At 45.2% G+C, this 144,179-nt stretch overlaps 2 protein-coding genes and 2 pseudogenes across 3 annotated transcripts; 2 read left to right on the plus strand and 2 right to left on the minus strand.

The window, feature by feature from the left end:
* The first annotated feature begins 6,645 nt into the window (after positions 1 to 6,645).
* LOC141041138 (uncharacterized) lies at positions 6,646 to 30,649 on the plus strand (annotated as a pseudogene).
* Positions 30,650 to 34,224: 3,575 nt separating this feature from the next.
* Positions 34,225 to 68,144, minus strand: LOC141041139 (uncharacterized; annotated as a pseudogene).
* A 2,508-nt stretch (positions 68,145 to 70,652) lies between these two features.
* On the plus strand, positions 70,653 to 73,545 carry LOC109749266 (uncharacterized). Of its 2 annotated transcripts, XM_020308233.3 has the most exons (6): positions 70,653 to 70,875; positions 70,968 to 71,437; positions 72,545 to 72,722; positions 72,843 to 72,925; positions 73,016 to 73,085; positions 73,196 to 73,545. In XM_020308233.3, the coding sequence occupies exons 1-6, from the start codon at positions 70,824 to 70,826 to the stop codon at positions 73,318 to 73,320; spliced, it is 978 nt and encodes a 325-aa protein (XP_020163822.1). In that variant the 5' UTR covers positions 70,653 to 70,823; the 3' UTR covers positions 73,321 to 73,545. The 2 variants fall into 2 exon arrangements, with proteins under 2 accessions (XP_020163822.1, XP_045089123.1); XM_045233188.2 differs by lacking the exon at positions 73,016 to 73,085 and having other exon boundaries at positions 73,196 to 73,361.
* Positions 73,546 to 82,539: 8,994 nt separating this feature from the next.
* Positions 82,540 to 87,567, minus strand: LOC109749265 (ABC transporter G family member 11). Its single transcript, XM_020308232.4, has 10 exons — positions 86,893 to 87,567; positions 85,613 to 85,902; positions 85,362 to 85,533; positions 85,069 to 85,191; positions 84,833 to 84,961; positions 84,529 to 84,723; positions 84,296 to 84,382; positions 83,938 to 84,210; positions 83,209 to 83,316; positions 82,540 to 83,127 (listed from the first exon to the last, which is right to left on the minus strand). The coding sequence occupies exons 1-10, from the start codon at positions 87,523 to 87,525 to the stop codon at positions 82,801 to 82,803; spliced, it is 2,337 nt and encodes a 778-aa protein (XP_020163821.2). The 5' UTR covers positions 87,526 to 87,567; the 3' UTR covers positions 82,540 to 82,800.
* Positions 87,568 to 144,179: the final 56,612 nt, after the last annotated feature.

The raw sequence follows: 144,179 nt of genomic DNA on the forward strand, positions 1-144,179 counted from the left end.
TGCTCAATGTTGATGTAGATCATTTGGAGCAATCCATTGGAGTGAGTTGCACTTTCAATACCTACATGGGTTAGTCCCACAAGGAATAAACAAGGATATCCGTAGACATAGAGTGAAGTACACACAAGATGATGTCCATGAAAACATTAGATTACCCTGTCCATTGTCTTACCAACAAGAGGGTTTGTGACTCCTTGAACTAGTGCAAGATGTGGAAGTTATTTGCACTTGCCAAAATGATATGAGTGAAGTATGTTGGCGGAGTCACCCTCAAGAACTCTCTAGTTCTTCTTCTTCGGGATCCACATCAACTTGATGGGAATCCTTGGGGTTGTAGTCATACTTGATGAAGCAGAACTTGATGTGGTCTTGGGAACCCACTTGACCAAGGCCTTAGGAGCTTCTTCAAATGCATCAATCTCCTCTTGAAGCTTGTCATTGCCTTTTTGCTTGTGGTCTTGTGGTGGAAGATCATCTTGAGCTTGTGTCCCCTCAAAGGAAGTAGGATCATACTTCTCTTGTTGAGGAACAAACTTCGTCTTGGGGTATTGATCTTCTTCCCACTCAACTCCATTGGCATTGAACTTTCATTCAAAACCAACACCTTGATTCTTCCGGTGCCTTCCTTGCTTGCGTACAATTTCCTCAAATTGCTTACTTCCGGGAAGGCTCTTGTAAACACCTTTCTCTATAATTCCCTTCAATAAGCTATTGTCTTGCTCAAGTGTAACTTGGCTAAGAGAATCGTTAGTGGAATCAAGAGAACTACTGGAGGCAACAATATTGGATTTAGCATGATTATTGTTACTACTAGAGGAAGAATCTTTCTTACCCTTGTTGCTAGATTTTACTTGTGTCATGTAAGTAGACAAGAGTAAACGCTTGGCAATGTAAGAAGAACTTTTCTTACGAAGATCATCATTGATTGCTTTTAAGAACCCATGCTCTTGCTCTAGGTTGAGCTTTTCAAAGCGTAGCTTCTCATGAGACTTCAAAAGCTCTCAATGATCTTCTAAGGTAGTTTCATGAGCTAACTTAAGAGTGTTTAGTTCTTTAGTTAGATGCTCAATCTCCTTCTTATCATCATCATTCGTTTTATCTGGATTAGCATGATTAATAGCAAGTTCATCATAGTTTTCATCACTAGAGTTGTCAACAAGTCAATCATCATCACCTAGAAAATCATCTTCATCACTATTGAAATCAACATACTCGGGATGTGATACCTTTGGGCCTTTAGCCATGAAGCATCTTAAAATTCCTTCATTTGGTGAGTCAAATATGTCATAGGAGTTGGTTGACACAAGTGCTAGACCGGCAACACCTTCATCTTGAGTATATTCGGAGTCAGAGTGATAACTTCTATCGGAGTGGTGGTCGGAGTCGGAACCGGATACCTATTCACCAACATGAGCTTGATGTCTTCGTTTTGTGTAGCTCCTTGATGACTTGTCCTTCCTCTCCGAATCCTTGCTTCTGCGAGACATTCTTCGTTCATAACGATCATCTCTACTCCTTCTCTCTCTTGGAGGTGATTCTTCTCTTTCGCTTCTCCTTTTAGGTGAGTCTTCTCTTCTTTTGTAGGGAGCCGTACACTCATTGGAGTAGTGTCCGGGCCTTCCACAATTGTAGCAATTATGCTCACGACTAGAAGATCTTTTGTCATTGTAGGACCTTGACTTGGAACTTCTCTCTTTGCTTCTACTCTTGTAGAACTTGTTGAAGTTCTTCACCATTAGGCTCAATTTTTGTTTGAAGGCTTGTTTCTCACTTGATGATGTAGGAGCATCACATGAGGCTTTATAAGCACCACTAGACTTGTTGTGAAGCTCTTCTTTATCCTTGAGTGACATCTCATGAGCAACAATTCTACCAATGACTTCCGTTGGCTTGAGATCCTTGTAATTTGGCATCATTTGGATCAATGTGCACACGGTATCATATTTTCCATCCAAGGCTCTTAGGATCTTCTTGATGATGAATCCGTCGGTCATCTCTTCACTTCCTAAGCCGGCAATCTCATTTGTGATGAGAGCAAGCCTAGAGTACATTTCAGCGACACCTTCACCATCCTTCATTTTGAACTTGTCAAGTTGACTTTGAAGCACATCCAATTTGGATTCCTTGACGGAGTCGGTACCTTCGTGCATATCAATCAAAGTATCCCAAATTTCCTTTGCATTCTCAAGATGGCTGATTTTGTTGAATTCTTCGGGGCATAATCCATTGAAGAGGATATCGCAAGCTTGAGCATTGTATTGCAGCATCTTTAGTTCTTCCGCGGTAGCTTCGCGATTCGGTTCTCGCCCATCGAAGAATTCACCTTGCAAGCCAATACACACAATAGCCCAAACGGCAGGGTTATGTCCAAGAATATGCATTTCATCTTATGCGTCCAACTAGCAAAATTAGTACCATCAAAGTAAGGACCTCTACAGTGATAATTTCCCTCGCTAGATGCCATACTCTCCTAGGTTGTGAAACCAAGGCTATGATCACCAAAGCTATGGAAATCAAGGCAAATGGAGACCAAAGCTCTAATACCACTTGTAGGATCGAAAGTATGTCTAGAGGGGGGTGATTAGACTACTTGACCAAATAAAAATCTAGCCTTTTCCCAATTTTAAGTCTTGGCAGATTTTAGCAACTTATCACAAGTCAAGCAATCAACCTACACATGCAATTCTAAGAGTATAGCAGCGGAATGTAATTCATTGCATATGAAGGTAAAGGGGAGGAGTTTGGAGGGAGCAAACGCAATGTAGACACGGAGATTTTTGGCGTGGTTTTGATAGGTGGTGCTATCGTACATCCACGTTGATGGAGACTTCAACCCACGAAGGGTAATGACTGCGCGAGTCCACGGAGGGCTCCACCCATGAAGGGTCCACGAAGAAGCAACCTTGTCTAACCCACCATGGCCATCGCCCACGAAATACTTGCCTCACTAGGGTAGATCTTCACGAAGTAGGCGATCTCCTTTCCTGTACAAACTCCTTGGTTCAACTCCACAATCTTGATGGAGGCTCCCAAGTGACACCTAACCAATTTAGGAGACACCACTCTCCAAAAGGTAATAGATGGTGTGTTGATGATGAACTCCTTGCTCTTGTGCTTCAAATGATAGTCTCCCCGACACTCAACTCTCTCTCACAGTTTTGGATATGGTGGAAAGATGATTTGAGTGGAAAGCAATTTGGGGAAGGCTAGAGATCAAGATTCTTGTGGTTGGATTGGAATGCCTTGGTCTCAACACATGAGTAGGTGGTTCTCTCTCAGAAAATGAGTAGTGGAAGTGTAGGCATGTTCTGATGGCTCTCTCCATGAATGGAGGATGGGTGGAGGGGTATATATAGCCTCCACACAAAATCTAACCGTTACACACAATTTACCAAACTCGGTGGGACCGAATAGTGAAACTCGATCAGACCGATATGGTTCAAAATGTGAACGTTAAGATTTTCGGTGGGACCGACACGATCAACTCGGTGGGTCGGATTGTGTTAGGGTTAGGCATAACGTAATCTCGGTGAGACCAATCACATGAACTCGGTGAGACCGATTTCTGTAATAGGCAAACAGAGAGTTGGTCAGGCAAACTCGGTGGGACCGATTCACTCATTTCGGTGAGACTGAAACGTTACAGAAAGGAAACATAGAGTTTGCATTACGAACTCGGTGGGACCGATCGCTCATCTCAGTTAGACCGAAACATTACGAAGGGAAACAGAGAGTTTGCAATCCCATCTCGGTGAGACCGAGATCCCTATCGGTGGGACTAAACTGATTAGGGTTTCTGGCTATGGCTATGGCTATGTCAAATGAACTCGGTGGCGTCAGATAGATCAAATCGGTGGGGCGGAGTTTGACTTTAGGTTTGGGACATGTGTGGATATGAGAAAGTGGTTGAGGGCTTTTGGAGCATATCACTAAGCATTTTGAGCAAGCAAGCCATTAAGCAACACCTCATCCCCTTTTAATAGTATTGACTTTTCCTATGGACTCAATGTGACCTTGGATCACTAAAATGAAAATGTAGAGTCTTGAGCTTGTGCCAATATGTGTCCTTAGCATTTTGAGGGGTCCACATCTCTAGTCCATGCCATGCCAATAATTGAACTTTCTGAAATGATTATCTTGAAAGAATATTAGTCTAATGGGCTATATGTTGTTAAGAATTACCAAAACCACCCAGGGATTAGTTGCACTTTCACTAAGACGGTAGTTCCACTTTTAAGTGGTGTTATCGGTCTACTCAAGACGTTTAGTATTAATAATATTGGTATTCAATTATATTCAAGATTCATCATGAATAAACCACTAACAATAGAGATAAATCCAAAACATATTCTCATAGTAATTCGAACAACTATTGTTTTTTAGACTCGTAAGAATAACCTTCGCTTATTAAACATAATCCAGAGGTAATGTTCTTACTCAACTTCCGAACGAAATAACAATTATTCGGTTCTAAGATAAATCTTGAAGATAAAATAAAACACATGACTTCGACAGTCTTTACCAGTGATCCTATCCCATTCCCGACTTGCATCATGACTTTATTGCTTTTCAACTTGCGAGCTTTCAGCAGTCCCTGCATTGGTTTGCAAATGAGAGCAACCGATCAATATCAAATACTCATGACTTACAGGAAATTAACGAGTAGAATAACATTAACTTTTTATAACTTTCATACCTTTACCGGAAGAACCCTTCTTCTTCTTATCCGCCAAGTTTTTCTTGCAGTCGTGCTTCTAGTGTTTCTTTTGTTTGCATTAGAAACATTCATTCTCCTTAGTATCTCCGCCCTTGTTCCTCTTCTGAGACACGGTCGTACGAGCGTCGTGTAACTTCGGCCAACATGTCATTGATCCCTGAGTAGCCGAACCACATCTTATTCATCTATTGGTGTGCAGTAGGTTTGATCATGTTGGGCACCTCTTTTGCGTGTTGCCGTGTCGGCGGGGAGTCATTGCTTTTCGTTTCCATGTTGCTAGCCACTTTTGGTGTACGACCAATAGCCGGTTAGGAGGTCGTTGGGAGTCTGGTTTTCGGTTTGTTCGGGTCGGTCTCCTGGTGATCGTTTTGTCTGGTTTGGTGTGTCCTGAGTTGACACGCGGTCACCAATCAGCAATGTTGCCTAGCAGAGTGCCCTGGCGAAATATAAATGCAAAACAAAAGAATGTAAACATAGTCATCGACTCGTCGGAGTCATATTTTGTAGATAATTCTAACAAAGCATTCGCCAGATGGTTCACCCGACCTCTTCGTTGCATTTGTTTTCTATGCGAGGGGTGCAAAAGTTCAAGAAAATTAGTGTCTCTCGTGAAAGCACGAAGGAGAAGGAAGCTTTGAAGTCATCAATCAAGGAACTGAAAGAGAGCGCTGAGTCCGACCATACGATGATATGGAAGAAACAAAAATATATGGAGGCCCTGCACACCGAACTGAACAGTATGAAGGAACAGACAATTATCATTTCACTATACAATCATATATTCATATTCACACTACTGCAGGATGCTGCTAACGTGGCACTACGATCAGAGACCCTTTGACGAAACTGTGTGCGATGCATTAATCGCAAACGGTGATGTAAAAAAATTGTCAAAAAATGCAAAATGTTTGCGATGGCGGAGCCATCAAACACGGTTCTGATTTTAGTTGCGTGTGCGATGGAGGGCATACAGTTCAGTTCAATTAACTGTTTGCGATGAGGAAGAACAGAAATGGGCAGCCAGATGAAGGCGTGTGCGATATACGACATACAGTTCACTCGGATTAACTGTTTGTGATGAGGCGGAACAACAGAAACAGGCGGCTAGATAAAGGTGTGTGCGATTGAGGGCATACACTTCAGAAGGATTAACTGTTTGCGATTAGACAACAGAACAGAAACGGTTAGCCAGATCAAAGTGTTTGCGATTGACGGCATACACTTCACACGGATGAACTGTTTGTGATTAGCCACAACAGACAGAAACAGTTAGACAGATCAATGTGTGTGCTCTAGACGGGCACACATACTAATTAAAAGAAGCATGCGTGATGGTAATAATTAACGAGCGCGCATGGTTGTTGGAACAAGACGTATGCTAACATTGCCTATTGTGGTGCACCCTATGGTGCAAACGCCATGTACGCGGCCGAGAAAGCATGCCCACGTTACGCCGTTCGGGAATAGTGCCGCACTTAGAAATTATAGAACCGTCAATAATTTTGAGCCTGCGTCCCGTCACATTCCAAATTAGTACCACGCTATATTTAATTGCAAACGTGATCAAAACCTAAACAATTTCCCACTTAGGAGTGTATTAGTACTCGGTTATAAATACTACTATTCCAAGATGACTGCAGATTCCTCCTCAACTCCTCATCCAGAAAAACAAACAAGTCATTCATCATCGTTCCCTTGCGTCTGCCATGGCCAGTGTGAGTTCTGGGTCGAGAGATTGCCACCAGGGAGAGGCGAGCATGGAAGCAGAAGCATGAGAGATGTCCCGCCTTGCTGCGAAAGCAGCCGACATGTCTCGTCGTGCGGCCTTAGCAGCACAGAGGTCCCGCCGTGCCACCGAAGCACCACGGAGGTCCCACCGCACCGTCGATGCAGCAGACTGGTCCGGCCGCGCCGCAAATGTAGCAGAGATGTCCTCCCGCGCCGCGGTGGCCTGGGAAAATGACTCGCAGGCAGGCGAGGACTCTTACAGGTGCATGCATGCGATCGCCCATAGCCAGATGGATCAGATCTCCGGCTGGGCGAGGTTGCAAGACGACATGAAAGCCTCGTTTAAATAGGCTATCGGCGTCATCCGATAACTAAGGGAGGGCAATGAGAAGCACTGAGCCGAGCGCGACCTACTGAGGGCGAAGATCGTCGGAAGTGCGGAGCAGCAGGAGGAGACCACTGCCTTGTTGAAGATGACCGACGTCATCGTCAGGAAACTTATGGACGAGAATGACATGCTCCGCATCGAGCGCCAAAGGCTGGTGGAGGAATCCATGGATGCTCTCAAGCAGCGTCTTGAGGACAAAGAGCTCATCGCAGCTCGCCGCGGAGACTAGTTCCCGCGGCCTGCAGCAACGCATCAAGAAAGTAGAGATCAACGAGCCAGATCGTTGTCTTCCTTCTTCTTTTGCCCTTGTGTATTTCGGGCATTGCCGCATGTGGCTTTTTCAATTATCCTCCTAAATATGGAAAATTATTATCCACTGTCATCGTCCTTATATTCATCAGTCTTGCTATAAGTCGCAGTCGATTCTATATAGGTCCGTCAAATCTTACATCAAGATCCGTGCAAAACTTTCTTTTCAGATTTTTTCTCTCTCTTAAATCTCAGTCGAGTGAGACATATCCACGCCGTGAAACAGGGGCTCGGGTGCCATTAATGGAGAAGGTGAGAGGGAGGTGGGCGGCGGATAGAGGTCAAAGGGCTCTCCTCTCAATGAGCACGCGCATGGGTCTGATCGCACGCCTTCCATACTCAAATAGTTACCCCGCACGGCACCTCCTAGCTAATAAAAAAAGGGGACGTGTGGCGGCACGTAATTGGTAAGTAGAACGCCCACGGTTTCAATAATACTTGTGTTTCCGATTTGTAACGTGACAACACTTGTTCCAAATTGACTTTGTTGATTGTTAATGCGTGTGCGTTCGCAAATCAGATAGAAAAATTACCACAACATGTTGGTGTCATGTCATGACACCATGCCAAGTTTCATGATTTTCAGGCGAGTTTTGGATTTATGGGAATTTTAAAACCAAGTATCTCGATGTTTCCGGCCGAGCCAAAACGCCCAGATGTTTGAATTCCATTCCCACTTCTTCCATGGGACCTAGAAGTTCGCCCAAGTACACATAAATGATTTTCCAACTAACTTTTGCGCACTGGAGCATGCGCTTGTACTTCAAATTTGAATTATGTGCATTAAATGCCTGGAAAATCAATTATGTATAAAAGGCAAAACGAACCTGAAATAATTCCAAAATTTAGCACGAAACTCCTATTTGGTCTAAGCTACCTATGTAAAAAAATCAAGGCGGGAAAAGGCAGTGTATGTCGTTTCGCACAAGGAGGTAACACATTCCCTCTCGGAACCATGAGTCTTCTTGAGAGAAGCTCCGGTTTGCAAGAAGCTTATACCAAAGCTTGTCCCAATTCGGCCAAAAAATTTACCACAGCTTGTTGCTGCCATGTCATGACACCATGCCAAGTTTCATGATTTTCAGGCGTGTTTTGGATTTACAGGAATTAAAAAACAAGTTTCTCAATATTTCCAGCCGAGGCAGGACGCCCAGATGTTTGAACTCCATTCCCATTTCTTGCATGGGACCTACAAATTCACCCAAGGACACACATGTGATTTTTCAACCAACTTTGGTCCACTGGACCATGTGCTTGTAGTTCAAATTTGAATTATGCACATTAAATGCCCAGAAATTCAATTAATGTATAGAAGAGGCCAAACGAACCCGGAATAATTCCAAAATTTAGCACGATACTTCTATTTGGTCTAATCTGCCTATGTAAAAAAATTAAGGCGGAAGAAGACAGTGTATGTCGTTTCGCACACGGAGGTGACACGTTCCCTCTCGGAACCACGAGCCTTCTTGAGAGAAGCTCCGGTTTGCAAGAAGCTTATACCAAAGCTTGTCCCAATTCGGCCTAAAAAATTACCATAGCATGTTGGTGCCATGTCATGATACCATGCCAAGTTTCATGATTTGCAGGCGTGTTTTGGATTTACATGAATTAAAAAATCAAGTTTCTCAATCTTTCCGGCTGAGCCACGACGCCCAGATGTTTGAATTTCATTCCCATTTATTGCATGGGACCTAGAAATTCACCCAAGGACACACATGTGATTTTTCAGCCAACTTTGGTGCACTGGAGCATGTGCTTGTAGTTCAAAGTTGAATTATGCACATTAAATGACCAGAAATTCAATAATGTATAAAAAAGTCCAAACGAACCCGGAATAATTCCAAATTTTAACATGGCACTCATATAGTTCTATGTTGCCTCTGTAAAAAATCAAGGGGGGGAGGCAGCGTATATCGTTTCGCACACAAAGGTGACACGTCTCCCCTCGGGAACCATGAGTCTTCTCGAGAGAAGCTCCGGTTTGCAAGAAGCTTATACGAAAAACTTGTCCAACTGCGACCAATTTTTTTACCACAGCATGTTGGTGCCATGAAATGACACCATGCCAAGTTTCATGATTTTCAGGCGAGTTTTGAATTTCCAGGAATTTAAAAACCAAGTTTCTCAATATTCCCGGCCGAGCCACGACACCCAGATGTTTGAATTTCATTCCCATTTCTTGCATGGGACCTATAAATTCACCCAAAGACACACATGTGATTTTTCAACAAACTTTGGTGCACTGGAGCATGTGCTTGTAGTTCAAATTTGAATTATGCACGTTAAATGCCTAGAAACTCAATTAATGCATAAAATTACCAAACGAACCCGGAATAATTCCAAATTTGAACACGACACTCATGTAGTTGCATGTTCACTGTACATAAATGTTCTAGCAATTCAAACACCATCCTTTCCCTCCGTAACACCATTTTGTTTTTCAAAATATAATGAAAAAATCAGGTATACCACAAACAGTTTACTAGAAAGAACCGTGTGGGATGCGATATAAAATATCTTGGCGCACCGTCTTGTCTGGCTTACGCAGAAAGCTTCGTCATCTACAGTCCACCGCCCCCGCTTGAACCACTCTTGTGCGCCAGTTTCTCGCGGCACCGAGCGAAATTTTTCTGCCACCGCGGAAATATCTATCTCCCCGCCCCCTCCCTCCCACCAAAAGCCACATTTCCATTGTTCCTCCTTGCTTCCCAAGTTCAAACCTTCACTTCTCCTTACTGGCAGCTCAGCCTCCTCGCCGGCGACCCTTCTTCTTGCAGTGCCGCCTCCTCGCCGGCTACCCTTCTTCTTGCAGCGCCGCCTCCTCGATGATGACCCTTCTTCTTGAAGTGCCGCCTCCTTGCCGACGACCCTTCTTCTTGCTTCGCGGCCTCCTCGCCGTCGACCCTTCTTCTTGTTGCGCGACCTCGTCGATATGGTCAGGTAGTCCACACCCCACCCACACCATCCTCCTCCTTCCCCGTCCCACATGTCCCGACCGACGGCGTGACACCTTCTGCCGAAATCACTGCCCCCCTCCAATTAAGCGCCGCCCACAGCCATTTTGCACGCAATATAATGTGGAGCTTAGTAGCATCTGGCAGCGGAGAAGCAAATCGCGGCTGCACACGCGCACGAGGTCGTTATGGCTGCCATGCGTGCCGGCCGCCAGATCTTGGAGGAGCACCTTGTCTTCGAGGCCACCGTCGACACTGCCACGCGGTTGTCTACTTTAGAATACAGTTCGTGATGTTCTCTCGAGGCCACCGCCAGTGCCTTCTAGTGATTTGTCCTCTGTAATGTTAATATGCAATCTGATGTTCAGTTAACAGTTTGGTCCTCTGAAATGTAATGTTCGGTTAACAGTTTGGTCCTCTGAAATGTAATGTTCAGTTAACAGTTTGGTCCAACAATTGCTACATTTCGTAGTACTGTTATCAAGCATTCTTTGTTTTGTTAACTTCTTATCTTCTAGTACATGTTTCTATTCTGCAATGTCGTGCTCAGTTAACTGTTTTGGTTCATTTGGTCTGCTGTCCATTTAACTGTTTGGTTTAATTCTGCAATTTGATTTTCATTTGCTGTGGATACAATTTTGTATTGTTATGCATGTGAAATAAATCAAATTTGGCTGTACTCAACACATATTCTACTGATAGTATGGCAACTCTCAGTTAACCTGATCAAGATCTTCCTTATGTGTGTTGTAGGGAAACAATGGGAGACACCGCGGTTTACCATCGAGGTTTGCTCATGCATGGTCCTTTCGCTAATAGCACATTATTGTGCAGTTGCAGGAATCATTCTAATATTTAGGTTTCTTACAATTTGGTCTTGCACATGTAGGTCCTGCTGTCAAAGGCTTAGACCCACTGTTCGTTCCATTTTGCATATGGGGAAATGGGATGTCCATGAATATCAGTCAAGTCAAGAAACTCAGAAAGATTGTTAGGATGAAGAAACTTGCGACGAAAAACAACAAGAGCTTTGTTTGCACAATGAAGAAAACATCAGTCAACTATAGGATGGTACTAACTCTTTTACCTTGTTTTTACCCCTTGCGCCTTTCAAAATTTATAACAGCGATTTATGCATATCTTTGTTTTTAGTACTTTTCAAAGCAGTTCACCGATGATTACCTCTCAAACCACCTGCATGGTTAAGAGGCAAGGAAGGTATTCATTCAACACCCATAGTACAATATTGAAGTCTTCCTGAAGAGGACGATGGTTGGGCAGGCAACTATCCATAGCCATTGGCCTAAAGTTGCAAGGACATTCAACATCACTGAAGGCTCAATATTTGCCTTCGGCTTCTGCAATTTCCCAGATGAGATTCATCAGTCTATTTACCGTGTATGTTGCTACTTTCCAAAGGTTTTCAATGTTGCATGTGAAACTTGGTGCTGTTGTGTAATGGCGTAACTAAGTGCCGAAGCTATCTGATGTAATTCGATTATGAAATCCCGGTTGCCGTTATATGGATATGAAATATCTGGTGTGTTTTATAAGAAATATCAATTTGATTACTACATGGATTATAAATAATAGGCTAATTACCCTGCTTATTGGGGTTTTCTATTGCAGACGGTTACTCAGACAGCACCGTGGGCGATGAACTCAAACAACCCACACGGTTTCTAGAAAGTAGGCGTGTTCGATCAACTAACAATCACACACGGCTTCCGGCAGAGAACTGTTTGCGTTAGGCCACCTTGCACAAACGTTTCCACACAAAAAACCGTGTGTGATATACATACGAACATAAATGTTTTTCTGGAATTCACCGTGTGGGGTGTACATACGAACGGAAACAATTGGGTTTCAATGCCTTGCCAGATCGCACACGAGCTCATTTTGCCCCAGCCTGTGTGCCAGGAGGGCCTATCCCCGACGGTTTCTAGGTCGTGTGGGAAGGACCCCCCTATCGCCCACACTCACTTGGCGACGGTTCCAAACGCCATCGCGGAAAGGGGTTAAAAACCGTTTATATAGCAGGTCTCTGCACCAGTGTCAACTAATCCTACTTATGAGTGGCAGAAGAGTAACAAAAATGTGTTCACCTAACTTTCCGCCTGCATTTGCTTTATCATTAGCCAAACTCATCAAAATAAAAACCAGTAACCGAAATATGTCAAACAAACTATCCGGACAACTTGTTCGATAACACCTAACAACGAGTCAGGCAAAAACAAGACTACGTTGGTCAGCCGATCAGCTTGGTGTCCAGAAGGCCTAGGCAGGCGGCATAACACGTATGGCGACAGATCTCCCTTTTCTCCAAAAGTAACCTTATCAGAAATGAGCTCGGGTGAACAGTAAAAAAATAAATTCAAAAAAACATTTGTTTTTTAGAAACATTGACAAAAGTTTAAAAATCTTGCAAAATTTCATCATGAAATCACATTTGTGGAAGTCGCGACAAAAAAAATCAATGCTCCAAAGTTCTAAGAGCTTGCCAAATTTCATCATGAAATCACATTTGTCACGCCTTCCACAAATATGATTTCATGATAAAGTTTTGCAAGATCTTAGAACTTTTGTCAATATTTTCACAATTTTATTTTATTTTAGTGTTCATCCGAGCTCAAATTGTTCACCCGAGCTCATAGAAACTCCGTGTCCCCTTTTCTCATGCTATTCAACTCAGTTTTTTTAGACTTTATACAACTCAAGTTTTCTTTTGAGACTTGCCATTCAACTTTTTCTTTTTAATGAGAAACTACTATTCAGCTCAGGTGCCGCTGTAAAAATTCCCTCAGAATTAAGACCATCTGTGCAGAGCACAGCCCAGCCCACTTTGTTGAAAAGGTACGAAGGCACAAGGCCCACAGTTTTTTAGAAGAGGCGAGCCCAAAAGTGTAAGGCCCACACGTGCCAAAGATGGAACGCCCCCTACAACCGTGACATTTATTTCTCGCATTAAGCGAGACGAGAGGTTACTCTCGCGTTGAATGCTACAGTAACAGGCCAGCCCAATAGCGGGCATTAAAAGAAATAGAAAGAGAAAAAGAAACGAGCGTTTGTGGGATTCGAACCTTGGTTTACGGGTTGATTGCACTGGGAGCTCCTATTCAACGCATTTTGCATCGAACAACCACGTGACGCATGCACAGACGCTCCGACTGGGTCGGCCCATAGTGGGCTCTATAGCGAGCGCGCTTGTTTGATGTACAGTAGCGCAGTAATGTTAAAAAGAAAAGGAAGCGTGCAAAGTCCTAGCTAGGATGGGCAATGATAGGCGCCGGCGGACCGGCCCAAGCTTTCGGCCGGTCCGCCCCCAGCCATTCGATCTGGTGATTTCCTAGCCGCCCGATCCCCCTTCTTATCCTCTCCCCCAACTGCCGCTTTGCCTCTGTTTCTTTGAAAAAAAATGGCGGATGTCCCCGTCAGCCAGCCCCCAGCCGCCCCTCCCCTTGCTTCCCTCATCGCTGATGGTCACTGCCTTGCTGTAGACGCTCGCCGTCGCCGCCGGTAACAAAATCCCGTCCATTTTGCAACAAAAATCCCTTCGATGCAGCTCTGACGCCGGTCGGTTCTAGTGCGTGGATGCCATGGCTGCAGCATCGCTCGAGTCATTAGATCCCGCTCGCCATCGTCATCTACTAGCACCTCGTGTTCCAGACTTCCAGTTAAAAAGCTTAGCGAACAAAAAATCTCCTGTGGCTAGTTGAAGCACAACAGAAAGCCGGTTCCAGCAAAAATTGACATTGGTTCCAGCAAACAACCATAGCAGCAAAAATCCAAAAAAGATCTGATTGTAGCAAAGGAATAGCCGGTTCCAGCAAAAGTTGACACCGGTTCCAGCAAAAAAAGCATAGCAGAAAAATCCTAGCAGTCTGATTGTAGCTAAGTAACTAGCTGGTTCCAGCAAAAACCAAGTCGCCGGTGAGGCACGCTATGATTCCGACACCAGTGGGCATGTCGCATTGCCGGTTGTAGCAACCGCAGTTGCCGGTTCCAACAAAAGTCCTTGCCGGTCGTAGCAAAACGATGATGCCGATTTCCAGCGAAAACAAAGGGATTGGTGGGTTGGACCAGAACAATCCAAAAAGATGCAACCAGCTAGTGGAAAAGGTACAACCAGCAACCCAAAAAGCTACAACCGGCGTCGCAGCAGAAAAGCAACAGCCCGTCCCGTTGCGGCACCTTGATGCTGCAGCATGGGCCGTGGGGGGGTGGGGTAGGAGGAGAGGTGAGGAGAGAAATAGGAGATGCCTGAGCAGTTGATTAGATTCATGGCGCGGCGGCCGGCTTCTCGCTGCAAAAGGCAAGGGGCAGCGAGGGAGAGGAGGGTGGAAGATGCAGCCATGAGTGGTCGAGCGTTGAACATGACGGGAGGGATGGGGATAAGATCGCTGAGTGGTGTTGGGTCCCACACAGGCACGTGGGGCGTAGCGGATTGATCAACGTGTTTTGAAACGTACGATAGGGCAATCGAACGAGCCGCGTGCGACCGGCCGGGTCGTTAGCCGGTCGTCCGGCCACAAATGTTTACCGGCTAGGATTGAAACTTTGGACCTCCATCCTCTGCACAAGAGCAGCTAACCAGTAGAGCTAACAAATGCTAGTGTAAAAAAGAGGAGCGTGCTAGTATAAAAACTAATTCCAAAGCAAAATCCGGATAGCTTTTTTGAATTTTTTCGAACTTTATTTGGAAATTATGATTTTTTAACAACAAAAAATGTTTGAAAATCAGATAATTTATTGAATAACTCGGACAATTTTTTAAATTTCAAAAAAATAAAATAAAAACATGCACATGTTTCAACAGAAATAATTTTGAAATTCCTGAACATTTGATGAACACCTGAACTTTGTTGAATTTTGATTTTTTTTATATTTGGAACTGTTTTTGAATTGCTGAATTTTTTTCAAAATTCCCGAACATTTTTTGAAAACATGTCCATGTACAAAAAGAGGGGTGCGTTTTTGTACCCCTATACCTGTGCACGGGCAGTCGGAGCCGCGCCTACGGTCACGCCAAGCAGAACAGGGGAGGTGAGCCAAGGTAAGACCAAAGCCCAAGATAATAAGAGCAACGCCAAGGCCAAGACCACAAAGAGCAGAGGGACGAAGCAGGTTCCCCCGGCAAGACCCTTGCCGGGGCAGCCTCAGCAGCCCGGCAAGATCCTTGCCGGGACAGCTCGCCCCGCACCAACAAAGCGGGCCACCCTTGAGCCCACGGTCTCCAACATCACGTTGGGCCAGGGCTCGGGAGGCACCTCCGTGGTGGCATGCAGATCTTTGTGAAGACATATTCAAGATCAGATGAGGAATAGAAGACGACGATCCTCGGCAAGATCCTTGCCGAGGAAGGCCACCAGACCCCCGGCAAGGCCCTTGCCGGGGACGACAGCGCGCCACGGCAAGACCCTTGCCGGGCCACCCGGCAAGGCCCTCACCAAGGACGCCAGCAGGGCCACTGCCAGGCCCACGCCAACCAAGCTTCCACCGCCGTTCACATGCAGCTGCCAGCCCAACCAGCTGGGCGGGCACCTGCGGGGCAACATGCAGCTCCCAGGCCAACTCATCGAGCGCCTGCGTGGCGGCATGCAGATCTTCTTGAAGGCTCCGCCACTGCGCCACCTCAGTTGCCTGCCTGCCTACATGGCACCATGCGCCTCACTGGCCAAGGCGCGTGTCAAAGCGAGGAGGAGCGGCGACGGATGGGACGGGCCTCGCCCCCGTCCCCAATAAAGCAAGGGGACACCTAAGCTACGCATTAAATGCGTCTTGTCCTGTAATACGAGCTATAAGCTCAGGGCACTATACGCCTTTCCACCTCCTGTGTGCCACCGTGGCAGCCCCTTTCGACTATTAAAGGAGGCCCATGGCATACTGGAGAAGGATTCGTCTCTTTCGAACCACGCACTGACCACAGCTAGTTCGAGAGCTCAAGAACTCTCTGAAATACACCCACCAAAGCACGACTAGGGTTTTACGCATCCTTGCGGCCCGAACCTGGGTAAACGATCCTTGTGCTGTCTACTAGCCCTGCTCTTCTCGCAACCCCGCACCCCGGCAACCGTAGTAGGGATTCTTGTGATCCCATAGGTGTCGTTCCACGCCGACATCTTTTGCCCATGGCATACTGGAGAATGATTCGGCTCTTTCGAACCACGCACTGACCACAGCTAGTTCAAGAGCTCAAGAACTCTCTGAAATACACCCACCAAAGCAGGACTAGGGTTTTACGCATCCTCGCGGCCCGAACCTGGGTAAACGATCCTTGTGATGTCTACTAGCCCTGCTCTTCTCGCAACCCCGCGCCCCGGCAACCGTAGTAGGGATTCTTGTGATCCCATAGGTGTCGTTCCACGCCGACATCTTTGGCGCGCCAGGTAGGGGGCGCAATTGTGAGAATCTAGTCTAGTAGTTAGCCTAGCAGTTCTTCGTCGCCATGGCTCCTAAGAAGAAGACGGCCATGGCGGTCGGCTCCTTGGGAGCCGAACGGCCCGTGCCGGTGCGGGCGGGCAGTGGACCGGTCGTAGACAGGACCCGGGCCGCGGTCCTCGAGCACCAGCATCGCCTTGGTAGTCAGAGCCTGGCGAGCGGCATCGTTCGCACACCAGACGACCGGCTACACGTCGCCGGATCCAAAGACGGAGCTGGGCCCCCCGCAGGCGGCGCGGGCCCCTCCAGGGGTGTCGTTGTGCCACCTCCGGGCGGCGCAGCGACCTCCAGGACGCCCACACCGGTGACCACTGCGTGCTCTTCCCATGGTGTGCGCGTCGAGCAGCGTCACCGCGTTGGTGACCCTGGGCACCGCCGTGGGAAGAGCCCCGTGCGTCGTCCGCAGGATGAAGGGGTCCAGCACGCCCGCCGAAGCGCTGGCGAAAATGGCACGCGGCCGCTGGGTCGTAACGGAGCTCCTTCTAACGTAGTTAGAAGTCGAAGCGTGCCGCGATCCACGCAGCTGTCGCCGCCGCCCACGCCGGTAGAAGCTTTGGCGCGCGCGCAGCTGCACCTCGACTTCCCTCCTGCTGCGGAGAAGCTTGACGAGTGGAGGGCCACCATCCGGAGCCTCGTCGCTGTCGCCAACAAAGACGATCCGCGACCGGCGGGACCCTCGGGTCAGCGCTCCACCGACCCACCGCATGCTGGCGCTGGGAGGACCGGGGGAGTTGCGGCCACGGTGCACTCTCCTCCTCCTCGCCAGCCGCCGCAGGCGTCGGCCCGTCATGACGACGCTTGTGATAACATCTCCATAGTGTCGTCCGACCCACTGACCCTCCGCGACCAGCGCCAGGTCCTTCGGTAACGAGCTCACGAAGACGCTTGAACCACCGTCGAGCGCCGGCGCGAAACGCGCTGCCAGTCGGACAAGCGGGCGGGACCCGCTATGGACCACCCGGCACTGGGGGGCTCCGGCGGCCTACCTTACGAGGTGGGCTGCCCGGTCTTTACCCGTGAGCTGCGGCAGTTCCAGTCGCCGTCCCACTGCACGTTCAAGCCCGACGTCGGCGAGAAGTACACTGGCAAGACCCATCCGTCTGAGTTCCTCAGCATCTACACCATCACGATGCAGGCTGCTGGGGCTCGCGATGACAAGGTGCTTGTCAACTATTTCCCGCTGGCGCTCAAGCCCAATGTGATGTCTTGGTTGATGCACTTGCCGGTGGATTCCATTTCTTCTTGGTCGGATCTGTGCCATGAGTTCGTTGGTGCCTTCACAGGAGGCCACCAAGCTCATGGCCAGGCCAGTGATCTGCATATCATTCCCCAGAAGGAAGGGGAGACCCTGCGCAAGTACATCCAGAGATTCAGCCGGGTGCAGTACAACATCCCCGACGTTCATCCCGCCGCTGTGATTAGCGCGTTCCACCAGAACATGCGCAATTGCAAGATGCGCGAGGAGCTGGCGATGACCAAGGTTAAGGATGTGGCCGAGCTCTATGTTCTAGCCGATAGATGCGCCCGGGCTGAAGAGGGAAGGAAGTACCCCGGCGAAGACGCCGGCGCGGAAACCGACTCTACCGATGAGGACGCCGCTACCCCAACAAAGAAGGGCCGGTGTCGCAACAGGAAACGCAAGGGCAAGGCCGTGCTTGCCATTGAGGGATCTGACGACACCGGTGCCGACAAGAAGGTCAAGGCAGGCGCTCCCGACAAGGAGATTGCCGGGTGCGCTGCCTGCCGGGCCTTGGCGGCTACCGACAAGCCAAGGAGCTCCGGCAAGCAATACTGCAAGATCCACCGCACCAAGGGCCACGACCTCCAGAAGTCCGACAAGTCGAGCTGCTTGCTGAGAAGCAAAAGGCTGAGTATGAGAGGCGGGACAAGGAGAAGGACCAGGACGGTGCTGAGGGATCCGGCAAGAAGCGTGGCGGCCAAGGAGGCCTCCCCAGCAAGGACAACCAGCAAGAGAGGCCCGCCCGGGGCCGCGACAAGAAACAAGAAGATGATGATCACGACGAGGACGATGAGTCTGGTGAGCAAGGGTTCCAGAAGGCTACGGAGGCCATGTGCGTCGATGGCGGTGCCTCGCTGCATACCTCTCACCGCCAGCTCAAGCAGTGGGCGCATGAGATTACAGCAACAGAGCCGTCGTTCGACGCTCAGAAGCCGCTGAAGTGGTCCAGCACGCCCCTCATCTTTGAAGCCGAGGACCACCCTGACCGCACTACCGCGGTCGGGTGTTTTCCGGCAGGGCCGGCCTGAACCTGATCTCCCCTGTCGTGATCAAAAGGTTGCAAATCCCTGATGGAGACCTCGAGGAAACGGGCACGTTTCAAGGGGTCAATCCGGGGAGGAGCCAGTCGAAGGGAAAGGTCACACTGCCCGTGACATTTGGAGGAGAGTTGAACTACAGGACGGAGAGGATCGTCTTCGACGTGGCCGAGATCCCCTTGCCCTACAATGGGATCCTCGGCCGCCCGGCACTAGCCAAGTTCATGGCGACGTCACACTACGCCTACAACATGTTAAAGATGCCCCGGCCGTTGACCATCATCTCCGTCCCCTCTGACAAGAAGGACGCGCTGATTTGCGTCGACCAACTCTACCGGGAGGCAGTTGCAGCAGCTGCCGCCAAGGCACCTGCTCCTGCCGCTGAAGCCCCGGGAGGGAGGAAGAAGCCCGGCAAGACCTCTCGCACCCACTCCGGCAAGTGCACCTCTTTGGAGTGTTGTGCTGCTGCCGAGGACGTGCCAGAGAGCTCTGCCGACAAGAGCAAGAGATCCAGAGTCGAGCCACCATAAACCAAGAAGGTGTCCACCAGGGAGGATGGCACGGGAGGGGCCTTCACCATTGGCTCCACCCTCGGCAGCAAATAGGAAGGCGCGCTCGTCACCTTCCTGCAGGCGAATGTCGACGTGTTTGCATGGCAAGCATCCGACATCCCCGGTGTTCCCAGGGAGGTGATTGAGCACCACCTAGCTGTCTGCCCCCATGCACGGCCCGTCCAGCAGAAGGTCAGAAAGCAGGCTCTGGAGAGGCAGGAGTTCATCACGGAGGAGATCAGGAAGTTGGAAGTGACAGGTTTGGTGAGGAGAGTGCTCCACCCGACATGGTTGGCCAATCCGGTAGTGGTGCGCAAGGCGAATGGGAAGTGGAGGCTGTGTATTGATTACACAGATATCAATAAGGCTTGTCCTAAGGACCCCTTCCCGTTGCCGCGCATCGACCAGATTGTTGACTCCACGGCCGGGTGTGATCTGTTGTCATTCTTCGACGCCTACTCGGGCTACCACCAGATGTTCATGACAAGAGAGGATGAAGAAAAGACAGCGTTCATCACCCCATGTGCTCCATAGAAATATGGAGGCCTACATGGATGACATAGTGGTCAAAACCAAGGACAGGCCAACTCTTGTGCAAGATCTGGAAGAGACATTTGCCAACTGCGCAAGATCAACCTCAAGCTGAACCCTGAGAAGTGTGTCTTCGGTGTTCCATCCGGCAAGCTTCTCGGGTTCTTTGTGTCGCAGCGCGGAATCGAGGCAAACCCAAACAAAATCAAGGCTATTGAGCAAATTGAGGCGCCCAAGCGGATCAAGGATGTGCGTCGGCTCACCGGCTGCGTTGCCGCCATGAGCCGATTCATCTCCAAGTCCGCCGAGCACGCCCTTCCTTTCTTCAAAATCTTGAAGAAGGTAGGCCCAATGAATGGACCCCGGAAGCCGAGGCAGCATTGTAGGATCTGAAGAAATACCTTTCCTCCACGCCAATACTGGTTGCACCTAAACCACAAGAGTCGTTGCTGCTGTATCTGGCGGCGACGAATCAAGTGGTCAGTGCCGCGCTAGTGGCACAAAGGGAGGTCAACGAGGAGGCAGTGACGACAGCAGAACCAGCGGATGGCAATCCCAAGATTCCCCCGGCAGGGCCTGTTGCCGGCAAGGCGAGGCCCCCGGCAGAGTCTGATGCCACCGAGGCAGTGCCCGCGCAGTCAAGTGAGGTGGTGCAGAAAGAGAAGATGATGCAGCACCCGGTTTACTTTGTCAGCTCCCTCTTGCAGGGAGCTAGATCGAGGTACTCCGGTGTGCAGAAATTGCTCTTCAGCCTCCTTATGGCCTCGAGGAAGCTGCGTCATTACTTCCAAGCCCACAAGATCACTGTCGTCACCCGCCTCCCTTTGCAACGGATACTGCATAACCCGGATGCAACCGGGAGGATTGTGGAGTGGGCCTTGGAGTTGTCAAGTTTCGGTTTGAAGTTTGAAAGTACCTCGACAATTCAGAGCAGAGTCTTGGCGGAGTTCATTGCAAAATGGACCTCAACGCCTGACAAAGAAATCCAGGAGACCACTCTCCCCGACAAGGAGGAAGATCGCGACTGGATCATGTACTTTGATGGGGCTTTCTCGCTACAAGGCGTCGGTCCGGTGTGCTACTCGTCGCACCTACCGGGGAGCACCTCAAGTACATGATCCAGATGCACTTTCCCCGAGAGATGTCCACCAACAACACTGCTGAGTATGAGGGATTGCTTGCCGGTCTCAGGATCGCGGCAGACCTCGGGGTTAAGAAGCTCATCGTCAGGGGAGACTCGCAGCTTGTTGTCAGGCAGGTCAACAAGGATTACCAAAGCCCATTGATGGAAGCCTACGTAGATGAAGTGAGGAAGCTGGAGGAGCGCTTTGACGGTATCCAAGCGGAGCACGTCCCCCGAATGGAGAACGATACCGCCGATTACCTGTCAAAGCGTGCCGCATTCAAGCTACCTGTGGAACCGGGTACCTTTTTGCTCCGGCTAACTCAACCATCCGTCAAACCATCAATGGGGCAGAACAAGCGAAGGAAGTCGGGTCCCGGCAAGTACTTTCCACCGAGCCCTCTGGGGCTGCCGGCAAGGGTGCCGCCGCGAACGCTGAGCCTGCCCAAGAGCAGCTACCTCCGGCAGGGCGTCAAGCACTAGCCGTAGAGACAGCCGCTCCCACGGCGGAAGAAATACCTTTGGTCCTTGCCGTCGAGCCCCGGGCTCCGGCATGGGCGCAGCATACCGTCCGATTCCTCCAAACAGGGGAGCTTCCTGAGGAGCAGGAAGAAGCAGAGAAAGTAGCCCATCGGTCCGCCCTGTACCAGTTCGTTGATGACGTCCTGTACAGGAGAAGACCGAACGACGTGAAATTGAAGTGCATCCCCCGGGAGGAAGGACTGGAGCTGTTGGCGGAGATACATGGAGGCATATGTGGCTCCCACATAGGGTCAAGGGCCCTTGCCGGGAAGGCGTTCCGACAAGGTTTTTTCTGGCCCACCGCCCTCCAGGATGCGACAGCACTAGTAACCAAATGTGAAGCATGTCAGTTCCATTCAAAGAAGCTTCATCAACCATCCCAAGCCCTTCAAACAATCCCTCTCTCCTGGCCATTCTCGGTCTGGGGGCTCGACATACTGGGCCCTTTCCCCCGCGCTGTCGGGGGCTTCGAGTACTTGTACGTTGCAATCGACAAGTTCACAAAGTGGCCGGAGGTGGAAGCAGTGAGAAAGGTGACTGCTCAGTCAGCTGTCAAGTTTTTCAAAGGACTGGTCTGCCATTTTGGTGTGCCAAATAGAGTCATCACCGACAACGGCACACAGTTCACGAGCCACACCTTCATGCAATACATTCAAGACCTCGGTAGCAAGGTCTGTTTTGCTTCCGTGGCACACCCACGGAGCAACGGCCAAGCGGAGAGGGCAAATGCTGAAGTGTTGCGAGGCCTAAGGACAAAGACTTTTGACAAGCTGCGCAAGAGCGGAAGGCGCTGGATTGATGAATTGCCGGCGGTTCTTTGGTCGATCAGGACGACGCCAAATCGAGCCACCAGCCAGACACCTTTTGCCCTGGTCTACGGGGCAGAAGCAGTTCTCCCCACGGAACTCATATACGGGTCACCTCGAGTGCTCTCTTATGATGAGCTTGAGCAAGAGCAGTTGCGCCAAGATGACGCGACGCTCCTTGAGGAAGATCGTCTTCGGGCGGCTGTGAGAGCAGCGCACTACCAGCAAGCCTTGCGCCGCTACCATAGCCGCAAGGTTCATGCCCGAAGCTTTGAGGAAGGCGACCTTGTTCTTCGGCGCGTTCAGTCGGCCAAGAATGCCAACAAGTTGACGCTGAAGTAGGAAGACCCTTATCGGGTAATACGAGTCACCAGGCCCGGCGCAGTCCGCCTGGAGACCGAAGATGCCGTCCCAGTGAGCAACTCCTGGAACATCGAGCATCTTCGCAAGTTTTACCCATAAGGCGCAGCTTGCCGGGCCTCCCGGCAAGCCAACTTTTGTACAAGCTTTGCCGGCAAGGCATATAACCCTTCGTACAAAGCCAGGCGCAGACCCTGAGCATAAATAAATGAAGCGCTGGCGCCCTAAGTCATAGCATGCATGCTAGGTCGAGTCTCTTCCTTGGTTAGGGTTGATAGTGCTCAGCAGCGACTAACCCCTAGCTTAGAGGTCGAGTGCGCGTCTATCTGTTTCTCTTCTGTCCTCCTTTGGTTCGCAGGGCACATGAGCACTTTTGCCGAGCTACTTGGAAGAAAGAAAACGGACCGGCGTCCCGACCCCGGCAAACCAGAGTTGCCGGGGGCTGCAAGCATAAGGATCCAACCGCGGCAAGATGAGATTGCCGGGGGCTGCAGATCCAGATAAGTCTTTTATCCTCTGTCATGCATTTCGGAACCGGACTGGGGCATGTGAAACCTCGTTTTTATCTCTAGGCTGTCGTGCTCCCCTTTTTCCTATACCTAAGGATTATTTCCTGGGTCCAGATTTGGTTGTAGCCGCGGCGGCAAGGAGGTAGAACGAGGAGCCTAAAGCCCACTTCATCCCTGCCTCCGCTAAGAGCGCGAGAACGGTCGAGTGGAGTGGGGGGCCGGCAAGGCCTGTTGCCGGGCGAAAAACGTTTATCTTAAACAATAACAAGGATTCGCTCCTTGTCGCGGGATTTACCCACGAACGAAAAACCCGGCAAGCATCCCTTTTTCATTAAAAACATCCCATACAGGGACAGTTCATACGTAATGAAAAACATGAGCAAGGGGATTACAAGTTCTAAATTTAACAAAGGCACGTAGGCTTACAAACTAAAGAAGAAGGATAAGATGCCCGTAATCCCTTTCTTGTCCCTCTCCTCAGGAGACAGGTCAAGGAGGCGAGAGGGCAAAAGGGGCGCCTAGGCGAGCTACGAGCGGCAGAAAGCACCAAGAGAATACCTCGGTGACCGCCCAGGGGCGGCCCGGTGATGACGGTGCCGGGAAAGGAGCTGGAAGACGAGGCGGCAGGACCGGCAGTACGCGACGAAGGCGTCGGTGCCCGCGTACTCCGAGTTGACAGCCTTGCCGCCCGCCCTCTTCCTCTTCTGCAGCCTCCCGACGCCAGCCTCCCAAGGAGACAGCCCCGAGAAGTTCAAGGAGCTGACCCCACCCCCGGCAAAACTCTGCCGGAGGAGCAGCCAGGTGCAGACGTTGCTGCTGCCGCACCCGCCCAGGCGCGGGGCGTCCGACGCCTAGTCGGACTCGTCCCCGCCGTCTGCCCCACTGTCCTCCTCATCACTTTCACTCGAGGTAGAGCTTCCATCGTTGGAATCTCCATCGGAGGAGCTCTCCACACAATACTTCAGGCAAGTCCCGAAGTCGCCGAAGACCCTGACGGAGAGCAGGCCGTCCTCCATTAATTTGAAGTAGAGGATGAGCCCCGTCGTCAGGCTGTGGATGCGAGCGAACGTCTTCCACCCACGACGGAGGTACATGACCCGAGGAGCCGGGAAGTCGACGTCCACCCGCGTGCCCCCATTCCCACAACCCCTCATGTGCAATCTGAGGGACTGGGGCGGGTCACGCTCCATCTCCCGAGCGAACGGGGCGGGAAGACGAAGACGGCGACGCGGAGGCCGGCGCAGCCTGATGAAAAACTCACGGGGCTGGTCTCCAACATGGCCTTCCATTGGAAAAGGCATCATTAGCGGGGCGAAGCCGGCGCGCCGCCCCATCCTCCACTTCCCCGAGCACTACGACCTCTGCCCCGACCTCGCCCCCTCCCCCTTCCCCTCGCGGCCGGTTCCACCACCGCGGGCTCAGGAGGAGGAGGAGGGACGCGCTGTCGGGTGGCGACCCTCGCCGCCACCGTCGAGGGACCAGGATTCCCCTTCTCCATGGCGAGTGAAAGGAAGAAGCAGAAGCGAGAGGAGATAGATGACTGAAGAGTGCGGGACACCATTCCCCCTTCCCCCTCTTTATAAGGAGGCGGGGACGGGGCTTAGCTGCCCCGCTCGGCCAATCCAGCCACCAAAGGCACGGGGAATCAGGACCGTCCCGCTGCCCCAACCAGCGACGGCCCGGTTTCCCACCTCCACCGCTTGCCACCCCAGGTGCATGGGGGACACGTGGCGGACGTGCAGAACCGAGGGGACGGGCGAAGCGACCTCTCCCTACCCCATGATCGTCGGGAGTGGACGCCTTGAAGACCGCGCCCCGGCCCCATTCAGTAAATGAGTCGCGCCTCCACGCCTCCCTCTATTTACGGGGAAGGCGCGAGCCACCTCTTTACTGTGATGTGACGCATGCGTGTGGAAACCGCCCCACGCATGCCGCCCACGTCACGCACACCCCTCCACGCCGCGCCGCGCCCGCGGGTCGTGGGAAGCGCAACGCGCGAAAAGTTTTACCGCCGTAAAAACCGCCCCGCCTACCCGCGCACCGTTTTGGGCCTGGCCCAACAACGTGTCGCGCTTATGTGTGGCCAAGGCCCAGGGGCTCCTGTCGGTGTACAAAAAGAGGGGTGCGTTTTTGTACCCCTATACCTGTGCACGGGCAGTCGGAGCCGCGCCTACGGTCACGCCAAGCAGAACAGGGGAGGTGAGCCAAGGTAAGACCAAGGCCCAAGATAATAAGAGCAACGCCAAGGCCAAGACCACAAAGAGCAGAGGGACGAAGCAGGTTCCCCCAGCAAGACCCTTGCCGGGCCAGCCTCAGCAGCCCCGGCAAGATCCTTGCCGGGACAGCTCGCCCCGCACCAACAGAGCGGGCCACCCTTGAGCCCACGGTCTCCAACATCACGTTGGGCCACGGCTCGGGAGGCACCTCCGTGGTGGCATGCAGATCTTTGTGAAGACATATTCAAGATCATATGAGGAATAGAAGACGACGATCCTCGGCAAGATCTTGAAGGCCACCAGACCCCCGGCAAGGCCCTTGCCGGGGACGACAGCGCGCCACGGCAAGACCCTTGTCGGGCCACACGGCAAGACCCTTGCCGGGCCACCCGGCAAGGCCCTCACCAAGGACGCCAGCAGGGCCACTGCCAGGCCCATGCCAACCAAGCTTCCACCACCGTTCACATGCAGCTGCCAGCCCAACCAGCTAGGCGGGCACCTGCGTGGCAACATGCAGCTCCCAGGCCAACTCATCGAGCGCCTGCGTGGCGGCATGCAGATCTTCGTGAAGGCTCCGCCACTGTGCCACCTCAGCTGCCTGCCTGCCTACATGGCACCACGCGCCTCACTGGCCAAGGCGTGTGTCAAAGCGAGGAGGAGCGGCGACGGAAGGGACGGGCCTCGCCCCCATCCCCAATAAAGCAAGGGGACACCTAAGCTATGCATTAAATGCGTCTTGTCCTGTAATACGAGCGATAAGCTCAGGGCACTGTACGCCTTTCCACCTCCTGTGTGCCACTGTGGCAGCCCCTTTCGACTATAAAAGGAGGCCCATGGCATACTGGAGAAGGATTCGCCTCTTTCTAGCCACGCACTGACCACAGCTAGTTCGAGAGCTCAAGAACTCTCTGAAATACACCCACCAAAGCAGGACTAGGGTTTTACACATCCTCGCGGCCCGAACCTGGGTAAACGATCCTTGTGCTGTCTATTAGCCCTGATCTTCTCGCAACCCCGCGCCCCGACAACCGTAGTAGGGATTCTTGTGATCCCATAGGTGTCGTTCCACGCCGACAGAACACAAACAGAATTTGAATTTGTGAGACAGTTTTTAATATTCTGAACAATTATTGATAACGGGAACATTTTTTGAATTGTTGAACAATTTTTCAGAAGCAGGAACTTCTTTTGAAATTCATGAACATTTTCTGAAAACGCGAACATCATTTGAAAACAAGGAGAATTTTTAATACTCTGTACTTTCTTGTAAATATTGATTTTTTTTGAATTTATGAGAAAAATTAAAATGAGAATTTTTTTTAAATCATGAATATGTTTAGAATTTTTCGAACAAATTTTGATATGGAGAAAATTTGAAATGCCAACAATTTTTGAATACGTGACCAATTATTTGAAAACAAGAACAAATTTTGAATTTGTGGTCAAGTTTTGAGTACAAGAACATTTTTTGAAATCCCGCTGACATGAGAAGTTTTGATATAATTTGAACAAAAACATTCCAAATAGTTTCTGAAAAACGGGAACATTTCTTGAAATTCCTGAACAAATGTTTTAAAATGCAAACATTTTTTGAATTTATGCACAATTTTTGAAAAATACGAACATTTTTATAAAATTGAACTTTTTAAAAAGCATGAACATTTTCTTAATTTTCTGAACAATTTTCAAAACATGAACTGTTGAAAAAAAGAAAACAAACTTGAAGCATAAAAAAGAAACCAAAAAAGAAAAAAAAAGGAACAGAAAAGGAAAAGAAAAGAAAAAGTAATGAAGAGAAATAAACAGAAAGAGAAAAACTAAAATCCAAAAAGAAAAAGGAAAACCTGTTCAGGGTACCTTCTAGAAGGTTCCCATTACCAGAAAAAACCAGCTGGGAAACTCTAGAAGGTTTCCAAAACAGAAAAACGCTGCAACACCTTAATGAGCCTGGCCCAGGTCATCGCTCCATCGTCACGCCTGTGCCAAAGGTCGACACTTTGACGCGACGTGCTTCCATTAGAAATTCCGATTGCACTCGCTGCTTGCCAATGGGCTAGAATCGTGTTCATGTTAAATTAGTAGGTCGGACCTACTTAATTCTAATCGATCGGGGTTTCCTCTATGGGCGCGTCTAGCGGGCGGCCGGCCGCCCTGGGATCACTAGCCAGTGCCCACCAAAAAAGGCAACCTCCTAGTCCCCCCTGAAGAAAAAAAGGAAACCCACCCGCCCGCCCGCGCGAAAACCGCCTCACACCCAACCCGCATGCACAAAACCGCGAGGACTCGCTGCACGAATAGGTCAGCTCGAGAAAACAACCCCGCGAGGACAGCTGGCCGCGGGATCATGTGCACCTGCCTCCGAACCCCAACCTCCTCACAAAACCGCACGAGACCAACTACCCCCAGGCCATCTTCTTCTTCCCCACGAAAGAAGGATCTGCCCAGGGGGCAAAATCCTCCTTCATCGCCAGGAGAGAAGAACGACCATGGCGGCTCCCAGGGACAAATAAGAGAAGAGAAAGAGAAGAGGGCTTAGAAATCAGAAAAGAAGATCAAGAGAAAAAGTAGATCAAAAGGAGGAGGGCGAAAAAAGAACCTACCTGGAGATCCACAGGTCAGAAAACTTGCACATCTTCTTCCTGATTCTCTCTTGTCTACTTGCCCTTGTAATGATTTCCTTGCACGCATCTTTTACTCATGTATTGCGGAAAAACTGTGCACCCAGTAGTTTCTTTTTCGTGCAACTAAGTCAAGCGAAGTAGCCAAATGAAGGAGTACTGTGTGCCAACTCAGTAGATTATGCAGCTCTAAACGTTATTTTGTGCAACTAACCCAGTTGTGGCATCCAACTATAAGCACAAACTGTGCAACTGGAAAAATTGTGCAAAAATATAGGTCTTAGGAAAAAATTGCGCAACCAGTAGGTTACTTTCCTGCAACTAAGCCAAATAAAGTAGGCAACTGAAGGAGTGCTGTGTGCCAACTCAGTAGCCAACTGAAGTAGGCAACTCTGAAACTATTTTGTGCAACTAACCCAGTTGTAGCATCCAACTATACCCCACAAACTGTGCAACTGGGAAAATATAAAAAAGGCACAAAACTGTCCAACCTTGGCAGGAACTTCAAAATATATGGAAGAAAACAACCAATATACGATGACGAGCAAATATACAATATGTTCTGATAAAAAACAGTCTACAAATATAGGTCTTAGGAAATAGCTTTCACATGCTGCCATCACAAAAATATAAAAAACACACCCATCAAACCGTTGTTCTAGCTGTGCAAATCTAACTAAAATAGCTATAGACAAATATAGTTCAAATATGATTTTGCTTTTATCTTTGAAGTTGCTGTAGCAGACGTTGCTTGATATGTTCACTTGCATTGATCTGCAGTAAATCATTCCCTTCCTTTCATGTCAGACCTGCACATTGTAGATACAAAAAATGGTCAATAAAAATGTAGCTACTACCTGAAACATGTTCTTATATTGTCCAACTACTATGATGCTTGTTCACCTTTGATACTACTTGTGTGCAACTGGCATGCTGCATTTTCATCCAGTTTGTATCATTAAAAATGTCAAAAAAATGTGTTTGTGTGACTGGAACTACACAGCAATTTGACCAACTGGTATGAAAAAATTGTGCAATTCTATGACGCTTTTGTGCAAATGTTGTGCTGCCTTTGTGCAACTACTATCAAAAAACTGTATCTGGAGAAAAACTTACTAAGTTCTTTTCTAAACCACTTGCATTCATCTAAAGAAAATCATGCCCTCCCTTTCTTCTTAGAACTGCACATTGTAGATACAAAAAAACAAAAAAAGATGGTCAATAAATTGTAACTACTGCCTGAATATTCTTATATTGTCCAACTAGAATGATGCTTGTTCCAACTTTTAAAGTACTTGTGTGCAACTGGTATGCTACATTTTTATCCAGCTTGTATCATAAAACAATGTGAAAAAATTGTGTTTGTGTATTTGGAAAATGCTCACAGTTTGTGCCAACTAGTATGAAAAAATTATGCAATTCTATGACACCTTTGTGCAACTACTATGAAAAAAGCTGTATCTGGAGAAAAAAACTATGTAAAAACTGACTACACTTTCAGTTTTCGAAACAATGAAAATGATTGTAACGGTGTTAAATTCATGCCTTCAAATTGCTAGCAACTATGCCCCAATACATCTTGTTAATGACATTTTTGTTGAAACAAAATGCAGGTTGAAGCAGCTTTCAAGGATGATAGACCTCAATGTGTTACCTCCCGATCTCAATGAGTTGCCAAGTGATGATGTCGAGTTTGTACATTCAGGGGTTTTCACACAGCCTCATCAAGATCATGGCTTCATGAATGATGTTGATGTCAACATGCAATCAGAAAGCCATACACTCGAGGAAACAAACACAACAGTTGCAGGACCTACTGAAACAGAACTAAGGGCAGGGCCAGCTGGTGTTGATCAAAATGATATGGATGAAGATGAGGCTGGTTCTCAGCTAATGGAGCCATTTGTTGGGATGAGATTTGACACTCTGCAAGGTGATAAGGATCACTACAATGATTATGCCCTAAAAATCGGTTTCTCTATTAAGATGAACACTTCAAGGAGGAATTCTTATACCAACATATTGGAGAAACAACAATTTGCATGTAACAAGTTTAGGAAGCCAAAAGAGGATGATGCAGGAGCTGAATTGCCACCTGTGCTAGATCCTATACCAGACCCCAAACCTTTGGATGAAGAAGAAGAAAGAAGAAGTGCCAATATTCGATGGAGAGGATAGTGGAAAAAAGAAGAATAAGAAGAAGCGATTGAGAGAAAGGATAAAGCAAACACAATGTAAGGCAAAAATGCTGGTTAAATTGAAGGATGGGCGGTGGGAAGTAACCCACTTTGTCCGTGATCATAATCATCCTTTGGTCCCCAAGCCTTCGCTCTCCAAATACTTGCGATCTCACATGGGTATACCGCCGGAGGAAAAGAAGTTGCTAGAGATACTCTACAACTGCACCCTGACTTCAGGTGTGTTCGTCGTTCACCTCCCAAAAACTCCAAACTTCAAACTACATTGTTGTTTAAATCTGATATGTCAAGTGTGCAACTAGCAGCAGGGGGTTGTGCAAATACATACACTGTGTTGTGCAACCAGGATTGGTTATTTATGAAAAAAGCACTACCACAGAACAAAACAAACAAGTTGGAACTACTTGTTGATTGAATAATGTATAGATTTACAAAATGGTCATAGTTTTGATGGCAACTCCATATGTATTTGTTCTGCAAACTAGTGTTCCTTATCAATGCAATTGAACCTTGTTTCCCGCGACTAGTGTTCATATCTCTGGAACTGATGCTAGACAAAAATTTCTAAATTGTTTTGCATCATGCAAATAAAAAGGGGAGAAACAAATGAAAAAAATAAGTTCTATGGCAACCACATGTCAACAGTTGTGCAACTATTGTTCTTTAGTCTGCAACTGTTGTTTGCAAAGTGTGCAACTATCTAACATCAACTTTCTTCCCCTGTAGGCTGTATGATGACTATCATGTCAGAGTTTTATGGCTCGGAGCTAAATGTACCATATGGACCTAAAGCAATAACAAACTTATGTGCTGGCTTCTCCAAAGACTCAACGAAAGAGGGGGACAGTATTGAGACAATTGAACATTTTAACCAGATGCAAAAAGATGATCCGGACTTTTTCTATAAGATAAAATATGATCTCGAAGGAAGAGCAGAAAACATTTTTTGGGTGGATGGCTTGGCACGGAAAGCTTATACAGAGGCATATCATGATTGTGTCTCCTTTGAAACAACCTACATGACCAATATTTACAACATGCCTTTTGCTTCGTTCATTGGAATCAACCATCATGGGCAATCTTTCATGTTGGGTTGCGCGTTTGTAAGGCAAGAAATGGAGACTAGCTTTGATTGGGTTTTTGGAGCTTTCCTAGAGGCTATGAATGGAAGGGCACCAGATAACATAATTACTGATCAGGATGTGGCAATGAAAGAGTCCATAAAGAACATATTCCCCACAAGTGTACACTGATGTTGTCGGTGGCACATCATGAAAAAAGCTCAAGAGAAAATTGGATGGTTGCTAGGCCGGAACCCGGGATTGTCTGAAGATTTCAACCTTTGCGTTGATTTCAGTTTCACACCAGATGAGTTTGAACAGAATTGGGCTGTGTTGATGATGAAATATGAGGCAATTACACACACCCATTTTGAGAAGCTATATGAATATAGGAACACTTGGGTGCCATGTTACTTCAAGCATAGATTTTTCCCGTTCTTGCAGTCTACACAACGAAGTGAGGGGTTCAATGCAGTCTTGAAGCGGTATGTCAACCCTCACAAATCAATTCTGAACTTTGTCAAGCAGTACCACAAAATACAGACGCGCATCCTCGTCAAGGAAGGGTGCAATGACTACAGGACAGAACATCTGGATCTTGACATGTGGTCACAATTCCCAATAGAGAAGCAGGCATACAAGACATAGACTAGAGATCTTTACTGCAAGTTCCGTGATGAGTTTTCGATGATTGGACGGTACAATGCATTCCAAATTGGTGTGGAAACGTTTGAGCTGAGACCAAATACGGAATGGGTTGTGAAGTATGGTTCCAGGAACTACTTGGTGATGGCAAAAATACCCGAGGGACAATTTTCGTGTGAGTGTACCAAAATGGAGAGGGATGGCATCCTTTGTTGTCACATACTGAAAGTGTTCACACATATTGGGCTTGATGTCATCCCGGAGAAGTACATGTTGACGCATTGGACACCAATTGCTGTGCCAAGTGTGCCAAGTGCCACTAGCCAACAACCTGATGTAATGCCTCCTGCCTCTCTAAAGGAAATTAGGCATGCTAACATGACCTCAGACTTCCAAAAACTAGCAAAGTTTGCTTGTGGTTCTGATGCAGCAAAAGACATTGTTGATAAACACATGCGTGCAGCGCGGACAGAGATTGTGCAGCTGAACAAGTCTAGAAGGAAAAAAGGGCTGCAAGAGAGGCAGGTCCGTCCGCTGGTGATAACAACCAGGATCCTCCCGTGCCGCCTACATCTACAGGGCCTACTCCAGCAACTACCCCTACTGGACATGCTCCACTGCCTACTCCCATGGGCCGTGGTGGACCACCTCCTCCCATGGAACGTGCTGGTCGTGGTCCACCATGTCCTCCCATGGGTCATGCTGCTCATGCTCCAGTGCCTCCTCCCATGGGTCGTGCTGAACAGAATCCTCCGATGGGTCATGGTGGGCCACGTGTGAGTAATGCTTCGGCATCTCTTCCTATGGGTAACACAACACAGGGCCATACTAACTACACTGAGCGGATGTCGCCTACGAGCAACGACGATGAGGTTGCAACTCATAGGGATCCACTAAAGTCCACTACAAAAGGGAGGGCAAGGAGTAGACGCTATCATTCAGCTCTTGAACTGCACCCAAAAAGGAAAAACAGGTGCAGCTACTGCAACTCAGATAGGCACAATGCTGCTGGCTGCCCTACGAAGTTGGCGTGACAACTTGGTGACATATAAGCAGTAGATAAAATGGAGGAAGCATCAAAAAAAATTCTGGCTTTGCACTGTTAGGACATGGATGGAACTATGAAGATCCAGCAACAAAAAAGTGCTTTGGAAACTTCTTCTTTATGTTGTTTAAACTTAGCATCTGGCCCATTTGTATTTCATGTTAAAAAAAGTCGTGTATGCTATCACTTTGCTATGTGTGAGGCTATCTATTTACCCATTTATGCCTCTATTGGCAAATTTACACATTTACGCATGCAACATAGTAAAAAGAAAAAATGTTACTATGTGTGTTGTCCTTTACTGATTGATTGTTTGATGGTTTACCAGAACCAAAAAGGGTTGTGCAAGTTAATTAGTATCAATGTGCAAGTATCTTCCCTGTATGTGCAAGCGTAACATCTCCAAGTACTATGCCATGTAAAATAGAAAAAGGAAAAGGAATAAAATTGTATCATTCTTAGGGTTAGAAAATAACACCATCAAAACTACAGTACAAAAGAAAACAGAATGTGCAACCTGGGGCAAAATCCCCAGATGAAATTGTGCAACTGAACTTGTGCTAGGTGTGCAACTGTATGAGTACCATTGTGCAACTATCATGCAGACCGATGGTATCGGATAAAAGAAGGAGCAAAAACAGAACTTACTCATTGTACCGTAGAACGTCCTTCCATGGGGCTTTGTTGAGAGTAGAGTCAACCATCTTGTAGGTCATTATCCTCCTCATGCTTAGGCACTCTTTTGGTTCGTAGTTTGGCAATTGTCTCCCATTCCAAATGCTAGTATTGAACAACATGAACACACCACATTCATTGCTGTGCAAGAAAAAAAAAGAAAAAAGACATCTGTTATTCGACGTGAGTTGGGGCCATAATCGTAAAAAGAAAACTAACAACCTTGCTTTTGCAAGACCGTGTTCTTGACCATGCAACTTTGTCCCCCTAAAAAATGTGGAACTACCCATTGATATATGTGCAACTGTATGAATACTCTGTGCAACTATATAACTTGGTTGGTGCCAAAAAATGTGCAACTACCAATTGATCTGTGTGCAACTGTATGAATACTTTGTGCAAGTTGATGGTTTGGGTTGGTGCCAAAAAATGTGCAACTACCCATTAATCTATGTGCAACTGTATGACTACTTTTTGCAACTAGATGGGTTAGAAGGAGCACTAACCAACTATAAAAAACAAAAAAGAGAGGAAAATGACGTGAATGCATGACTTACTTCCCGAGTTGCTTGGGTACATCAATGTCGACGACCTGAAAGTGACTGATGTTATGCTTTGGGTAGCGCTGCTTCCATAAACACCTCACCGCCCCCGCTATAGTTGAAGAACAGTGCATTAAGTCGAGGTTGTCGAGCTTCCTCCAAGAATCTAGCACCTCGAAACGCTGATCCCTTAAGTTGAGGTTAAACACCCAGTAGTGTCTGCCTCCTTCTTGATCATTGGGATCAGCGAACTCGAGCACAGGGAGCATCACCTGCACATATTGACAGCACATGAAAAAAGAAGGTAAAAAGTTGTCCAGAACTGACCAGTGAAAGCCAAGAGCTATTATGCAACACGAAAAGTTCAAAAAACACAAAGTTGTGTGGCCAGAAAAAACTGACCATATCTTGACGGTCTAGGTGATTAATCTTCTCAAATTTAGAATGTATCTCAGCAGCATTGTATATCCCTTGCTGCAAGCGTGTCTACATTTGAATAAATGAGTCTTAGGAAACACATTGTAAAAAAGGAAGGGACAAAAGGAACTTGCAATGAACAAGAACAACAGTTCTCATTAAACTTACAGCAACCCTCAGTGGCATGATGACCTTCTTTGAGTCCTTAGGTAAGTTTTCTCTGATCTGGATAAGACCAGCTTCGACAACACCATTAGATAGCCATTTGGTAGGCTTCATTGAGTCAGCCAACTCTTTTAGGCTCAGAAAGAACCCATCATAGTTAATGATTTCAGGGCTGTTTCGGAAAACAATGCGAGGGCAAAGAAAAAAGAACAAAAAACAGGATTAACTAGTTGCCGTAAAACACGTGAAAAAGTGAATAAAAATGAGTAATTGTTGTTAAGGTGTGCAAGGCATGATGTGCCAACTGTATAACTACTGTTGTGCAAGTGATGTTGAATGGAACTGCAAGTACAAAAGATGACTTCTGCAACTGCAAAAAAATTGAATTACTACTGTAGTGCTACTATTACATATGTCTATGACAAGATAATAAAAGATGTTCAACTGTATTACCATTTTTTTCAAGAAATCAATAAAACATGAAGATGCAAACGTAACAGACTGATTTACCACAAAATGCATTAGTTTTACCTTGTTTTTGTGACGTTTGCTCCAGGTATATTCCTTACATAATAGAGAACTGCCGCATAAAGCCTGTTCACTTGTTCATTGCAAGTGAACGTCTTTGTTTTATTGTAGTCGATGTAGGGAGACCTCTGGACAGCAGCTGGCTTGATTATCCTCCTTGTGCGTTTTTGCACTGGTGGGCCGGATGTGGTACTGCCGGACCCACTTGCACCCCCTAGAACACCTGTCACATCTGGGGTGTGAAACTCGTCTGGAGAATCCAAAATTATGATATGAATTGGTGCCTTCCCAGTGACCACCTTATCTGCAGCAACACAATCCTCTCTCACAGTTTCCAAATCCCAATCAGCTAGCTCACTGCTCTTAGATAACCCTGCCTCTTGTGGTGTCACTTGTGATTTGTTAGGCTCGTCCACTGTGGCAGCTAGGGGTCATCATCAAGATCCAAACCCAAGTCAAATGGTGGAGCGTTGCAGAACCCATCGCCGTGATATGATCTTGCTGATGATGCTCTACGAATGGGATGTACGCTGTTATTCTCTCCTTGGACATCCTTGGGTGCATCACCTGCTGACTTGGTTCGTGCAATTATGCTTGGCGGCGGTCTTGGCGGTATACACTACAAAAAAAAAAGACACATCCGTGACATTTTGGGCCGAACGAAATTTTTTTCTGTCATACATATGACACTTCTATGACGATAATTGTGACAAAACCCGGTATCATCATAGATGTGGTGGGCTCCTACTTCTATGACAAAAAATCATGACAGAAAATGGGCTTTTCGTCCTGGGCGGGCCGGAGACGCAGCTGCATGACATTCTTTGGGTCGTCCATGACGGAAAAAACCGTGGTAGAAGCGAGGGCGAGGAAAATTTTGGGGAGTTCCCGGTTATGGTGGGAGGTCGGGGGCCGAGCGATGCGCGTTTCTCTCATACACATACACGCGTGTGTGCAGGCGTTGGCTCTAACTTAACCCGAGCGAGGCATTGGGCTCTAACTGAACCCGAGTGATTGCACTGCAGGCTACGCGTTACTGAACCCGAGCGATCGATCGATGGCTGTTAACTGAACCCGATCGAGCGATTCCTTCGCTACTGCTGCTAACTGAAGCCGATCGATGCTGCCTCTGGATGAACAGTGAGCGTTGCTGGGGGGGTTTGGATGAATAGTTCCTGGTGGGGGTGGATGAACAGGACCCCGTGGTGTTGCCTCTGGATGAACAGGACCCCGATCGATCGAGCCGGTTGGGGCTGGTTGAACAGGACCCCGTGGAGGGCAGGATGAACAGGACCACCCCGTGGAGGGCAGAATGAACAGTAGACGGTGGAGGGCTGGATGAACAGTAGCCCGTGGAGGGGTGGTTGAATAGGAGCCCGTGGAGAGGGCTGGTTGAACAGTAGCCGGTGGAGTAGCGCGTGGTGGAGGCTGGATGAACAGGAGCCCGTGGATGAACAGTCGCGGGTGGAGGCTGGAGGAGGTCGACGGTGGATGAACAGTAGCCCGTGGAGGCTAGAAGGGGTCGATGGTGGAGATGAACAGTGTCCCGTGGAGTCCCGTTTTGCGGTACGCCACACCCCTCCCGATGAACAGGACCCCGTTTCGACTGTAGCGCTCCAACACAAGTCCGTTTCCTCCGTTTTGCGGTACGCCACACCCCTCCCGATCAACAGGACCCCCGTTTCGACCGTAGGAGGTCCGTTTCCTCCGTTTTGCGGTACGCCAGACCCCTCCCGATGAACAGGATCCCGTTTCAAACGTGGCCGGTCGAACACAAGGTCGTTTCCTCCGTTCTGCGGTACACCAGGCCTCGTTTCCATCGGTTGTTCCGTCCAAGCCCTCCCGATGAACACTACGACGCATTTCATTCCGACCCAGCCGGTTGGCTCCCCATGAACACGACGACGACGTTGTTTCTCCGTTCCGACCCAGCCATGTACACGAGCCCTGGCTGTACGTATGCGCGAGTAGGCGTTCGAGACCCCGCCCGTATGTACGTATGTGGCCGTATTTTCTTTCTTGCACACTGGCCGCTGTACGTACGTGTACATGCTACGTGCGCGCCTCTACTACTACACGTGCACGCCTCTACATCGACCAGTATGTACGTACACATTCGCGACCAGGATGACAATGCTATGTCCGCTTCGACCAGGTGGGTCCCGAATGTCAGGCACTTCCTTGCCTGCGAAGATGTAGCTGGTGGGTCCCAGCAGTCAGGGGGGCAAATCATTTTTTTTTGCCCGGACGCACTTCCTTGCGTGCGAAGATGTAGCTGGTGGGTCCCTGCAGTCAGGGGGAAATGTTTTTTCGCGAAATACGGTGGCCCGTCCGGTGGGTCCCCGCTGTCAGGTGGAGGAAATAATTATTTTCCGCGTAATAAGGAGGCACTTCCTTGCTGCGGCTGTGGACCCAGCTGTCAGCCTCTCCATGTACAGTCCACGTCCGATGGAATCCGTTCCTTGACCATGTTGACCATGCCGCGCCGAGAGCACCAGGGCGGTGGACGACGGCGAGGCCTAGGAAGGGGATGACGCGGAGCCGGGAAAGACGCGGCAGTGGAAGCCCGCGCGGAGAGGAGTACGAGAGTTCACTGGTTCGGCTGTGGTGTGAGGCCGCCGTCGCCGCAGGGCCTGGCCAGCGGTGGGAATAGTAGGGGCGGTGAGTTCTCCGCGGCAGCACAGCTGGCCACGGGAGGCAGGAGCATGCGGCACGACCGGCGCTGCTTTGGGCGGCTGGAGCAACAAGACCAGAGGTTGAAGAAGCACTACGGCCGTTGGATGGACATCATACGGTCACTGGAGCTAGAATCGTGCATATTGACTAAGTTGACAAAGCCCTCCGTCCCCGTCAACTTAGTAGGCCCACAAGTCAGCCTGCCACTATACTGGGTCCCAGCTAGCAGGGGGAGTATTCATTTTTTTGTGCGTAATAAGGACGCACTTCCTTACGTGCGAAGATATAGCTGGTGGGTCTGAGCTGTCAGCGGTAACGTTTTTTTGCGAAATACAGAGGCCCTTTCGGTGGGTCCCAGATGTCAGGTGGAGGAATCATTATTTTGCGCGTAATAAGGAGGCATTTCCTTGCGTGCGGCCATGGACCCAGCTGTCAGCCTCTCCACGTACAGTCCACTTCAGATGCATGTTGCTCGTTGACCACGTTGACCAGGCCGCGCCGGGAGCACCAGGGCGGTGGACGACGGCGAGGCCTAGGAAGGGAACGACATGGAGGCAGGGAAGACTCGGCAGTTGTTTCCCACATGGAGGGGAGTACGACTATACGAGGGTTTACTGGTTCGTCTGCCGTCGCCGGAGAATAACAACAGGTGTGGGTGAGTAGAGGGATGGCTAGGCCAGCGATGGGAGTACGGTGGGGCGGTGAAGCCTGCGCGGTAGCACAGCCGGTCGCGGGGAGGAGGGAGCAGGCAGTCCCGCCGGTGCTTGTTTGAGCGGCTGGAGCAGGAAGAGCAGAGATTGAAGAAGCACGACGGCCGTTGGATGGACATCCAACAGTCACTGCTTGTGCGTCAACCTTTTTTTAGGAAAGCCTCAAATCTGTGGAAAATAGCATACAACCCATCTGCCATTATTTCTAATAATTTACAGCCCATTTGCTAATTCTAAAGGTTTTTTTGGAGCCCATATTCTTTTTGTTAGCATTACAGCCCATATTGTGGCCACGGTTAAAAAATTATACGAAATGTTACATATTTCGGTGCGGTCCGAACTGTTTTTAATCCCGAAATTTTGAGTCACATTCAAACTGATTTTAAAAATAAATGTATATCAATATAAAATCCAACAAATTGTCCACGCATAAAAATTAATGCAATTTAAAATCTTGAAATGAAAAAAAGAAATTTAAAAGTAATTGCCGGTTTGATGTGTTTTAAAAATGTACAGCCCATTTCTCATTACTGATAGGACATTTTCTCGTCCAGCCGAATGAAGCTCTCCTCGTCTTGAAAGATTTGCAGCCCAATAGGCCTGACAAAGCGACTTACTTGGCAAATCACAAAAAAACTGGGCTAGCCATTTTCAGAAAGAAAAAAAACTACTGGGCTGGTCTGTGGTAAACATAAAAGAGAAGGCTGTTTAGACATGCCAGAGTGCCCCGCACAGCCCAGTTGACACCCTGCTTCTGTCTCAAAAACAAATTAGATAAATGCGACAACAAATATGGCGATTCATAAAAATGCCACTGCAATTTCCTAACTTTGAAAAATGCCACTGCAATTTTTGCAAACTTTGGAAAATTCCACTGCAATTTGCAAACTTTGAAAAACGCCACTCCAGACTACGAAAAATGCCACTGGGGATGGCATGAAATGGCATTTTCCAAAGTTTGGAAATTGCAATGGCATTTCTTAGAAACACCATATTTGGAGTGGCATTTATCAAATTAACCCAAAACAAAAATAACTGGGCGAGCTGCTGGGTCCCTGATGTCAGCCACTCGTTGTGCAACTCTCTCATTTATTGACTACGTTGACAATGGCATGGGACCCAGATGTCAGAAATCCATTACGAGGAGCCATTTTTTATTGGATTGAAATAAGGAGGCACTTTGCTTGCGTACTGCCATGACCTTGGCGGGTCCCTGTTGTCATCCTCTCCACGTACAATCATCTCCTGGTTGTGTACGCGTCAACTTGTTAGGTCCACAAGTCAGCCTCTAAACCCGTGGAGGACAAATACAACCCATTTAAAAAAATAACAGCCCATTCCATATGTTCAAATGGAAAGTTCAACATTCAGAGCAAAGTAACAGGTCTGATCCACATATAGAGTACTGAACTTCCACGTTGACAACCATCATAGCCAAGTTAACTATCTACTTCCACTAATACTCTAGTAGCGTACAAGTACTAACTTACTCTTAGCTAACTAGACGATGCCAGCCGCCATCTGTGGTACACGCTAAACGCCGGCACCGGCGTCCTCTGCCTCGCCTCGGACTTGCCAGAGGTGCGATAGGGCGCGTTGCTCGCACGCGTAGGCCCTTTCCATGCCGGCGCGGTCCACCGAAGCTTCGGCTTCTAAGCGGGAAACCCACTTGGCGAGCTGGTAGTAAAAATCGGCGTCGCAAACGCGTGCGTGCCCGACACCTCCAGGGCTATTTGTCGGGCGCTGGCCTCCACGTAGTCGGCCCACGTGCGGGCGCTCTGCTCGCGACTCAGAGCGTCGGTGCGCTGCTGCTCCATGTCCCGCTGGCGGCGCAAATCGGCGATACACTGCTCATCCGCCAAGCGGTCGCGCTCCAACAACTCCTGCTCCTCCGCCAGGCGGTCGCGCTCCAACAAGTCCTCGATCTCCGCATTGCCATCTAAAGACCGATAGAATGCCTCCTCCCTCCGTCTGCCTTCCGGTGAAAAACCGAACACTAGTTCCGGCGGTGACCGCCTCCGGCCACACCTATCGCGGACGGGCGGGGGCATGGCGGACGTGGCGAGAGCGAGGATAAGTGGCGAGCAACGTCGGGCTGGTGGGGGCTTATGAGGATAGGGCGAGTTGGGTCACGGTGCCACCATAGAAGGCCGAGAAACAGTACTTGTAAGCGGAAGGTAGCGTGACGGTCATCAGAATTCAATGCATAATGAAGCAGGCATGGCTTAGCGCGCCAGCTTGCCGTGGAAAACTAGAGAAACTGAAATTCTGACTATGTCGTCCCGTCCCGTCCGTGCTGGGTCGCACGCCGGCCTTACGGTCAAACGAGTGCACTCGAATCATCTCCCTCCTTGTCAATAATGATTCCACGGATTTAAAAGGCCTGCAACAATTAAAGCGCATCTTTTTTTGCATCAGTTAGTTGCCTTAATTATGGCCGGCTGCATGCGGGCACTCAAAATCGCTCGCAGCCAGTACGCGGAGCAGCATGCAACGAGTTGCAGCCAAGGGCATTAATTGATGAACTTTAGCTGGGAGATAAGGCATTTGCGAACGTTTTTGCTAGCAGTTTCTTCAGATTCGCATGGCATTTTCTTCAGAGCAGCTTGTTAGTTTCTTCAGAGGTAGGCATTTCTATTCAAAAAACTGCCACTTCGGATCTTGCGTCGCAACTAAAACAGCCAGGAGCGCATTAGTAGGCTAGCTAGTGATCGATCGGTAACTTGTAAACACTGAGCGAACAGATATAAGGAACAGTTAATGCATCTCAATGATTCACAGATCATATACAAATATGTAGCTCCAAAAGCAAAGATCAGCCACAACTAAAACCAACTAGTACGATTCCCATACATAAGATCAACATGTTAATGGATCTCAATGATTCACAGATCTTATACAAATATGTAGCTCCAAAAGCAAAGATCTAGAAAAAACATATGTTCTTCCTACTAACATGGATGCTTCTCTTGGCCAACATTCAGTACAGACTGAATGACAAATTTGTTTGTGAAGTCTACAATTCCTCTTGCAAACGTAAGTGGTTTCACCAATAGCTGGAACCATGGGAATGAACCACACATGATGGAGGAACATCCACTGCAATATGATTTGGTCTTCTCTTGATCACACGGCGAGAATATTTTCGGAATACAAACTTTAACTTAGGCAAAATGATGCCCATTGTATAATCAGACCAAAGCAATGAAGCACCTAGTGTTGGCCAATAAATAGTACAGTACTACTTTTCTGCAGTCCATGAAGTGACTATCCAATCTTTCTGTGTCTATTTTCAAATGGCACTGCATGTAGTGACTATACTATTCTCTTGTGCAGTTCAACCAAAATTGCGGTCACTTTGTGTGTTTGCTAAATAGCAACGGGCAGACATCTCTGTCTGCACAAATATCAAGCAGCTAGTAAACATATACCCCACCTTGTATTTTCGGTTTAAACATGTCTCTTCCGCTTAGATCTGTCATGTTTTGCACTGGACAATTTGACACAGTCATGTTTTGCCCTGGACAATTTCATACTGAATTGATTTGCTTGTTCAGAGCAGAAATATAGCGCCTATTCTTCATCAGACCAAGGATATCCATGTTCGCAGTGATGGAAGAGGTGAAATCGATACAACCAAAATTGAGCATCTAGTCATTGAATCATGTCCTGCACCTCCAATGTAGGTCCACTAGTATTACTATCTGATGACAGTACAAAAAGAGTAGCAAGATAGTAGCAAACCATGTACCTTCTTAATGAACAGCTCATAGTGCCACCAATTGGATATAAAGGTTTGGGAGAAAACATGCTCCTAATGTTGAACCAGTTGGACTTTTTGTGCAGTTCCACTAAACTCGAGCATCCCTGTTTGCATAGATATTGAAAGTGTGATTACTATAAAAGTGGCACTAGTTGAAGCATAGACTCACAAATATAAGCATTCCAATTTCTTAATGGGAAAAGGTAGCAAGACTGTTTCTAACCACCTTTTTGAAGGAATAAATAAGGCAACAGAGGCTGATGTCAGAAAGGTATATATAGTTCTTTCTGAAAGAATGATCGATTCCTGACCTTTCCTCTTCTTTTAAGCATATTTTGTGCAGTTCAACTAAAATAAAATGCCATCACCGCCTTGACAATTCAGTGACACTGTACAAAAGGAAATGACTTAACATTACATCATGATGTCAGGTATGTAGTCGACAGGCATTAGAGACAAACTTACAGACCTCCTCCGATAACATAATGAACATTAATTTTGACAAAGGTGTGACTAGCTTTACCGGGATAATTTGAGTGAACTCTACACCCTCTGTTCCTTAATATAAGAGGTTTTTGCAGTTCAGTTTAAAGTACCCAAACGTCTACTAGTATTTAGAAAAACATGTAGTAGTTTTCTTGAGCACATATCTGGGAAAGCTTGCCACCCTTTATTTATGTCCATACGCTAATGCAACACCATTCGAAATTTCAAATACTACAAATATACAATAATCCAGTGGCTAGTGCAACAGTAGAGTAGTTATTTTATTACAGGGTATAGTACAATGGTTTTACTGAACAGATTTCAATAAACTCTGGCACTGGAAGATTTCTATAAGAATTAACAATACAAAATGTAAAGGTAACACATTTCAGCATTGGTATACTAGCTGTGCATGAGCATTAAACCAAATACAAAAGTCTGAAGGTAACTAGCATTATTAAGTAATGACAGTATAAAAAAATTGCAAACCATGTACCTCCAAGGTAAATATCATTTCGAACTCGGGGGGACCTTAAAAATTGATATCCCAATCTTGATAATCGATCAAACATAAAAACTTGATCGAACGAATTAAGAGAACAGCCGGAGGAGGAGGTGCCCACTCTTAACCTTTCCTCTTGTCTTCATAATTTTTTGTGCAGTTTAACCAAAATAAAATGACATCAGCGCCTTGGCATTTTGGTGACACTGTACAAAAAAATTAACTTATCTCATGAAAGTGAGGTATGTAATCTATAAGCATTAACAGTGCAAAAATCTGAAGGTAGTAACAAGTTTCATCGTTGGTATACTGGCTGTGCAACATCATTAGAATGCCTTAGTTGAAAAATCTTTAATACATCCACAATCAACAGCTAACCCTGAAATAATCCAGTGACATTAAATGGCATTGCTTAAATTTATCGGTGGCATTAGACTGAGGTGCGGCATTAGTTAAATGTGGCATCACTTTAGCAGTAGCATTGCTTGACTTGACTGTTGGCGTTATACTAACAGCAAAAAAGTTAGACTAAGAGCATGCGAGGCCCATTCGGACAGTGGGCGCACCAGTACGATGTACCTCCACGGACGCATAGAGTGGTGAGGGAGGTATGGTTGCCCAGAGCAACAAATATCCAGGCAGCATATGTGGATTACGTCCCATTTTTGTTATGTTTAGCCACCTTTTTCCTATGTGAGGACAACAAACCGATCGACCTGGTCATTCTCTATTGCGTTGTCATGCCTTTCTACCCTTCTTTAACCAAGAGACACGAGACTCGTTCCTTAGCTACTGATTTTCCCCTTCTCAACCTAGATGCGGGTTCGATGCCTACTCTCTTGGACAGTACAGTCTCCCTTCCTTTCCTTATTCAACCCAAACATGGATTAGTCTGCATGAAGTAGGGTTTCCTTTAATAGTGCAAATTAAGGTTTTCATCTGCGTGACCAGCAGAGCAGAGGATAGCAAATTGGGAATATGGTGGAGTGGAAAAAGATCCACATGCAGCGACATGGCAGATGGGGCAATAGAACAAGGGTATGGTTCTAAAAGAGGTAGCATACCTGAGGGTCGGCGGGAAGTGGCTTCGCTCGTGGTCATCGTCCTCCACACGCACTACGACAACGAGCTCGGGGACGGAGGCCATCCCGCGCGGGCGCTAGGTCTGAGAGGAAGGCCTTGTCGTCAGTGCGTGACATCGCTCGCCGACGACGAGTGCGTCAACACTGCACGTCCTTTTCTTCCCCGGCGGATCTGTGACCACCGGTGAGGAGGGAGAGAGAGGTCGTCTTTTTTAGATCTGGAGAGAGGGTGATAGTGTGAGAAGCAAGTGGGCAGCCCTTAGCAAGAAAGCTCTGAAGCTCCAGCCTATATATCTTTTTATACTACTAGTACTAGAGGTGGAGTAGTGGTAGAGTAGTTTATATTTTCTCTGCAAACAGTACCAGTTAGTCGTGCTTCAAAACTGAACAACACGCCATTAAAAAATAAAGTCGAGAAATAATGCGGCACCTCGGGCCAACGCGGACAGATCGCATTTTGCACGAGAAATTACACACGATGTTTCGTTGACATGTGGTCCCGTTCCAACATGTCAGTGAGACGACGGCGAGTCCTTTTGTACAATTTCTGAAAGGACGTGTAGGCCAGGGCGCCTCTTCGTGTACCGTGGCAAACTGGCAACCGTCCACCGACTCTTCGCCTTTCCCTCTCGATTTGGAACTGTTGTCGCACGCTCTTCCTCCCTCCTCCATTTGCCTTCACCCTTCCTTCTGCCATTCTTCGATCGTCTTCTCCATGGAGGGAACAAGCCGGAAACGACCCCGTTATTCTTGCCCCGATCTGAAAGATGATGTGGTGGGGGAACTCATTGATCGGTGCGACGTCATCACCTCGGCTAGCATGGCAGGTTCGTTCAAGCCCATTCTCGACTCAACTAATAACATCATTACAAGGAACCCAAGGGTCCAGGAGCGGTTTGATCTCCCTTATCTTCTTCGCTATAAGCATGTTCGCATGGGCGCGGACGACGGAGGCCTCGCCTTGTGCAAGTTGATGCCGCTTGATAATGATACGTGTGATGTCAAGATGCCATCGCTTAAGGGTAAGTCCTGGGCTGGCACAAATGGAGATTGGGTTGTTTATATTGGGTACAATTGCGAGTGGGAACTTGTGAATGTGTACACTCGTCAGCGGATTCCACTTCCAAAAATCTCCGAGTGCCCTGAGGTTGAGCACACAGATGATCTACGTACGTTCAAATACGATCATGGTGACTATCGTCTACTGAAGATAGCAATTTGTCGAGTTCCCAACCGCTCTTGGAATTACAAGAACTATCAAGTTGTTGCTATCTTCGACAAGCTTGTTGCCGTCCTTCATGGTTCGACTGGATGGATATTGCTCAAAAAACAGTTTCTATACACGGATGTGTACTGTGATGCAATTGAATACGAGGATCTTGTGTTTGCTGCCACCGCTCGTGGCACTATTTTTGCATGGGGTCCTCGTAGTTTCGGTACGTTTGTCTTCCACCATAATTATAATTGTTTCATCCACATGCATGCGGGTTAGCAAGTTTCCCTTTACTAATTAACCTCCTTCTTGTGTTTCCAAGGTCCTGTGAACATTCCACCACCTATACTTGAAAAATTTATAAGCAAGGGGGAGATGACGATGGTGATGATCACGAGCATGAGGAGGGGCAGAACTTATATACTCAGTGGCGCCTGGCAACTAATTTCGATGGATCACCTCTTCTTGTCTGTATACAGTGCACTCAGACTGTTACTACTGAGGAAGCAGGTGTTGTCTCCCATGGTCGCCCTCTCCTGACCTATTCCAACACCCGTTGCATGGTATTCAGGACGGATACTAGTGTGCTAGCACAAACACCTTCTCCCTGGTTCAGTATTGATAGTCTTGGAACAAACTCGCTCTTCCTTGGACCAAACTATCCAATGATGGTGAAAGGCGATCCAGCTGCTGTTGACACAACGTTACTACCATTTATGAGAAGCAATTGTATCTATACCTCGGACATTTCGGTGGTTCCCTACCCTGGTCCTGATATATGCCGCTTCAGCCTGGATGATCAGTCCTGCGTTGCTCTCGATATTGACAATAGCTGGCCCTTCCCAGAGCACCTATGGTTCAAAGCAAGCGTTTCCAACGCCGAGGATTGGTTGAGTTGAAGTTCATTTCATTTCTTGTTATTTGTTGTGTGATGAAAACTTTAGTATTTGCTAGAATGTTTTGTTGGAAATAATCTATAATCCAACATGTATCCTCGTTGTCGTTGTGTGTTGATGACTTGTTGTATTTAATGAATGGTACATTTCAGTTGCGAATGCATGTCATAGACTCAATTTATGAATGGTTTTCGAGTCACTTCTTGGAGTGTGAGTACCGTAGTAGTATAGCCAGCATCCGGTTAGTATATGAAGTTGCCACATCACATAGAGCCAACCTAATATTGGAGTATGCTAGCCCTCCACCGGCGCGCCGCTTCAAATGGCGGAGGAAGTGAGAGGTCGCGTCACCTTGTGTCCAGATCTAGGATGCCACGTGTACCAGATGAATGACTCCAAGTTCGACCACCGTGATGTTAGGTGCGAGCCCAGGAACACTGTTGGAGAGACCCCCCTCATAATTTTCCTACACTGGTCGTTTGATTCATAGGATAGAATGCTATAGGATTTTTTTCCTATGTAATCATCTTTTAATTGGCAATCTAGCATCCACTCCAACTTTTGTTTCACTTCCTTTGTTCCTACGAAGAGAGTACTTGCTCTAAATGATGTGCCGCTGCAAGAGCCGCCTATATTTATTAACCATGCTCTAAAAAGGTGGACCAGCTTTGGCTATAGTAGTACTGTAATAGGTTAGTAGGTGACCTTGCGCTTGGCTCTTCTCCTCTTCCGGAAGTCGAACAATAATGATGGTACTACAGTAGTACTTCTGGCAATCTGACACCAAATGAACTGCTGCACGTCCACCACTTGTAAGCAAAAGTTTCTCCTCGTGCTGCGAGCCACCATGCACGCGTTGGCGAGGGAGAAGGCGTAGTAAGCAAGCTTCTCGTCGTTCTGCGAGTTGACGGGACACATCAAAGTTATTTATTAGTACTCTTGGAGTAAACTCGCTCTTCCTTGGACAAAACTATCCAATGATGGTGAAAGCCGATCCAGCTGCTGTTGACACAACGTTACTACCATTTATGAGAAGCAACTGTATCTATACATCGGGCATTTCGGTGGTTACCTACCCTGGCCGTGATATAGTAGGCCGCTTCAGCCTAGATGATCAGTCCTGCATTGGCCTCGAGATTTACAATAGCTGGCCCTTCCCAGAGAATCACTTGTGGTTCAAAGCAAGCGTTTCCAACGCCGAGGATTGGTTGAGTTGAAGTTCATTTCATTGCTTGTTATTTGTTGTGTGATGAAAACTTTAGTATTTATAATCTATCCTCGTTGTTGTTGTGGGTTGATGACCTGTTCTATATAATAAAATGATATGCCTGTGATAAACTTACTAAATTTATGAATGGCTATCGAGTCGCTTCTCTGAGTGGGTGCTGCGACGAGGCAAAAAATATTTTCCGAATACATAATTGTACGTGCAATGCAACAGGTTATCGGATGAGGCCAATCAACAATAGTACACTATTTGTACTAGCTTCACATGCTGCACTATCTCTACGTCTACATACGTAATACAACAATTTTTAAACTTGAGACCAGCCACCCATCCTCACAAAGAACACTTTTTAACCTAGCACAGACTCCAGGAAATTTGGCCACAGTGTGAGGTGGGCCATATGTTAATGTGTTCGCTGTACGTAACCAGCACCTCGAATCCTCGATACTACTACTATAAGTAGTACTAGGAGTAGTAGGGTGGCATGGGCCAGAACAAGCATTCACGTCCAAGAGTACGGCACACACCACCAGCACGACCTCCATCTGACACCTATTTCTTGGAGTCCGTGCTACAGCAATCTCTTCAACCTAGTCGTTTCTTTAACTCAGCCATCGCGCGGCGGGCGAGGTGGGGGTTTGCCGATAGTCGGTTTTCTCAACTGCGGTCCCACTTGTAAGGCCAACTCCAACGCACGACCCCAAACGGACCTCTGTTTTGCCCGGATTCTGTCCGTTTGGGTAGGGCAATGGCATCGTGTCCGGGCCATTTCTCGGATGCGGTGGTCATGCGCCGAACGCGCAACCACATCCCGGCCGCGTACATTTTTCTTTGCAAACACATATCTTTTTTTCATCATTGATTTTTTGGTACATGGAAATACATCACCAAAATTTTGACTAGAAAAGCAAGACCAAAGAAAACAAGAACCACAAGAATACATTTTAGAAGATATCCAACTTCCATAACTGCTCCTGTAAGTTGGATTAGTGCCTTCTTGATGCATTCATTGTTGATCTGTGGAGGCTCGATCTTGCGTGCTTCTTTCTTCTTCGAGTGTAAAGAAGTAGACGTGTCTAGCCTCTATTCTGTCAACAAGTGCACTAGTCTCATCTCTAGCCTCTATGCTAGCTAAAAGTGCTAGAACAGCTACTAAATTGTGCTCTATCAATGTATCATTGTACTCTTCTTCCCAATACCAAAACTTGCATCCATTCTACACAATAAAATTTTAAGTTAGCACAACTAGTCTAATCCGAGAGCACAATCGAAGATTTGGTCGAGTTCTTCCTCCTTTTGCCGACACGTGGGACATCCAGTATCCAGGTCGTGTCATGCAAGAAAATAGAGTGGTAGGTGAAGCCACGTGATGTGCATCTTGGGTTAAACTGTAAATAGAATCTTACTACTCTTGAGTAACTCCAAAAGCGGCCACCGAAGATCTTTATTGGATTTGTTTTTCATCACCAGCACGTCGAGGTGAAAGATGTGCAGGTTCAGTGGGTCCTCTTGCGTTTTCACTGACATGTGGGACCGCATATGAGCAAACAGACGATGGGCTCCGCGCGTCTGCTGGCTGGCTGAGAAGAGAGATAGAGGAGGGCCGAGCACGGACTCCAGGAAATGTTTTCTACGTACTCGATATAGTGGAGTAACCAGCACCTCGATATAGTGGGGTGGCATGGGCCATAACTAGCATTCATGTCTAGCAGTACGGCACACGCCACCCACACGAGTCCCATCCGACACCATTTTCTTGGAGTCCGTGCTAGCTACAGCCATCTCTTCTCCCTCCTGTTTTCTCAGCCATCGCACGGTGGGCGGGGTGGGGGTTTGCCGATAGTCGGTTTGCTCAACTGCGGTCCAACTTGTAAGTGAAAATGCAACACAGCACGCATTCCCCCTTGAGCGGCGTGCCGGACAAACCGTATGGGGGTGCGAAGCGAACACGGCAGGCTTTTCCTTTTGAACTTGTAACTTGTAAAATTTGGTTCTGCTCCATGGGGCGACCGATAGATAGAAATAACGATTTTCCCTAGAGTAATGAGAAGTTTGGTTCTGGCACGGTTCATGCATGGAGTACGTAGGAAAATTATGAAGTTGATGCGAAAGGTAAGATAATTACTAGTAGTACCATATACTACTACATGGATTTGACGGAAAGATAAAGATACATATGGATCCATCAACGACATCCTCACGCCCTAGTGCACCGGGTCACCAACCGACGTGTGAGGAGCAGCGGCGTTGGCGGCAAGCTCAACGTGCTTCTAAAAAATGCCGTCTAAGGTTGCCCTGCGGTCCAAGAAGGCCAGCGTCCTATCGTCCTCCTCTTGCATGTAGTAGTCCTTGTGGACGATTTGCGCATAGACATGGGTGATTATGTCGATGGTGTCTTGCTGCGCCAGGCGCTGCGCGGCGAGCGCGACCTCGAGGTGGACATTCTCCGGCACGACGGCAGGCAGTCGCAGGGCCACCAGTGCGTCGAAGAGGTTGTCACCATAGAGGCTGTTGAGGGTGGCAGGCATCGCAGAGCCTGGGCGCATGGGCTGGAGGCGTACGTCAAGGTCGTCCGCGAGCTTCTTGACGACGGTGAACTTGTCGAGGAAGCCGACGAGGACCTCGTCGAACAAGAAGACGAAGCTGTCATCCAAGCGGCCCCTCGCCCTGGCGGCCTCAAGCACTACCTGGAGACATTCCTCGGTGCCAGGATGCAGGCCGGCGTCGTGGACCATCTGGCATAGCCGGCTGATGCTCGCGCTCATCGCCTCCATGTGTCTAGCTTCTAGTCAACTGATCTTGCGATTGGAGTGATCACTCTTGCCCTTAGGTGCGTAGGATTTCGTAGATTGGACTGGCGGGAGCCTTTATATGAGAAGTGTAGACTGCGTTGAATTCACGTGCGTGTTGGACATCTACTCCTCGCCCCTCTACTGCACCTGCCTTTGGCTGTATGACAGGTTGGCCAGCCACCCGTTGGACCCACGTGTCATACACCCAAAGGCAGGTGCAGTAAGTCAATGAAGCTGCGTCCCCCTCCGTGCCCGTGCATGCTTTCAATGACTTGAGACTACCAAACATCACATGCGGTGGTTAGTTCATTGCATGTAATCCTATTAAGTAGCAAAAAGACATTAAGTTACCTCGCCGATAGGAATAAAACAATACACCATGTATTTATTTACAGAGGGAGTATAGCCAGCATCCGGGTAGTATATGAAGTTGCCAGATCACATAGAGCCAACCTAATATTGGAGTATGCTAGCCCTCCATCGGCGCGCCGCTTCAAATGGCGGAGGAAGTGAGAGGTCGCGTCACCTTGTGTCTAGATCTGAGATGCCACGTGTACCAGATGAATGACTCCAAGTTCGACCACCGTGATGTTAGGTGCGAGCCAAGGAACACTGTTGGAGAGACCCCCCTCATAATTTTCCTACATTGTCGACGACGAGGTGCCTATGGTGACTTCGTAAATTTCAAGATGATAGTGCCGTGCGTGTGTGCGTTCTTAGGGGTGAGTGTATGCGCGTGTATATGAGCGCTTGCGTTTGTACTGTGTAAAAAACGTAAATGCGTGTCAAAAAGAGACTGGTCAGTATACTCAATATTGTGCACCTCGGAGAGGAAAACGATAGAACTAGTACGTATTTATTTACGGTGCAGATTCACTCATTTTGCTCCATATGTACTCCATCTCGGTGTAGTCTAGTGACTTGTTGAAATCTCTAGAAAGGCAAATACTCCTTTCTGGTTTACAGGGCTATACTAGCAAGTAGTTGTACGTACTAGTACAATAGTGGGCTCACATAGCAATTTTGTCTCATGCAAGAGCCTGGCTATATGCGTGCTCCAATGTTCACAACTGCAACGTTCGGTTTGCGCTTGGCTCTTCGCCTCTTCGAGAAGACGAACAATGATGTTACTACTGCTGCTTCTACAGTGTCGAATCCACTGCTGCATGTCCGTCCACCGCGAGCGGGACAGATAGCTTGTTGTAGAAGTACTACTAAGCAAAAGCCTGTCCTCATTTGCGAGCAACCGTGCGCATGGGTGAGGGAGAAGGCGTGTAGTAAAATCAAGCTTCTCCTCGTTGTACGAGTTGACGCGACACATCATAGCACTGGCCCCACATGCTTGCCTCTAAACTTGGCTGAAAGACCCGCAGTGTACAATATATGTGCTGCAACCTCTAACATTTACCCACCACAAATTAAAATATATGTGGCTGTATGCATCGTTCTGATGCAGAGGCCGGGGAGTCCCCCCTTTTCGAAAAATAACATTAAAATATATATTCCTGTCTTGACCAGATGAGCGTGCAAACTACAATCACCAGGGTGTCAGGTAGGGCCAGAAGACTATTTTAATATTTTTTTAAAAACTTCAAGACGGCCACATAGCATGGAGCCGACCCCAACGATTTTAAGCTTACAGGCACGGTACACGCTATCCTAGACTACTCTACACATGAAACTGCCACACGAGCGTCCGGGCTGCGCTTGGCTCTTCGCCTCTTCGGGAAGTCGAACAATGATGGAGTACTACTGCACTAGAGGAGTACTACAGTACGCTTCTGGCCATCTGACACCGATTGAACTGCTGCATGTCCACGCGTGCGGGAGGGAGAGCGTGTAGCGAAAGCTTCTCCTAGTCTTGCCAGCCACCACGCTCATGGGCGAGGGAGGGACGCTCCTGCCTTTGCGTGTATGACAGGTGGGCCCGACAGGTGTGTGGCCAACCTGTCATACAGCCAAAGGCAGGTGCAGTTAAGTCCGCGAGGGAGAGGATAATCGAACTTCTCGTTGATGTACGAGTTGAAGCGACACATCAAAGCACTGCACTCGATATATTTCAATACTTTGCGTTTACGGATGCATTAATTACAATGCATGCATGCATGCCGTGACTCTCCTTTTGATACTTGCATGTGTTGATTTAATGCACCTTGAAGTAGTATAAAATATGTGACGGTAAAGCTTTGTAATACGCCGGCCCAAGTCGAGAGATGGTTGTGCACGAGGAGGGCGAGATCATGCAGACCGAACCGGACCCGACGATGGAGCTCTCTAAGGTCTCGATGGACCTCACCGTGCTCCACTGCCCCTTGTGCCTCCGCCCCTTGAATTGTGGTTTCTCAATGAGTTGTGCTGAACTTCTTCTGAATTGTGGTGGTTTTCAGTAATGAAAATCGGAAGGGGCAAGCCCTTCTTTGATAAAAAAATTTAATCGTCCTTATATATTCATCAGTCTTGCTATAAGTCGCAGTAGATGCTATATAGGTCCGTCGGATCTTACATCAAGATCCGTGCTTTCAGATTTTCTTTTTTCTCTCTTAAATCTCAGTCGAAGAGACATAGCCACGCCATTAAACAGAGGCTCGGGCGCCATCAATGGAGACCTTGGGAGAGAGGTGGACGGCAGATGGAGGTCAAAGGGCTCTCCTCCCGATAAGCACGCGCAGGGGTCTGATCGCACGCCTCTCATACTCAAATAGCTACCCTGCACGGCGCCTCCTAGCTAATAAAAAATGGGGACGCGTGGCGGCACGTAAATGGTACTAGTAAGTAGAACGCCCACGGTTTCAATAATACTTGTGTTTCCGATTGTAACGTGACAGCACTTGTTCCAAAATGACTTTGTTGATTGTTAATGTGTGCGCCTTCGCAAATCGGACTGCAAATTTACCACAGCATGTTGGTGCCATGTCATGGCACCAAGCCAAGTTTCATTATTTTCATGCGTGTTTTGGATTTACAGGAATTAAAAAACTAAGTTTCTCCATGTTTCCAACCCAGCCACGACGCCCAGAATTTTGAATTTCATTCCCATTTCTTGCATGGAACCTAGAAATTTACCCGAGGACACACATGTGATTTTTCAACCAACTTTGGTGCACTGGAACATGTGCTTGTATTTCAAATTTGAATTATGCACACAAAGGTGACACGTTCCCTCCCAGAACCACGAGCCTTCTTGAGAGAAGCTCCGATTTGCAAGAAGCTTATACCAAAATTTGTTCCTATTCGGCCAATTTTTTTTACCACGGCATGGTACTACCATGACATGACACCATGCCAAGTTTCATGATTTTAAAACCAAGTTTCTCAATGTTCTCGACCGAGCCACGATGCCCAGATGTTTGAATTTTATTCTCATTTTTTGCATGGGACCTACTCCCTCCTTCCATCTATATAGGGCCTAATGTGTTTCTCAAGACAGCCTTTGACTATTGACAAGATTAATAGCACATGAGATGTATACTATGAAAATTATATTATTGGAAGCTCCTTTGACATACAAATTTGAAGGTATGCTTTGTGTAAGTTGCATGTCATATATTATTGCTCTAACGTTTGGTCAAAGTTAGCCTCGAAAAACGCATAAGGACCTATATAGATGGAAGGAGGGAGTAGAAATTCACCCGAGGACACAAATGTGATTTTTCAACCAACTTTGGTGCACGGGAGCATGTGCTTGTAGTTCAAATTTGAATTATGCACATTAAATGACCAAAAACTCAATTAATGTGTAAATAAGGCCAAACGAAGCCGGAATAATTCCAAAATTTAACAGGGCACTCATGTAGTTCTATGTTGCCTTTGTAAATAAACTCAAGGGGGACAATGTATATCGTTTCGCACTCAAAGGTGGCACGTTCCCTCTCAGAACCACGAGCCTTCTTGAGAGAAGCTTCGGTTTGCAAGAAGCTTATACCAAAATCTGTTCCTATTCGGCCAATTTTTTTACCACAACATGGTAGTACCATGACATGACATCCATGCCAAGTTTCATGATTTTCAGACGTGTTTTGGATTTACAAGAATTTTAAAACCAAGTTTCTCAATGTTCTCGGCCGAGCCACGATGCCCAGATGTTTTAATTTTATTCTCATTTCTTGCATGGGACCTAGAAATTCACCCGAGGACACAAATGTGAATTTTGAACCAACTTTGGTGCACGAGAGCATGTGCTTGTAGTTCAAATTTGACTTATGCACATTAAATGACCAGAAACTCAATTAATGTATAAAAAACGACAAACGAACCCGGAATAATTCCAAAATTTAACAGGGCACTAATGTAGTTCTATGTTGCCTTTGTTAAGAAACTCAAGGGGGGCAGCGTATATCGTTTCACACTCAAAGGTGGCACGTTCCCTCTTAGAACCACAAGCTTCCAAATCGGCCCAATTTTTTACCACAACATGTTAGTGCCATGACATGACACCATGCCAAGTTTCATGATTTCCAGGCGAGTTTTGGATTTACATGAATTTAAAATCAAAGTTTCTCGATGTTCTCGACCGAGTCATGACGCCCAGATGTTTGAATTTCATTCTCATTTCTTCCATGGGACCTAGAAATTCAACCAAGGACACACATGTGATTTTTCAACCCACTTTGGTGCACCGGAGCATATGCATGCAATTCATATTTAGATTATGCACATTAAAAGTCCAGAAACTCAATTAATGTATAAAAAGGCCAAATGAACCTGAAATAATTCCAAAATTTAACAAGGCAGTCATATAGTTCTATGTTGCCTCTGTAAATAAAATCAGGGGGGAGGCAGCGTATATCGTTTCGCACACAAAGGTGACACGTTCCCTCTCGGAACCATGAGGCTTGTTGAGAGAATCTCCGGTTTTGCAAGAGGCTTATACCAAAACTTGTCCCAATTCAGCCAAAAATTATACGTATGAAAACAGGGTTTAGATTATCCCAAACATCTCGCTACCTAGACCAATAATGTACTATGATTTGAATTCAACATAAAATGGATACAAATATTTGAATTGGAGAGCGTATGGTACATGTAGTTCATAGTGAAATATGATTACTGCTATATGTATGTTTTTTATTATCAAGATAATATTTAAATTATTGTATAACTTGACAACAATCGTATTCAAATAAGGAAAATTGATTCAAATTTAGTCCATATGGTAAACGACAATATATATGTTCACATGGTGGAGTAAAATGTTCATATATGATGGAAGATCAAAATGTACGACTACATCAATTATAAACCGCAAGGTCACCTAACGATATATTTGAATTCAACATAACGTGGATTAAAAAATTGAAATTCGAGATCATGGCATCTGTAATCATATAAAAAGGGACATTACTCTTTCTTTGGTGGGAATTTATTTGTTTTTTGTTGTTGTTGAGGGAAGTGCGAATCGATTTGGTACTGTGCAGGGTAATCTTGTTCTCCCGATTTTTTTTACATTTTTCTTGTAGTTTTTTCAATGGCATCTATAGCAATATAGTAAAAGGGGACATGACTCTCTTGTGTCTTGTATTTTTTTACACGTTAAGTTTGTTCTGCCGAACAAGGAATCCGCACCTTGTTATCCCGAAATTTTCAAGCTCGAGTATCTTTTGTCTCACCTGCTTTGAAACTCCCGCTTCTTCAACCCGCGCCGCGCCTTGTTATCCCGAAATTTGGACGCGCGCGAGAACTCCCTCCTCATCCGAAATCGCTCCTGCAGCCCAGACACGCGAAACCCCCCTTCTACCCCTCAGCCGGAAATGAAGCTCCACGTCGCGGTGTCAAAACCGGTGGGGGTACGCTGGTAACTTACCCTACATTTCGGACAAGCGCGTCCCTAAGCTTGGCTCCCCCTCCCCCTTCGCCCCCCCATTCGTACACCGAGGCCGCCAAAACCCACGAAACCCCACGCTCCTCCGTCGGCCTCCCGACCGCCGCCCAGCCGGAGACTCTTCCCCGACTACGTCGTCCACCGCAACAGCTCGTCGTCCCTCATCCACCGCACCGGATGAGGATCCGTTGTCGATCTCGTCGTCCCGCCGGATCAGCCGCCCCGTCCTCCACCTCCAAGGAGCTGCCCCGATGTTCGCCTCGTCTATCGCGCCACCTCAATCCCCACAGGCGCCGTCTTGACCTGCCCCACCGGAACCGCAGCACCCTCACCAATTCCTCCGATGAAGCCGAGGCCAACTCGGCGCCACCAAGGAGGTTCTGCACTCACCGCTGCATTTTATCTTTTATTCAATCTCACGGGACTGCCGGTGCTCGATACCGAGCAGACATGGCGTGTCTCCATCGACGGGGCCGTCGCCGGCCACATCATCCACGGTGTCTCTCCCCCATGTCGTTGCTTCCTCGGCGGCGACTTCCACAACGGCACTAGCTGCAGCTGCTCCGGCTCTCGCTCGCGCTGCGGCTCTGTTCTTGCTGTCGGTCGCGCTGCTGCACTGCTCCTGCTTTCGTTCGTGTTGCTGCTCTGCTCTTGCTCTCGCTTGCGCTGCTGCTGCTGCTGCACGACCTCCGGCAGCTACAGGAGTTGCTGCTTTAGCACTCGCTCGCGGTGCTACTGCACGACTTGCTCTCTACTAGTGCGTTCCCTGCTCGAGCGTCTGCTGATTTAGATCACTGCTTCTCTGCTACTAGTGCTCGAACGCCCTAAACATCTATTGCAATGCTCTGTTACTAGTTCAATCAGTTTCGACAGTAAAATTCAGTTTCGACTGTGAAGTTCATTTTCTTCAGTTAAGTTCAGAGTGAACAGTACTTACAGCATCTGTCGGAGCGGCCGTGGCGCGGCTGATGCGTTTTACATCTAGCACTTTTTGGTGATGTATTTTACATCATCTATTACAGATGATATTAGGGCCCCACTTCAGATTAACGTTGTCTGTCTTGTCATGCTTCAGCCTCGTCGCCGTACACCTTAGCGGAGCTGCTCCAACGACGGGACCGTCCATCACAGCGGAGCAGTACCCTCGGCGCCGTTTCCAGAGGCCTCGGATCTTCTTCCCCGCCTCCGACAGTCACACCAGCATCATCACCATCCTCCACGTCCAACCCAATGATGCCGAGGTCCACAAGGCTATGCCAAAGAGGTTGTACACTCGTCGCATCACTTTGTTTCTCCATTCCTCTGTTCTTCCAATTCATGTGAGCCAAACACCCAGGTTGACTGAAATCCTATGTTTCCAAATGCTCTGTTTTGCACGTGCATTCCTATCCTATTCCTGTGTTTTTCCTGTCCCTGTGTTTATAGAATCCTCCAATTCTAAGGAGCCCTTACAGATTTACTTCATTTTCAGATAGGCGTCAAAGTAAACTCTGTGTGTTATGTCCTGCTCCTGCCGTGCCGTCATCCACCACACCTGAGGTGCACCATCGACAGAAGCGTTCACTGCAGCAGAGATCCCCCCTGCAGACTTCCTTTCGCCGCCTCAAATCATCTTCCCCGTTGCCGGCAGCCACGCCAACTGCATTACCATCATCGACTGAGCAGATGAACCTGAGGACTACATAGTTCCGGAAGAGAGGTCGCAGTCTTTCGTGTTTGCTTACGTTATACATCGGTTATTATTACCTGCTACTTTATCGTTCAATCTTGAGTTTTGAATTGCCCATGGGTCTCATATCGAGCCAGCAATGAATAGTATCTGTCTACTATCTGGTTCATCTGGGGTCTTCTATGTGGTTCATGTTGGGTGGGCAACAAACAATAGATGATCCATTGTCTATCTTTTTAAACTGAAGCTATAATCTACCTGCTATCATTAGTTTTGGATCCATCCACTCGTTTGCTACCATCAGTCTTGATTTTTGCATGCACCCCTTAGGCCTTACAAAATCTAACTATTTTTTTATTATGCATGTCAGATATTGTACACAATCGTACTGAACATGTAGAGAAAAAGAGAAGACCGTTGCGTGCGAATATAATGTCATGCAGACGCCGCTCCATGGTGGGCGAAGTGCCCCCCCTCCTGCATTTCCAGATTGTATTCCAGAGGAAGATAACTGTTCAGATGGAGATTCAGAAGTAGCCGACCACGCCTGTTTACCACCTGAGGTGTTTGCTCTAACCTGGCATGCTGATGTTGGTCATATCATGCATATGGCGCCTTGCATTGCTTACATTATACATCTTATATGTCATCAGCTTAGTTTAGATTTGCTTTGTGTGAATGCCACCTGTTTGGTTTCTATATCATACTCCCACCATTCCTAAATATTTGTCTTTTTAGAGATTTCAACAAGTGACTACATACGGAACAAAATGAGTGAATCTACACTCTAAAATATGTCTATATACATCCGTATGTGGTAGTCCATTTGAAATCTCTAAAAAGACAAATATTTAGGAACGGAGGGGGTATATGGGAATTATGCAATGCCATCTTCTTTAGCCAGGCATCATATACGTGAATCATGCAATGCCATCCTGTTTAGCCAGTCATCGTATATGTGAATTGTATGTGCCATATTTTTTTCCATAATGTATTCCATTTGTCAACAATGTTTATACATTCATCTACTCTTCCTGTGCATCAGCCATTTGAGTCGGTCATGGGAAAATCTGGAGTGAAAACAAGGTCTTCTGAGCAGTCAGTGCTACCTGTCGATGCAGATTTCTTGCTGGTTACAGATAGCTCCTCAGAGGAGGATTCAGAGAGAGATGACCAGTCGTATTCCCCCCCCCCCCCGAGGTGCATGCTCTAACTTGGCTGGGTTATATTGCTCATATCATGCATATGGTGTCTTGCATTGCCATGCCATCTGCTTAGATTAGACATGCTTTGTGTGAATGCCTCATGTTTGCTTTCTATATCAGATATGTGAATTATGCAATGCCATGTTTTTCAGCCAGTTATCATATATGTGAATTATGCACCGCCATGGAGCCAGGCATCATATATGTGAATTATCTCATGCCATCTTTTTTTCATTACGTATTCAATTTGTCGACAATCTGTGTATATTGAACTACTCTTCATGTGTATCAGCCATTTGAGCCGGTTATGGAAAAATCTGGAGTGAAAACAAGGTCTTCAGAGCAGGCAATGGCACCTGTTGAAGCATATAACTCGATGGTTACAGGGAGCTCCTCAGAGGAGGATTCAGAGACAGATGACCAGTCCTATATCCCACCTGAGGTGTATGATCTAAGTTGCAATGTTTATATTTCTCATATGATGCATATGGTGTCTTGCATTGCTTAGTTTAGACATCATATGCACAATATTGAATTCTATCTGCTTAGTTTAGAGATCATACATGCGAGTGCCAGCTGCTTAGTATATGAATCAATTATGTCAATTATATCATGCCATCATGTATACTTAGACAACATGTATGTGAATTATTTCATCCCAACCTATTTTAGAAAGACATCATATAGTTTTGTCATGTCATCCTGTTTAGGTACTCATCATATGTTGAATTATGCCATTATATCCTGTTAAGTTATCCATCATATATCTGAAACTGTGTCATGCTATCCTGTTTAGTTAGGCATCATATATGTGAAATTGTGTCATGCTGTCCTGTTTGGTTAGACAACATATATGTGAATTACCACATCTGTCTATCATACAATGTCTGTACGTTCAATTTCTTTTCTTGTTTATCAGCCATTTGAATTGGAGGGGGTGATGGCAGTATCTAAGGGAGCAAAAATCCGTTCTTCACAAAAGGCAGTGCTACCCGTCGATGCAGATAGAACCATGGTTGTACTGGCCCACAAACTAGCCCCACCACACATAATCGAGACTCTTCCAGATTGCACACTTACACCGTTGGGCAGAGAACCAGCTACAACCCATCTAACCGCAACCCCAGTGGATAGTAACCCACTTATAGTTGACAAAGCACCATGTCCACCACAGAGTACCCCCACACGAGCAGTTTGTAAAGCTACTGCAGTGCCCAAAGCACGAAGACCACCACAGCTAACCCAAACTCCACGTTTAAAGCAGAAGAGCAACTGTTCTCAGGTCAGATTCCGTAGCTATGGTCCATACTCCTTTGCTGTTGCATCACTGTATTTACTCATACCAACTACTTTCGAATTTGAAGGATCCAATTGAAACTCCAATGGTGCAACAGGTATGTTTTAAACCTATTTCTTTAACTGGATTGCTGTTCTAACTTGTTGCTCTATGTTGATTTCAGTTTAAGTTGTATAAACAGTTATGTTCTCATGTGATGCACATTACAAGTGCTGCCAATGCTATGTAGTTTCTCACACTTATATTCTGCCTATGCTGTTGTGTCTTAAAAATATATGAGTTGAACGGTGTCTCTATCTTGATTAGGGAACATAAACTAGAATGATATGGACAATACAGTGACCATAGTACATAGATATATGTTTGTTTCATGCTGTTATCCTGTCCACCTTACTACTGAACCGGTTTACCAAAATGAGTTTCGTATACTACAAGCTAAACTTGTGATGTGTCTGCTTGTTTCTCTTGTAGTATGCAAACAAAATATTGGAGAAGAGCACCCCACTATGCAATGGTAGAGAAAGTAATGCAGATAAGGTTCAAGATAGTGAGACAACCCTGTTGGTCTCCAAGAAAGGTGATAAAAACTATCTTGTAGACAGTGAGAAAACCCCACAGTCCTGCGTTGATGTAGTGTTCGAGTTACTGGCCAGTACCGCTGGCACAAGCTCTTCGAACTCGCTGTCTGAATCACTTCGGCTTCTTCAGTCTCAGCTACAAGCTGAAAGGCATCAGTCAGCTGTGCTGCGGCAAGAAGCCGAAGGACTGAGGAAGTCCCTGCAGAATTCAGATGCGTACTTTCTTGTGCAACAGCAAGCGCTGGAGGATTTAAGCGCCAAACAAGAGAAAGTTAATAAGCTTGCTAAGCATCTTGCCAGCATTATGGGTACCCAGGATATTGTTTCTTGAACTCTTCTGAAGTGGTTTCAGTTCTGGACTTGTTTTGCTGCGGCGTTTATATGCTGCTTTGTTCCCTATATTTGCACTGGTGGCGAACTTTGATGCCCAGTGGATGTAATATGTGTAATAGCCGTGATAGCCTAGCATAAGTTGCTTGCTTATTTATTTCCTTGTTGTCTTGTTTATTTGTTTGCTTGTAGTCAGTGCAGTTCTTTTTCCGCGGTTTGCTAGTGGCTGCAATAACCTATTTTTTTAAACTAGGCCACAATAACCATGGGCTAATATTTACTGTAGTGACACTGGGCCTCCTACGGGCCGTAGAAACAATGGGCCTTCTACGGGCCGTAGAAACAGTAGGCCTTCTACGGGACGTAGAAACAATGGGCCTTCTACGGGCCGTAGAAACAATGGGCCTTCTACGGGCCGTATCATCAATGGGCCTTATACGGGCCGTATGATCGATTGGCCAAACATGGGCCAATAACAGGCCGCATTATGGCCGTAAACGGGCTAGAGTTGGAATCGTCCGTTCATGGGCCGACCATAACGGGCCATCGTTAATAGGCCGTATTTGATGACGCTATGAAAATAGCCCAACGTATTAACAGACCACAAACAGGCCGACTGTAACCACGGGCTGAATTTGACCCACAAGCGGAAAATGACAGTAACGGGCCGTAAGTAAACGAATGCTGGAAATGAGCCCAAGAATAAATGGGCTCTGAGAAGGCCGAAAGATAACATGGGCTGGAAACGGCCCAACGGAATAACGGGCCGTTAATGGGTATAAAGTGATACCTTGTTCATTACGGGCCAGTTTCACCACGGGCCGTTAATGGGTGTAAAGTGATACACTGTTCATTACGGGCCAGTTTCACCATGGGCCGTTAATAGGCCAAGAGTTACATAGGGCCTCATATGGGCCGAAAGACGTCATGGGCCATACATGGGCCAGAAGTGAAAACGGGCTGGAATCATATTGGATGGCCCAGATGACGCTACTGGGCCTAATTCGGATAGGGCGTAATGGGCCTTGGGTTAGCGGGCTGTAAATGGGCTATATGCGAACAGGCCGTTAACAGGCTTTCCATGGGCCGGCCCGCCACCTTTTGACCAAGTCAAACGGACCGGCCTTTTCATAGGAATGGGCCTCTGTTGGGCCGTGCCACGTGTCGACGTATCTTAGGCGCCTTCTGTCCAATGAGTGGATGGCACCTGTCCCAACGATGAGCCGACACGTGTTTCCTCCAGCCAATGATGATTTTACACGTGGAAAATCCCCATTGGTCGGGGCTGTTAACGGGTTATCGGATCCAAAACCCAACCCGATAGCTTAACGACGTTCCGTTACGGTGGATGCCACGTGTCGGTCACCCTTGACGAAAGCACTTCTGTGACGCGCGATTTATCGTCATGGAAGTGGACACTTCCGTGATGATAATTTTGGTAATGTCATGGAACACTTCTACGACAGCACAGGTATGACTATCTTGATTCTGTCATAAATTTGTCATGGATGTACATGCATGACAAAAAACGCGACCTACTGTGACAAACACGTATCATCACGGAAGTGTATTTTTTTTGTAGTCATACACCTCGAAACAAGGTCATAAACTTGCTCTTGTGTAAGGGTATCCTGTTGATCAAGAACACGAAAAGTAGGCGAATGTTGTTTCTGAGCGTGCACAACATTACTGACAACTAAGGGTTCCATGGTGACTGAATGGGTTGGGGTTGGAGTTGGTACACTGACTGTTGTGGTTGGCACAGTGACTGCTTGAGTTGGCAATGCAGTCCCTGGGATTGGCACACTGACAGCTTGGGGTTCTGTGGTGACTGATGGGGGCAGGTCAGACACAACTCTAGATGCCTCACTTCCTCTTGTTGTTGGCGCAGTGGTGGTTTCACTTTCCTTGATTGCTGGTGTACTGTGCGCAGTTGATGCTGTAGTTGGCTTATTTGGACAAACAGTTGGCTCACTTGAAGCTGGAGTTGCCACATCTGCTGTTGGGGTTGCCGACTTCCTACACTGCATACTAACAACTTTATCTTGACTATTTGATCCACTCTTAATAGCATGGCTTGGCCACTCTATTCCCATTTCTGCAAACTTTGTGTCCTTGGCAAAAGACATTGTTTTGTTGCTTTTTTACCAGGGAGTTTGCATGTTGTAGAGATGAGCTTGGCATCTACATGCGCAACGGTTGACACTTGTATAACAGTGCTTGCCTTCTTGGGCTCTGGAGTTGGCACCTCCTTTCCCTTTGATTTACTTCCGTTCTTCAAATTTTTCTCTCCCATACCAGCAACCTTATCTTTTGGTTGACCCAACACCAGGTTCTTGCTAAGTGTCACAAGCTTCTTGCGCTTTGGGACAGTGGGTGGGCGCGGTGGGGATGCTGCCATCCTCTTGCTACCACCTGACGATGAAGCATCTTCAGATGCAACACCTTCCTTCAATATCTTGTCAACCATGGTTTTTGAGCCAATCCAGCCCAAACCCTTTCCTGCCTCTTCCATTTCTTCCTCAGTGCTTTCTACTCCATCGTTTATGATTTTTTCAAAGGTATTATCCTTCTCTTTCAAGTCAAAGATTGCATGAGTTTCCAGCAAAGGGATGTCAAATCTGTTGGGGATTGCTAGCTCTGATCTACACAAGTCAAACAATGAGAAACTTTCCTCTGACACAGCTGCTTTGGTTCCAACTGATTCGGGATCTTCACCCTTCCGATGCATGTCCTTTTGGATGAAAAATTGTAGAGTTACACTATCATCAATTGAGCTGTTGCTGTTGCTGTTTCCTCCATCTCCAGAAGTGTTTGCCCTCTTTGAACTGCTGACACCGCCACCTTTACCATCATGATCATCATCATCCTTCCCACTGTCACTACCTCCATCAAAGCCCCCTTGTCATCGTTGTGTGTTTCCTCGCTGTCATCATCACTGCCCCCATGCTTTCCTTGCTCATCTCTGTCAATGTTCTCGACATCCTCACCTTCCCCTTGCCTATACCATATTTTTCCTCTTCCTCTTCCACTTCATCATTACCAGATTCTTCATTGTCTTCATTGTTGTTAGCGTCATCGTCGTTGTCATCATCATCATCATCATTGTCACTGTCATCATCACGTTCTTCATCATCCCTTTCCTCTTGATCCTCCTCTTCTTCTTCAGAATCATCACTTTCTTCAGAATCATTGCCAACTCCAGGGTGAACATCTTCTTCCTCTGACTCACTTTCCTCTACAAATTCTTCTTTTTCACTTCCCTCCACCTCTTCTGATTGCTTGGCAGTAGATTGACGCTTCCGTCGCCTAGTGTGCGAGCTTTGACCCTTTGTTTGATCACTTAGCGGGCCCTTCAGAGGAGACAAATCTGGTACCTCTTCATCAAGCTTGGCAAAACCTTCGATGAAGTTGCCAAGATTGTCTGATATTGCTTTACATAGATCATGAACCATACCTGCTAACTTGAACTTCTTCTGTATAACATTAGAAGATAAAAAAATTAAAATTTAAAACAGAAAAAATTAAGATAATGAAAAGTATATCAAAGTATATTTCTGCGCAAACTGCAAACCTAAGTTTGGTGCAAGTATATGAAAGTAGTGTGCAACCGAGATGCTGAAAGTGTGCAACTGAAGAGGGGTAAGTTAGCAGGAAGTAAAAAAGAAGCATATTTTGGAGCTAGGAGTTATGGAATCTGTGTAAGTGAAAACATAAGTTTGATTTCAATTAGGAAAAAAGGTCAGATAATAATTCTGTGCAACTCATGCATGCATTGGGCACGGAAAAAGTAAAACCAACAAAAAAACATGTTTTTTGTTGTAATAAAAAAGTGTGGGTGAGCAAAAAAGGATAACTCACATGAGGATTGTAACTCATTGGAACCTTTGATGCCACAAACGCTTCTGCCTGCAGTAATCCTCCGAAGAGTGTTGAATCCTCTTTGGTTCTATACTGCTCCTTGAGCTGTTCACAGAAAGAAAGGATCATTTTACAACAATGTTTTCGACAATAACAAGTCTATATTGTCTGGATCTAAAAAGGAAAAAGACTTTATATAGGTGCAACTACCACATGCCCTAGAAGCAAAAAAGGTAAGTGAAAAATACTATGTGAAGTCACAAATGAGAAGTGGGACTTTAAAGGGAAATATGAAACAAGTATGTGTGCAACTGTCACAAGCATGTGTGCCAACTATCAACATAGACTTGTGCAACTACCACATGCCCTAGAAGCAAAAAAAGTAACTAAAAAATACTATGTGAAGTCACAAATAAGAAGTGGGACTTTAAAGGGAAATATGAAACAAGCATGTGTGCAAACTGTTCATGAAGTCTGTGTGCCAACTATCAACATCAACTTGTGCAACTACCACATGCCCTCAGAAGCAAAAAAAACTGACTGAAATGCCTATGATAAGTACAACTGGAAGTTGTTGCTGTAAAGAGGAAATATGAAACAAGCATGTGTGCAACTCTATTCAGTCTGTGTGCCAACTATCAATATAGACTTGTGCAACTACTTACAGGAATGTGAAAGAATCATGTGCAAAAATACATACTTTGAGCAGAATTTCCAACTCACTTGAAGTTTCCCAAAGACACCGGGCGAAATCAAGTCCTTTTTCATTATCTTGTTGATTAGATTCTTATCATAGGCATTGGCTCGAACTTCGCAGTGGCTTATTCGCAAATCAACCTCAAGTGCGTCAATGTAGAGAATCTGTACATGCACCATCCCCAAGAGACAAAAAAAGGGAAAATAAACATATAAGAACATTGGTGATAAAAAGCACAAAAAACATCTAGAAAAAGGTGTGTCTAACAGAATACAATTAATTAGAGCTCACTATCAAATGATACAGGCAGCAACAGACTGTTTGCTTGTCCTCACCCATGTTGCGGAATGCTTCATTTATGTGGTCAGCAACAAATAAGCTCACATTGCTCTTCAACAGAACATCGGGTTCTAACACAACGCTGTAGCAACGTGGGCTCAGAGAGAGACTAGTTGTGGGAGCTAAAAAGGTGTTGAAAGCAACTGCAAGCCACCCAGTGAGGAACTTGTTATCAGTTGTGCCCTTCATAGCTTTCATTGTCTTGGTGAATTCGGTAACCGTGGGGTGTTTGGGTGGCCCGGCGTGGTTGAACATCTCATTGAAAGCCTTAACAGACTCCTTTTCAACAATGTATTTCAGTCGCGGCCCTCTGTTTGGTAGACCAAAGTTCCTGTGCACACTAGCAGCATCTACTGGAATAGTTCCCCTGCCTGGGAATACCAAAGCTGAACTGGCTGGGTCGTATGACTAGACTAGGAACTTCGTCAAGTCGGAAGGCAGTGTGTCTGCTAGGTTTACCAAACCTCCTAACATCTTCTCATATAAGAAAGATCTTTGAACAGGTGCCAAATCGTTGTTCACCTTCACAAATCTCCCTGGTGATGCCCTAATCCTTCCAGCTTGTGAACGCTGCCGAGGAACGTTTCCTTCGTTCCCTTCAACTCCAACTTCACCCACCTGAGACAAAAAAGGGAAATGAATACAGACAAATTGTGCTCCCGGCGCGCACATACGTCTTCAACTGACCACGTAGTTGGTTGTTGTGCAACCACAGGTTGATTGTTGTGCAACTATTATACCTTATTGTGCAACTGACATGTACACTCTCTGAAATTAAAAAAACTGTCCAAAAATGTATCATGATTTTGTGCAGCTGTGTGCTCGATTGGTGCCAACTTTCAAAAAATGACAATGTAGGTAAGGAGATTCCAAAATCTATCATAAAAGAAAGACTAAAACACTAAACAACGCTTTTCAGATTTGACATGATAGTATACAACACTTTCAAATTTGCACCACGAAACATGTAAGCCAAAAAAATGCTGGTTAAACACAACAGCCAAGTATATGCTTTTTCATATGCGACACTGAACAGCACAGGTGCCAACTAGTACCAACATACTGTGCAATTGAAAAAAGAAAATGTACAAAAAAAGGTACCTCATCAGCTTCTGCAGAGGTTGGGCCACCCCCATCAGATGACTTGCCTTTCCCTGTTGTTCTGGCTCGCTTTGCAGCACGGGATGCAGTAGCATCCTCCACCTACAAAATAACCAAAATGATGCCTCATGTTAAAAAATCAATGAAAAAAACAGAGAAAACAAAAAACAAAAAATTGAATTTCTTTTACATAAACTCAAAATTGTTCATTGCGTATTGAAAACTTACCCCTACTTCATGACCATCATCGGGGTCGGTACGAGGACCTCGCTGAGCAGGCTTTCCTGTTCCGCCGTATATACTTTGATGCAATCCTCTGCATGGCTCAACAGAAACAAAAACCAAAATCAAAAACAGAAAAGGAAAAAAGAGAAAATAAAACAAGCACATATATTCGATCATATTTTCTCCCCTTTTGAGCTTATAGAAAATAACCTCTTCCCCACTTCCACCAGCATCTCCCTCTTCGACCATTGTCACTGCAAAAAAAAACAGATCCGAACAAAATCATTCTAATTGCACACACACAAAATTGTAGCTCAAAAGCACTAACAAAACTTGTTAAACAAATGCATAAAAAACCAGCATCCCACCACTAAGACATTTCAAAAAGAATCATGTGCCAACTGGACCCTGGTTTTGCCAAACATTAACCCTGGTTCTGCCAACTCACATATGGTAATGCCGAGTCAAAAATTCAAGAACACATATCCCAACTATGTCCAACTATTGAATCTAGATCTACCAGCTGGAAACTGGTCCAATGCCAAGTATAAAACCTGCAGAATATAGATACCTGAATATGTGCAACTATTGTACCTATAACTGCTAAAAATGTGTTTATGGCAGATGATGTGTGCAACTAATGCAGCTGATGTGTGCAACTGATGCAGGTGATGTGTGCAACTGATGTGTGCATCCAACTGATGCAGGTGATGTGTGCAACTGATGTGTGCAACTGATGTGTGCAACTGATGCACCTGATGTGTGCAACTGATGTAGCTGGAACTGCCAATTGGGTATCTGGACAAATGTCAAGTTTAAGCACGAAACTCGTTATGCAACTCCTATTTGTGCAACTGCCAACTACAAGATACTTGTTGTGCAACTAAGTAATGAAAACATTCACTCTGCAACTACTATAGTGCAGTTGCCAACTGCAAACAAATCGTTGTGCAACTGGGCATGAAAAAATCGAACGGATTCAACTGCCATGGTGAAATATCTACCAACTAAAGTACCAACTAAAATGCAACGGTACCTAGGGTTTCGATTCACTTGTGCAAAAGGGGCACGGACGCTAGATCTGCTGTCGGCTAAGCCTCCCCCACTACAGGCACTGCGGAGCGAGTCTAGCGGGCGCGGCCTCCCCGGCTACAGACGGGGCGAGAGCGCAGCTGTCGCGGCCTATGCACAACGACGCGCGGCGACAGCACAACGGCGCGCGGCCCAACACGGCGAGAGCGCTGCGGGAGCAAGTCTAGATGACACGGCCTACCACGCTACAGACGCGGCGAGAGCGCTGCGGTCGCGGCCTCTGCGGCTATGAGCGCGTCGGGAGTAGTACGAGCACCACTTCCCCCGCTATGGGCGCAGCGAGAGCGCAACGGGCGAGGCCTCTCCTACAACGACCGCTGCAGGAGCACTACGGGGCGCGGCAAGAGCATTACGGCTGCGGCCTCCATCTGTACGGCACGCAGCGAGATCGGTACGTTGCACGGGGGAGAAGGAGCGAGCGTACCTCAGCCGACGACGAGCAGCGGGTGCTTCTCCCCTGCCGCGCCTCCGCCTCCTCAGCACCTTTCGACGGCGTCGACGACGAGATCCAGCGGCGAACCCCGCAACGACCGGCAAATCGGGAGGGGATGGGAGGGGAGAGGGGAATGGAGCGGTGACGGGTGGTGGATGGAGGGACGGAGGAAGTGGCACGAAATTAGAAACTGCCCACCGCCCACTACTTTGTCTACGTTCACTAACAGATGTACTCTTGCAGTCAATGACATGGCGGGCCCACCGGGGGGGGGGGTACGCGACGCCGCCTCGGCACAACCGGGCTAGGTGTGCGGGAGATGCGGCGTGCCCGAAAACCGACAAAAACCACTTGCAACGCGCGACCGCACGATCCCACCTGTGAGGCCGGCCGCTCGAGGAGCGCTGCGAGCGCACGTGCACTAATATGTATTTAGGTTCCTCTATTTCTTCACCGTTTTTCACGTTTCTTGGTTATGTTTTTCTTTTGCTTCTTCTCCGATATTTCCATATTTTCACTCTACATTTTTGTATATGTCAAAATATTTTTTAATAAGTGATAAACATTTTTTGCATACACGTTCAACATTGTCCGAACGCTTATTCAACATTTTTCAAATACTTATTTAATATTTTAATACTTATTTGAACATTGTTTAAATAATTGTTCAATATTTTTCAAATACTCGTTCAACATTTTTAAATAGTTATTCAACATTTTTAAGCACTCGTTCAATATTTTTAATACTTATTCAACTTTTTTTAAATAATTGTTTTAACATTTTAAAAATTGTTCAACATTTTTCAAATACTCATTCATTTATTTTTAGTACTTATTCAATATTTTTCAAATATTTGTTCAACATTTTTAATTCTTGTTCAACATTTTTCAAATAGTTTTTCAATAATTTTTATTAATTAGTCAACATTTTTTAACTAGTTTTACAACATTTTTCAAATGTGTTTTTGTATATATATATGTAGAATATAAAGTATAGGATAAAGTACAAAATTAATGCAAAAAATAAGATCAGAAAACAGAAAAAAAAAGGTGGTGCCTGCCACGCGACTGTGCCGGCCCATCTGGGCTTCCACCGACGCGAGGCTTCCCCGAGGCTTAAAGGGCGAAATAGGGGCTCGAACGTTGTGGCTCGCAAACTCGCGAAGCATGCATGTCCAATGAATAACCGTCATGTTTGGTTAGGTCAGCCTAATAGACTTGATTATATATATGTATACCTTGTGACGGTTGAATAAAAAGCTTCGGAATTTGTCTAAAATAAAAAAAGGGAGAAATAGGGGTGCCCCGGTACAACCTCGCCTACGCTACGCGGGAAGCCTCCCAAAGGAGCGCCAAAAAATTCACCCCTCAAAACCAAAAGGAGCGCCAAAAACCAGAAGAGTCGAAGACACGGCTGCGCGGCGCACCCCACCACCAGTCCCTCGCCGCCAGCCGAGGAGACGAAGCCGGAATCCGCCGCCGCGTCCATTGAGGAGCGCAAGCCGCCATGAAGTTCAAGGCCTCCTTCACCGACGACGGCATCTCCCTGCTCGACAAGCGTAAGCCCCAGCGCAGCGCACTCCTCAATTCCCCTCCCTCCGCCGCAATTCGCCGAACACCTAACGCGCGCCCCGCAATTCCGTCCCCGCAGGGTTCCTCCCGGCCATCGACAAGGTGGGCCGCGTGTGCCACGTCTACCTCACCCCCACGCACGCCATGCTCCTCCACAACCTCCTCGGCTCCACGGGGCCCGACGGCGACGGGCCGCAGTGCGTCGCGCAGTTCGCCAAGGACCTCCTCTTCCGCGAGTACAACGTGTCGTCGCGGGACGGCAACCGCGTCGCCTTCTCCGTCGACGTCGCGCTGCTCCATCGCGCCATCCGTAGCGCGCTCGCTGTCCACGCGCAGTCGCCGGCTGCCGGGGACGCCCCCGCGGCGATTCAGGTCAAGCTCGTCAACAAGCAGACCCCCGGGTCCCGTTCTGCTGCCCCGTTCCTCACGTTCGAGACCAAGGGCGCTCGCTCCGCCGTCGTGCAGGACGTGCCCATCTCGAAGCCACTGTCACGCTCCGATGTTGCGCGCTTGCAGGACGCACTTGACGCCGCCCAAGAGCTTCCTGAGGTGGGGAGTTCTCACATGACATTTTCCAGTTTCTTATCATTCATCGGTAAAAAATTATCCTATTTGTTTATCTGATTGAATGCTTTCACAACATAATCTACTCTAGCTGTCCAAATGCGAAAAGAACTAGTCAAATTGAAGCAGGTAGTGGCCATGCAACTTCTGATGGCTTAATTGTGATGCTGGAGTGCGGAAACAAAATTAGGTACCAATTCACAGTTTCATACAGGCTGAGCCATAGAATGTAATGACCTGGATCCATCCTCCAAACGACAATTTGTTTGTTGAGCCCCTGAACTTGATATTCACGTAATTTGCCAGTAGCAAATATAATTTAGCTTTAACATGCTCAAGTTTGATCATGTATTCGCGTCTCATTATTTGGCACTGTCTAGAGGTCTAATCAATGTAAATCTGATGCACAGAACCACTCTTAATTTGTTGTAACGAAAAATCCTCAAGATATCCATGTTCCAGCAAGATACCACACAAATATGCCATTTAACAATAGTCAACAATTAATTAAAATATGAAATGTAGAAATATAAAAAATATGAATCTGTGAATGACTTATTCACATAATTTACTGGTAGCAAAGATGTTTAGTTAATAGACAGTAAAGTTTGATTGTGTCCCATTATTTGAAGCACTGATCTAGACGTCTAGTCCATTTTAATTGATGTGGATATTCCTATCTTGCATTGTTATACCTTTGGAAATTTACTAAAATTATCTATCTGCAAGCAAGAAACTGGAAAAGATGTGATTCATAGTAACATTAGTCAACAAATGGTTACAGAAGTATAAAATGTAAAAATAGCAACGATGCTTATCGAATACTAGTTCTTATTAGTTCCTACAGTTCAGCTGTTCTCTTCAATGCTAAGTATTTTTCTTCTGCGAAATATCTGTACCTACCCAGAGGTCTGTACTGCTTGCGATCTTGAAGATATCGTCAACTTGGATGATTGTTAGAAGAAATTTATTTTACTGTTGTTAGCTATTAGCGAGTACTCGCTATATAGCGGACGTTGTAGATTTTCATACTGGGTTGGTGTTATCTTTCTACTGTCAGCTGCTTATTAGTAGAAATTTATCTTTCTGCAGACTCTGGTCCAGGTTCCAGATCTACAACAGTTACAGAACTTGGTGGATCGTCTAAAAAACATTGGTGATCTTCTGTCTGTAACTGTTACCCAATATGGTGATCTCCATCTGCAAGTTTCAACTTCTCTTGTTACTCTTGGTTCAGAATTCAAAAGGCTTCGGATTCTTGGTGCTCGTGGTAAATTATGGCTGCTGGGAGCTGTAATCAGCATTCAGCATTAGCTTCCTTAAATTCCGAAGTAGGTGTCGTTAGTGTTCAAAGCACTTCACTTTTTTATATCGATGTTCTCTATTTCAGCAAATGCACCTGTCGTTGATCAAAATGTGAGTGCTACCATTCGTATGGAAATGGCGGTTGAGAGAGGGGAAGCACTGTCAGTGGTATTGCTCCTAAGCTTCATTTATTTATTCATCGTTCTATTATTTTCATGTCAGATGTTCACAGGTGCCTGTTATTCTATTTTCTCGCAGCAAGTGAGCATGAAGCACCTAGTTAAGAGCCTACAATGTCATTTGGCCAAGCCAGATTGTACCTTCTATGGTTTATTTTTCAGCCGTTTCTGTAAACCTGTTGAAAAATCTTGGCAAAAGAACAACCTGTTGAAAAATAATCTAAATTTGTATTAACTACTGCCTTGATTTTTTGTGTAGGTATTGCTCCTAATGGTGCTTGCTTGACAGTGATATTCCAGTACTTCATTCCAGGAACACGGTTGACGGATAAATCCATCAGCTTTTACTGTAGGCTTCCAGTCCTTGACCCTGGCACCAGCTAAAGTAAACTACTCCCTCCGTCCCATAATATAAGAGAGCATTTTTGACACTACACTAGTGGAAAAAACGCTCTTATATTATGGGACGGAGGGAGTATATCACAGCATGGTACTTGCTTGCTTTTAGTATCAGTAGATTAGGTTTGGTAGCATTATCTAGCTGATGTACCTTTAATTTTATGACTTGTTTGTGGCTTTCATATATATTAACTTCATGTCTTGCAATGATCTGCTTGTTCATATGGAAAACATTTGGTGCAAACTGTGAATGTTTGCGTTGGTGACATTCTGGTGTGGGCACCTCGATATCACACTGAAAATACTTGGTGTGCTAGTTTCTTTGTTCCAGATTATCACTTGCAGTTGCATGCACCCCTTTTCCACTTCAATATAAACTAGTTGAATGCCCGTGCGTTGCAACGGGGTGATAAAAAGACATATAAACACACATTAGATAGTTGTTCTAAATCAGAAATATGTGTCCAACTTGATTGCACATGATCCATTCCTAAGTGACAACAACTTCGCCACTTGTTTTACCTTGTACTAAAGACGGGGCAAACCTTCGACGGCTTAATGTGGTTCAACCCGTGAAAACATCACACTACTAATAATTACTCCCTCTGTCCCATAATATAAGACGTTTTGCAAACTAACATAATTTGTAAAAACGTCCTATATTGTGGGACGGAGGGAGTAGATTACTATTGAAATCACATGTGATGCTTTACATAGATTTGAAGATGTATAGAGAATGGGCCCGTGAAAACATCACAGAACTAATAAACAGATTACTATTGGAAACACATGGTGATGCTTTACATAGATTTGAAGTTGTATAGTGAATGGGCCCGTGAAAACATCGCACAAGTAATAAAATAGGTTTTTAGTTGTATGAGAAATCGATAATATAACCAATTCGAAAAAGAGGGTATCATAAATTTGAACCATTTATAGAAGAGCAGCTAGCGTTATTATTTATTACAAACTAAACCATAATGGCACGCGTTGCCGTGCCCGTTCATTTGTGTGCTAGAATGATAGGAATTTATGCCAATATATGGTAGTAAAGCATGACTTCTGACCATTTTCATTTTGAAATAATGATATAGATAATTCCAAAAGGTGCATGGTGACACTTGTAGTAAAATATGAACAATTGTTTATATAGTGAAGACGTATGCATTCAATGGTGTGTGTGATAGCTGGTTGTACGAGGTGATCCGCAGAGCATGCTCATCATTGTTTAGTACATGCTTAGTGAAACTAAAGCATAAAAATAAATAAAATTGACAACAAAATTAGTATAGGTCCAAATTAATAAAGGTCGTCTATACCAGAAGATGTGGGCATCATATAAGAGAGATAGAGAAAGAGTGATTAGGCCCCATACTCTGATTGAAAAACCAACGTGCATTGAAGCCCGTGTTCTTCACGATGTCCAGAATTCCAGATCTCCTATACCTCAAAAGACCTCTGTCAAGCATAAGGGCACACCAAGAAACACCGTAAAACACAACAATCAAATTGCTTATTAGTATACACATAAGGTGTCCCAACATATATTTTTCATCTCTTCCTTTCAAGGATCAAAGATAGTAGATATGCAAAAGTTGATAGCAATTAGCAGACCAATCAATGGTAAGTATTATTATTATTGTTTTCATATATGTGGGGTGAACCTTCACATCATAAACTACAAAACTAACTATTGAGAAAATGCAGTAATAATCAAAGAAGAGATGTCAATACAGAAATCAACCTTAGTTCCTTTGGATGGATTCTCTTGTAGTCTCTTCTGATCTTTTCGGGAACGGAAACCTAGAAGAAATTAGTACATGATCATGCCAAAAACAAGTGATAAGAAGGAGATGGGAGGGGCAACTGAAAAGGGACTCACCAGCATCAACCACAGGCACGTATGGGTTTGGAAAAGCAAAGAAGATAGGAGATCCATGAGAAGGAGGTGGAACGGTGGAAGTGGAAGTCGAGCGGAAGGTGTCGGTATCTGCCTCCTCCAATCCATGCCCCGGCGCCGCTAGCTGAAAGGACCTTCCCGAGGTCCAATCTTGCACGACATCTCATCCATGCGCCGCTGCCGCTAGGAGCTTTTCGAGATCCTTCTTACGCGGCAGTTTTTGCTTCAGTTTCAAATTGGAAGTGACGCGCGGTACAATTGCGAGAGTATGGAGAAGGATGTAGGAGGAGTACAGCCGGCCATGGACGTCGCCGGCGCAGCTGTCCGCCGCAGCTGCCATGGAGGAACGCTGCAAGATGGGAAATTAAAAACAGTAAAAAGGGGCCTACAGAGGAAGAATACATAGAGAGTAGAGGGTACCGACGCGGAGATAGACCTGTAGTAGAGAGTCACCGACGGGACAGATGACCACGGCGGCGCATCACGGATGAATGAACGGTGGCTCATCATGGACCGAGGAACACTAAACGAAGAGGTCGAGGGAACGGGATAGCGCTGTGAATACACTGGACCACCTGCCCCGTGCGAATGGGAAGTTGGACATGGGCCTTTGATGGCCCGAATACGGAGAGGGACGGGAGCTCGCTCCGCAGAGCAGCGGCCCGCGAGATGGTGTGTGGAGCGCTAGGACGACCTGGGGACGACTGAGGTGATTCAAGTGATCAGGCGGCTGACAGGCTGAAAACACTGTGGAGGCTGGGTGTTAGCTGCGTTATACTGTTTCTCAATATCGGGACACAGAAGCATGAATCTTAATTATCTCAATTATATTTTGTGCTTGGAGTCTCAGTGTCATAATTGAAGTTCCGAATCAAGTTAAATGAAAAAATAGCTTATGACTAACATTAACTCCATAACTTCTAGAATTCATTGTGACTCTAGAAAAAGTCCAGTAAATATGGCTTAAACATAATAAATGAAGCGTACAAACATGCCAATGATTTCTTTGAATCAAATAAGGCACAAGTAATGTTGCCCTAGAACATAAGTACATTCCATCTAGACGTGTGTGTAGACATACATGATACATGTCAAATGCTCCCTCAGTTCACAGAATAACTGCTTTGTTTCTTGCTCTGACTCAGCTCATGCGACCAGTCTTATCTCATAAACAAAAAACAGTCTAAACAAAAAAGGATTTCCAAAATAGATCATACATAATTCTAGCAATTGCCAATAAATCGAGGCTTTTTACCAACTTGATGGTAAGAAATCCCCGGACCTAGAAATTCATTTCGTACAATTGAACCTTTTCAAAACTTTGTTGTACAAGTCAGACCAGAGCCTGAGCACTCATAAAACCAGAGCCTTTTTTAGCTCCTTGCCATCATATATCTTCACATTGTCATAAAGTGGTATGTGTAAATATAACATGAAGCATCAGGAGGATATTATGATAGTTCACAAGAACATAAGATAAATGAGATAAGCAGGTTTACCTATGTCCTATAGCACAACTTGGCTTCTGAAAATTTTCTCCCACCAAAACACCGGAAAGCAAGTCACTGCTAGAGTATGGAATTTGCTTCTTAGAATCTTCAGATGTGTGTTCAGAAGCTCATGCAAAGAAGAGATCAATAAGAACCCGAGGAATGAATAGCCTGAGGAAAAGAAGAGCCATCAAATGAATTATACAAGTATCTCACTGGAATTGTTTCTTTTTCTGGCCGCAGAAAACAACTCACTCCTGAATGTCCTACACGAAATGAAACTTTTTACAAATATAACTTCAAGAAGCTAAGCTGCTAAGATGTCCTGTAAGAGAATAAATGGCATAACAGGCGTCCCTCATAGCTCAAACACATATGTAATTCAGAGATTTTCTTCTTCCTCTGAGACAGCAGGAAAGAAAGAAATACACTATGTATTCTTCACGGAATAAAAAATGTCAAAACTGACTAAGCTCGTTTCAGTTAGTGGGCATGAAGAATATCTTTCGGTAAGAAATCTGTGTTTACAAAATCAATTGTAAAAGAAAGTCATTATACAGAAAAAATAACATTCCCTTGATAACTCCCGAACTTCAAATGTTTATCAGGCAATTGAGATCAGTCATACAGAATCAAATGAACTGATGGTTAAGGAAAACACAAAAATGGAAGGCGCAAGAAACAAATCAAATGGTTTCATGAGAAAACCTTAGATAGATTGCAACACATGGAAAAAATTAGAAGAATTAAATTCTAAAAACAATTCTAGCCATAGATAATTGGGTAGATTCAGCGAAAAGGAGAAAAAGAAACCAAACACATCCACTGTGAAGTATTGAAGTCTACAGGAAGAGCCAAGAACATCTAAATGGTACTGGATGGTTGCATGAGAATCTGAGCATGTGTATCCCTAGTTTTAGAAAGCAAAAGTGTGCTACTCAATGCTACTCTTGTTCACTGTACATCAACCTAAACTAAACACTTTGACTTGAAAAGGACTTGAAACATGTCTACTTCATTTCCGAATTAGTTAGTCTTTAGTTTAGATTAGTGAGGTATCATAGAAATATTGTCTTGTATCAGCATAAATTCCATTGCACAGTAATTAAGTGATGTTGGCTATGTGCTCGTATTTCATATTAAGACTGAAAGTACAGTTGTGTGTCGCTTCAACAGACATGCTGAAGAGGAAGATTGTAGTTACCAGTGCTGCCTTGTAGTACTTATAGATGTCCTCCATGTAGTCGACAACAGCTGGTTCATTGTGGCCATCGAGCTTGTCGATATCATCCAGGTAGGTGTCTTGCCAATAACACGCAGCCAGACTTCAAATTTGTAATAATGGTGTCCTCCCATATCACTGGTTTACAAGGGGAAAATACAACAGTCTCGCTTCCATTTCCTAACAAAAAGAGCTGGCCAGATAAATTTCACAAATAGTATCCTTAAAAAATAGATAAATAATTTGTAATTCCACAGGAAATAATCCTTGTAGAATGCATACAGACCATAATTATCATTTATAATAATGTGTTCAACAACTTTAGTTCTGCTATTACTGACACATGTTTCAATTAGTGAATAAGAAACTTAATGATGACACCTGTTGTTTGAGGATGAAAGTGTTATTTCACTCCATGGAACAATTGCTTCAATTCTTTCAAAATGGAAGCATACAACAAAAGGCTTCCGAACATGAGGGGTCAACATACTCTAAATCAGTCCGTACAATTTAAAATCTACATTCAGGCCATATTGAGTCAGTGTCTACCACCATGAAATTGCAGCTAGAAGCCAGCAAGTACGCTACAATGACTGAGAACTTGAACGATTGAGGGATAATGTAGAAAGATGCAAAGAACTAACCTCCAATTGGAAGGGCATGAAGATGCCAGCTCCTTCTCTGCTATATCTTCCTTAATATCTATTCGAGTGGCCATGTATGTTCCAAAGTTGAAGATAAAAGAAATTTAAAAATATGCAAATTGGCACACATGTCCATTCCACTGAACATATGCAACCCATATCTGTAAAAAATAGAAATTTAGTACATGTTCATAAAGAATAAGTAACAACACATGATGGTCTTAATATCCAGTGTCTCATGTTGGATACATTTTTAAATATGTGCAGTTTCACATCTGAGCAGAACAAAATTAATTGACAGAGCTGTGATGGCTCTAAATAGCAAAAATGGCTCACAAAATCTTACAAAACAAAAACTATGAGATTGTCTTGACAGACTACTATTTATAGTTCTCCTGTGATACAATCCTGGACCACACAAATGCCTTGTATTAAACCTAAAAGGTAAATGCTCTAAATAGGATCGTAGGAGAAAAGAAGAATAAGTAGATCCAGGATGCAGTGGTGTGAATGCACAATGTATGTGGGATATAGAGCTCTTTGCTTTATAGATAAAAACTCTAATGGTCAAGCCTTGTGAATCCTGATTCACTCAAGGTACACAAGTTGTAGGGCTAATAATGGGCTCGTCTAAAAGGGACATTTCACTATTTTTGTACCCTTTTTTCATCTAAATGGGAAATTACAATGTTTTATGCAAATAATTTATAGAAGGATTTAAGAACACACAAGTTAATTTTATTCTTGGAGAGGTGCGGACTTCAATAAAGGTTAAAGACCAGGGAGCTGGCGTTCGTATGGCGTTAGTTTGCTGGTATAACCAGCTGGAGTTAATCATCAGTTTTACAGTAAAATTTTGGGCATAATAAGTGTTATCTCCAATAGATTGAAGATGATACACATCAGAATCCTTACCGGACCGCGCTTTGCAATTCGAAACGAAGACCTCCACCCCAAGGATCTTGCAAACCCTTATTCAAGCCCTCCGTGGAACAAGTGGAGCAGTGGAAGTATGAAGGCCCCTAACGGACGATGACTTGCAGGCGGTGGTGCGTGGGGGGATCTGGCGGCGTGGCTTTCGCCCGGAGCCGATGTCCCGGCGGCGTGGCTTTCGCCCGGAGCCGATGTGGCGGTGGGATGCGACCGCTCTCCCCTGAGTTGAGCGCGGCAACGTCCACGGGAGGCGTTGAAGGCTGCGGTCGGCAGCGCCGCGTGGGTGCAACAAGAACTGCTCATGTTTGCAGAGAACAACGACCCAATATGCGATCGTGTCGGTGCCGAGGGATTATGAGGGAGGCGGTGGGAGAGGAGGAAGTCGCCTGAAGGGAAGCGGGCGAGCGGGGTGTGGCCGAGGTCCATTACTACCTCCACCAGTGCAGGGAGATCCAGGTGATCCTTCGCCCACCGCCACAGATCCCCGAGGAGAAGCTCCAGTAGCCTGCACAGCTCCTCCTTGAACCCCTCCGGCCCGGCAGACTTGCATTGCGCGGTGCACACGGGAGCGTGGCCCCGGCGGCCGCAGCGGAGGGAGAGGTGGCGAGTGGTGGCTGGGCCACACGTCACGGAGGAGAAGCGGCAAGTGTAGGGAGAGGGCGAAGGCGGGATGGGGTGAGGGAGAATCGGAGGTGGAGGTGGGGCGGCGGCGGCAAGCGCGTGCCGGTGGAGGGAAAGAGATCGGGATGGGGAGGAGCGAACAGTTGTCTGGAGAGTGGAGCCGTGCGTTGGGTTCGTGTGTTCCAACCGGCTCGTATTTTCTTTGAGCTGTTATGTATACGTGGATGGATCGTGGCGTGGGGAAGGGGTTCGAACCATGACGACGCGTCGTGCATTTCGACGGGTGTGATTTTTTACGAGACTCCCACAGCGAGGGAGGGAGGTGGGATCGTACGAGCGATTTCCTCGGTGCGGATCGAGGTCGAATCATCACGACGTTCGATCCCCTTTAATAGTAGAGATTATTTAATGCCTTTTGTCCACATCAGTACTCCTACTTCGTAGTTCTATTATGTGCTGCTATGAAGGATTATCCCTATCAAGGCTAGACAACTGCTAAGAATGGTGACTCTTATCTATACCAATATAAAAAGATCCAAAGGGGCATATCCAATTAATCTCGGCCATCATGACAATCCAACGACCTAGACTGCTTCAATGTCGAGCGCTCAACGCGTTTAGCGTGCAATGAATTTCATGCCAAATATAGTGCTAATCACATAATAACACGCAAATAATATCCTAATTAATATCCGCATGCACTTAATGTACTTCCAAATTAACGTGCATTGCACGTACACATTGACTAGTAATAGAAGCTTGCGAAGCAATTCTTACTAAATTTATTTATTTATTTGTCGAGGAAAATTTCTTTCTAAATTTGGCTATTGCTTCGAATACAATTAGGACACCGCCAGATAGTACTGCATAACGCCCAAGAAAACCAGCTGGTCCTGAAATTAGGCAATGCTTTATATATGGATTCAAACTTCTGGTATAGCTCTTAATCAAGATGTGTGAATTTGAGTTTTCATTCCGTGGGATCTATTTGGACCAACTACGCTTCTTCAAACCTCCAGATCCATCTTAAATGAAACCACCAGTTTCTCCAATGTTTATATCCTGCTGGCAGATTTTCTGATGAGCACATGCATGTTTCACCCACAGCGGTTCCCTGCATCGCACATGACATCCTCTCTGTTGCTTATTTACTCCCCTCGTTGCTTCTACTGATCACCATGCCATTTGTTTTTGAATTGGGTGGGAGAAGGTCCGCTCATTCATTCTAAGGATGAATAAATTTTAGAAGTCACAAACTTACACCACCTGGTCTAGATGAATTCAGTCAGTACTCAGTTCCGTAAGAAGAAAAAGATGGTCTCATTCAGGGAAAACACAGTAAACACACCACTAGATGCCACTACAATCATACTATCGTGGCATTTAACGTCATCATGACTATCCGACCAACACTTCCAATCAAGATTGATCGTCTATGGAGTATTACCAACCCCTTTTGACTGTTTGGAAATGCAAAAAATTACTCTATTAGAATTCCCTCTGACGTATGCATGCCAAAAAGGGATCCGGGACCATTTTATTTTGATGAAAGTGACAATTGTTAGTGAAGATCAGGGACACAGGTAGTCAGCCAAGTGGCTTCTAGAGCATACGTACTCCTGGGGTGAATAGTAAATTCGGCAACAATGTTTTTTAACCCATTCTTTAAACTATGAAGAATTGTACATGTTGGTGCATTTTATGTGCGTGGAAAATTTATGAAGAAAAGAAATGTTTTGGGCCTCGCTAAAACAAACAGAAGCAAGTTTTTAAGCATAAAATTTGTTTTCTTTCACGCAGACCACAAAGCTCATCTATTCTCCATGAAATTTTACATTCATGTAAACGACACGGACATGTCTAATTTTATTCACATATTGACAGTTAGAAAAGCATTTCTTTTTCACCCTGTGTGCTCCTGGATGCAACTTCGACTTACCGGCGTATATACCGACTTCGAATCTGGCATAAGGGGACCAGCCTAAATCGTTCTGCATATAGTTGTAGCTGTTTAGCACCAACGTCTTCCTGTACACGCTGTACAGAGTACACGCGTCCACAGGGTGGCTTTAAATCTTCAGTTCGTGGTGACACTCACTGCACTGCATTAACTATTATTGTTGGCCAGCAGTGACCTGTATCACTCCTCTTATTATTGTTGGTCCGCAGCAGTGAGTAGTATAGCTTTGAAAAGGAAGGCCAGATATTCACAAACACAACTTGAATGACCCCATGTGGAATGTTTAGAGAACCTGTCAATCCATGTGGAATGTTTTGTAAACCTGTCAATCTATCTAACCGCAATTATGGATATTTATTGTAACTTCAACACTGTCGTCTCAGTAAGTAATCTGCAAGCGAGCAGAATCACTGTGCTCATACAGTGCGGCCAAATTAGTGCCCCCAGCCATTTCTGCCTATTTTGCTGCCCTTTCAAGACAGCAATAAGCTGTGAACGTCCAATTATGTGTCACCCTGCATCGCCGATGCCATACTGAACGCATTACATGTGTGTATGTACCTCTACTCAAACGAGCTTCACTTCCAAAACGTATAAAAATTACCAGTTTCTCTGATCATAGATACATATTACGCCAAGAACCGGTAGGAAACCCTCCTATTTGTGCTACCCAGCAACCCCCAGCTTATATCTTTCTAGCCTTCGTTAGGACCAAGCTCCGGATCCACAACATAGCCTCTCAGGGAAGGCGTCTTGCCGATGGCAGGCACCTTCTTCTGAAGCCTCTTCCTCGCGATGTAGCCCCGGATCCAGGGCATCACGTCCTCGTTCACCTTGATCATGATGAAGAACAGCAGGCGGTAGATGAAGATCATGCTGAAGATGACCGACAGATCGATCCACTTCGACCGGTGCACGTTGATCTGGAAGATGTACTTCAGGATGAACTCCCCGGGGATCTTCGGCTGGTCCGGGTATTGGTTGTCGAATAGGAGACCGTCCATGTCATTCTGGCATTGGCCCTGTAGATGGATAGAGTTTGATGTCAAATTTCATATTGGAAATCACCATGCTGCCGTGGTCTATGGCAACCTCAAATTTACCTGTAGTGCCCAGTAATGGAAGCTGATGTACTGCATGGGGTATCTCCAGAAAACCTTCGGGATGTCATAGGGAAGCCTGAAGTATCCGGAGACAAGCATGAATATTCCCTGTCCAAGAAAAATTGTGAGACAATTTCTTCATGTGGAGCTTCTAGGTAGAAAAACTTAGCTCAATAATAGGACGGTCTATGCCTGCAGTATCTGTATCCTAAACCATAATAAGATCATTGGGAGATCTCGTGCTGATGAAGTTATACTCCTATTCTGGTCAGTGTGTAGTAAAGCTACACTAGTTTTCAGTATATTGTAGCAATGCGGTTCAGTACTGATTCATTTGTCAAGCTTGATGGTTTATAGAAGTACTAGATTTTTACCGAAGCCTTTCGATGTATTCTGGTTCTAGAGAACATTTTGGAAGTTTGGAGTTCTCTCATTGATGAACACATCTTGCGCCATACAAGCTACACGCTTAAAAATTGTAAGAAAGACAAACGACAGGCTTCTTTTTATTTTTTCCTTTAATTTAGCAAGGTGCTTTAATCCCTACCTGTAACGAGAACTGCACTAGATTCAAAGCTATTAAGTTGTAACTATCATCTCCATTTACTGGCTACCGCAACAAGGACCATAATTTTGAGAAACAGGCAGTAAAGGATATTTGTTATCTGAAGACACAACTAGAATTAATAGGAGTACAGGATACCAAATGAAAATTGGGCAAAAATGTACCTGAATTCCAGCTCCTATGATGATGCCCATGAGGAAATTGGGTATGACACTTGCAATGGCCATCATCAAGCTCTCAACCACGGTGACACTGGCGTAGAGGTTCAAGACGAAGAAGATGTAGTGTGTGAAACCAGGATGAAGGCGCACCATGAAGTAGCATACTGTCCCTGACATGAAGCATATCAGGACCAGGAATGGCAGAGCAGAGATGGTGTTGGCAATCACAAATGCTGCAACACCGTAGTGCCCATTCAACCGTTCCCGCTGGAAAACCTGTGAACAAGTCAAGAAGCAGGTGAGCAAATTGTACATAGCAGTTCCAATTCCCGTATGGAATGATAAAGTTCTGGAGCTTCACCTTCATTTCTTCCACGAATGAAGGGAATCCTCCAATGGACATGAAGGTAACGAATCCAAAGACGAATGCTGCACATGCTGCCCTGGCCTGTGAAGAAGAGGGATGTAATGTCATTGCTCACAAAGAACACTTTTCATGAAGGAACATGATGTCATTGCTTAAGTGTCTACTTGTTATAACAAATTCATAGCATTTTGATCCAGATAACCACTGATCAATACTTTCAGACTTACCAGGATGGATGTGTATTTGGTGCCAACATCCAGGTAGATTGTGCCGATGCAGACGGTCACGAGGAGATAGATCAAGAGCCTGAGCCAGTAGTACCCAAAGTCGCGCGACATGTTGATGAATGAGCGCCTGGTAAGTGTACACGCCTGCATCAAGAAGCTGGCCTGGCTGCCCCTTGAATCCATCACCGTTCCTTTCTGCAGCAAACAACACATGCATTTCATTTGCTCATTGCCTGTCCGGATGCACAAAATAAAAGGACAGAGAACCATATATGTTGCATTCAGGGAATCTGAGAGGACGTACGATTCGCGCAATGTCATTAACTTTCTCCCTAGCAGCGTAGTAGTACTGCGACCTGTTGTAGGCAGAGACAAGTTTCCTGATGGCCTCTGATGTGGTTATCTTATCCAGAGGATCATCAGACCTTTCGATCTGCAAAGTTTATGAAAATTAGACCACCTGCAGGTGTAAACATGCTGGCACAATTTATATGTACACATGAATTGTCGGGTTATCGATGTGTCCAGTTTCCCCCTTACCCTTGCTTTCATTGATCCTTTCAGGGTGGCCTTGACCTTGTCGAAGTCGGAGTTGACGCACCTCAGGAAATGATCCGAGGGATTTCTCAAAGGTGGGCATGGGAACCCAACTTCAGCGAAGAACTGCGTGCAGGAGGAAACAGGTGCAGGTGAGCGACCGCATAACATATGTGATGCAGAAGAAGCAGGGGTACTACGTACTGCGAAGTGATTGATTACTGATGCCATTACATGAGTAGCAGGAAGGAAGTTACTGTGATAAACGGATAGTGGACCGTGGAGGAATTGATTACCTCACATGCTTGCGCTGCCTGTCCGAAGTAGACGTTTTTGCCCCCGGAGAGCAGGAAGAGCATGTCGAAGAGCTCGAAGACCTCGCTGCTGGGCTGGTGGATGGACGCAATCACTGTCCTGCCATCCCTCGCCAGGCCCCGCAGCGTCTGCGTCACGAAGAAGGCCGAGGAGCTGCCCGCGCAACCAGAGCCGTCAATTCAATTCGATCTCCAACAGCACAACCACACAGGCACTAGTGAACACCACGTACCTGTCGAGGCCGCTGGTGGGCTCGTCGAGGAAGAGGAGCCGGGGCCGCATGAGGAGCTCCAGGGCGATGCTGACCCGGCGCTTCTCGCCGCCGCTGACGCCCCGGAGGTGCCAGTTGCCGATGACGGTGTCGGCGCAGTCCTGCAGCCCCATCTCCACGATGGTGCCCTCCACCAGCGCGCGCTTGTCGTCCCGCGGCATCTTGTCCGGCAGCCGCAGCAGCGCCGAGTACCCGATCGTCTCCCGCACCGTCAGCGTCCCGATCAGGTTGTCGTCCTGCGTCACGTACGCCTGCGTATGCATGCATACACCACAACACCATCAGCAAACATTCTTCTACGAGGATCGGTCATGTTGCCATGATCCGAAAAGTGGTATTCTGGTGGTTTCGTCGCATCCAAAGTACTGGCACTGGAAGTCGGCTTGGCCGAACTCATCATACCGCCCAGAGGGCCGGTGTTTTTCGTCTCATGCTGGCAAAACTAATCGCTCAGTTTTATTACTGACCACAAGCTAGCTAGAATATACCGCATAAGTAGAAAAAGATGCCCAAACTGCAAGTGTAAACCAGCACATCGATCATCATAAATTCGGAACAGCGCCACAATAACAAATTACTACTACACAACTGTCTGTATTTATGTCACTTAGGAGGTAGTAGGTCGCAGCAGGCCATTTCGCTTTGAACCATGCAGGGAAGATATTTCGCCGTTGAGATCGGTCGATGGACGGGGAGAAAGAAACGTTGCGTACGAGATCTGTATGAAGGGGCATGGAATTGAAAGCAAAGCAGCAACGGGATCAGAAAAACTGAACGAGTATTAATTGCTCCGCCCAACCACTCGACACGGCACGCTATCGCTCTGGCTGCCCGTAGGAGAGCCGCTCCTACTCCTAGCGTAGGGGTACTGGGGCAGGGCGCCATATGCATGTAGTACAGGGTACAGCTCCCCGCCTGGGACAGCTGCGAGCCGAATCAAGAGCCGGTCGCGCGCGTACCCCGTGGATTTCGATGGCGTCGATAACTACGCGCCGGTGTAGAATTAATTAGCCGGTGAGCGCGACCGTACGGCTCCGCTCTACCGCTCCAAACGTACTGCGCCATGGCATCTGCTAGCAGAGGTGGATGGCTAGCTTTCACATGCTCGGAAATGGCATGAACACTGACTAAGGTGGATGAAAGTAACATGGAGAGTCTAATGCCCAAAAATGGCGGTCTCGTTGTCGGATAAAAACAAGCGAGGTAAAACGAGTGGGGTGAGACGGGGTGGCTGGCCGTACCGCGGCGCCGAAGGAGAGCTTGGCCTTGCGGCCGTTGAGCAGGACGCTGCCGGAGAGGAAGGCGTTGGCGGCGAGGCGGCCGGCGAGGGCGTCGAGGAGCGTGGACTTGCCGGAGCCGGACGGGCCCATGAGCGCGGTCAGCGACCCGGGCTCGGCGAAGCCGGTGAGCTCGTCCAGCACGGTCTGCGTCTTGCCGGGGCCCAGCGCCACGGTGACCGACAGGTCCTTCCACGTCAGCCTCGCCGACACCTCGCCGATGAGCGCTGCCGCGCCCGCCCCGGGCATCGCCTTGCTGTCCCGCCACAGCGTCTCGCTCAGCGGGCTCAGCCCCACCACCATCGCGCCGCTGGCCGACGTCGCGGTCGCCCCGTTGGCCTGCAGCTCCACCATGGCCTGCCCGGCCGCCGTCCTCCGCGTGTCCTCTCCTCCTCCTCCACCTCCTCCTCCTCTCATGGCTCTCGCCCGCACTGGCGGCGACGCGCGGGAGCTCTCCTCGGAGGGAGAGGCCGGTCGATGCGATGCAGTGCGATGTGAAGTGAGGCTTGTGTTTAGCTGCTGGCTGCTGCTATAGGAGGGAGGGAGGGAGGGGGGTAGCAAGGCAGGAGTTATAAAGGAGGAAGGCAAAGCATGCATGCATAATGAAGGTGGGGAGTTAATGGATGAATGGAGCAATCGGAGAGCGGTGCGGCTGCGATGCGAGGCCATCTATTAACAAACTGACAACCAATTGTCTTCTTTAGGCTTTGGCTGACAGCCCATGGCCTACTCCAACAGTACCCCTGTTATTGTGCACAGTGCTGGGTTAGGGTTTTGTTTGGAACCAAGCCATTTTTGGAGAAATTGTGTGACGATAGGAATCCTTTATGTACACCAAGAGAAACCTTTCATCTTTTTTTTTGGAAATATGTTAAAAAACAGTAGTCGGATTTTTAAGCATTGACAAAATGAACGTTTTTATGGTAATTTATGTTGTCGCAAGGATGACAATTTTATTTAATAAGCACGGCAAATCCTGGCAAAAAACTGAACATGACGTTTGGCTATGCTTGCTAAAGGAAAATTTCACCCTCACGACAACATAATTTACCATAATAAACATTCTCTTGTCATGCTTAAAAATCTGGCGTTTGCTGGTTATCAAGTCCTTTTTTGGGGGTTCCGCCAAGGCAAAATGAGCAAAAAACACTCCATTTAAATTCCCTTGACAAGTCTGAAGGAAGATCACTCTTAATTTTCTCTTCTCCTTGCCCATTAATTTTAGTCTCCATCATATAAGGTTGGTCCCTTCGTTCCATACTCCATGAGTGTCAAAATTGTTCAGATCTTATCTTTTCCTCGATGAATTTGTTTGAATGTCGACTAGTTAATTGTCCGTGCATTCCAATGGATACATATTTTAGCGGGTTTAACATCGATTATGCCCGACATACACCTTACACTTCTTTTTCGGCCGACAAACCGTAGAACAATTGTTCTACGGTTTATTTTCATTAATAAAAAAAAGTATATACAAAACGGTTACATGAAGACAAAAGCCTTAACCAATGCCAGCGCGATCAAACATTAAATGGAATTACCAGGTTGCTTTCAATCCAGGACTTGATCTTGTTTGCTTTGGTCGTCTTAGCTCTCAACAAAGACATTGCGAGTCCTTCCTTCATGTGAAATTTCCAGCACAGGGGGTGAGCAACTGCTTCATTGAAGATCTTATCATTTCGGACAGACCAAAGACTCCAACACCCAATAATGATAATGTCAAGTGCCAGGTCTTTTGGAAGAATTGAGATAGCCAGACATATCTCGTCAAAATTTGATATTCCTCTTCTCCTAGTGGGCATGATTTCATTCCAGCAATGCAAAGAGAATGGGCGGTCCCAAAACAGGTGCATAGATGTTTCCTCTGCCTTGTCATTGCAGAGAACACATTCAATGATTCTAGAAACATAGATTTTCTTCTCAAAAGATTCATGGTATTGACTCTGTCATGGAGGAGCAACCAGAAAAAGATTTTGTGCCTAAGCATGGTGGAGGCTTTCCAAAGGAGCTTGAAAATGACGTGGTTGTTGTTGGGACCTATCAAGCAATTGTACATCTTCATGGAGGAGTAGGATTGTGAGGTCCAGGTGTAAGTCCAAGAGTCCTTGTGGTTAACCGCAGATAGATTATTGATGATTTCCTGAATTTCAGTGAATTGTTGATGTGCTTCAATGGACGGTGGTCTGTGGAAAAGATTTTCCATGTCCTCGGAATGGATAGCTTGGTGGAATGTGATGTCTGAGTTGATTGTGAAGGAGTAGAACTCAGGGTACTGCTGTTGGAGGGGGAGAAGATTCCATGGATCTTTCTAGAGTCTGATAGTGTCACCAATGTCAACTTTACATTTTGCAAATCTCTGGAATGAGGGCAATAGTTTGAGAATGTCTTTCCACCAAAATGATTCAATTAGTCTCTCTCCTCGGGTAAGAAAAGTATAGTAGGTTTCCCATAGAATCTTCACCCAAGGGAGGTCCTGCTTATTGAGAAATTTGTGTAGGAACTTCATGTGCAGGGCCTAACTGTATGTTGAGATATCAAGTATACCTAGACCTCCATCAGATTTTGGTAAGCAAGCCTTTTCCCATGCAATCAGAGCAGGAGCTTTCTCCTCAATGCCATATTTCCTCCAGAAGCATTGCTTCATATACTTATTGATTTGCTGGATAACAGTCATTGGCATAGATAGGATGCTCAAGTAAAAGAATAGGCTTACTTGAGAAAAATGACTTGATCACGGCAAGCTTATCTCCATATGAGAGCAGAGTGGAGCATACCTGTAATTTTGATTCAATTCTCATAAGCAGAGGAAAATAGTCTACCACTTTGGGCTTGTGTAGACTCAGTGGCATCCCTAAATAGGATAATGGCATGGAGCCAATTTGACATCCCATAAGAGCAGAGAGGGCCAACATCTTGGGATCAAGGGTGTTAATAGCAATCATAGTAGACTTGGAGTAGTTTACTTTTATACCAGTGTAGTTGGCAAAATGCAATCGTAGATTTTTGATATGTATCAGCTTGTTGGCTTCAGCAAGAATTACCATCACAGTGTCATCTGCATATTGAATTATTGGGAAATCTGGGCATGATGCATGCATAAGAGGGGATTCAATTAGGGAGTTGTTCATAGCTTAATTAATCATGGATTGGAGGAGGTCTTCTGCTATAACAAATATCAAAGGGGAGAGGGCGTTCCCTTGTCTTACTCCACTTTTGCAAAGGAATTGTTTGCCAGGAACTCCATTGAGTAGAACCGATGAGTAGCGAGTGCTGTAAATCTGCTTGATCCAGATAATCCATTTGTGTCCAAATCCTTTACCTTTGAGTATCTCAAAAATGGTCTCATGGCTGAGCATGTCAAATGCCTTCTCAAAGTCTAGTTTGTGTAACAAAATTTCTTTCTTGGTTTGGTTGCATTGTTGCAGATATTCATATGAGCATGCTAGGTGATACGTCTCCAATGTATCTATAATTTCTGATTGTTCCATGCTATTATATTATCTGTTTTGGATGTTTTATATGCATTAATATGCTATTTATAATATTTTTTTGGACTAACCTATTAACCTAGGGCCCAGTGCCAGTTCCTGTTTTTTCCTTGTCTTTTAGTTTTGCCGAAAAGGAATACCAAACGGAGTCCAAACGGAATGAAACCTTCGCGATGATTTTTCTTGGACCAGAAGACAACCAGGAGACTTGGAGATGAAGTCGGAGGAGCCACGAGGCGGCCACAAGGACGGAGGGCGCGCCCATGGGGGTAAGGCGCCCCCCCCCCCGTGACCCTCCTGACCTAATTCTTTCACCTATATATTCCCAAATATCCCCAAACCACCAGAGGCATCCACGAAAACACTTTTCCACCGCCGCAACCTTCTGTGCCCGTGAGATCCCATATAGGGACCTTTTCCGGCACCCTGTCGGAGGGGGATTTGATCACAGAGGGCTTCTACATCAACTCTATTGCCCTTCCGATGAAGCGTGAGTAGTTTACCAGAGACCTACGGGTCCATAGCTAGTAGCTAGATGGCTTCTTCTCTCTCTTTGATTCTCTATACCATGTTCTCCTTGATGTTCCTGGAGATCTATCCGATGTAATACTCTTTTGCGGTGTGTTTGCCGAGATCCGATGAATTGTGGATTTATGATCAGCTTATCTATGAATACTATTTGAATCTTCTCTGAATTATTTTATGCATGATTTGATATCTTTGTAATTCTCTTCGAACTATCGGTTTGGTTTGGCCAACTAGATTGGTTTTTCTTGCAATGGGAGAAGTGCTTAGCTTTGGGTTCAATCTTGCGGTGTCCTTTCCTAGTGACAGTAGGGGCAGCAAGGCACGTATTGTATTGTTGCCATCGAGGATAAAAGGATGGGGTTTTCATCATATTGCTTGAGTTAATTCCTCTACATCATGTCATCTTACTTAATGCGTTACTTTGCTCTTCATGAACGTAATACTCTAGATGCAGGCAAGAGTCGGTCCATGTGTGGAGTAATAGTAGTAGATGCAGAATCGTTTCGATCTACTTGACACAGACGTGATGCCTATATTCATGATCATTGCCTTAGATATCGTCATAACTTTGTGCTTTTCTATCAATTGCTCGGCAGTAATTTATTCACCCACTGTATTATTTGCTATCTTGAGAGAAGCCTGTAGTGAAATCTATGGCCCCCGGGACTATTTTCCATCATATAAGTTTCCGATCTACTATTTTCCATCATATTAGTTTCCGATCTACTATTTTGCAATCTTTTACTTTCCGATCTGTAAACCAAAAATACCAAAAATATTTACTTTATCGTTTATCTATCTCTATCATATCTCACTTTTGCAAGTAACCGTGAAGGGATTGACAACCCCTTTATCGCGTTGGGTGCAAGTTGTTTGATTGTTTGTGCAAGTATTCGGTGATTTGTGCGTTGTCTCCTACTGGATTGATACCTTGGTTCTCAAACTGAGGGAAATACTTATATCTACTTTGCTGCATCACCCTTTCCTCTTCAAGGGAATAACCAACGCAAGCTCAAGAAGTAGCAGGAAGAATTTCTGGCGCCGTTGCCGGGGAGATCTACGCCAAGTAGGGACATACCAAATACCCATCATAAACTCTCATCTCTTGCATTACATTATTCGCCATTCGCCTCTCGTTTTCCTCTCCCCCACTTCTAAAACGATTTTCAAAAAGATTTGCCTTTTCTTCGCCCCTCTTCCGTTCGTCTTCTTGGTTTGCTTTCGGTTTGCTCGTTTGCTAGATTGGTTTGTTGCTACCATGTCTGAATCTGGGGAGGTGATCATTGAAAATCCTGAGGAAAAACTTGGATCTTGTTCTTTGGATCATGAAACTGAAACTCCTCCTAATTACAAAACAAAAAAATTGTCTGGGAGAAGGTAATATTATTGGAAAGAGTGTTATTCAGGAATTCTTTGATTGTACGGGATCTATGCCTATTAATAAAAGATCTATTCTTCTTGATACAAACTGTTATGCGGATGCCGTTGTTATGCTCTTTGAGAAATTAGAAAGAAAATTTGTGCATATCCATCCTGCTTTGCAAAAGGTGTTTTATGAACTTTCCAATATTAATCATCAAATAGCTAAAAAGATTGCCACTATTATCCTTATGCGAGAATTTGATTTTATAATACAAGAAGCTGGGGATATTTTTGCTTTCTATAAAAAGGATGTTGAACACCCTCCAATTGAAGATATACTCCATGATAAAGAAACTATGTGTAGTTTGGAATCTAGGGATTATCAATCTTATAGTGAAAATCTTAGGAGGAGAGTTCCTTATTCAGAATTCTCTCAAGCTTTGTACCTTGAGGCTTATGAGGAGTTTGATTGGATTACTAGGGGAATTTATGTAGGATATAATAGGGATTGATTGAATAAGATGATGAAAGAACCCGTTAGAAACGAGATACGTGTTTTATATGATGATATATATGGTGATGACCCCGACTATGAGTTTATGAATGTTAAAATTACCAATCAAAGTCCTTTTCATGATTTAAGTTCATCTACTAGGAGGGAAATAAAGTAAAGGATAGATTTACTAAGACGAGTTTTGTAGGATTTGATGAGAAAAGAATTGCATACCAAAGATGACAATACCTAGATCTATTCGTGTTTTTATGCCTAGCTAAGGGCGTTAAACAATAGCGCTTGTTGGGAGGCAACCCAATTTTTTTTGCTTTTTGCTTCTGTTTTGCAATAAATAATTCATCCAGCCTATGGTTAGATGTGGTTTTGTGTTTTAATTAGTGTTTGTGCCAAGTAAGACCTTTGGGATGGCTTACGGTGATAGTTGATTTGATCTTGCTGAAAAACAGAAACTTTTGCGCTCAGGAAAACAATTCTCATTTTTAACAGAAGCGAGTTTTTGATTTGATTCTTTTTGAAGAAGATTAATAAAAAAAATTCTTAGGTTGTCCTAATTTTTCAGAATTTTTGGAGTTACATAAGTATTCGAGAGCTACAGATTACTACAGACTGTTCTGTTTTTGACAGATTCTATTTTCTATGTGTTGTTTGCTTATTTTGATGATTCTATGGGTAGTATCTGGGGGTATGAACCATGGAAAAGTTGGAATACAATAGATATTACACCTATATAAATGAATAATGAGTTCACAACAGTACCGAAAGTGGTGATTTATTTTCTTATACTAACGGAGCTTATGAGATTTTCTGTTGAGTTTTGTGTTGTGAAGTTTTCAAGTTTTGGGTAAGGATTTGATGGACTATGGAATAAGGAGTGGCAAGAGCCTAAGCTTGGGGATTACCAAGGCACCCCAAGGTAATATTCAAGGACAACCAAGAGCCTAAGCTTGGGGATGCCCCGACTTCCCCTCTTTCGTCTTCGTCTATCCGTAACTTTACTTGAGGCTATATTTTTATTCACCACATGATATGTGTTTTGCTTGGAGCGTGTTGTATGATATGAGTCTTTGCTTTTTAGTTTGCCACAATCATCCTTTCTGTACACACCTTTTGAGAGGGACACGCATGAATCATGATTTATTAGAATACTCTATGTGCTTTACTTATATCTTTTGAGCTAGGCAATTTTGCTCTAGTGCTTCACTTATATCTTTTTAGAGCATGCTTTGTTTTGTAGAAATTATTGAACTCTCATGCTTCACTTATATTATTTTGAGAGTCTTTAAACAGCATGGTAATTTGCTTTGGTTTTAAATTTAGTCCTAATATGATAGGCATCCAAGAGGGATATAATAAGAACTTTCATATAAAGTGCATTGAATACTAGAAGTTTGATTCCTTATGATTGTTTTGAGATATAAAGATGGTGATATTAGAGTCATGCTAGTGAGTAATTGTGGATTGTAGAAATACTTGTGTTAAAGTTTGTGAATCCCGTAGCATGCATGTATGGTGAACCGTTATGTGATGAAGTCGGAGCATGATTTATTTATTGATTGTCTTCCTTATGAGTGGCGGTCGGGGACGAGCGATGGTCTTTTCGTACCAATCTATTGTTTGGGGAACGCAATAATTTCAAAAAAATCCTACGATCACGCAAGATCTATCTAGGTGATGCATAGCAACGAGCAGGAGAGTGTGTCCACGTACCCTCATAGACCGAAAGCGGAAGCGTTATATCAACATGGTTGATGTAGTCGTACGTCTTCACGACCCAACCGATCCTAGCACCGAACATACGGCACCTCCGTGTTCAGCACACATTCATCTCGATGACGTCCCTCGTACTCTTGATCCAGTTGAGGCCGAGGGAGAGTTCCATCAGCATGACGACGTGGCGACGGTGATGATGAAGTTACTGGCGCAGGGCTTTGCCTAAGCACTACGATGATATGACCGAGGTGTTGGGGAGGGAGGAGGAGGCTGGCCAAGGGGAGAGGGGCACCATGGGGGGGGAGTCCTACTCCAAGTAGGATTCGGCCCCCCTTTCCTATTCCAACAAGGAGAAGGGGGAAAGAGGAGGAGGAGAGAAAGGAAAGGGGGGCCGCCCCCCAACCCCTAGTCCAATTCGGTTTGGGCTTGGGGAGGCGCGCGCCACCTCCTGGCTGCTGCCTCCTCTCTTCCACTAAGGTCCATGAAGGCCCAATAACACCCCGGGGGGTTCCGGTAATCCCCCGGTACTCCGGAAAATACCCGATACACTTCGGAACTATTCTGGTGTCCGAATATAACCTTCCAATATATCAATCTTTATGTCTCGACCATTTCGAGACTCCTCGTCATGTCCGTGATCTCATCTGGGACTCCAAACAACCTTCGGTATATCAAATCACATAAACTCATAATACCAATCGTCATCGAATGTTAAGCGTGCGGACCCTACGGGTTCGAGAACTATGTAAACATGAACGAGACACATCTCCGGTCAATAACCAATAGCGGAACCTCGATGCTCATATTGGCTCCTACATATTCTACGAAGATCTTTATCGGTCAAACCGCACAACATACGTTGTTCCCTTTGTCATCGGTATGTTACTTGCCCGGGATTCGATCATCGGTATCACCATACCTAGTTCAATCTCGTTACCGGCAAATCTCTTTACTTGTTCCGTAATGCATCATCCCGCAACTAACTCATTAGTCACATTGCTTGCAAGGCTTATAGTGATGTGCATTACCGAGAGGGCCCAGAGATACCTCTCCGACAATCGAAGTGACAAATCCTAATCTCGATCTATGCCAACTCAACAAACACCATCAGAGACACCTGTAGAGCATCTTTATAATCACCCAGTTACGTTGTGACGTTTGATAGCACACTAAGTGTTCCTCCGATATTCGGAAGTTGCATAATCTCATAGTCATAGGAACATGTATAAGTCATGAAGAAAGCAATAGCAATAAACTAAACGATCATAGTGCTAAGCTAACGGATGGGTCTTGTCCATCACATCATTCTCTAATGATGTGATCCCGTTCATTAAATGACAACACATGTCCATGGCTAGGAAACTTAACCATCTTTGATTAACGAGCTAGTCTAGTAGAGGCATACTAGGGACACTCTGTTTTGTCTATGTATTCACACATGTACTAAGTTTCCGATTAATACAATTCTAGCATGAATAATAAACATTTATCATGATATAAGGAAATATAAATAACAACTTTAATATTGCCTCTAGGGCATATTTCCTTCAGTCTCCCACTTGCACTAGAGTCAATAATCTAGATTACATAGTAATGATTCTAACACCCATGGAGTGTTGGTGTTGATCATGTTTTGCTCGTGAGAGAGGCTTAGTCAACGGGTCTGCAACATTCAGATCCGTATGTATTTTGCAAATCTCTATGTCTCCCTCCTTGACTTGATCACGGATGGAATTGAAGCGTCTCTTGATGTGCTTGGTTCTCTTGTGAAATCTGGATTCCTTTGCCAAGGCAATTGCACCAGTATTGTCACAAAAGATTTTCATTGGACCCGATGCACTAGGTATGACACCTAGATCAGATATGAACTCCTTCATCCAGACTCCTTCGTTCGCTGCTTCCGAAGCAGCTATGTACTCCGCTTCACATGTAGATCCCGCCACAACGCTTTGCTTGGACTGCACCAACTGACAGCTCCACCGTTCAATATAAATACGTATCCGGTTTGTGACTTAGAGTCATCCGGATCAGTGTCAAAGCTTGCATCAACGTAACCATTTATGACGAGCTCTTTGTCACCTCCATAAACGAGAAACATATCCTTAGTCCTCTTTAGGTATTTCAGGATGTTCTTGACCGCTGTCCAGTGATCCACTCCTGGATTACTTTGGTACCTCCCTGCTAAAGTAATAGCAAGGCACACATCAGGTCTGGTACACATCATTGCATACATGATAGAACCTATGGCTGAAGCATAGGGAATGACTTTCATTTTCTCTCTATCTTCTGCAGTGGTCGGGCATTGAGTCTGACTCAACTTTACACCTTGTAACACAGGCAAGAACCCTTTCTTTGCTTGATCCATTTTGAACTTCTTCAAAACTTTATCAAGGTATGTGCTTTGTGAAAGTCCAATTAAGCGTCTTGATCTATCTCTATAGATTTTGATGCCCAATATATAAGCAGCTTCACCGAGGCCTTTCATTGAAAAACTCTTATTCAAGTATCCTTTTATGCTATCCAGAAATTCTATTTCATTTCCAATCAACAATATGTCATCCACATATAATATTAGAAATGCTACAGAGCTCCCACTCACTTTCTTGTAAATACAGGCTTCTCCAAAAGTCTGTATAAAACCATATGCTTTGATCACACTATCAAAATATTTATTCCAACTCCGAGTTGCACCAGTCCATAAATGGATCGCTGGAGCTTGCACACTTTGTTAGCATCCTTTGGATCGATAAAACTCTTCTTCCAGAAATCCATTTAGCAATGCAGTTTTGACATCCATTTGCCAAATTTCATAATCATAAAATGCGGCAATTGCTAACATGATTCGGACGGACTTAAGCATCGCCACGGGTGAGAAAGTCTCATCGTAGTCAACTCCTTGAACTTGTCGAAAACCTTTCGCAACAAGTCGAGCTTTATAGACAGTAACATTACCGTCAGCGTCAGTCTTCTTCTTGAAGATCCATTTATTCTCTATGGCTTGCCGATCATCGGGCAAGTCAACCAAAGTCCACACTTTGTTCTCATACATGGATCCTATCTCAGATTTCATGGCCTCAAACCATTTCGGGGAATCTGGGCTCATCATCGCTTCCTCATAGTTCGTAGGTTCGTCATGGTCAAGTAACATGACTTCCAGAACAGGATTACCGTACCACTTTGGTGTGGATCTTACTCTGGTTGACCTACGGGGTTCGGTAGTAACTTGATCAGAAGTTTCATGATCATTATCATTAGCTTCCTCACTAATTGGTGTAGGAATCACTGGAACCGATTTCTGTGTTGAACTACTTTCCAATAAGGGAGCAGGTACAATTACCTCATCAAGTTCTACTTTCCTCCCACTCACTTCTTTTGAGAGAAACTCCTTCTCTAGAAATGACCCATTCTTAGCAACAAATATCTTGCCTTCGGATCTATGATAGAAGGTGTACCCAAGAGTCTCCTTTGGGTATCCTATGAAGACACATTTCTCCGATTTGGGTTCGAGCTTATCAGGTTGAAGCTTTTTCACATAAGAATCGCAGCCCCAAACTTTAAGAAACGACAACTTGGGTTTCTTGCCAAACCACAGTTCATATGGTGTCGTCTCAACGGATTTAGATGGTGCCCTATTTAATGTGAATGCAGCCATCTCTAAAGCATAACCCCAAAACGATAGCGGTAAATCAGTAAGAGACATCATAGATCGCACCATATCTAATAAAGTGCGGTTATGACGTTCGGACACACCATTACGCTGTGGTGTTCCGGGTGGCGTGAGCTGCGAAACTATTCCACATTGTTTCAAATGAAGACCAAACTCGTAACTCAAATATTCTCCTCCACGATCAGATCGTAGAAACTTTATTATCTTGTTACGATGATTTTCCACTTCACTCTGAAATTCTTTGAACTTTACAAATGTTTCAGGCTTATGTTTCATTAAGTAGATATACCCATATCTGCTCAAATCATATGTGAAGGTCAGAAAATAACGATACCCGCCGCGAGCCTCAACACTCATCGGACCGCATACATCAGTATGTATTATTTCTAATAAGTCTGTTGCTCGCTCCATAGTTCCGGAGAACGGAGTCTTAGTCATCTTGCCCATGAGGCATGGTTCGCAAGCATCAAGTGATTCATAATCAAGTGATTCCAAAAGCCCATCAGCATGGAGTTTCTTCATGCACTTTACACCAATATGACCTAAATGGCAGTGCCACAAATAAGTTGCACTATCATTATTGAACTTATATCTTTTGGCTTCAATACTATGAATATGTGTGTCACTACTATCGAGATTCAACAAAAATAGACCACTCATCAAGGGTGCATGACCATAAAAGATATTAATCATATAAATAGAACAACCATTATTCTCTGATTTAAATGAATAACCGTCTCGCATCAAACAAGATCCAGATATAATGTTCATGCTTAACAACGCTGGCACCAAATAACAATTATTCAGGTCTAAAACTAATCTCGAAGGTAGATGTAGAGGTAGCGTGCCGACGGCGATCACATCGAATTTGGAACCATTTCCCACGTGCATCGTCATCTCGTCCTTAGCCAATCTTCGCTTAATCTGTAGTCCCTGTTTCAAGTTGCAAATATGAGCAACAGAACCAGTATCAAATACCCAGGCACTACTGCGAGCATTAGTAAGGTACACATCAATAACATGTATATCAAAATACCTTTCACTTTGCCATCCTTCTTATCCGCCAAATACTTGGTGCAGTTTCGCTTCCAGTGACCAGTCCCTTTGCAGTAGAAGCACTCAGTCTCAGGCTTAGGTCCAGACTTGGGCTTCTTCACTTGAGCAGCAACTTGCCTGCCGTTCTTCTTGAAGCTCCCCTTCTTCCCTTTGCCCTTTTTCTTGAAACTAGTGGTCTTGTTGACCATCAACACTTGATGCTCCTTCTTGATTTCTACCTCCGCAGCCTTTAGCATCGCGAAGAGCTCAGGAATCGTCTTATCCATCCCTTGCATATTATAATTCATCATGAAGCTTTTGTAGCTTGGTGGCAGTGATTGAAGAACTCTGACAATGACACTATCAACCGGAAGATTAACTCCCAGTTGAGTTAAGTGATTGTGGTACGCAAACATTTGAGTATATGTTCACTGATAGAACTATTCTCCTCCATTTTACAGCTGTAGAACTTATTGGAGACTTCATATCTCTCAATCCGGGCATTTGCTTGAAATATTAACTTCAACTCCTGGAACATCTCATATGCTCCATGACGTTCAAAACATCGTTGAAGTCCCGGTTCTAAGCCGTAAAGCATGGCACACTGAACTATCAAGTAGTCATCAGCTTTGCTCTGCCAGACGTTCTTAACGTCGTCAGTTGCATCTGCAGCAGGCCTGGCACCCAGCGGTGCTTCCAGGACGTAATTCTTCTATGCAGCAATGAGGATAATCCTCAAGTTACGGACCCAGTCCGTGTAGTTGCTACCATCATCTTTCAACTTAGTTTTCTCTAGGAACACATTAAAATTCAAAGGAACAGTAGCACAGGCCATTGATCTACAACAACATAGACATGAAAATACTATCAGGTACTAAGTTCATGATAAATTAAAGTTCAATTAATCATATTACTTAAGAACTCCCACTTAGATAGACATCCCTCTAATCATCTAAGTGATCACGTGATCCAAATCAACTAAACCATGTCCGATCATCACATGAGATGGAGTAGTTTTCAATGGTGAACATCACTATGTTGATCATATCTACTATATGATTCACGCTCGACCTTTCGGTCTCAGTGTTCCAAGGCCATATCTGCATATGCTAGGCTCGTCAAGTTTAACCTGAGTATTCTGGGTGTGCAAAACTGGCTTGCACCCATTGTATTTGAAGGTACAGCTTTTCACACCCAATCATCACATGGTGTCTCAGCACGATGAACTGTCGCAACGGTGCATACTCAGGGAGAACACTTATACCTTGAAATTTAGTGAGAGATCATCTTATAATGCTACCGCCGTACTAAGAAAAATAAGATGCATAAAGGATAAACATCACATGCAATCAATATAAGTGATATGATATGGCCATCATCATTTTGTGCCTTTGATCTCCATCTCCAAAGCACCGTCATGATCACCATCGTCACCGGCTTGACACCTTGATCTCCATTGAAGCATCGTTGTCGTCTTGCCAACTATTGCTTCTACGACTATTACTACCGCTTAGTGATAAAGTAAATCAATTACATGGCGATTGCATTTCATACAATAAAGCGACAACCATAAGGCTCCTGCCAGTTGCCGATAACTTTTACAAAACATGATCATCTCATACAACAATTTATATATCATCACATCTTGACCATATCACATCACAGCAAGCCCTGCAAAAACAAGTTAGACATCCTCTACTTTATTGTGGCAAGTTTTACGTGGCTGCTACGGGCTTAGCAAGAACCGTTCTTACCTACGCATCAAAACCACAACGATTTTTCATCAAGTTTGCTGTTTTAACCTTCAACAAGGACCGGGCGTAGTCACACTCGATTCAACTAAAGTTAGAGAAACAGACACCCACTAGCCACCTATGTGCGAAGCACGGTGGTAGAACCAGTCTCATGAACACGGTCATGTAATGTCGGTTTGGGCCGCTTCATCAAACAATACCGCCGAATCAAAGTATGACATGCCGGTAAGCAGTATGACTATTATCGCCCACAACTCTTTGTGTTCTACTCGTGCATATAACATCAACGCATAGACCTGGCTCGGATGCCATTGTTTGGGGAACACAGTAATTTCAAAAAAAATCCTACGATCACGCAAGATCTATTTAGGTGATGCATAGCAATGAGCGGGAGAGTGTGTCCACGTACCCTAGTAGACCGAAAACAGAAGCGTTATATAAACGCGGTTGATGTAGTATGCTACCTCTTGAGCATGCGTTGGTTTTCCCTTGAAGAGGAAAGGGTGATGCAGAAAAGTAGCGTAAGTATTTCCATCAGTTTTTGAGAACCAAGGTATCAATCCAGTAGGAGACAACACACAAGTCACCTAGTACCTTCACAAACAATCTAGAACCTTGCAACCAACGCGATAAAGGGGTTGTCAATCCCTTCACGGTCACTCGCAAAAGTGAGATCTAACAAAGATAGTAAAGTAAATATTTTTGGTATTTTTGTTGTATAGATTGATTGCAAAATAAAAGAACGGCGAAAGAAATTGGCAAGTTGACGGGAAACTAATATGATGTAAAATAGACCCGGGGGCCATAGGTTTCACTAGTGGCTTCTCTCAAGATAGCATGTATTATGGTGGGTGATCAAATTACTGCCGAGCAATTGATAGAAAATCGCATGGTTATGAGAATATCTAGGCAATGATCATGAATATAGGCATCACGTCCGTGTCAAGTAGATCGAAACGATTCTGCATCTACTACTATTACTCCACACATCGACCGCTATCCAGCATGCATCTAGAGTATTAAGTTCATAAGAACAGAGTAACGCATTAAGCAAGATGACATGATGTAGAGGGATAAACTCAAGAAATATGATATAAACCCGATCTTTTTATCCTTTATGGCAACAATACAACACGTGCCTTGCTGCCCCTAGTGTCACTGGGAAAGGACACCGCAAGATTGAACCCAAAGCTAAACACTTCTCCCATTGCAAGAAAGATCAATCTAGTAGGCCAAAATAAACCGATAATTCGAAGAGACTTGCAAAGATATCAAATCATGCATATAAGAATTCAGAGAAGAATCAAATAATATTCATAGATAAACTTGATCATAAATCCACAATTGATCGGATCTCGGCAAACACACCGCAAAAGAGTATTACATCGAATAGATCTCCAAGAACATCGAGGAGAACTTTGTATTAAGAATCAAAGAGAGAGAAGAAGACATCTAGCTAATAACTATGGACCCGAAGGTCTGTGGTAAACTACTCACGCATCATCGGATAGGCTATGGTGTTGATGTAGAAGCCCTCCATGATCGATCCCCCCTCCGGCAGATCGCCGGAAAAGGCCCCAAGATGAGATCTCACGGGTACAGAAGGTTGCGGTGGTGGAAAAGTGGTTTCGTGGCTCCCCCTGATGTTTTTAGGGTATAAGAGTATATATAGGCAAAAAAAGTACGTCGGTGGAGCTCCTTGGGGCCCACGAGGGTGGGGGGCGCGCCTACTCCCTGGGCGCGCCCTCCTGCCTCGTGGCCGCCTTGCGGAGTTCCAGACTTCAACTCCAAGTCTTCTAGTTTGCTTTAGGTCCAAGAAAGATCATCACGAAGGTTTCATTCCGTTTGGACTCCATTTGATATTCCTTTTCTGCAAAACTCTAAAATAGGCAAAAAAACAGAAACTGGCACTGGGCCTCCGGTTAATAGGTTAGTCCCAAAAATAATATAAAAGAGCATATAAAAGCCCATTAAACATCCAAAATAGATAATATAATAGCATGAAACAATAAAAAATTATAGATACGTTGGAGACGTATCAAGCATCCCCAAGCTTAATTCCTGCTCGTCCTCGAGTAGGTAAATGATAAAAACAGAATTTTTGATGTGGAATGCTACCTATCATAATTATCAATGTAACTTTATTTATTGTGGCATGAATGTTCAGATCCGAAAGATTCAAGACAAAAGTTTAATATTGACATAAAAACAATAATACTTCAAGCATACTAACTAAGCAATTATGTCTTCTCAAAATAACATGGCCAAAGAAAGTTCATCCCTACAAAATCATATAGTTTGGCTATGCTCCATCTTCGTCGCACGAAATGTTCAAATCATGCACAACCCCGATGACAAGCCAAGCAATTGTTTCATACTTTAGTATTCTCAAACTTTTTCAACTTTCACGCAATACATGAGCGTGAGCCATGTACATAGCACTATAGGTGGAATAGAATGGTGTTTGTGGAGAAGACAAAAAAGAGGAAGATGGTCTCACATCAACTAGGCATATTAATGGGCTATGGAGATGCCCATCAACAGATATCAATGTGAGTGAGTAGGGATTGCCATGCAACGGATGCACTAGAGCTATAAATGTATGAAAGCTCAACAAAAGAAACTAAGTGGGTGTGCATCCAACTTGCTTGCTCATGAAGACCTAGGGCATTTTGAGGAAGCCCATCGTTGGAATATACAAGCCAAGTTCTATAATTTAAAATTCCCACTAGTATATGAAAGTGATGGAACAAGAGACTCTCTATCATGAAGATCATGGTGCTACTTTGAAGCACAAGTGTGGTAAAAGGATAGTAACATTGCCCCTTCTCTCTTTTTCTCTCATTTTTTGGGCCTTCTCTTTTTTTTGGCCTTTTCTCTCTTTTTTATTTCCTCACATGGGACAATGCTCTAACAATGAAGATCATCACACTTTTATTTACTTACAACTCAAGAATTACAACTCGATACTAGAACAAAATATGACTCTATATGAATGCCTCCGGCGGTGTACCGGGATGTGCAATGAATCAAGAATGACATGTATAAAAAATTATGAATGGTGGCTTTGCCACAAATACGATGTCAACTACATGATCATGCAAAGAAATATGACAATGATGAAGCGTGTCATAATAAACGGAACGGTGCAAGTTGCATGGCAATATATCTCGGAATGGTTATGGAAATGCCATAATAGGTAGGTATGCTGGCTGTTTTGAGGAAGGTAAATGGTGGGTTTATGGTACCAGCGAAAGTTGCGCGGTACTAGAGAGGCTAGCAATGGTGCAAGGGTGAGAGTGCGTATAGTCCATGGACTCAACATTAGTCATAAAGAACTCACATACTTATTGAAAAAAATCTACAAGTCATCAAAACCAAGCACTACACGCATGCTCCTAGGGGGATAGATTGGTAGGAAAATACCATCACTCGTCCCCGACCGCCACTCATAAGGAAGACAATCAAAGAAACACCTCATGCTTCAAATTTCTTACACAACGGTTACCATACGTGCATGCTACGGGACTTGCAAACCTCAACACAAGTATTTCTCAAATCCACAATTACTCAACTAGCATGACTCTAATATCACCATCTTCATATCTCAAAACAATCATCAAGCATCAAACTTCCCTTAGTATTCAATGCACTTTATATGAAAGTTTTTATTGTACCCATCTTGGATGCCCATCATATTATGACTAATTTTATAGCCAAAGCAAATTACCATGCTGTTCTAAAAGACTCTAAAAATAATATAAGTGAAGCATGAGAGATCAATAATTTCTATAAAATAAAACCACCACAGTGCTCTAAAAAGATACAAGTGAAGCACTAGAGCAAAATTATCTAGCTCAAAAGATATAAGTGAAGCACATAGAGTATTCTAATAAATTCCGATTCATGCGTGTCTCTCCCAAAAGGTGTGTACAACAAGGATGATTGTGGTAAACTAAAAATCAAAGACTCAAATCATACAAGACGCTCCAAGCAAAACACATATCATGTGGTGAATAAAAATATAGCCTCAAGTAAAGTTACCGATAGACGAAGACGAAAGAGGGGATGCCTTCCGGGGCATCCCCAAGCTTAGGCTTTTGGTTGTCCTTGAATTTTACCTTGGGGTGCCTTGGGCATCCCCAAGCTTAGGCTCTTGCCACTCCTTATTCCAAAATCCATCAAATCTTTACCCAAAAACTTGAAAACTTCACAACACAAAACTTCTTTCAACACTTCATCATAATTTTTACCCAAATCTTTACCCAAAAACTTGAAAACTTCACAACATAGAATTTATAGTAGAATCATTGCAATCATGCTTTTTATTCAAGGAGCTATCGTGAATCACTTTATAAATTTCTTCTTTCAACACTTCATCATAATTTTTAGATTCATGAATTTCAAGCAAAACCTCATAAAGATAATCTAGTGCACTCACATCACTAGAAATTGGTTCATCATAATTGGATCTCTTAAAAAGGTTAGGAAGTGGATGAGGATCCATAAACTTTTAGCAAGCGAAGATGCAAGCAAAAGGAAGGCACATGGTAACACAAGCAAACAAAAGATCAAACGAAAGAAGGGCGAAGAAAAGGCAAAGGTTTTTGAAAATCATTTTAGAACTGGGGGAGAGGAAAACGAGAGGTGAATGGCAAATAATGTAATGCGAGGGAGAAGAGTTTATGATGGGTACTTGGTATGTCTTGACTTGAGCGTAGATCTCCCTGGCAACGGCGCCAGAAATCCTTCTTGCTACCTCTTGAGCATGCGTTGGTTTTCCTTGAAGAGGAAAGGGTGATGCAGCAAAGTAGCATAAGTATTCCCCTCAGTTTTTGAGAATCAAGGTATCAATCCAGTAGGAGACAACACACAAGTCACCTAGTACCTGCACAAACAATCAAGAACCTTGCAACCAATGTGATAAAGGGGTTGTCAATCCCTTCACGGTCTCGCAAAACTGAGATCTAATAAAGATAGTAAAGTAAATATTTTTGGTATTTTTGTTGTATAGATTGATTGCAAAATAAAAGAACAGCGAAAGAAATTGGCAAGTTGACGGGAAACTAATGTGATGTAAAATAGACCAGGGGGCGATAGGTTTCACTAGTGGCTTCTCTCAAGATAGCATGTATTACGGTGGGTGAACAAATTACTGCCGAGCAATTGATAGGAAAGCGCATAGTTATGAGAATATCTAGGCAATGATCATGAATATAGGCATCATGTCCGTGTCAAGTAAATCGAAATGATTCTGCATCTACTACTATTACTCCACACATCGACCGCTATCCAGCATGCATCTAGAGTATTAAGTTCATAAGAATAGAGTAACGCATTAAGCAAGATGACATGATGTAGAGGGATAAACTCAAGCAATATGATATAAACCCCATCTTTTTATCCTCGATGGCAACAATACAATACGTGCCTTGCTGCCCCTACTGTCACTGGGAAAGGACACCACATGATTGAACCCAAAGCTAAGCACTTCTCCCATTGCAAGAAAGATCAATCTAGTAGGCCAAACTAAATCGATAATTCGAAGAGACTTGCAAAGATATCAAATCATGCATATAAGAATTCAGTGAAGAATCAAATAATATTCATAGATAAACTTGATCATAAATCCACAATTCATCGGATCTCGGCAAACACACCGCAAAAGTGTATTACATCGAATAGATCTCCAAGAACATCGAGGAGAACTTTGTATTGAGAATCAAAGAGAGAGACAAAGCCATCTAGCTAATAACTATGGACCCAAAGGTCTGTGGTAAACTATTCACGCATCATCGCAGAGGCTATGGTGTTGATGTAGAAGCCCTCCGTAATTGATCCCCCCTCTGGCAGATCGCCGGAAAAGGCCCCAAGATGCGATCTCACGGGTACAGAGGTTGCGGCGGTGGAAAAGTGGTTTTGTGGCTCCACCTGATGTTTTTAGGGTATAAGAGTATATATAGGCGAAAGAAGTACGTCGGTGGAGCTCCGTGGGGCCCACGAGGGTGGGGGGCGCGTCTACCCCCCTAGGCGCGCCCTCCTGACTCGTGGCCGCCTCGCGGAGTTCCATACTTCAACTCCAACTCTTCTGGTTTGCTTTTGGTCTAAGAAAGATCATCGCGAAGGTTTCATTCCGTTTGGACTCCGTTTGGTATTCCTTTTCTACAAAACTCTAAAATAGGCAAAAAAATAGAAACTAGCACTGGGCCTCCGGTTAATAGGTTAGTCCCAAAAATAATATAAAAGAGCATATTAAAGCCCATTAAACATCGAAAACAGATAATATAATAGCATGAAACAATCAAAAATTATAGATACGTTAGAGACGTATCATAGTCGTACATCTTCACGATCCGACCGATCCTAGCACCGAACATACGGCACCTCCGTGTTCCGCACATGTTTAGCTCGTTGACGTCCCTCGTACTCTTGATCCAGTTGAGGCCGAGGGAGAGTTCCGTCAGCACGACGGCATGGCGACGGTGATGATGAAGTTACCGGCGCAGGGCTTCGCCTAAGTACTACGACAATATGGCCGAGGTGTGTTTCTATGGAGGGGGGCACCACACACGGCTAAGAGAAACTTTGGTGTCCTTTGGGGTTCCCCCTCCCACGTATATAAAGGGAGGAGGGAGGAGGAGGCCGGCCAAGGGGAGAGGTGCGCCATGGGGGGGAGTCCTACTCCAAGTAGGATTCGGCCCCCCCTTTCCTATTCCAACAAGGAGAAGGGGGAAAGAGGAGGAGAAGAGAAAGGAAAGGGGGTGATACGTCTCCAACGTATCTATAATTTATGAAGTATTCATGCTATTATATTATCCATCTTGGATGTTTAATGGGCTTTACTATGCACTTTTATATTATTTTTGGGACTAACCTATTAACCCAGAGCCCAGTGCCAGTTTCTGTTTTTCCCTTGTTTCAGTGTTTCGCAGAAAAGGAATATCAAACGGAGTCCAAACGGAATGAAACCTTCGGGAAAGTATTTTTGGAACGGAAGCAATCCAGGGGACTTGGAGTGCACGTCAGGGAATCAACGAGGAAGGCACGAGGCAGGGGGGCGCGCCCACCCCCTGGGCGCGCCCTCCACCCTCGTGGCTTCCCTGACCGACTTCTTTCGCCTATATATATCCATATTCCCTAAAACCATTGGGGAACATAATAGATCGGGAGTTCCGCCGCCGCAAGCCTCTGTAGCCACCAAAAACCAATCGGGACCCTGTTCCGGCACCCTGCCGGAGGGGGGATCCCTCACTAGTGGCCATCTTCATCATCCCGACGCTCTCCATGACGAGGAGGGAGTAGTTCACCCTCGGGGCTGAGGGTATGTACCAGTAGCTATGTGTTTGATCTCTCTCTCTCTCGTGTTCTTGAGGTGGTACGATCTTGATGTATCGCGACCTTTGCTATTATAGTTGGATCTTATGATGTTTCTCCCCCTCTGCTCTCTTGTAATGGATTGAGTTTTCCCTTTGAAGTTATCTTATCGGATTGAGTCTCTAAGGATTTGAGAACACTTGATGTATGTCTTGCATGTGCTTATCTGTGGTGACAATGGGATATCACGTGATCTACTTGATGTATGTTTTGGTGATCAACTTGCGGGTTCAGTAACCTTGTGAACTTATGCATAGGGGTTGGCACACGTTTTCGTCTTGACTCTCCGGTAGAAACTTTGGGGCACTCTTTGAAGTACTTTGTGTTGGTTGAATAGATGAATCTGAGATTGTGTGATGCATATCGTATAATCATACCCATGGATACTTGAGGTGACATTGGAGTATCTAGGTGACTTTAGGGTTTTGGTTTATTTGTATCTTAAGGTGTTATTCTAGTACGAACTCTATGATAAATCGAACGAAAAGAATAGCTTCGTGTTATTTTACTACGGACTCTTGAATAGATCGATCAGAAAGGATAACTTTGAGGTGGTTTCGTACCCTACCATAATCTCTTCGTTTGTTCTCCGCTATTAGTGACTTTGGAGTGACTCTTTGTTGCATGTTGAGGGATATTTATATGATCCAATTATGTTATTATTGTTGAGAGAACTTGCACTAGTGAAAGTATGAACCCTAGGCCTTGTTTCCTAGCATTGCAATACCGTTTATGCTCACTTTTATCGCTAGTTACCTTGCTGTTTTTATATTTTCAGATTACAAAAACCTATATCTACCATCCATATTGCACTTGTATCACCATCTCTTCTCCGAACTAGTGCACCTATACAATTTACCATTGTATTGGGTGTGTTGGGGACACAAGAGACTCTTTGTTATTTGGTTGCAGGGTTGCTTGAGAGAGACCATCTTCGTCATACGCCTCCCACGGATTGATAAAAGTGAGCATAACAACATACGTTGTTCCCTTTGTCATCGGTATGTTACTTGCCCGAGATTCGATCGTCGGTATCACCATACCTAGTTCAATCTCGTTACCGGCAAGTCTCTTTACTCGTTCCGTAATGCATCATCCCGCAACTAACTCATTAGTCACATTGCTTGCAAGGCTTATAGTGATGTGCATTACCGAGAGGGCCCAGAGATACCTCTCCGACAATCGGAGTGACAAATCCTAACCTCTATCTATGCCAACTCAACAAACACCATCAGAGACACCTGTAGAGCATCTTTATAATCACCCAGTTACGTTGTGACGTTTGATAGCACACTAAGTGTTCCTCCGATATTCGGGAGTTGCATAATCTCATAGTCATAGGAACATGTATAAGTCATGAAGAAAGCAATAGCAATAAACTAAACGATCATAGTGCTAAGCTAATGGATGGGTCTTGTCCATCACATCATTCTCTAATGATGTGATCCCGTTCATTAAATGACAACACATGTCCATGGCTAGGAAACTTAACCATCTTTGATTAATGAGCTAGTCTAGTAGAGGCATACTAGGGACACTCTGTTTTGTCTATGTATTCACACATGTACTAAGTTTCCAGTTAATACAATCCTAGCATGAATAATAAACATTTATCATGATATAAGGAAATATAAATAACAACTTTATTATTGACTCTAGGGCATATTTCCTTCATCTATCCCCCTAGGAGCATGCGCGTAGTACTTCATTTCGATAACTAATAGATTTTTGCAATAAGTATGTGAGTTCTTTATGACTAATGTTGAGTCCATGGATTATACGCACTCTCGCCCTTCCACCATTGCTAGCCTCTCTAGTGCCGCGCAACTTTCGCCGGTACCATACACCCGCCATATACCTTCCTCAAAACAGCCACCATCACTACAAAAAAAATACACTTCCGTGATGATACGTGTTTGTCACAGTAGGTCACGTTTTCTGTCATGGATGTACATCCATGACGATTTTATGACAAAATCAAGATAGTCATACTTGTGTTGTCGTAGAAGTGTTCCATGACATTACCAAAATTATCATCACGGAAGTGTCCACTTCCATGACGATAAATCCCGCGTCATAGAAGTGCTTTCGTCAAGGGTGACCGACACTTGGCATCGACCGTAACGGGTTGCCGTTAAGCTATCGGGTCTGGTTTTGGATCCGATAACCCGTTAACAGCCCGAACCAATGGGGATTTTCCACGTGTAAAATTCTCATTGGCCGGAGGAAACACGTGTTTGCTCACCGTTGGGACAAATGTCATCCACTCATTGAACAGGAGGCGCCTATGATACGTCGACACGTGGCACGGCCCAACAGAGGCCCATTCCGGTGAAAAGGCCGGTCCAGCTAAAGGCCCACCATGTTTTTTTAGACATTAGTGGGCTGGCCCATTAACAGCCTGCCATGTTTTGTGCCAAATTGAGGCCCATAGCAGATCAGGCCCGTTCACATCCTGTCGTTTTTTGGGCCAAATTACGGCCCATATCAGACCAGGCCCGTTAACAGGCAACTGTTCTTTTGGGTCCATTCTAAGACAGGTGTGTATTTCAGCCTGTTAAATGCCCGTTAACCAGTTCGTCCCGATAATAGTTTCGGCCTGTTAGCAGCCTGTGGTGCATCTGGGACGTTGTCGACCCAGTTTAACTTTAGGCCCTTTAATGGCCCATGCAGAAACTGCGCTATTTCTTGTCCGAAGTAACTTTAGGCCTCTTAACGGCCCGTAGTCTTCATGGATAAATTTCAGCCCAACAGGCATATCGGCCTATTAATGGCCCGTGGAACAGTTGGGCCTAATTACAACCCGTGTTGAATCAGGCCTGCTTACAGCCCATCTGATAATGGCCCGTGACACTTTTGGGCCTATGGCCCGTGTGGATACCGGCCTGCCTAAAGCCCATAATTTTATTGGGCCAAACTGGCCCGAGATATATTTTGGCCTGTTAATTGCTTGTCCTATTTGGGCCAAACATGGGCCTTAGGCAGTTTCGGCCTATATTGGCCCGTGAATTTTTCGGCCCAATGCTGGCCCAATCTAGGTTTTAGCCTGTTAAAAGCCCATGGTATTCTCTGGCCCAGCTGGCTAGAACTTTACTCAGCCTGTTAAAGGCAGGAAACTACTGTAGGTTTAGACCTGCTAATGGCCCAAGATGATTATAGGCCCACATTTTGGCCCATATGAGTAACGGGCCGGCCTGAAGACCGACAACACTGAGATCCACTGAACCTTCCGACCCAAATTACAGCATACCGACCAAAGAATAAATCTAGACTATACAATAAAGAAATTACGGCATATTACATCCACTGGGAATCAAAGTTCGCTACCGGTGATAATAAAGCGCAACGTGGCCGCGGATTACATACACTGGGCATCAAAGGTCGCCACCAGTGCATATAAACGCGCCGACAAAAGAATATACAAAACTGAGAGCACTTTAGAAGGCACTAGGCCTGGCCAGGACGGGCCCCGCAAGCAGCCGAACAAGCTGATGAGACCTCAGTTGTGTCAACGATAGATGCTCCATCCCTAGCTGTATGGCACGATAGTGCGCATGGCAGTCCTCTAACATCTTCTTTGCATCTTTGACTTCAAGTCAGAGCTGAGCTGAAGCAAGCCTTTCCGCTTTAAGTTGAGACTGAAGCAGTCGAACTGATTGAGGCAGTGACTGCACAGAGGTTGTCTCACACCTGCTGGTGAGTAGCTTCAACTCACTGTCTTCATCAAGACAGGACCTTGGGGTCATCTCGCTGTCCTCAATATGATTTGGCTCACTATCTTCCCTAAAGTTCTACCTGGCATAAGAGATACGACTCTGAAAGAGAAACAAGGAGACACGTAACAGGTTTCACAATTATATAAGCAAATAAATGGATCTATTCTGCATAAGGAACATGTTTTTACAACTACAATTTAAAACTGGTAGTTGTTGCAAACATCCAATCAGATGTAAACAGCAAAGTAAACAGCAGTGGAGGAAATGATGCCTATTCTACTCTATACTAGAATAAAGTTTGAAGGCTTGAGAAGGATGAACTTACATTACATGATAACACGGGCTGGACAAAGCCCATCTCCATGTTGATGGAAGGATAATTCAATAAATTCCCCAAAGAAAATTCTTTATAAGCGTTGCCAATTTTCTACATTTTGCAAAGAGGAAATATAGATCAAATAATATTGGAAGAAACAGAGGATAATGAAGCTCAGGTGCAGACTGATGATACATAATCAAATAGCAATTAATTAAGTACAGGGTTACAAGGCAAAAGGTACTGACAAGAGGAATGCGGACATCAACGTGTGCAGTGGCATTGGCTTTATTCAACATTTTGGTAAGAGTAAATGTAGATATGATAATTTGGAGAAAGTGGAGGGCAGGGTAGATAAGATGCAGAGTAATGCTAGACAATCAACTATCTCGCGATGCTAGTACAGTAATACCACCACCATCCGTTATTACTTGTCACTCAAATGGATGTATCTAGCACTATTAAGGTCTAAATACATCCAATTGATCAACAATTAATTCGATACAGAGGAAGTACATGACAACAGGTACATACATGAGCAATCCAAAACTTCATAACCATTGTGTTAATTCTACATTTATATAAGAGTAAATATAGATCTTATAATTTCAAGCAAAGGGAGGATAAAGAAGCAACAATTTACAGTGATGCTACATAATCAAACAGCAATGAGTGTAAGTATGCTGACAAAGGGCAAGAGGTACTGACAAGAGCAATGCAGAGCCCAGTATTGTTGTGAGATCCTCCTCTGAGTAAGGAGCTTCATCTGAAATTAGTTTTCATACAAGAGAAAAGGTAAGGCACATGCAGAAATTTAGGAGTTCAAATTTTGAATCGATATCATAGACAGTACCTGACGCTGGGCTCTCAGCAGTTCTAATAGGGGTTTGGCCAGTGGAGTAGGGGTAGAGTGTGGTACAGTTGGGCCTGTGTTTTCTGTGGCTACTGATCTATCTGATTTATCAGGTATCACTACCTTTTCCAAATACCTAGTTTGTAGTCCTTGAGGATTTGCACTCACCCTCTTCCTTTTGGACATCTATTACGAAAGAACAACATTTGACTGGAAAAACATAGTATGACAACACATGGAATAGGTACAGAAAATGGATAGGTATGGCATATACTCATATATGATGCTTAAACTAAGCAGATGGTGTAACAAAGTAGAAGTAATGCAAGAGGTCAGATGCAAAATATGTGCGACTAATACAACCTTGCCAACTTAGAGCAAGCACCTTGATGGGTGAATAAGATAGGCCATCCTCCACCATGCCAAGTTTGTTAGCCAGTGGATTGTTCCGCAATATTCCTCTCATGCGCCCATTCTCATATTCATTTTGATAATGTTCAGTACCTGACATGCATTAAAACATAAAAGCAAGTGAGATTATCTTTGTAATGCAGAAGTGATTCTAATCCAATACCGCCTCCCTGTAAACCCCTTTGTGCTATCTATGCAATTCTTCTGAGAGATGCCATGCATGTTGTAACTTGGTGTGTGCATTAATATAATGTGGCCTACTAGCTACTAAAAATATGAGAGCTCCAGAAGTGATGATACTTCGTAAATGACAACTTCAACATATAGTAAAGAAGAACAAGTCGACCTGACCTGACAGATTCAAAATATACTAAGGGAGAATAACTCGACCTGACCAGTCGACCGCAAATGTCTCTGCTACTCTTCCCAACAAGGAACATACTTATTAAAGAAGAGAAGAGGATCATCTTAAAGAAGAGCAAGCAGATTGAAGATATTACAAGTATTTCTATACAATGTCGGTTGCCCACCCATGATGAACCAGAGCGCACAGAGAAATAGTATTCCTTCCGGTCTCTCCATATGTGGCTCACATGCATCTCGAAACTAAAGTGGGAACATTTAGCTGACCAATTAAACATCTCTCAGTTTTACTAATATCAGCATAATATCATATTTGAATTTGTACAACTAAGCTTGTTTAGCTCGATGGGTGGAGAAGTGCTATTACGACACGAACCACGTAGGCTGATCGTGGTCATCATAAAATGGGGAAACCGTAAGCATGATGAGTATAGTGTTGACCGTGGTAGTGGGATGGCAGATCTGAAGCTGCAAACCGCGCAAAGGGTAGTTAGCAACCGATCTTTGCTTTGAAATAACAACTAAGATTTGGTATGGACAAGAAAGTACAGTCAACAAGTGACAAAGAAATGCAATTCTGCTGTCTCTCTATATGTCGCGACATGCATTTGGAAACTCAAGTGGGACCTTTAGCTAACCAATTAAATGTGTCTGTTAACTAATATCAGTATCATATCACAATCATATTTGAACAACTAAGCCCTGTGTTGTTTAGCTTGAAGGGTGGAATCATGCTAGTACGACAGAAAGCACCTACGCAGATCATAGAAGAGTAGATAAAAGGGGAAAACCCTAAGCATCAAGAGTAAAATCAGGAAAGTGGAACTAGCTAGACCAGTGGGTGGCGCACATGCTTTTCGAAACGAATATAGGAACATTAGGTTACCAATTAAACATTCTCTATTTTAGTAATATGAGCATCATATCAGATTCGTATTTCAACACCTAAGCTTTGGAATTATGAGTGGCATGTTGTTTTGCTTGATGGGTTGAGGTCTTGAGGAGCAGTGCTAGCACGACACGAAGCACCTACGATGATGGTAGTGAATATAAAGGGGGAAAACCATAAGCTTTACGAGTATAGTGACCGTGCCATGGCGGATCTGAAGGTGCAAACCGGACAAAGCTACTTCGTGACCAATGTTTGCTTTCAACTAGCCACTACGATTTGGTACGGACAAGAAAAGTACAGTAAACAATTTATGATCTATTTTCCGGGTGAGATCAATTACTTAAGCACATATGGAAGAGTACCACCTCTCTTGTGATGCCGTGTAGGCCCCTGCTGATACGTTGAGGGTGCTGCGGGTGCGATGGCGGTTGGCGGCAGGGAAGAAGACATTAGACGGCAGACGGCCGGGTCGGGGGATAAATCCCTTTGACGAGGCGGTCGTAGGAGCGGCAACGGCAAGGTGGACGACGGCGCCGATGAAGCGAGAGGACGCGATGAAATGATCCTGGTCCGACGCCGTGGATGAGAGACGTCCATCTCTTGCAGTGGACGACGGGGTAGCGGCTCCGGCAAGGTGGAGGATGGGGTGGCGGACGGAGGAGGCTGGCCACAGTGGGGAGGTTGTTATGGCGCCGACGATGTATGAATGGGGAAATGGAGGGGGAGGGGGATCTCAAACTTTGGGACGCGCTTGTCTGAAATGTGGGAAAGTTATGAACTTTTCCCCCATTTAAAATTTCGGACATCATGTCGGTTGGGATAGGACGGTAATCTCGCATCTCCCAAATATTTGCCGGTAGCGATTTCGGGCGAGGAGAGGGTGTTTTGCCACCCACGGTTGGCGCCCCACGGTGTATGAACGGGGCTGACAGGTAGGGCGGTTGTGTCACGTCTGAGGGAAGTTACACATCTGCCCCTATTTAAAATATTTGCCTACATCGATTTCGGGCGAGGAGAGTTTTTTTGCCGCCCACCGTGTATGAATGGGGAAATGGAGGGAGAGACACATGTCTTTCGGACGAGCTTGAATCAAATGTGTTTTGCCGCCCACGTTTGGCGCCCACCGTGTCGGAATGGGCTCAGAGGCGGTCGTGTCACGTCTGATTGAAGTTACTAGTCTACCCCTATTGACAGCTGTGTAAATTCGGTCGATAAGGATGTCAAAGTGTCAGGGCTAGATAGTAATTTCCATCTCGCAAACACTTGCTTCGGGCAGCCCACAAATGATAGTGGGTGTTTAGACGCTTCGTTCAAAACTTGGGAGAATTAGCATTCACGTTTGCCCTGGGCCCTGGCAACTAAATTCAAATCCAATTTGTATTCGATTACGAATATCCACCGATAATTCTACGTTTTGTTATTTATTTCTTCAAAACCACAACAAAGATTTATTCCACCTTTATATATGATTATGATTTAGAAATGCCGTGATCTTCGAATTCAGTAGGTTGTATACACTTTGAGCCAAACAGTTATTTCATCCAATACAATATGCTCACACGAAAATAGTTCACCTTATGTCAATCATACAAGTACTAAGGATTACCTCGCCTAAAAAATTCGGATCATTACAACACATGGACAACATAGGGGGTCTTACAACATAATCCATTCAGAGACATGATACAACATGCAAGTACAATAATCTATTGACAATTTCAACTGGTATCTAAAGAAGAACTGGGATTACCCTCGGCCTCAGATAGCAGAAATGCAGGACCTCCTCCGTCTTCAAATGCAGCATTCTTACTTCCTCCAATTCTTGGGTTGCTTGCATAATGTGTGCAGCTAATTGCATAATTTCCAGCCTCAAGATCAAGATTACCTCATTCATGGCAGCCACACCATCTCTTTCTGCCTCTAGTAGAGCCTCAAGAACTATAATATCTGTGCTCAGACTGCTCTCCAGCGGTGTTGCCTCTGAACTGCTACCATCTGGTAACATGGATGGCGCACTGCTTCCACAAATAGATTCTGGGGTTGTGCATTGTGTCCTAGTGTGAACGGCATCCTGAAAAGTTTCCGCTGGACATAAGTAAGAGATAGTTATCGCATGATCCAGGCAGTAAGCTTGCATGGTAAACGACATACGAATTATTGCCGAGCATGGCAAGCTATATTTAAATGGTTCAAAGCAGCATCAACCGAAAATAAATTAAAATGGTAAGATGAAACTAGGGATGTAAGTGGCAAATAAACGACATCCGCCAGTCCCATCTAGTTAGTTTTTGCTAGCTCCCTAGTTCATTTTCCTCAAAAAACAAAAACTCTTTTGAACTATCATACCACTAGTGGACTTTAATCGGGATTAAACGGGACCCAGTTGACATCCCTAGTTGAAAGGGAGTGTACCACCGCTATATTTAAGTTGCCAAGGCATCTAAGCAGTTCAAATAATCTGAGAAAGCACTTAACAGTGTGGCCTCATATAAACTACAAAGACAGTCTTGTGATGAAGTTCAGAGGAAAAGTTAAGGACTCAAATGAACTAGGCATGCATTTCTTTATGATAGTACAACAGGCATTGCTGACATATTGGCCAACTCAGGTATAGCCTAACAAGTAACAAACAAGCATTCGAATCAAGCAATACAGCAAAGCAGACAACTGAACTATTTGTTATTCTGTAGGATTACAGGTTGAGGGCACAAGCCAAGAAAGGAGACCACACGCATTACATTTCACATGTACTAAAACACACTGGATTACCATATGTTGTTGTGAAGCCTCGCTGCTGTTGCAATGTTCTTTGAAGATATCGTCAGCATCCCGTGGTTGCAAATCTAGTTGTTGTAGTTTATTCTGCACCCTCTATTTAGGTAAAATTAATTTTAATCGCATGCACTGGTTTGAATTGATCATCAATGGTTCATCTAAACTAATGAAAGAAGGGTGTGTGCTTACACGACAATATATCTGCTTCACTCTATTTTTATGCTTGTTCGAGGTGCTAGCCCCAAAAGAACAAATATTTTGCTTGATGGGGTTGGCAGCTCCATAATTAATAGAGGCATCAAATTAGTCATGCAACTTGGGAAGATCAAGAAGACACAAAAAAGTAATGAGCAGAGGCTCGGAGCAGTGATTTAATAGCTAGCATCAGAAAATGTAGGGTAAAACAAACAAAAAGCAGCGGAACCACATGCTAGTTTGCTGATGTGTAATTAAGCATAGAGAACATGAAGCAGTCTGATGGAACCAACAGGTGGCATCAGAACAACACCATTATCATAAATATAGCATGCAAGCAGTAAAATAGTAGGCAGTGATATCTAGGAAGTACAGTAATACTTAGGACAAAACTAAAGCATATTAACTACATGTGCACTGGTATGTAATTTAGCACATGTAACATGTTCACTGCCAGAAGTATGGCCCTACAGGTGCAAGCAGAATAACGCGTCTCATGAAAAAATGAATGATACCCTGAAGAAATTGAAAGGTGCGGTGCTTATGCTAAGAAAGTGAACGTATGCGCCGGCCGATGGATAATAGTACCTGATTCTCGGCGGCGTATGGGTATCGTTGTCATACTTGATAGCTAAGGATCATCGATGGTGCTCATGTTGCGGTTGAGTTTGGGCCGGCTGTCGCCGTCGTTGAAGCGGCTCCGATGCTTCGGTTGCGGCGCCTGTCGACATACAAGAAAGCCCATCTGTGGTAAGTGAACAGTTGCACAATAAAGAAGAGAAAAACTGAAGGAGTACAAATCGAAATAACCTGATGAGGCTGCGGCGTCAGTAAAGCAGGGCCGGTGGAGTTGAATATGGCGTCCGTGGAGCGGGTCTGGTGCAGTGGACGAAGGCTTCGGCGGGCGCGGTGTACAGTGCTTTCAGTGAGGCGGATCTGTTGCGGCGGACGAGGGCTTGTATGAAGGGCCAGCAATGGGGCGGACGAGGGAGTCAGTGAAGGGCCTACACTGTGGTGGACGAGGGCACCGGTTAAGCAGATCTGGTGCGGTGGACCATGATGGCGGTCAAGGAGATCTGGAGCGGTGGACAAGCCAGTCGGTGAAGCGGTCCGGTGAGTTGGCAGTTGGGGGTTCCAAGGTGCGAAAGGTAGATCCGGCAGGGTGTGAGGTCCATCGCTGCGGCGGAGGACTAGATTCGGCGGCTTGCCGTGGTTGGGGGGGTCGGGGAGGGGAAGGGGAGGGGCTCTAGGGAATAATGTTGGGGGCAAAGAGGGGAAAACAATGGAGTTACCAAAGCAGCCCTTTTCCGTTCATGTGGCAGAGGTAAAACAAGAATATTGCAGGGCTAAACTTTCGGGCGCGAGATATTTTGATGTGAGCGGGAAGTTTGAAAGCTTTTGGCGCCTGAAATTATAAGTGTTCTGCTCTTGTACGGCCGACTATGATATCATGGTCGAGAATTTATTTGTTTTGCACGCAAAAAGTGCAAGTTTTGAAAATCAGTGTCTCCAACTCGAAACTTAGATCGTCAATTCAATTCAAATATGGATCATTGAGCTAGTACAAGTAAATACCATCATACGGTCCAATTCAAATGAAATTCCAAATGTGTTTATCCTAAATATGATGACAAAAGCAAAAATGTGTATGTGTATGAATAAAGTGGATGATTATAAAGTTTGAACATGCCCGTATGTGTATATCTCTAGGTTTGATATATGAATTTGAAATCACGAAAACCCGGCTTAAAAAATGTACTTGCGTTTAAATGAATTACAAAAGCTAATGATGGAGTCGAATTCCAAAATTCCAGTCTTAGGTTTGTAATTCTGGTACATCAAGGTATATCATGCATGTTCAAAAGTATCGTTATCTCATAGTCCAAACTGTGAAACAAATTGATCAACCATGAGTGCACACACTATTGACCATATATACCTCAATTACGCTAAAGTCCCTCAAATATAGACACCTAACTCATTATCTGAAGCCAACCCCCCCACCCCCACCCCCTCCGTCGCACCCCCGCCCCCCACACACGCCGTCTCTCCCCCAGACACGAACACACGAGCACATTAACACCCCCCTCTCTTCTAAAGTCCAGACCCCAATATAGGTCTATTATCACTTTGTCTCTCGGGCATGCACACATCTCTTCCCCCACTCTCCAGGTCTCCCGGCATCTCTCTTTCCCAAGCACACGCACTATGTAGAGTGTATCTTTCTCATACACACAAAACGTCGCCCCCAAATGTCTATCTCCCTAGTTATGTGGTTCTCGCACACTCACCTCACACACCACCCCCACTGCAAACAAGCACACTTTTGTCTCCTTGTGCACCGCTCTCCTCTTTCTATTTCTCCCACATGCGGACCCGCCCCAGCTCCTTCCATGTATACATATATGCCGTGACTCTTTCCGTAGCTCCCTAATGTATCATCGTTCTCAATCTCGCACGTTGTTCTCTACACCATCTATTCCAAATCTCTCATGAAGTCCCTATCACACACACGATGACTCGCTTCCCTTACGTCTCCGTACATAGGCCAATTTCGAACAACATCAACATTGTCTCCCTATCTATACGCCACTTATGGACACAAACGACCCCTCTCTCCCCCCATCTTTTCCTCTCTCTCTCTCCATCGCTAGCTCTCTCTCTCTATCTCTCTCTATCTCGCTCGCTCGCTCTCACACCCCTCTCCCACACACACTCGATGTCTCTTCCAAATAGTCTGCTCCCCGTCCGCACCCATGCTATCCCGCTACTACACATGCCTTTGTCTCTCTTTGACACACATGTCACACCATTCCCCCTTCCCTTATACTAGGTTTACATCATTAGTGGTCTCTCTACTCCACATACACACACTCCCTCTCACACACAAACGCGCGCACAAAGACACACAGACACGCACAAACACCCATCTAGCTATCTGGATCCTTCTTTTAAGACACACACCCTTGCATATTCTCTACAACTATAGATATGTATATACCCCCCTCTCTAGCTCAGATGCACACCAAAATACTACATCTCTCTAACTCACACATATCTCCCCATGTCCGCATGTGTATCTCACACACTCACTCTCTGATTATGTCTATGTGTCTCCACGTTACACAACACAAAGCCCCATGTACATGTCTCTCTCTATCCTCCACACACATAGACACAAAGAATCTATTATCATTGCCTCAGTCTCTAGACATATCACACACGCACTCTCTCTCTCTCTCTCTCTCTCTCTCTCTCTCTCTCGCAAACACGCTTAACAAGGGTTTCCCCGTGAATAACTTATCGTCTATTCATCAACAGTCGTGGCAGTACGGCGAACACGAGACGTGAAAAAGAATAAATCTACACGTGCGTAGACCACCTAGTATGACTACTAGGACTAGAGCAAGCCGAAAGCGCGCCGCCGTCACCCCCTCCATATCGGCGATGGGAAAACCTTTGTTTTACACAGTCGAGAAGTCATTGTGCTAAGGCCCCACATGTTGAGCCATTGAATAGAATATAGATCCTAGATTACGGAAACAAGTATCGATAATACATTTGTATCTCCATACTTATATTTCTTCTCTTATAAAAAAACTGAGTTGGTGATGATGGTATGCGTGCCATCTTGCAATAGACCGTCCGATCTGTATCTGACGAATGGAAATTAAACTAAAAGATACCCGCACCTCTCTCCACATTTGCAGACAAGGCCTTCCCTCGTTCATCCTTATCTCCAACAACCTCATTGTTGAGCAATTAAAAAAGGAAGCCTCTGGAACAAACTGGCCTGGTGGCCGCTGCCGGCGTCGTCCATCCCCTTGCCTCCGCTCAGTCTGACCACCAATCACCACCACGCCCCACTCCTCTTCACCTTATCTCCTCTTTCATGAGATATCATTAGTTTTTACACATGGGATTACTCCTGCATGGGTTAATGACAACAAGTGTTTTATAAAAATATGCATCTTGATGTTCCGTGCAATGCACAGACATCTTGCTAGTACTCCTACAGAAGACTAAGTTGGTGATGATGGTGTGTCTGCCATCCGTCATTTCTGACCATTAGATCTACATCTAACGACTGTGAGGTAAGTTGTTATATGTATATTTACAGAAAAACCCATAATTAGTATCTTAAAACCAACCACACCCCTCCCTCACCTCACCAAAACAGCCCAAGGAATATTTTCTGATTGAAACATAATATATCTCTAGTGATATATGTATATCAAAATTAGAGTGTTTTGTATCAAGTTTGTGAATAAGTATTATTCTAATTATGATCCGTTGCAACACACGTGAACATTGCTAGTATTTCCAACCATTCCAAAAAGTGCTAGTATTTCCACAGTTTCGAGTTTTCCATCAAGATATTAGTCACTCATGGTTGATATTTACTTTCAATCACGTACACATAGGCACTATGTAACTAGCCTTGCTTATTGGCTTCCAAAGCTTAACTTTCACTCCTACTTACAATATGTAGAGTATTTAACAAAAAACTACCACTTTCAACCAGCCCTAGGAAGAAACTATTGTACAAAAATAGCAAAAACATACCCAAAATTTCTTAATCCGTGCCAAAAACTACTACCTAGTGCTGATTAGGCTCGTTTAAACCCGTTTATGACAGGGTTGGCCCACACGTACGTGCTGACGAGGCAGCTTAAACCAACACATTTTGTTTGACCGTTGACACGAGGGACCCACATCTGACCTTCTATCCTGTTATATACCCCCTCAAATCATTATTTTTCCTGAACATTACTTCAAACAGTACTAATGCGTGTTCGTCGGTGGCGCCGGTGATGAGGGAGTTGGGCGCCGCTCCGCCGGACGGGCCGGACGCCGCGCTGGCCTCCGCACGGGTTGGCAGGCTGGCCCGAGCGTGACTCACGCGCGAGCAAGCCGCCGTGCTGGACTTCGCTCGGGCCAGATGGCTGGCCTTAGCGCGGCGCGTGCGAGCAAGCCTCCGCGCCGCCGCGCCAATCTAGCGAGCAAACCTTACAAACAAGCAGCTGGACGGAGCTATCTTGGCTAGCTAGCGGCCGCGAGCTCCGGATGGAGCTGGCATCCGGGCTGCCGCAAGATGGGCTCCGCACCGCGGGCGGTAGCTGCGTCCCATGGCCGAGGATGACTAGGTGGACGGGCCAGTGGTAGGAGGTCACTCGGGGATTTTTGTGCAGACTGACATGTAGGTCCCACAAGTCATAACGCCTAACTTGCTGGTTGAATAGAAGGCGTTGACTTAAGGGGCGACATGGTTGAAATGTGCCTATGACGACACTTTGTAGAGTAGTCGTTTCTTGGTAGGGCTGGTTGGTAAGGGCATGTACAATGGTTGATAAGGTAGTCTTATCTTAAGTCTACCACGTATGCAAGTGGTAGTGGTTTCTTGGCATTATTAGTGGCTTCTTGTAAGGAACAATGTACTACTAGCGACAAAAGGTGATGCTAGGTTGCGTTGTACTCCAACGAGTACTACTAGTGGTCGCAGGAGTGTATACCTCGTTTTGTGGGTTCGATCCCGGCCGAACGCACAACGGCCTTTTTTTAAATAGTAACTTCGCTGCGAGCCAATATTGTACACGGGAAGTTTGAGTTTTGAAGTTGAACGGACATGTCGCACCACAATCTGGGTGCACTGGATAGCCCAGCCACGCGAACGGGGTTTCCTTCCCATTATCTTGTGGCTCGCGTGCTCGCCCTAGCCGCACCTTGCTTGTAGCTTCCTCATCAGCTAGTAGCATATTTAAACTAGCGCCTCCCAATTAAGCCCGAGGAGCCGGAAAAGCCTGGCGCGACATTGGGAACTGTGCAATATGGCTCTGTACGTAAAGTGCTAGTACTCTACTACTCTGTAGCTTGTGGCGTTGCATGCATGGACTTCACTCCATTATCGGCTCTATAAAAGAAATTCCTCTTGACATGATTTTTTTTAAACGGAGGCAAAAACTTTGCCTCATCTCATTCGTAAAGAAGGAACTACTAACAAAGTTCGACGAGATCCATTACACCTCCACAAATGGAAGCGAAAAGCCTAGTCTCGCTGTATCAAATAACTCAAATGTTCTGCCCCCGCAGTAACTGTCGCTAATAAACAGGCTGCTAGTGTGTGCGTGAGAGGAGCGGCTGAGTAGGCCAGCTACGCGCTTGAATATAGCACCGAGAGTACCCACTACGCAGGTGTACTTTCCCTGCATTGATAGTACAACGATGGTTCTAGAGAACAATACTACCCTCCACTTCCAACTGTAGCTCCTTGGCCCTGAGATTAAGAGTTCAAAACTGGTGCACTATACTAGAAGTACAGTACATCACACTACTAGTTGACAAAGTAGTACTAGTACTGCTACAGTACGAGTACGTAGTAAATAATAGCCTCACCCCTTCGCTAAGGAATGATCGAGGAGCTACAGTTAGAAGGGATGAGGCCCTACGGTTACTACACTCTTATCTCCTCCTTGCCAGTTCCCCTCCCCCCGAAGAGAAGGCAGTTCGACACTGCTCCCATGGATTCGCCAGGCGGTTCTCCTCCTCGTCGGGGCTGGGAGACCTTGGACGACGATCCTCTGGGAGAAATCGCACGCCGCTCCGACATCCTCACCGCCGCAAGACTCGGTGCTTCCTGCACTAACTTTTTCAAGACGGTGCTTAAACAGGCTTGGGAAAAGGCCATGCTTGTTGGTCTTCCATGCGTCCTCGAGGAGAAGGTTCTTCTATGGGACAATCCTCCGAACAGTCCACCGCTCCCTGGCCATGGTTGCACGTTGACTCCGCTAGAGTTGCCGACGTTGAGAGGCAGTCGGATTTTGTCCGTTGAGCAGGTCAGTCATGGAGTTTGATCATGTAGTACTTAGTTATTCCATTTCCATCCTGTAATTTCTCCACTGCCCACCGTCTTATATACAGGTCTAGGTCGGTGCCAACGAAGATTGGCTTGCATACCTCCGGCTGGATACCACCATCATTTTGCACAACATCCATAGCAGTGCGGCCGTTCCCGTAGACCCCTTCTCAACCATTGGGATCGGCCTTCCGGACTGGCTGGGCTTGAATACGTATGATGATGCCTACATGAGATTGAAGAAGATAGCAATTGCGGACCCGCCGACAAAGCGACACGGCTACGACGATTACTATCTCATCGCGGTGTTCGACATAAGGATTGCCATCAATGCAAGAGGCAGTAACGGCAGAGGCTGGCGCATGTTGGCGGTGGCAGATTTGTACCCCTACACGTTCGAAGACGCCGTGCGCCATCTAGGCCGCATCTTCGCGGTGACAAGCCAGGGGACTTGTTTCATCTGGTTGCCATCCTACGGTACGGGAGATTACAAACGGAATGCACAAACCATCATTTGCATCCCTAACGGCACTCCATTATTTGGCAGGGACCAGTCATCCCCGATCAAAATAAGATCGCCGATCCTGGATGTGCATTTGCATCCGCGATTCGGTCTAACTTGGAACCTTGTAGCTGACTTTGGCATATTGGGATCAACTATCTTAGTTGTCGTTACCCATGGTACCACTGATGTGCAACATGGTCACACAATCTACCATGATCGGACCTTCACCATCTACCCAGGTATTCCATTTAGTATTATACTCTCGCCTTCTCCTTCGTTGTTGTACTACTTACTAGTACTAGTAGGAGTACTTTTTACCTTGGAGGACGCGTATAGCTAGCTAGGCCCTTGAAGACTTGAACCCACTAGCTGCCACCATTTTTGTTTTTCCATGTCTTACTATCTCATGCATGTAGCCAAGAGTGGCTATATATAATAAGCCGGTTATTTTACTTCCTCTATACCGGAGTAGTACTATTTTCTGCACAGTATTACTGACTGCCATATTTGAGCATAACATTATTATGCATGGACCTTGACTGTGTACATCACCATGTGTCCAGATCTGAGATGCCGCGTGTACCATATGAACGGCGCCGGGTTCGACCCCCGTGATGCTACGTGGGTGCCGAGGAACACTCTTGGAGAGTACTCGCTTTTCATTGGGGATAGCTACCCCATTGTGAAGCGGATGCCACCTTCCGTGCACGACACCGAAGGCCTGCCGTTCATGAAGCATGGTTGTGTCTTTGGTGCGCACCGCCGGACGAACGACATGCTGGGACACGCTATCCCTGATTTATGGCACTTCAGCTTGGATGAGTCTCCATCGTATGGAACCAGACTAGAAAGTTGCGACAATGATTCCTGTTGCCCACTGCTATGGATCGTGCCATCCATGAAGAACACCTGGGACTGGAACCTGGAGGAGGACATGTAGCCCATCTATAACGTGTAAGTGGGGTATGGTAAATTGTGAAAGGTAGCGCTGTGAATATATGTAGACTAGTCGTGCACAAATTTATCACATGAATTGGAGATGAACTTGTGTGGCATACTGGCATTTGTCCTTTAGAATTTATTACTAGCAAATGTGTTATGTGTACGTGCAACTTGTGTGGTTGTCGCACGGGATCCAACACGCTCTTTGAGAAAAAAAGGTGGCACAACTTCGGATATAGGTGACGTGGTGGCATCATACAGTAGCATCGTTCGCTATAGTTGTAATACTCCTACTAGGACGACAACTCCTATAAAACCTTGCGCTTGGCTCTTTGCCTCTTCAGGAGGTTCAACAGTTTGTACTCGTGTGAACCTTGCACTTGGCTCTTCGCCTCTTCGGAAGGTCCAACAATGATGATACTACAGTACAATATGCTTCTGGCAATCTGACACTGATTGAACTGATGCACGTCCACCGTGAGGGTGAGGGCGAGTGAGAGGGAGAGGGAGAGGGCGCTGTAATCAAAACCCTATCCTCGTCCTACAAGCCACCGCGCGCGTGGGCGAGGGAGAGGCGTAGTAAGGAAGCTTCTCCTCGTTAGGCGAGTTGACGGGACACATCAAAGCAGTACTAGTACTAGTTCTTTCCAGTAATATGGCTTAATTTGAAACGAGAAAAATACACTGGTGGTCAACGTATGTAACAATACGCTCTTTACGGTCACTATATATAGTTTTGCGGTGATTATACGATCACTAGCTCATCGTAGGGCACCGTATTGCACCCTACTGACCGGCCACATAGTCGACGTGGCACTTTGTTGACTGGTTAAATTGTCACATGGTTTCTGGGTCCCACCTGTCAGTTGGCAGAGCAAAGAAATTAGTTAAACAAAACTTTATGCAGGCGCGACAGGAGTCCAACCCTTGCGCGCGAACCATCCTGGCTGTGTATTTGAGTGCATGCACGTGTACTCCCTCGGTCTTCCAACAAAGAGTGTACATCGGCTAAAAAACAAAGAGTGTACGTCTACACTTCCAATGCATTTAGCCTTTAATCTAAAATCGATATTGATTGACTAATGCACCAACTTGTGCTCTAGCTATAGGCTACATGTCTATCCTTAATTATAGCATGCAACAACCTTGATTTAATCTTCTTCTCTCAATGGCCGCATGCACACATAAGGCTGGTAGTAATGGGGAGTATCATATGCAAGATACTAGTGTATGATACTACATCCGTAATGCATGGTACTCCCTCCATTCCCTTATACAAGGCCACTATGAAAAATACATTTTGCATCTATACAAGGCCACTAAGAGTAACCGAGGCAAAATTTAATGATGTTTTCTCGTAGTAGCAACTTGTTTAATACTTGCATGCATGTAGTCATAATGACAGTGTGCTACTTTCTTCTCATTCCTTCCTTGCATGCATGCAGACGTATTAATGATTCCAGATAACAAGAAGAAAAGTTGGCTTCTAAAGTAGTCATTAAATTTTACCCAGGTACCTGTAATTTGAGTTTGTGGCCTTGTATAAGGGAATGGAGGGAGTATCATATGTTGGTATCATATAGGACTACATTTATTTCCATGCATGACACAAAGTAGTACATCATTTAATATGATAGGGTATCATGATATGATACTCAAGCCTCTCTTCCTTCATTTAATTCTATGCCACCTCATCATAATTGCTTAGTTGGCGTGCATGATACTACCTATGATACTCACATTACGACCAGCCTAAATCTGCTACTTTTGGGCGTTAATTATGCCCTGGTCAATGTGTAAATCTCTAAATGTACAGTCTTTCACGGACGTAGGGAGTAGGTTGAGCACTTGAGCGCGAGCGTGTGTGTTGCGTCGTGTGCTGTGTGCCGCATGGGTGCGTGAGTGTTGCGTGCGTCCATGTGTACGTGTGAGTGTTGCATGTTGCATGCATGCATGAGGCTTTTACTCCCTCCCATTGACATGTTCATATTTCAGCTTCCTCTGTTCCCTCCATATGGTGATACTCCCCCTGTTCCCAAATACGGAGTAAAAGCCTCCCTCTGTTCCAAAATACGGAGTATTAGTCTTTCTAGAGATTTCAACAAGTGACTACGTACAGAGCAAAATGAGTGAATCTACACTCTAAAATATGTCTACATACATCCATATGTTGTATTCCATTTCAATGTCTAAAAAGACAATATTTAGGAAAGGAGGGAGTAGCAAATAAACATCAAGTTCTCTTGTTTTTCCCTCCTTGGTCACGGTGCACAACCAAAGATGGCTTATTCACCTGGATGGAGGGAGTAGATGGTCAAAGTTTGACACAAAATTAATGCATCGGTAAACATAATTTTTTGAGGAAAACAAGTGCATTAGTTGAGTGTTTTTGCAAACTACAAAAATTATTCCACCACTCATCATCTACCTTGGTTGATGAGATTTTTGAATTGAGCCCTATAAACCGGAAAGGAGGTAGAACTATTGCATACATGCATAGGGATACTGTAGATAGGAAGTCTTCGCGATCCATTATTCCCCATCTTGGTCAGAGAGAACTATTCAACTAGTCTTCACAGTGAAGTGACAATACACGTTGCAGCAGATGAGACACTTAATTAATAAGCTGAACTAGCGTGTTGGTGTTACTAAATCAGCCTTACCCAGTACTGCCATCATGTTTGCCAGTGGAGCACGCTTCCGCAAATACGACTACGCACCTCTCTCCTCCATTAACTAACATATGGGAACTCTTGAGGTAGACCCACATGTAATCGACGTAACTATTTACACTCTGAAGGACGGTATATCCTGGTAGTAGTACTAGTAGAATTGAGATTTAATGCACTTTCTTCCCCGTCTTACACTCTTCTTCCTCCTCTCTTCCCCATCGTCGGCCGCACACCATTTCCCCCCGCTCACTGCTCGCCCGCCCGCGCCATCTTCCTTGGTAGCTTGCGTGTACCATATCCCCCCGCTCACTGCTCGGCCACACACGCCATCTTCTTCGCTCGCCCGCCCGAATCCACTTCCCCGCTGGCTCACAGGCACCGAAAACCCCAGTCACCCAGTGCCCTAAAAACCCCTATGGCAGAACCGACTGGCACGTAGAGCCGCAATTGGAATTCCCTCCCCAATGTTCTCTTGGAGCAGATTTGTAATCGTATGGACCTGCTCAGCACCGTCCGTCTGGCCGCATGCTCGGTGTCTTTGTACCGTCTACTTGTCTGCAACTGGCCGGGCTCTTTTCAAGACACCCTGCTTGCTGATGCCCGATCCTCGCAGGTGGTCCAGACACCGACTTGACGATCCTACGGAGGTTGCCGTGGTGCCCCTCGACATGCTACCACTACCCATCCACCTATCCTTCATGCGCGGCCACTACTGGGCGGGCATGAAGGCCAACTGGATCGTCCTCATCCACCAATCCAGTAGTCCGTGGCATCTCGTGGATATCTACACGCAGCGAGAGATCACCCTTCCATTGTTGGATACCGCCGCCATCGAGCCTCGCGGCCCACCGGACACTCCTGCCTACTACGGACGAGACGTGTCGAGCTTTTGGCTCGACCTCTGTTTGCTGAAGGTTGTAATCTGCGAAGTGCCCACACCATCAGCAGACTACATGGATTACAAGCTCATTGCCATGTTCAACATGGGATTAGTCTATCTGGAATCCGGTCACCATTCATGGTTATGGCTCATCGTCAATCCTCTGCAGCCAACATTTCTGTCTGGTGCTATAGTGCACGATGGCATCGTTTACGCGGTCGACGCACAGATTGGCTGCCTATACTAGTGGAATCTATCGTCGTGTAATTGTTCTATCTCATCTCATCTTTACCTTATGAATACGACTGCCTGTTCATTGTTACAAATTTAGAATATATAGTATGTCTCTAACCACATCATTGCTATATGTTCCTCTCATTTCCTAGATTTTTATGACCACACATATTATTGTTAGAGTTGATATGAGAACAATTGGCATCTAATGATTGTTAGAATAGATATTATGAGTATAACCTCATGATTGCTATATGTTACTCTCATTTCCAGGATTTTTATAACAACGCATGTTAGTGCTTAGAGTTGATATGATAACTGTAGTAAGTGCTATGGTAGAATATGAGTAGGCCCTGTCATATATGTTTTCCTCTCATTGTTTCATGATGTTTGAACCATGATATATTGCTAGAATATGAAAGCCATTGGCTTATTTTTTTTTAACTTGGGGTATGATTATGACCACGGCATTGCAATTCTCTGTCTATGATATGTGTCACTGTTATAATAATCTTAATTCCACACATACTCTGAACATGATTGTTTATTTTTGTCCTTTTGGTCTCCAATTTGAATTGTTGCAGCAGACGCAAATGCACTGGCCTTCATGATTCCAGGACCTGGAATCATACCAGCCGATGGGTGGTGGTTTATCGCTCGTTCAGCTGACGGCGGTCATTTGATGCTCATTTGCATGTACCAAATTGACCAAACCATTTCATCAAACCACATGCAGTATAATGCCTGGGGCATTCGTGACATTGATGGCTATGGCTGCTTCGTGTTCAAGAAAGATCCCAGCTCCGTTGGGCCGGGCGTATTCAACTGGAGGCGGGTTTACAGCCTCGGCAATCACTCCATGTTCCTCGGGCTCAATTATCCGATCATCCAACCAATCATCGATCATATCACCGGCGATGATTACCGTGCTATGCAACTTCCATTCGCCAGTGGGAACTGTGTTTACACATCATACCATGGGTTTCATGAATCACCACATCCAGAGATTCGTCGACACAGCTTGTTGCTAGATAATCTTCAGTGTGTGAAAGGCATCAAGCTTCCATGCGATGGATGGCTTTTGCAAACCCGACATGCGGCGATGTGGTTCATGCCAACAGCAAATATGCACAACTTGATTCGTACTGATATCTAGACTGAGCCATGTATCCTGCTGCTGTAGCATGACCCTCTTTTATTGGATATTATGTACTGTTGTTAGTTTGAAGCACTCCTCTGGTTTGAAGGATAGATACCTTTCTGGGATCAATTGCATCCTAACTCACCTGCGTGGGATGTACTGAAAATGATGATGGAGATGTTGTGCAGAAGCCATATATATATATATATATATATATATATGTATGTATATATATATATATGTATATATATATATATGTATATATATATATATATATATATATATATATATATATAAAGTGTGTACTTGTTGGTGAAAGTGTTGTCCAATGGGAATTATATTTTGTATTACTCATGTAGCCTACAAAGTCTGTCGCACAACGTTGTAACTTCTTACCCCATTTCTAAATTTGTACTAGTCCTCTATACCGTATATTGCGCTACTCGTACTACTACCTCACTCCTGGTTTACTGGTCGCCTTCGTAATTTGTGTCAAAATTTGACCATAAATTTCACTCACTAAATGTTAATGCACGTCACAAAAAATTATATCGTTTTATTCGTATTTGAACATAGTTTCCAATGGAATAATTTTCGGTGACATGCATTGACATTTTATTAGTTAAACCTATGGTTAAAATGTGACACTAAATATGACTAGTAAGTAGTACAGTAGCAGTACTAGTATAGGTCGGTCAAATTATTCATCATGTCCTCGCATTGAATTGACGTGACAACACGCTGCGCGTGAGGTGAAACAAGAATCTCGGCGGCATGTTCGGGTATTGTGGACTTCATATTTGGAGTACTACCACTTATCTGTCGAAATCTTTCATCATTCACTTAAAACAGTCGATTGATCATACATTGAGTACCATATAACCGGAATTAACCGATGAAACTCCAAGAAGGATTGGTCGGTGCTGCCGGCTGGCGTCAAGTTCGATCCCACGGATCAGGAGCTGATCGAGCACCTTGAGGCCAAAGTGAGTGCTGACGGCGCGAGATCTCACCCTCTCATTCATTTGTTCATACCAACCATCGACAGCGAGCACGGCATATGCTACACCCATCCGGAGAAACTTCCAGGTAAGACACCGATCGGCCGTCTACTTGCACAAACATATTCTTGTTTATATCTCAATTTTTCTTTCTAGACGCAGAACTAGTGAAGCAATTACAATTTGACAATTAATAAAAAGTGAAACAAGTGACTGCAACATGCCAAAGATGTTATGAAAATGCCAACTACGTACACTAAAACCTGTATTCGACAATACTGCAGGTATCACACTGAGTGGCCTAAGCAAGCATTTCTTCCAACGCAATTCCAGGGCATCCAAAACGGGCACGTGGACGCGTAGCAAGATACAGTCGGAGTGCAGCATGCACGCGATGTGGCACAAGACCAGCAATACCTTGCTGGTGATGTTCAATGGCCGGCAGACGGGCAACAAAAAGGTTCCGGTGCTGCACACCAACAAGAACTTCGATCATTCCCGCAAAAAAAACTTCAACCAGCAGAGGACCAACTGGGTGATGCACCAGTACCACCTCGGGGACCTGGAGCAAGAGAAGGAGTGGGAGCTAGTCCTCTGCAAGATTTTTTACTACACGAACACTAGGGCCAGGACTAAAAAGATTATAAGTTAGTTTGGTATTGGTACTTGTACTACCTTGTCGTCCGCAAGTTTGTATTGCTGTTAACGATCTTTCGGTATGAACTTGGCATTTGCTTCCAACCATCATGCCGAGGGTCAACGTGGATATAAAGTTGAATCATTTGTTTCGAAACAAATTTTCTAGCACCTCATTTTTATTTGATGGGTAGCATAAGCACCTGCCGTTCGAATACCCAGTTCTCCAAATTTTTCAAAACAAGTGCATGCACTTATTATCACGATGAAAAAACAATATACCTGCTGCATCCCAGTTATCAGTCTGTACTTGCAGAATTCTCTCGTTTATTGAGCAGGTATATTGTTTTTTCAGGTCGAGCAAGTTTCAACTGGGCTGTAGACTGCCCAGGCTTGGTTTTGTTTTTAACAGGCCTAGCCCATGACGACAACGGGGCAGAAAGATCCAGCAGGTATCTACTGGCCTCTGGCCTGCCATCGTTAGTTATATTTTGTCTTACAACATCTGCAGGCAGTTTTTTTAGTGAATCAAACACACATCCCAGTTCTATTTTCCTCTTGAAACGCCATCTCCTACTTCCGTTTTCTAATCTCTACCTATAGTTTTACTAGTTCATATACACGTATCATTATATTGAAAATACATAAAGTTCCCTTTTTATATTTACATCCTTATTTTTGTTGTTGTTTTCCCTCCCAACGCTGATTTTTTTACCACTGGTTTTCCCTTAAACCAACTCAATTGTCCCACGTCTTGTTTGCTTACAAAAACAAAACGATATTTTTGGCAAATCAATAAGTTCTTAAAAACGTTTATCATTTTGGGATTACAACAGTTCGGACTGCACCGAAATATGCAAAATAAGGTTGAACTTTTTGACCGTGGTCCTGGGTAGAAAATGGGCTGTAGTAAATTACTTAACAATTAGCAAATGGGCTGCAAATTATTAAAAAATAGCAAAGGGCTCTATGTTGTCTGCCACAGATTTGGAGGCTAACTTGTGGGCCTACTAAGTTCATCCGTACACAAGGTTTCTCAAAAAAGAAACTTAGTCAACAATCGACTCTACCAGCGTCAGACCGTTAGATGTCAATCTAACGGCAATCGTGCTTCTTCAGTCTCTGATCTTCCTCCTCCAGCCGCCCAAACCAGCGCCGACGGAACCGCCTGCTCCCGCCTCCCGTAGTCGGCTGTGCTGTCGGGCAGGCCTCACGGCCCAACCATACTCGCATCCCTGGCCTAGCTATCCCTCTACTTACCCACACCTCCTGTTATTTTCCGGCGACGGCAGCCGAACCAGTCAACCCTCGCACTCCCCACCGCGTGGGCAGCCACTGTCGTGTCTTCCCCGGCTCCGTGTCGTTCCCTTTGTAGGCCTCGCCGTCGTCCACCGCCCTGGCGCTCTCGGCGCGGCGTGGTCAATGAACGACATCCATCGGAAGTGGACTGTATGTGGAGAGGCTGACAGCTGGGTCCACGGCTGCACACAAGGAAATGCCTCCTTATTACGCGCAAAATAATGATTCCTCCACCTTACATCTGGGACCAACCGAAAGGGCCTTTGTATTTCGCGAAGAAAACATTCCCGCCGCTGACAGCTTGGGCCCACCAGCTATATCTTCGCACGCAAGGAAGTGCTTCCTTATTACGCAAAAAAAATGAATACTCCCCCTGCTAGCTGGGACCCACCATATGGGAGGCTGACTTGTGGGCCTACTAAGATGACGGGGACGGAGGGCTTTGTCAACTTAGTCAATATGAACGATTCTAGCTCCAGTGACCGTACGATGTCCATCCAACGGCCATAGTGCTTCTTCAACCTCTGGTCTTCTTGCTTCAACCTCCGTGCCGCCTGCTCCTGCCTCCCGTGTCCGGCTGTGCTGCCACTGCTGGCCATGCAATCCCTCTATAGTTACCCACACCTCCTGTTATTCTCCGGCGATGGCAGCCTCACACCGCAGCCAAAGCAGTCAACCCATGTACTCCCCTCCGCGTGGGTATCCACTGCCGCGTCTTCCCCGGCTCCGCGTCGTCCCCTTCCTAGGCCTCACCGTCGTCCACCGCCCTGGTGCTCTCGGCGCGGCATGGTCAATATGGTCAACGACCGACTTCCGAAGGAAAAATACTGTACGTGGAGAGGCTGACAGCTGGGTCCACGGCCGCAGCAAGGAAGTGCCTCCTTATTACGCATAAAATAATTATTCCTCCACCTGACAGAAGGGACCCACCAGACGGGCCACTGTATTTCGCAAAAAAAACCTTTCCCCCTGACTGCTGGGACCCACCAGCTACATCTTCGCACGCAATGAAGTGCGGCCATATTACGGGCAAAAAAAATGATTCGCCCCCCTGACTGCTGGGACCACCAGCTACATCTTCGCACGCAAGGAACTGCCTGACAATCGGGACCCACCTGGTCGAAGCGTACATAGCGTTTTCATTCTGGTCGCGAACGTGTACGTACATACTGGTCGATCGGTCTGTCTGCAGGCTGCAACGATGAACTGTGGGCGTGTAAGGAAGGGCACATGTCGTAGTAGAGGCGCTCACGTAGCATGTACACGTACGTACAGCGGCCAGGGTGCAAGAAAGTAAATACGGCCACGTACGTACATACGGGCGGGGTCTCGAACACCTACTCGCGCATACGTACGGCCAGGGCTCGTGTACATGGCTGGGTCGGAACGGAGAAACTGTGTCGTCATGTTCATGGGGAGGCAACGGAATGCGTCGTGTTCATCGGGAGGCAACGGAACGCGTGCTGTTCATCAGGAGCCAACTGGCTTGGACGGAACAGCTGATGGAAACGAGGCATGGCATACCGCAGAACGGAGGAAACAGCCTTGTGTTCGACCGGCCACGGTCGAAATGGGATCTTGTTCATCAGGAGGGGTCTGGCGTACCGCAAAACGGAGGAAACAGACCTCCTACAGTGGAAACGGGGTCCTGTTGATCGGGAGGGGTGTGGCGTACCGCAAAACGGAGGAAACGGACTTGTGTTGGAGCGCTATGGCCGAAACGGGGGTCCTGTTCATCGGGAGGGGTGTGGCGTACCGCAGAATGAGACTCCACGGGATATTGTTCATCTACACCGTCGACCTCCTCCAGCCTCCACGGGCTACTGTTCATCCACCGTCGACCTCCTCCAGCCTCCACCTGCGACTGTTCATCCACGGGCTCCTTTTCATCCAGCCTCCACCGCGCGCTCCTCCACCGGCTACTGTTCAACCAGCCCGCTCCACGGGGTCCTGTTCAACCACCCCTCCATGGGCTACTGTTCATCCAGCCCTCCATCGGCTACTGTTCAACCAGCCCTCCACGGGGTCCTGTTCATCCAGCCCTCCACGGGGTCCTGTTCATCCAGCCCTCCATGGGGTCCTATTCATCCAGCCCTCCACAGGGTCATGTTCATCCACTGGCTCAATCGATCGGGGTACTGTTCATCTAGCGGCAACGGCCTCTACTACCACGGGGTCCTGTTCATCCAACCCCCCACCGGGAACTGTTCATCCAAACCCCCCTACAACGCTCACTGATCATCTAGAGGCAGCATCAATCGGCTTCAGTTAGCAGCAGTAGCGAAGGAATCACTCGAGTTTAGTTAACAGCAAGGGATCGATCGATCGCTCGTGTTCAGTAACGCGTAGCCTGCAGTGCAATCGCTCGGGTTCAGTTAGAGCCCAACGCCTCGCTCGGGTTCAATTAGAGCGCAATGCCTCGCACACACGCACGTACGTACGAGAGAAACGTGCATCGCTTGGCCCCCGACCACCCACCGTAACCAGGAACTCCCCGATATTTTCCTCGCCCTCGCTTCTACCACAGTTTTTTCCATCATGGACGGCCCAAATAATGTTATGCAGCTGCGTCTCCGGCCCGCCCAGGACGAAAATCCCATTTTCTCTCATGATTTTTTGTCATAGAAGTAGGAGCCCACCACATGTATGATGATACCGGGTTTTGTCACAATCATCGTCATAGAAGTGTCATAAGTATGACAGAATTTTTTTTTGTTCGGCCCAAAATGTCATGGATATGTCTTTTTTTGTAGTGCATACCTACCTATTATGGCATTTCCGTAGCCATTCCAAGATATATTGCCATGCAACTTTCCACTGTTCCGTTTATTATGACACGTTCCATCATTGTCGTATTGCTTTGCATGATCATGTAGTTGACATCGTATTTGTGGCAAAGCCACTGTTCATAATTCTTTCATACAGGTCACTCTTGATTCATTGCACATAGCGGTACACCACCGGAGGCATTCATATAGAGTCATATTTTGTTCTAAGTATCGAGTTGTAATTCTTGAGTTGTAAGTAAATAAAAGTGTGATGATCTTCATTATTAGAGCATTGTCCCATGTGAGGAAAGGATGATGGAGACCATGATTCTCCCACAAGTCGGGATGAGACTCCGGACGAAAAATAATAATAATAAATAAAAAAAGAGGCCAAAAAATGAGAGAAGGCCCAATAAAAAATGAAAGAAAAGAGAGAAGGGGCAATGTTACTATCCTTCTACCACACTTGTCTTCGTGAGCAAGCGAGTTGGATGCACACCCACTTAGTTTCTTTTTGAGCTTTCATAAACTTATAGCTCTAGTGCATCCATTGCATGGCAATCCCTACTCACTCGCATTGATATCTATTGATGGGCATCTCCATAGCCTGTTGATACGCCTAGTTGATGTGAGACTATGTCCTTCTTTTTGTCTTCTCCACAACCACCTTCTATTCCACCTATAGTGCTATGTCCATGGATCACGCTCATGTATTGCGTGAAAGTTGAAAAAAGTTTGAGAACATCAAAAGTTTGAAACAGTTGCTTGGCTTGTCATCAGGGTTGTGCAGGATTTGAATATTTTGTGTGATGAAGATGGAGCATAACCAGACTATATGATTTTGTAGGGATAAGCTTTCTTTGGCCAAGTTATTTTGAGAAGACATAATTGCCTTGTTAGTATGCTTGAAGTATTATTGTTTTTATGTCAATATTAAACTTTTGTTTTGAATCTTATGGATATGAACATTCATGCCACAATAGAGAAAAATTACAGGGATAAATATGTTAGGTAGCATTCCACATCAAAAATTCTGTTTTTATCATTTACCTACTCGAGTAGGAGCAAGAATTAAGCTTGGGGATGCTTCATACGTCTCCAACGTATCTATAATTTTTGATTGTTCCATGCTATTATATTATCTGTTTTGGATGTTTTATATGCATTAATATGCTATTTTATATTATTTTTGGGACTAACCTATTAACCTAGGGCCCAGTGCCAGTTCCTGTTTTTTCCTTGTTTTTGAGTTTCGCGGAAAAGGAATACCAAACAGAGTCCAAACGGAATGAAACGTTCGCGATGATTTTTCTTGGACCAGAAGACAACCAGGAGACTTGGAGATGAAGTCGGAGGAGCCACGAGGCGGCCACAAGGACGGAGGGCGCGCCCCCACCCTTGTGGCCCCCCCCCCCCGTGACCCTCCTGACCTAATTCTTTCGCCTATATATTCCCAAATATCCCCAAACCACCAGAGGCATCCACGAAAACACTTTTCCACCGCCGCAACCTTCTGTACCCGTGAGATCCCATCTAGGGACCTTTTCCGACATCCTGTCGGAGGGGGATTCGATCACGGAGGGCTTCTACATCAACTCTATTGCCCTTCCAATGAAGCGTGAGTAGTTTACCTTAGACCTACGGGTCCATAGCTAGTAGCTAGATGGCTTCTTCCCTCTCTTTGATTCTCAATACCATGTTCTCCGCGATGTTCCTGGAGATCTATCGGATGTAATCTTCTTTTGCGGTGTGTTTGCCGAGATCCGTTGAATTGTGGATTTATGATCAGCTTATCTATGAATATTGTTTGAATCTTCTCTCAATTCTTTTATGCATGATTTGGTATCTTTGTAATTCTCTTTGAATTATCGGGTTGGTTTGGCCAACTAGATTGGTTTTTCTTGCAATGGGAGAACTGCTTAGCTTTGCGTTCAATCTTACGGTGTCCTTTCCTAGTGACAGTAGGGGCAGCAAGGAACATATTATATTGTTGCCATCGAGGATCAAAAGACGGGGTTTACTGTTGGGGAACGTAGCATGCAATTTCAAAAAAATTCCTTCCCTCATGCAAGATCTATCAGGCTGAAGCTTTTTCACAGAAGCATCACAACCCCAAACTTTAAGAAATGACAGCTTAGGTTTCTTGCCAAACCATAGTTCATATGGTGTCGTCTCAACAGATTTAGATGGTGCCCTATTTAACGTGAATGTAGCTGTCTCTAATGCATAACCCCAAAACGATAGCGGTAAATCGGTAAGAGACATACACCATTGTGCTGTGGTGTTCTAGGTGGCGTGAGTTGTGAAACTATTCCACATTTTTTTAAATGAAGGCCAAACTCGTAACTCAAATATTCGCTTCCGCGATTAGATCGTAGAAACTATATTTTCTTGTTACGATGATTCTCCACTTTACTCTGAATTCTTTGAACTTTTCAAATGTTTCAGACTTGTGTTTCATTAAGTAGATATACCCATATCTGCTGAAATCATCTGTGAAGGTCAGAAAATAACGATACCCACCGCAAGCTTCAACACTCATCGGACCGCATACGTCGGTATGTATTATTTCCAATAAATCATTAGCTCGCTCCATTGTTCCGGAGAACGGAGTTTTAGTCATCTTGCCCATGAGGCATGGTTCGCAAGTATCAAATGATTCATAATCAAGTGATTCCAAAAATCCATCCGTATGGTATTTCTTCATGCGCTTTACACCAATATGACCTAAATGGAAGTGCCACAAACATGTTGCACTATCATTATCAACTTTGCATCTTTTGGCATCAATATTATGAATATGTGTATCATCACGATCGAGATTCAATAAACCATTCAAATTGGGTGTATGACCATAGAAGGTTTCATTCATGTAAATAGAACAACAATTATTCTCTGACTTAAATGAATAAACGTATTGCAATGAACATGATTTAATCATATTCATGCTCAACGCAAACACTAAAATAACATTTATTTAGGTCCAACACTAATCCCGAAGGTAGAGGGAGTGTGCGATGGTGATCTTATCAACCTTGGAATCACTTCCAACACACATCGTCAGCTCGCCCTTAACTACTCTCTGTTCATTTTGCAACTCCTGTTTCGAGATACTAATCTTAGTAACTGAACTGGTATCAAACACCCTGGGGTTACTATGAACACTAGTAAAGTATACATCAATAACATGCATATCAAATACACGTTTGTTCACTTTGCCATCCTTCTTATCCGCCAAGTATTTGGGGTAGTTCCGCTTCCAGCGACCATTTCCTTTGCAGTAGAAGCACTTATTTTCAGGCTTAGGTCTAGCTTTTGGTTTTTTCACGGGAGTGGCAACATGCTTGCCATTCTTCTTGAAGTTCCCTTTCTTTCCCTTGCCCTTTTTTCTTGAAACTAGTGGCCTTGTTAACTGATACGTCCATTTTGCATCATGTTTTCTTACTGTCATTTATAATGTTTTTATCCATAATAATGCTTTTTGGAGTAATTCTAATGCCTTTTCTCTCATAATTTGCAAGGTAGACACCAAGAGGGAGAATTCCGGCAGCTGGAAATTTGGACCTAAAAAAGCTACGCCAGGCCACCTATTCTGCACAACTCCAAATGAGCTGAAACTTTACGGATATTTTTTTGGATTATTTAAGAAATATTGGAGCCAATAACTACTAGAGGGGGGCCACCAGGTGGGCACAACCCACCTGGGCGCGCCAGGCCCCCCAGGCGTGCCCTGGTGGGTTGTGGCCTCCTCGGCCCACCTCCGGTGCCCATCTTCTGGTATATAAGTGCTTTTGACCTAGAAAAAATAATAATAATACTTTCGGGACGGAGCACCGCCGTCTCGAGGCGGAACTTGGGCAGGAGCACTTTTGCCCTCCGGCGGAGCGATTCTGCTGGGGGAACTTCCCTCCCGGAGGGGGAAATCATCTTCATCATCATCACCAACAACTCTCCCATCTTGGGGAGGGCAATCTCCATCAACATCTTCACCAGCACCATCTCATCTCAAACCCTAGTTCATCTCTTGTATTCAATCTTGTTACCGGAACTATAGATTGTTGCTAGGGGGTGACTAGTAGTGTTGATTACATCTTGTAGTTGATTACTATATGGTTTATTTGGTGGAAGATTATATGTTCAGATCCATTATGCATATCAATACACCTCTGATCATGAGCATGTTTGTTGTTTGTGAGTAGTTACTTTTGTTCTTGAGGTCACGGGATAAATCATGTTGCAAGTAATCATGTGAACTTGATATGTGTTCGATATTTTGATAGTATGTATGTTGCGATTCCCTTAGTGGTGTCATGTGAACATCTACTACATGACACTTCACCATATTTGGGCCTAAGGGAACGCATTGTGGATTAGTAAATGGATGGTGGGTTGCAAGAGTGACAAAAACTGAAACCCCAGTTTATGCACTATTCTGTAAGGGACCGATTGGATCCTAGAGTTTAATGCTATGGCTAGGATTTATCCTTAATACTTTTCTCGTAGTTGCGGATGCTTGTGGGAGGGTTAATCATAAGTAGGAGGTTTGTTCAAGTAAGAACAACACCTAAGCACTGGTCCACCCACATATCAAATTATCAAAGTACGAACACAAATCAAACCAACATGATGAAAGTGACTAGATGAAATTCTTGTGTACCCTCAAGAACGCTTGCTTATCATAAGAGATCGTTTTGGCATGTCCTTTGCATCAAAAGGATTGGGCTACCTTGCTGCATACTTATTGCTACTATCGTTACTTGCTCGTTACAAATTATCTTGCTATCAAACTACTCGCTACTTACAGTTTCAGCACTTGCAGACATTACCTTACTGAAAACTACTTGTCATTTCCTTCTGCTCCTCGTTGGGTTCGACACTCTTACTTATCAAAAAGAGCTAAAATTGATCCCCTATACTTGTGGGTCATCGAGGCAATTTTCTGGCGCCATTGCCGGGGAGTGAAGCGCCTTTGGTAAGTGGAATTCGGTAAGGAAACATTTATATAGTGTGCTGAAATTTATTGTCACTTGCTACTATGGAAAACAATCCTTTGAGGGGTTTGTTCGGGGTATCTTCACCTCGTCCGGAACCAAAATTAATTGCCCCTCAACCTACAACACCTACTGAAAAAATTAAATATGAAATTCCTTCGAGTATGATAGAACAACTGCTAGCTAATCCTTATGCAGGAGATGGAACCGAACATCCTGATATGCACTTGATACATGTAGAACAAATTTGTGGATTTTTTAAGCTTGCAGGTTTACCCAGGGATGAAGTTATGAAAAAGGTTTTCCCTTTATCTTTGAAGGGAAAGGCATTGGCATGGTATAGGCTATGCGATGATATTGGATCATGGAATTGGAATCGTTTAAAATTGGAGTTTCACCAAAAAATTTATCCTATGCATCTAGTTCATCATGATCGGAATTATATATATAATTTTTGGCCTCGTGAAAGAGAAAGTATCACTCTAGCTTGGGGGAGGCTTAAGTCAATGTTATATTCATGCCCCAATCATGAGCTCTCAAGAGAAATTATTATTCAGAACTTTTATGCTCGGCTTTCTCGTAACGATCAAACCATGCTTGATACTTCTTGTGCTGGTTCTTTTATGAAGAAAACTATTGAATTACGGTGGGATCTTTTGGAAAGAATTAAATGCGACTCTGAAGATTGGGAACTCGATGAAGGTAAAGAGTCAGGTAAAAAACTTAAATATGATTGTGTTAAATCTTTTATGGATATCGATGCTTTTCAAAAGTTTAGCACTAAATATGGACTTGACTATGAGATAGTAGCCTCCTTTTGTGAATCATTTGCTACTCATGTTGAACTCCCTAAAGAGAAGTGGTTTAAGTATCACACACCTATTAAAGATGAAATTAAATAACCGGTACCGGTTAAAGAAGAAACTATACTCTACAATGTTGATCCAGTTTCCCAACTGCTTATATTGAGAAACCCCCTTTTCCTGTTAGGATAAAGGAACATGCTAAAGTTTCAACTGTGGTTAACAAAAGCTATGTTAGAACACCTAAACCAGATGAACAAATTAGAGTTGAACCTAATATTGCTATGGTTAAAGATCTCTTAGAAGAAGATGTGGATGGGCATGTTATCTACTTCTGTGAAGAAGCTGCTAGAATTGCCAAACCTGAAAAAGGGGTAAAAATAGACCAGTAGTTGGCCTGCCTGTCATCTCAGTTAAAATAGGAGATCACTGTTATCATGGGTTATGTGACATGGGTGCTAGTGTGAGTGCTATTCCTCACAAGTTATATCAAGAAATTAGGGAAGACATAGCACCTGTTGAGTTAGAAAACATAGATGTTACTATTAAACTTGTCAATAGAGATACCATATCACCAATTGGGATTGTTAGAGATGTTGAAGTCTTGTGTCGGAAGGTAAAATACCCTACTGATTTTCTTGTCCTTGGTTCCCGACAAGATGACTTCTGTCCCATTATCTTTGGGAGACCTTTCTTGAACACAGTTAAAGCTAAGATAGACTGCCAGAAACAAACTGTGGGTGTTAGCTTTGGTGATGAGTCTCATGAGTTTAATTTTTCCAAGTTTAGTAGAAATCATCATGAAAAAGAATTGCCTAGTAAGGATGAATTCATTGGTCTTGCTTCTATTGTTGTGCCACCTACTGATCCTTTAGAACAATACTTGATAGACCATGAAAATGATTTACATATGCATGAAAGAAATGAAATAGATAATATTTTCTTTGAACAACGTCCTCTGCTTAAACACAATTTTCCCATAGAAACTCTAGGAGGTCCTCCTCCACCTAAGGGTGATCCTGTGTTTGAATTAAAACAATTGCCAGACACTTTGAAATATACTTATCTTGATGAAAAGAAAATATATCCTGTTATTATCAGTGCTAACCTTTCAGAGCATGAAGAAGAAAGATTATTGAAAGTTCTAAGGAAGCACCGAGCTGCTATTGGATATACTCTTGATGATTTAAAGGGCATTAGTCCCACTCTATGTCAGCACAAAATTAATATGGAACCTGATGCTAAACCAGTTGTTGATCACCAACGTCGGTTAAATCCGAAGATGAAAGAGGTGGTAAGAACGGAAATATTAAAACTTCTGGAAGCAGGTATATATAATCTATCCCATAGCTGATAGTAGATGGGTAAGTCATGTTCATTGTGTCCCTAAGAAAGGAGATATAACTGTTGTTCCTAATGATAAGAATGAACTTATTCCTCAAAGAATTGTTACAGGCTATAGAATGGTAATTGATTTCAGAAAATGAAATAAAGCTACTAGAAAAGTGTTGGAAATATGCCCTAGAGGCAATAATAAAAGGTTATTATTATATTTCTTTGTTCATGATAATAG

Source organism: Aegilops tauschii, chromosome 2, assembly GCF_002575655.3.
Source record: "Aegilops tauschii subsp. strangulata cultivar AL8/78 chromosome 2, Aet v6.0, whole genome shotgun sequence".
Classification (NCBI taxonomy): Eukaryota; Viridiplantae; Streptophyta; class Magnoliopsida; order Poales; family Poaceae; genus Aegilops; species Aegilops tauschii.

What these genes read in the sequence shown, in the direction of transcription:
- LOC109749266 (XM_020308233.3), top strand. Translation starts at nt 70,824, where the DNA reads ATGAAGTTCAAGGCCTCCTTCACCGACGACGGCATCTCCCTGCTCGAC. An exon ending in CCGCCCAAGAGCTTCCTGAG is followed by an intron (nt 71,438 to 72,544) that starts GTGGGGAGTTCT and finishes ATCTTTCTGCAG; the next exon opens with ACTCTGGTCCAGGTTCCAGA. An exon ending in GAGGGGAAGCACTGTCAGTG is followed by an intron (nt 72,926 to 73,015) that starts GTATTGCTCCTA and finishes ATTTTCTCGCAG; the next exon opens with CAAGTGAGCATGAAGCACCT.
- LOC109749265 (XM_020308232.4), bottom strand. Translation starts at nt 87,525, where the DNA reads ATGCATGCTTTGCCTTCCTCCTTTATAACTCCTGCCTTGCTACCCCCC. An exon ending in CCCACCAGCGGCCTCGACAG is followed by an intron (nt 85,534 to 85,612) that starts GTACGTGGTGTT and finishes TTGCGCGGGCAG; the next exon opens with CTCCTCGGCCTTCTTCGTGA. An exon ending in AGGCAGCGCAAGCATGTGAG is followed by an intron (nt 85,192 to 85,361) that starts GTAATCAATTCC and finishes TCCTGCACGCAG; the next exon opens with TTCTTCGCTGAAGTTGGGTT.